The sequence below is a fragment of the Athene noctua genome, chromosome 4 (assembly GCF_965140245.1).
Source record: "Athene noctua chromosome 4, bAthNoc1.hap1.1, whole genome shotgun sequence".
NCBI lineage: Eukaryota > Metazoa > Chordata > Aves > Strigiformes > Strigidae > Athene > Athene noctua.
The window spans coordinates 82,562,624-82,706,802 of NC_134040.1; positions in this window are offsets into that span (position 1 = coordinate 82,562,624).

A 144,179-nucleotide genomic window follows, 5' to 3' on the forward strand; every position below is an offset into this window, starting at 1 on the left:
CAATGTCTCACAACTGTGATTTCAATTTCACTGCAATACAAAATTTATAGTTGCTGCCTCCTGGTCTCCTTTCTCTGGAGCTCCTGGGCAGTATAAAAAGTGGATGTGTCAGCCTGCCAGCTAGGGCACACGTGTGTGTGTGTGAAAAAACTATTATAAAAGAAGTGGTGAGGACATGAAGTGTTCAGTTGTGATTGTGGAGAATTTAATACTTGTTTTATTCTTTTGTCTAGATCAAGTTTATTGCTGGATTTCACTGCCAGTTTGTGGTGGTATTTTTTCATTTGTTTGTTTTGTTGTTTTTATTGTATGGCTGTTGGTTTTTTGTTTTTTTTTTTTTTTTTCTCCAAAAATTTGAGATACGCTGTCAGTGGGATTTGATGCTTTACAAAAAAAAGATATTGGGTATGACAGAACCCCGTGTACTTGTACAAAGAGGCAAATTAAAAGATGAAGTTAAAATAATGCTAGAAGAGAGGCACAAAGACCATATAGTAATTCAATTTTAGTTGAATCCTGAGGACAAAGTAGAGACAAGGGTGTTTTATTCTATACTTCAACATACACACTCTGCCACCCTAATTGTTTAAATCCCATAAAAGAACTTAACAAACAAGGAATTAAAAATTATTATAACTTCCTTCAGTCCTAGAAGGCTAAAAAAAAGTGTGATTCTTTATTTATTTTGTCTGTAAAATGACTGAAAAAACAAAAAAAAACCTTATCAAAGGTTTTAGTTGTCCCAAATGTTTGAATAAACAGACAATGTTTATAAACCCCTCCTTCTTTACATTTGAACTTTGACTGAATTTAACCTTGTTAAAAAAAACAGACTGGGAAAAAAATCCTCAACCCAGTTCCTCATGTAGCTTGATTTCTTCTTTCCCCACTCCTGTTGCCTGTAATGCTCCTGTTCAGGCTGTATTTTAAGTTTCAGCCTGCAGAGCTGTCATTCAAAATTAGCATTTACCAGAGTGGTATCTCAGATACCTTTTGAGTTTTCCTATGCTTATCTCAAATACCTCTCAGCTTGAGAAAATTATAAATTTTAATGGTGAAACTAGAGTTCAGCTTGAAAGGTAAAGCTGGAAATTTATATAAAATTGCTTAGTAATTTTTATGTTTTCTAATTGGCTCGGGCTATTTCACATGATCAAACACAATCACAAAGGACAATCTCTCAGCAGAAATAATTTTCAGAGAGTTTTGAAGAGGCATGGGATGTATTTTAGCTGAGCTGTCTTATCCAGCTTGGAAAAAATAACAGCTCTCTATTTGAATCTGGTCATCTTTTTGAACATGATCTCCTTTTATTATCTGCTGCAGTTCTCATGGGGACATTTAATTTATTAATAAATTTAAGTATTTTCATTATCTTCTGATTTTCATATGGAAAATGTTTGTTTTACTGAAAATTGAATTTCCTGATCATAGCATGGATTGAGGAAGGCTGTATAGGGTGCTTATGAGGGAGACGTTAAGAATATAAATCTGAAAAGCTTAAGCCTTCTTCCTATTTCTCTGCTCTGGCTTCAGGTGGGGACAGTTTTAGATTGCAGTAAGGTTCATGCTATCATTCTCATTTCAGTTTTGTGGCTGCATTTTATTTTTTTTTGGTAGCCTGAAGAAAAGGTCAAACGCCTCTTCAATTTGATAAAGTTTATCTCTAGATTTAGCGTTGAAATGTAAAGTTGATTTTATCTAAGCACAACGTATGCATCCTTGATGCTGTCATGAAATTAAGATAAGAGTTTTAAAATAAGCAGTTTTAGGTTGTATAAGATGTTATATTCTTATGCCTTCAATTTCTGTCATGGCATTATAGGACCAATAGTATAGCAAAGGTGGCTAAGTGAAGGTTTTGAGTAAGCAAATACATAGCTGTTTACAATACAGTTTATTTCCCAACCAATACAGCCTCCTTCTGGGATGCACTAGCTTTCACGACTTCTAAGAGGAAGTTTGCAGCAATACTCTACCCTTAAAACTGGTTTAGATTTTTTTGACTCTAGTCTTTAGCATGTTTTTCTCTAAAACTGTGCAGAGGTTACCATGGTCTGATTCTCATGGACTTTGACTTAGGGCTGTGTCTATTTTCATATCAGTCTGGGCTGTGTTCCTGACAAAGGGATCTTCACTGAATGGGCCAAACCATGCCACTTTCCAAACAGGAAAGACTGCAGGATATTTTCTTGAAGAAGCTTTCCATTCGTGACCAGCTGTGTCTTCTGATTTACTCTCACTACCAGGAAACAATGATTGTAGATAGAAACTCCCTCTTTTCCTTTTGTGTTGAAGGGTTTTCTTAACCCAGGAGGAATTCTCTGGCCATTTGTGGGCTTAATATAGATTCAGGCATGTCAAGGAATCTGTAGTATCTATAGATAATTTTGGCTATATGTTATGGGTCAGTGGTTATTTGTGTCTTTACAAGCACAGGGCCTGCTTGACACAACGGTAGAAAAGTGCTTTCTAAAAATGGAGGTCCAAAGATGAATTGGATTTATTGACATTATTTTGCTTTGCTTCTGCCATGTGCAGACTTCCTCCAAGTACAAAAGTACACTTACATTTCAGCAGAAACTGATCTCTGTTTCCGTACTGGAACAGATGAAAATATTCAAAGTATCTCAGTAAATGATGAAAACAAGTAGTGTCTTTTATTTCCTGGTGATAAAGTGTGATCTAAATTAGGATCACCATTAAAACTACATAATTTGTGCAACAATTAGAATTGAGAGCAACAGATGGCTTATTACTTAAAATCCTGTTTCACAAATCAGATTGTGAGTGTTAAAAGGCACTAATTGCCACACTTTAATGTTATTTGGCTGTAAAATCTGTTTAAAGTCACAATCTTGTTAACAGTATCTGGAGAGATGGTTATGAATTGAGAAGAAAAATGAAAGATATGCCTACTGTTTTAAACATGCAAGTGCTTCCTGTAGTCTAAACAGAGCATAGCACGTAGAATTGTACGGTCAGAAGAGGGGTTGGTACTTCGTGTCTTCTCCAGTAGTCTGCAGTCTCTATCAGTTCTGAAATGCTGTTAGTTCGGAAGAATTGCCCAACAACATAGTTCTGGGGTTCAGTGGACAGATGGCACAAGACTAACAGAAAATGTGTAGTGGTACTGCAGCGATGGTGTTGATCCACCAGCCACTGATCACCTCTCTTTTGAGAGTCAGACACACCTGTATCTTGGCCAAGTGTGTCTGGGATATAGAAGACCCCATTTTGCTTCTGTGCTCCGAAATAAGGTCATGTGTCCTTACAATGAAGTGGTATTACTGGCTTTAAAGTGTGCATATGTATTTTAAGGCTTTATGAGAACTTCTCTTGTGGACTGAAAAAGATTTCCTGATCTAGATAAAACCCAATTATTTTAATAAATAACTGTGGGGACATTTTTTTGTAAGATGATTTGATAATATTTTTTTCAATCTTTTCCATTTTTATGGTCAACTTATTTTTTCCTCTCCAACTTCTTTGTGTCCTGACAGTATTTTTTTACAGGAGCATAAACATTATAAAACCATTGTTTCAGTACAAGTAACAGCATAAGATTTTTAAACATATCTCTCTAACAAGTAAAAAAAGCCCTGCAAAATGCTACAATTCTCTAATTCACTGTAAGTGAAGCCATAAACTATTCATTAGAGAAGAGTTCAAAGCAAAACTTAAATTCAGCTTTTTGCAGCATGGGGTCTCAGTTTACTCTTGCAGTGTACCCAGCAGTACTCACTCTCACAGTGAGAGTCGGGGGCCAGGGAGAAAACATAAAATGAAATTACAATTGCATAATTGCTAAGAATAAGAAATATAATAACTTTTTCTCCTTATTTTTTGTTTTGAATTCAACTGCTTGGCTGTATGATTACAGAAACTTGGACATCAGTAAAATTTTCCATGTTCATAGCCTTGAAAAAGAATACTGCAGAGTGCTCAGTAGGAGAAGAAACATTTGAAGCTCCTACATGGAGAAAAAACTCTCTTTGCAGATAAACTCGGAATTAATTCTACTCTGCCTCTTCTATATAATGTCTTTGATTCTCAGAGGGTTGTATATGAGAAACAAAAGGCTCAACCTGGCCATAAGATTTTTCTTTTTTTTCTTTTTTTTTTTTTTTTTAATTCCCTTCTGATTTTGGTGTCCAGCTGCTCTGCATTTTGGAGAGTGAAAGGATGTGATGTGTTGAAACATGAGCTCGTTCTTGTCTAGGATGTGCTTAGCCAGGTCTGTCCACAGAAATTGAGTTGTCAGTAACTGACTGAACTGCAGTTCACACATCTGTGCAAAAGTTATACGTTTTACTGCTGCTTTTACCGTCAAGAGAGGCTTTGCTATGTTCTCTCTTAGGTCTAATTCTTAAAGCAGGAAATGTAAAATCAGACAATAGGTGGTAGTATTTAACCTTTGCTTTCATGCTTACTTGCTAAAGGTGTCCAAGAGTGCTTGAGTGGAGCAGCCACGGGGCTGGCTAAACCAGAGCCAGAAGAGGTCTTGACTCAATGTGCGCAAGGGGCTGGACAACGGTCTGCTTGGTGGTGGTGGCGGCAGCAGCAAAGTGCCTGTTCTCTACACCAAGCCCAGGAAAATCAAGCTTCCTGCTACTGCTGCCTCTGGGACAAGGGTAAGGAAGGTTGATCAGTGATCATTTCTCAGGGAATTTTTCATCCTGTGTGCTGAGTGCTGCTCCCAATCCTTCTCATCCCTCTCTAGTAGTGATGGCAGCAGCAAGACCAGTCTCCTAACTCTTGGCTTTTCTTCTTCTCCTCTTAGTTCCAGCCTCTCATTCCTGGGGTAACATGATTAGACTGCAAATAAATCTTGCTATCTTTGTTTTTAGCAGTATGTGGGAAGAAATTTTTTTTTTCCTGTTTGCCTCACTTCCTTTATTGTGTAAGATAATATTGACTACCTGTACTCACATTGGTGTGGATCTGTGTACAGTATTTTATATGCCTTACGGAAACACCAGAACTTAGTTCTCATCTAAGCATCTAAATAATTTTCTTTTAAAAGATCCCTACCTGTAAATAAAGCATTGGTCATTTACTGAAGAAAACTGTGTTTAAAATGGAGTAAAATTATCTGTTATAACATTGGTGAGGTGGCTTTTTTATTATTCCGGTGTGTTTTCTACAAAACCTTATACTGCAAAAAAAAAATAATGCCAGCAGGTGTTTTACTGGTAGAGAATCATACAGATGAAGCCACAGACTTTGCCTTTTTGCAGGTTAAAAACATATGGTGAGTGTAGTTTAAATCCTAGGAAAGTCTATTCACATATGGAGTCTGGCTTGATTTACAGGATGTATTCTGTAGCTGCTTTACAAATTTTGTACTCATTTTTCATGGTTAATGGCCATATGCTTCTACTGCATTTTGAGACTATGCGGGCTCCATTTGGTGACTAATTGAAGACCTGAAATTTTTTGTTACTTGATAATTAAGGATTCTTCATGTACTAATCAATGAGATGCCTGACTGATAGAATGTGGGTTCAAAGAGAAAGGAGGATAGTTTTTCAGTAAATATCTTACTATCTATATGATTCTTCCATGGGAATGACATGAATGCATGAGTGAATTCTTACCATTTAAGTGATGTTCCAAATAAAATTAAGAGCAATGTGATGTCTGATCACAAATTAAAAAAGGTGAAATATTTATTGAAAGGATAATATCCTACAGAGACAGAGAAGTGTTCTGATTACAGACAGAAAAATAAGAGTGTCTTTCACTAGACCAAGATACATAAACTGAAGGGTGGTGTTAGATTTGGCCTGTTGTGAAATACGAATGTCTATGGAATTCCAGTCATTAATGAAAATAGGTATACCTATTTCTAATTTTGATATTTTGTTTTCAATTTTCAACTCATTAGTCTGACAGTAAAGAAGGAGTTAAATTTATTAACCTTTCTTATAATGTGTTCAGAAGTGAATGATCTGCACTGATTTTATAGATTGTACTGAAAACCTGAGCAATTGTTCATGTAAACATATTTCTGACAGGAAAGCAGCGGGGAAACTAGATGTCTTGTACTGTGTTTTCTTTGAGCTGGTGAGTTTTGTATAATCTTCAGATCAATCAAACTCAGAAGCAGAAATTGCTACATACAAAAAAAGCTCAATTGAATGGTAATACAATGTAAATGACAAATTTCCTCTAAAGTTTTTAGTTAAGGTTTTTGGGGAATAATATAAAATTCTTCTCATGGCTATTCAGTATTTTCTGAGAGGACAGTTGTCATGCCCTTCAAGTATATGCTACAAAGGAACAAGAAAAACAACTGAATATTAGATAATTTAAAAGCCTACTATCAAAATAAGTAATGTAAAATAGTAGCCAAGATTTAACATACACATCCATTAACGTATAAAATATTAATTAAACATAAACATTCATTTTACAATTTAAAGGTGTTTCCAGCATTCAGGTGCTAGCTACTGCCGTGCTGTATTTGTCAGTCTGACCCTGATTATGAAAAATATCCAAAGCACTACAAAAAAAGTTTTGTCAGGGTTTGTTAGTACAGCTATCTCAACAGTACAGGAAATAAAGCTGACGTCAGTACGGTGGAGGACACAATCATCAACTTCAGGTAGCTCTTTACTGGAAACATACTGAATGATATATGTTACAGAGTGGCTTGTATCTTTATCAGGAGTTTTGCATATCTAGGAATTTTTCTTTCACTTGCTGCAGGACCAAGGCTTTATTTTACAGGTTGTTTGCCCAGTCTTGTACTTTTACTGCTTGTGTTATGGTTTAACTTCTGCCAGGGAACATAGAATAATTACTGCAATTTGAACAGTTCCCACTGGCCTAAGATTATAGTCTGCTTTTTGGACAGTGTTCTTAGTGAGATGGCAAGCTCTTTGAGGATGGTTCCTGTAGGGTTTTGGCTTTTTGGGCTGGGGCGAGAGGAGGTGTCTAAGAGAGTAACTAAACTTGAAAACTAGAGATTGTACTTGTCTCTCCTGTTGATGCTATTTCACTTGAAACAAAAAATTACTTCCAGAACAGAGTGAAAGCATATGAGAATGACGAATATTATGGTTATATCACTCACCCAGTTGGTAAGATTCTTTATTCAGAATAATATTTATAGGTATCTCTATAACTTTGATAGATTGTGAGAAAGTTTTTTGCTGCGGGATAGTCTAAAGGAGCTATACTGAAATATTCTTTTGAAGAATGGAGGGTAATCTCAAATTGGATCTTTACTTATTTTATAAGAACGTACATTTCAGTATCAAAAATAACTGATTTGAAGGAGAAAACATCTAAAAAGTTTTAATTTTGGTTTTATGTTAGCTAATTTTTATTATTTTTCAGTTTGGCTACAAAATTGATAAGATTTTTATGCATGTGTTTTTAACTGTGAACAAATCTCTCTGTAAAAAGGGTATGGTCCACAATGGTTGTGTGAGAGACTGAAATGTCAAGTGACAGTCTGTCCTGGTTCAGCTAGGTTAGGGTTAAGTTTCCCCAGCAGGGTAAAAGGGATCTCCAAGCGGGTTATTCATACCATGCTGACGTCAGGTCCGGCGCGGCAGCGCGGGAAGCTTTCCTTTGTGTCTTTGGTCACGGGAAGCAGGCGCGTGGGCTGGCTGTGCTCACTGCGGTATTTCTCTATATATGTTTTGTCTTGTTTACTGTTATTACCGTTTATTGTTGTTATCATTGCTACTGTTGTTGTTCAGATTGTTATTTATTACACAGTTGTATTCAATTTTTCCTTATTTTAACCCTGAGGTTTGTGCCCTACTCGGTCCGAGGGTGGGAGAGGGACAACGGCAACGTGGTCTCTGGTCCCGGCAGGGCCTAAACCACCACATGGTCTCAAAGCTTGCTTGTGTCTGTGCAAACCTCAAGGACAAGCTGTGTGGCCTTTGGATTAGTCTAAGGAATGTCACCCAAGGAAGCAGGAGTGTATCGAAGGATGCACCCCCCCACTCCCTTCCAGTTGCATTGACAGACTCCTTAGACAAACCTCAAAGGGGGAGACATGGACTGAGCCAAGACTGAATGTTTATCAGTGGCTCCATCCCGTAACCATTTATGACCGTATCGTGTAGGCCAGACCCCATGCATGCATTGCTAATGAGCTGATAAGAGGCGAGCATTTCTGCTGCAGAAGCTGGATGTAGCAAAAACCTGTGGGACCAGAGACAAAAAAAAAACTAAAGGTGGGCACATATGCTTATCAGTGGATACGATGAATTTAAAAAGCAACAGAAAACTTTGCTGTATGTGCACCCACCACCGGAGAACTGAAGACTGAGGACCAATAGGATGCCACTGGATCCATGGTGGTGACTGTTCTCCCAAGTCTATTCCAGCTGCTTGCGTGATTTCTGTCTTTTCTTCCATTCTGTCCTATTGCTACCCTTCTTCACTTTTAATAGTAAAAACTATTTGACCTCATTTGTGTCTTAATCTTGCTCTTGGGATCATATCGGAACTCCCCCTGATGTTAGATCAGGACAGGGTGTTTGTAGCAGAAGTACTCAGGGGAGAAATTCTCGAAGTGACAAAATCCATACCTGCAAGCATAAGACCAAACCTGTGAACAGAGGTGAGCTGCACGAAGAGGACTGATGACATTAGTAATATATCTATTTTATCTATATATGGCCCCAAAAGATCAATTACAGAGTCACAGAATCACAAAATTGTCTAGGTTGGAAAAGACCTTGAAGATCATCCAGTCCAACCATTAACCTAACACTGACAGTTCCCAACTACACCAGATCCCTCAGCGCTGTCAACCCAACTCTTAAACCCCTCCAGGGATGGGGACTCCACCACCTCCCTGGGCAGCCCATTCCAACCCCTAACAGTCCGTTCTGTAAAGAAATGCTTCCTAATATCCAGTGTAAAGCTTCCCTGGTGCAACTTGAGGCCATTCCCTCTTGTCCTATCGCTTGTTACTTGGTTAAAGAGGCTCATCCCCAGCTCTCTGCACCCTCCTTTCAGGCAGCTGTAGAGGGGATGAGGTCTCCCCTCAGCCTCCTCTTCTCCAGACTAAACCCCCCCAGTTCCCCCAGCCGCTCCCCGTACGACCTGTGCTCCAGACCCTGCCCCAGCTCCGTTGCCCTTCTCTGGCCACGCTCGAGTCATTCAATGGCCTTTTTGGGGTGAGGGGCCCAAAGCTGAACACAGGAATCGAGGGGCGGCCTCACCAGTGCCGAGCCCAGGGCTCAGATCCCTTCCCTGTCCCTGCTGGCCACGCCAGTGCTGACACAAGCCAGGATGCCATTGGCCTTCTTGGCCCCCTGGGCACACTGCTGGCTCCTGTTCAGCCAGCTGTCAATCACCCCCCAGGTCCCTCTCTGACTGGCAGCTCTCCAGCCACTCCTCCCCAGGCCTGTAGCCCTGCTGGGGGTTGTTGTGGCCCAAGGGCAGCCCCCGGCATTTGCCCTCAGTGAAACTCCCCCAGTTGGGCTCAGCCCATGGCTCCAGCCTGTCCAGGTCTCTCTGCAGAGCCTCCCTGCCCTCGAGCAGATCAACACTCCCACCCAACTGGGTGTCATCTGCAAACTGACTGAGGGGGCACTCGATCCCCTCTTCTAGATCATCAGTAAAGATGTTAAACAGGAGTGGCCCCAAAAACGAGCCCTGGGGGACACCACTCGTGACCGGCCGCCAACCAGATTTCACTTTAATTATTTATCAGCTTTGCCTTACAAATCTATTAGTGTGGCCATTAGACTGAGACATCAATTCTGTCTCTTATCCTTGCTGTATAACTGTTGTCAACTTGACATTGTAGACTTCAAGGTAAACCAACAAGTATCTTTAAACTCTTTGTGGATGTATATTTGCTCTTTGATATATTCAGAATTTTAACGATTCATTTCAAATACACTTTTAAAATTATTTAACATTGTGTTCGTTTGTATTCATATGGGTAAGCTGGTATTTACAAACTGCTTAGTAAAAATATGTAGAAAAGTGTTATTTTGATACAGAAATTCCCATATGCCTCAGAAATCATGGATGTGTATTTGGGTGTCTCTATGTAAGAAATTATGCATTTGTCCTCATTCAACCTTGCCTCTGTTTCCCTCTGTTCTCCCTATAGACATATACAGAAATGTTGTTTCTATGGTAATGCCAAAAACCAATTAGCAAACAGGAAGCTTAGACAGTTTGTGAACATAGACATGCTCCCCTTCCCACCTCAAATTAGAGATTCAAAACTTTATTCCCGTATGCAGGTCTGATTTATGTGAGGAACACCATTTTAAAGTTCTGATTTTTTCCTTCATGTCTTTAATCATTGTCACAACCACTCTCTCTCTTGGGGTAGATGTCTCTGCTTTCAAGTAGAGACTCTTCATACTATACATAAAGTTCCCAGTACGGTGAGACCTCATTGGTTTTTTATGGATACTGTTGTAGCACAAATAATAAATAGTTGTGAGAACGTGTGTTTTCTATGCAATCAAACTGATTTTGTAGTCTTTTAAATGTTGGCTCATAAGGATTCAGTGAGACTTGAGAAAATATGGGATAACTCTTAAGCAAATAATTCAGTAAACTGCGTATCTTATTTACACAGATGTCCTGTTCAGACTTGGGTATAATAGTTCAGACTCATTATTGCATTCCTGAGTGGATGCTTAAAAAAACCCAACCACCTGATAAACCATTGGAATGAACTGGAATACAGTTAATTTTGGATCTACTTTCTCTAGTTCTGTAATGTAGTTAATGCCAGTAGAAATTGTCCCTGCTGAGAGTGAAATTGGTGGCAAATGTAGAATATATGATGTATTTTTTTTCTTGTTTCCTTCTTTGCTGCTGTGCAGAAATATTTAACATAGATAAGAATGACGTCTGGTTTATCTGATGCAGTTTTGTGATTATATGCGCTAGGAGAAAAATGTAAGTGATAGGAGGTGTTTTACTTATCCTGTTTATCGTGATGTATTTCATAATCATGGTTCTTAAATATTAAAAAATCAGTTTTTACATGCAAAAGAAATACGTATTTAAAAATACATAAACCCGCTGCAAATCAACTACGCTTAATTTAAAGTATATCTGTCATGGAAACACTGTCGATTTGTGGTCCTCCTCCAGTCCCCAAATGGACATGAGATTTATTAGACTAACACTGATCTTTGGCTTTTTGAAAGCGGTGTGATTACCAGACACTTGCACTTTTCAGGTGTTCAGCTTGAAAGCCCTTGTAGAGCCAGGTTTAACAAGGTTGCCTGTTCAGCATTTTCTGAGATTGTCCCAATCCAATGTCAGGGGAGGTTTTGATATGATCCCAGGAGTGAAATTAAGACAGAAATGAGGTCAAGTTCTGTACACCCAAACTAGTTTTTACTATTAAAAGTGAAGAAGGGTAGCAATAGGACAGAATGGAAGAAAAGACAGAAATCACGCAAGCAGCTGGAATAGACTTAGAAGAACAGTCACCACCATGGATCCAGTGGCATCCTATTGGTCCTCAGTCTTCAGTTCTCCGGTGGTGGGTGCACATACAGCAAAGTTTTCTGTTGCCTTTTAAGTTCATTGTATCCGCTGATAAGCATATGTGCCCACCTTTAGTTTTTTTTTTGTCTCTGGTCCCACAGGTTTTTGCTACATCTGGCTTCTGGGGCAGGAATGCTCGCCTCTTAACAGCTCATTAGCAATGCATGCATGGGGTCTGGCCTACACGATATGGTCATAACTGGTTACGGGATGGAGCCACTGATAAACATTCGGTCTTGGCTCAGTCCACGTCTCCCCCTTTGAGGTTTGTCTAAGGAGTCTGTCAGTGCAACTGCAAGGGAGTGGGGGGGTGCATCCTTCGATACACTCCTGCTTCCTTGGGTGACATTCCTTAGACTAATCCAAAGGCCACACAGCTTGTCCTTGAGGTTTGCACAGACACAAGCAAGCTTTGAGAACGTCACTTGACATTTCAGTGTCTCACAGAGATTCACTTACATACTCTGAAATTGCTCACTGAATTGCTCAGAATGACTAGTCAAGTCTTGAGTGTGGTGGCCATGGCATTACACTTTAATTGTAGTTGCGCTAAATACCAGTAGGAAGTGAATGATGTTTTTCTGAAAAAGTATTTTGGCTGATTGCCAAGTCCTCCTTCAGTCTATGAGGGGACAACGCTGTAAAACTATTGAGGCTTGAGACTTTTTCATTTGGAAGTAGGCTAGAGTACTTGATGCAATCATCTAGGCACTTCATGCGTAGTAGGAAAGGCTTCCCTTCAAGAAGACTCAAGAAGTCTATGAAAAGAATAAAATCAGAAAAAGAACTCAAATATCATGTAGAGAACAGCAGATATGTGCATAATGATGGTTAAGTTATCAAAAAAGCTTTCTACTCTAGATAGTCAGCTCAATGGGTGTTTCTAAGACTTCCCTTAAGAGAGAGTGGAAAAAATGAACCTGAAACACCAGGAAGGTAAATATCTTGCAAGATGTGAGAAGCTGACACTGCTGTGACTTCTCAGTTGAATGTAATTCAAAGAAAATTAATCCTCTTTAGCTCCTCCATCTTTTATGAAGCTTGCAACAGCAGGAAGAAAAAAAAAAAAAAAAGAAAGATAAGCTAAAAAATTGATAAGCATTAAAAATGCAGACTGCAAATGAATGTGGGTAATAATAGCAGCAGATGCTCTGTTTCTGGTTAACAGTCAGTCAGTTCTGATCTTTGTCTTCCTTACTATCTGTATCTTTTACAGGTAATTTGCACTTTACATGTTCTTCCATATTCAGAACAGTTTATATGGGACACACTAACATTTTTCACAAAAACAGCTAAAAAGGGTGGATTTTTTCATTGTTTCTTTACAGTTCCTATTTTGTCTTTACTTAGCTGAACAGTGTTCAGCACATTATGTACCTGTCATGAGGCTGCATTTTGGAGGGTATTTTCTTTTCTGTAATCTGATTTAATTTCCTCTCACTCACACCTTTTCCATTTAAATCCCATTCTTCTTTCAGTTTTCCTATGGAAAATAATTTTTTAAAAAATCAGTTCCAGTTATGTCTCACTTTGCAAACCTTAAGCTTGTGTTGTATGCTTTAGACTTGTACAGATAAATTCAAGTAGGCTTTCGTGATAATGTAACTGTAAATTGTATTCTGTATCTGAATGTAGTGTATTGTGCTGTGTCATATTAGATCTTAGACGTAGTTGGGGTGATATCTGCCTGTATAGGCATCCAGGTTTAATTACTGAAATCTGTTTTGAAACTAAGACTACATATGTCACAAATTCTCTGCTGGATTGAAAAGTATCAACCATTTTGCTTGGCAGGACAGCATTTTGTGAGCCGTTTGCACTGGGGTTCCTCTGGCTGCCCTGCTTTCTCCACGGGCTGGTTCTCCCTTTGGGCTGTTCAGGTGTTTTCTGGGGACAATCTCCAGCTGGATCTGGTGCAGATTCTTCTTTGGTAACTGGCAGCCCTGGAGAACAGCATTCCTCAGGAGCAATACCCATGGATGTGTGAGTACAAGAGGAAGGACTGTTTGGAGACATAAGATTTTTCTAGTGGATGAGATAAATGGAACCATTTCTTCTATCTGCTCCACACTAAACTCAAGACCTCTTTGACCCCAGTTTACTGTGTTCTGATTGCTTTGTAAAACATTCTTTCTGACTATATTCTCATGCTTTCAGGAGTTTAGCTGAAAGATAAATTGATAGGTTTACTCCTGTGGTATTTAAATGACTGTATACATATTTTTTCTTAGGTTTCTTGACTACATAACATTATATAATGCTATGCAGTCATAATGTACATAACAGAAGGTGCGTAACATTAATTACATTATGCAGAGAGTTTTTGTCTCTGATCAGTCAGTACCAAGTTTCAAAGTGTAAAGACTGGATCAAATATAAAAGCAAACCTGAATATGTTAAGGCAAACAAATCTCCCTGCATAACAAATGTTCTCCATTCGTAATGTGGAACAAAAAGTTTCAGAGTGAGATAACTGATTTTTAAGCACTCTGTGTTTTTCTTGTTTTTTAATCTCATAATGTCACCACATAAACATGGGCAGAGGTATTACCATTGTAAAATGGAGGCAAGCTTTATAAAATTGGTAACTGGTGAATCTGCTATGTGAATACCCAAATGCAGATCCAGATGTCTTGCAAGATATCCAATAACGCAGAGAGCAAGAGTAGGTGGTGACCAGATATTTCCACACAATATGAGACAAAAATTTTAATGCATGAAGCAAAATTGTTTTTCAGTATGTGAATGCACCGATAGAATCATAACTTCAGTAAGAAAAGGTTGCATGGGTGAGGGTAAAGAAATAATGCAATTTTCATGGGGAAATTTCTTATATTTTTAATGAACCAATCTTGAAAACAAATGGCAGTCCCACTGAGTGTTTGCAGGTCAGAGCACCAGAGGATTAAACTTGAATTATGGAATGTGTGAAAATTTGCATTGTGACATAATTGTGCAGCATTCTTGGAATATATTAAATATTCTGAGTTATACCAGCTAACTAATCAACCATCATTCTAGAATATTAAGAGAAAATTTTCTTTACAGGATGGAGAAGATATTGTGTGAAGAATAGCTTTACTCCAGTTAACTTGTACCAAGAGATAAATTACACTGGCACATTTGATATTTTTTGATGTTTGATGTCTTAGAGACTACAAATATCCATTTGTGTATAGTTTAATGTTTTTATTGTTAAACTGCATCATTTAGTTCTTCTGTACGAAAAGCTGGGAAAAACAATTTTACTTATTAAAACATTTTATTTATGGATGGGGTGCATGTGAGAGAGGTGAGGATATGTTGCTTTAGAAATTTTAGATCTGTAGATGTAGCCATCATTTTACAGTGTAGGTAGAAGAAGAATGAACCCATTGTGTGTATTTGCTTTGCTGGCTCAGCATCCTATCAGAGAAGTTAATAATTCAGTATATCTAACAAATGAAAGTCTCTCTCTTCAGATTCCACTGTGATTTAGGATTCAGGTACAATCCAGAGTCTTAATTTTTTGTGTTAGACAAAAAGTGGGATTCTTTGCCTTTTGGCTACTCTCAGGTTTAATACTGGTTTAATATAGGATTTTTCTCAGGGTTGGCTTATGGACACAGCCAACAAAATAAGTCATTCTTTCCCTCAGTAGACACTAGCACTAAATATGCTTCTACTTTGATGTTCCAGAGCTGTGCTGCTTTTTTTTTTTTTTTTTTTTCTCCTCTCCTTTGAACATGCGGTTCTAGTAGGCACTGTTAGTTGCTAACTTTCCAGCTTCTGAAAGAACGGCTGAGTCTTCTGTCCCCCAGAGCTCCGAGACAAAAAAAATTCAAAAAACCCTGATTATTGATAGAAAATTTTTATTCTTCTGAAGTATTTGATTAAGTTCACATATGAAATTCTGTTTTCTCTTCATTTTATTGTATTTGATTTTGAGCTAAGTAGCCAACACAAAGTGAGAGTGAGAGAAAAACAGGAGAATAATTTGAATAGTGTTTTAAAGACAGTGACATAAGACAGCAGGATGCTCATGGTTCCGTTGTTTTCAGTGTTTGCTACCACTCATGGCAAAAGTTACTGTAACAAAAAGTCATCTTTTACAACAGAAAGATAAACACATAGAAGATTAACGAGGTATAAAATTCTGAAGGCTATCTGACATGAAACATTCATGAAATTAATGAGTTTTGAAAGCCATAGTTGGGTTTTTGGAGTGTAGGTGTCCATGTCTATATAGCTGAGATGTGCAGCTGAACCAGCCTCATTGTTACGAACTTTTAAAGTCACAGTGGTAGCTTGGATGAAATTTAGGCTTTGAATATTAACAATTGTAAACTGTATGGACTTGAAAGGAACAGCTGAGTTAATCTGCACTTTGAAAGAAAATATTCAGCTATGTGTTTAAACTATGTAGATCTCTCAGTCCCAATCCCGCACCCACGTGATGAAGTTAACATGGCACACACACGGTATGCTGTGGGCACCTTTGCCATGAAGGCTGCCATCTCTGATGCTTAGAGGACTTTTTTAAACAGTTGTATAGGCAAAGTTAACAAGTTGTTAATTTTCATTATATTGTATGATAATTTTGAGATTATTATAGGCGAGAGATTTTCCATTTTAGTGTATTACCATTTTATCTTTCAGTTCCCTGCTCAGGTTCTACTTGGCTATGAATATTTACCTCTGTAAATATATGTAGCGGGCCAAAATGGAATAAAAAAATTTTGCCAAATGCTACATTTTATGAGATGTTTGAGATTATGGATTCAAAATAGTTTCCACTCTATGAGAAAAATAATGTCTTATCACAAAGATATTGTATGGATTGATTATAGGTCCAATTAAATGTCATGTTAATTCACATTAATGTGAGTTAAAGAGAAATTTTCAGGACTAATACAAAATAATTTATCAGTTCTTTGAAATGTTTTTCATATTCAACAAGTTTAAGGATAAGTAGTAGGAATATAGCTACTTGTATCAAGTGGAGAGGAAAATACTACAGATAAACAACATGTTTAATGTAGAATAATCTTATCAAGAATTATGTGTGGGTATTTCTTAAAGACAAATTCTTTAACTACTTGGGCTATAAACCAAGTAGTAGTGTCATATCCTTAATGAATCATATGTTGGGTATCTTAAAAAGTTCTAAACTGCTTGGTTTGGTTCAGGATTTCATAAATCACATATGCACCCTGAGACCTTGACCTAAGTGATATCACGAGTTTTCTCTAACAGGCCTGTTGAAGGATATTATTGTATATTAAAAATAGTTTTCCTCTTTGATGCTCTGACTCTAGCTTTTGAATCTATGAATGGTAGAACTAATATTGTTCTTGTCCCACTGTCAGTGGTTGTAATAACTGCCCGTGCTGTGCATAGTGCAGGATGAAGAGACAGGGGAATGATAGTGGGAGTGAGGAAACCTAGTGCTATATTGTCTCTGCATTTTCCTAGTCCTGTATGCAATTCAAACCAATGTACATATTCGAATAGCATCAGTCCCACTTATAGACAGTGAATAGTGTTATTTCAATACAGCTTCTTCCTTCCATGTAATTTCCTCTGGCAACTGCTGTTAATTAAATATTACTGGAGAGAGCTCCGTTGAGGTAGTGCATGGATTTAATCTCAGTTTGTAAAGATACGCACTGGATGTTTGTTGACCTTTCCATGTTTAAAATGTTTTACATAGTTCCCTGTGCTTACAGGGGCCTCGACTAGGTGGTTTTTCAGTCCCATGTTCAAGTACATAGGTATTGCAATTTGAACTGTGATGGCCCTATCATCCTTTAATTCTTTAGGAGGAGAACCAGTTGTCCTTTGTCCTTCTTTCAAGCAAATGTTCCTTATGTGACAAAAGAAATAGAACCACATCAGGTAAGTTCTTCACAAAGACAAAGTCACCGTAAATTGTAATACAAAATACATGATTCTTGGAAGAATAGGGAGTTTAATCGGAGCTATATTACACAATGAACAAACCTCATTTTTTATAAAATACCAACCTGTTATGGTGCATGCAGAAAGTTAAGCCAAGTGCTAGATAAGTTTAAAACAAAGAAATGATAAATGGCTAGTATGAAAGCAGGAGAACTAAGATAAGAAAAACAAAAGGGATGGACTTGGTGGACAAAGTAATTTTTTTCCATTTTATACGATTATATTTATGAATAAATGTCTCCCAGGAAGAGAACGGAAGACTGGTATGAAATATGATAAAAGGTAGAGAAAACTATAGACAAGTGGATGTAGTAAATTTAAACTTTTAAGATCTGTTCATGGATTATCTCTGGAAGTCACCCTCCAAATTTTATATAATTTTTGCATTCTTATCTATAGTACAGATTATAAGTGAAATGAAAAATAATGAATTTAAATAATACTGAACTGGGCCAATAACATTTCTGACCCATGGTTCCTATTCCGCAATCCTCATACAGCTTTCGGTCTGGCAAATCTCTCACTAACATTACAACTGCCTTTCATTAGAACCTCACAAAGTGAATTGGCCTAGTTCTTAGTGCAGTGAATGAGACATAGTTTATTTATTTTACTGATGTGTTTATTAAGGGATTTAATTTTTTTCTGGTCAATTGGGAGTCTGCTCTCTGAGACCTCTCTGAGGCTTCATTACTACTGGGAATAATTGGGAATTCTTTAGCAGGTAACGTGAGCATAATAAGTTTTGGTTTCCAGTGCTTTGCACTTTGACATTCACTTAAACTAGCTTTGAACATCTGCTGCCTAATTAGATAATATTTTGAATCCACTTAGCTAGGAGAGACACTATTTTGCACAGATACAGGTAACTGAATAACAACAGTTGGGTGTAGTCAAGAGGTACATAATGGAAGGAAATGTCTTCCATTTACTGATCGTGGTACATTGAAATGTCTACTGTATAATTATCTTTATATAAAAAAAAATATTATTCTTAACATTGTATCTGTTTAATTGCTGTGGTCATGTTAGTTTCTGGGACAGGTTAATGGAAATATGCAGCACTCAGCATCTCAGTGAGGCATGTCTGAATTCATAAAGAATATTGTTAAGGTGAAACATACTTGGTAAGGTCTTTTTAGTTATGGCAGTCACAGTTCTGATTCACACAGGAAATTTTAAGAAAATTATCTTTATAATTCTGTCTTTGATCATCTTCTTATTTTTAATCTAGTATTTCTTCTGTGTTGTCTTGCTCCCAAGGAGAATGCATGTGTGAAATCTGAAATTAGTTGCTTTAATAGGCTTTGAATTACAATCCTCTTGAAAATTCATTATGTATGCATGCACATGTGTGTCTGATTAGATTTGGCAGCCCAAATCTTGTAAACATAGGAGTTAAAGCTGGTAATGGATTCACAGTTAAATTTTTAGAGTAGCGTTCGTGTATGTTAGATCCGCTTTTAGTTAAAATTATAAGAGCGAATATATTTCCCTCTTGAATTCTATTATCACAGTATTTGCTGAAAATAATGGCTCCTAATGATCTACTGAGAGCAGTTATGTATGCTAGTTTATTCTAATATTTTTAAGTGTATTAGAGATTTTTATCACCTTTTGTAATGTTAAACAGTCATTCCTTTTTAAGCCTTAAAATCATTATTTACTTCACCTTACCAGCACCTTTAGAAAGTAAATTTGCTCTGTATTCATCAGTAGCCTAATTTAAGCCAAATGATTACTACAAGTGATTATGATTAATGAAACTGCAATCTACTGCAGTTTTGAACAGATAGGAGCATTTGTGGAATCTGACATGTTCACAGCCTGCAGAAATTTAATAAGAATGTCATAATCAGTAAGTAACATCTAGTGTTTCTCCTCTACCTACAACATTGTGGATTATATAACATTAAAATTTTAAATTTATGCTTTTTCACATATGGCATTCTGACTTGATTAATTTTCTTAGGGGATAGTGTATTAACAGGACAAGAAAAACTCTGGAAGACTTAAAGATAGCGTTGTAAATGAAGGCATCTACCACAATCGGCAATGACTCTGAATTCTCTAATTACTCACCACTTGATCAAATACTTTCATAACTTCAGCGGTGCAAAACTTTCCCTGTGGTTTGTGTGGATGATTTTACTGGTTATGTGAAATGATTTGTGCTAAAAAGACAAAGCAGAGGAGAGAGATTAATTCTTAGATGCATTTTGTCTGCACATAATAATTCTGCTAATAGTTCACTCTTTCAAAGCGTGGTCGACAATCCACAGGGCAGACCTTAGCAAAGGAATAAGTGATGTACAAAGTATCCACCACAATTTACTTTTAATTTACTGAATTTGGTGTTTTAGTTTGAGACTCAAAGTCGCAGAAGACAGAGTGCACCTTGTGTCGTTCTCATTTTGATAAGAAACCATCTGACATTTTGAGAAATGACCTACTCTGTAATCACAATCAGAATATATAAAAGCTCTGTGATACAGAATTGTTTTCTTATTCAAACTGGACTCCTGTTCATAAGCTATTAATTGAGCTGTGAATTTCAGCTGATAAAGTCAGGCTGAGGTTTTTTTCATGAACCTATCTTGAGGTATTGTAGAGAGTCATTTCGGCAGGATATTCAGGTGCACAGAATGGGATTTCTCTTGGGAAAATGTGAATAAAATGAATAGCATTATTATCCCTATAAGACAAGGTTTCCAAGAGTGATTCAGACATTTGATTTTCTTAGGAGGTGGTATTTAATATTGCTGTTATCTTGGAAACAACATATTAGAGTAAAATATAGTTGCAGCGTATCTGTGCGTATCGGTCAATGTACATGCAGAGAGCATATAGTGAACTATCAGAAAAATTAAAGAAAATTCAGTGGCTGGTATAAAGTTGAGATCTGAACCAACATCTATTTACTTCAGTCTAAGTAACTCCCTCCCAACTTCAGCAAAATTTGAATCAGCTGCTTACTTCCTCAACTATTTTGACAATGTAAAATATTTGCATAATCCAATGCAGTGGCCAAGTTACAGATTTGAAGGCCAGTGCAGTACTCAGAGGTGTAGGGCACTGGGAAATGTTAGAGGGTGCTGCACATTAGTAAAGTTATAGATGCTCCTTTGGCTTCCTGAAGGTGGCTGGGAGGATGAGACAACACTCCAGCCCCAGGAGATTCATTGGATCTCTGTGCAATGTGGCAGTCACTCTATGTTCATTCCTGATCTCCACAACCTTTGTGGACATGTTATACTTGTGATTCTTTTGACAGAATCCTTCTGTTTTCTAGAAATGTGAGAAATTTGTCTTTATTGTTTGCTCTTGCATGGGTACGTTTGCATGTGATAATCTTCTATGTATAGAGATTATGTATCTGAATAGAGAAGACCATCATTTGGCTAACTGGTTACATTATTTTTGTTTCCTTGCTTTCAGGTCACTTAAAAATTATTTATGTCAATGTCATATTATGTAATATATTTCTAATGTCTTACTACCTTTTTAAAATGCGTATCGTGATGTGAAACATTAGCAGACTTGTAGTTGTGAGCAAAACTATCAAAGGAATTTTGGCAATGAACAAATTATTCAAAAAAATGGTTTTTGTTAATATATTTACCCTAACAACTTATGCAAGAGTTAACTTTAACATTATCAAACTATTTTGACTGATGAGGCTTTCTTAGAAGCAGTAGTAAAACTGCAATGCTGTATCAGCTGGATGCAGGAGTCAATCTTTCATCAGTATTTTGCTAATTTAACAAGAAATAAAGTTAAATAGGCAGCATAAGCAAGACCCGCTATAATTCAGAAGGACAATTACACAATTTTTATGACGTAAATAAAAGAAATGTGGTGGCTCCTTAAACTGGAAAATCGCATTATAGTCAGTGTGTGAAGTTCACTTGTTAAATATATGTAACCATTCTGGTTTTGGAAGATCTAGTTTAACTTCAATATATGTTAAAAAAAAAAGTTTCATATTTATAATAAGTGAAAAAAAGGAAAAAAATTTAAAGACATGTTTTCAAATCGGAACTGGACGTTTTTTTCTGGAACGTAAATCAGCTGAGGACAAACTACATTCAGTTAAATATAAGTTAGTCATGTCTGTAGCTGAGGCAACCATCTAAGGTTCTTGAGTGTCAAGATTTGTTGCCTCTCATAGCTTTTTTATATCTGTGAAGAGTGGAAAAATATTTGGTTTAATATTTTCAATCTTCAAGTGTATTTATTTAATCTCTGTATTTTCTCCAGTATCAGGCACCTTTTAAAAGATGTTTCAAACACATTTACTGACACATCCTTTAGGGTTCTTTTTTCCAGTACAACCATGTTATTGTTGTGTTTTACAAGCATCTATAGATAAAGTATAGAAAAGCCAGGCATTCCGTGATGCTCTTTAGACATGTTAGCTATCCTGCAGTTTATATACAGGCCAGCACAATGCTTTAATGTGCAATTCATATGTGTTTTTCCAGGCCTCCCTAGTATCAACACTGCGGGATTGATTAATGTCCCTAATTTTAACACAGCTGTTATCCAATTACACGTGCAAAGCCATAATATTCCTTTGAAAATAATGCATTGATTATATTTGATATCCATGTTGTCATAGCTGCTAATAAAACTGCTGTTCTGCTCATGCAAATGATCAAGCACTGCCTGTAGGGTGTTAAGCAAGCCCACCGAACATGACAAAAAGCTTGTGTTGTTTCCGTAGGCTTTGGATCCGTGTGGAAATCCATGCAGTAACATGAAAAAAGATCAGGCTTAACATGACCTTGTACTTAATACTTTCACACTAGACTCTACAGTATTTACCTGAGAACCGTTAGTTATAACTACAGGTGTACTATTGCCTGAGGCTTATAAAACATTGCTTAGTTTGGAAGAAATCTGAAGTTCACACAGTATAAAATAAAAGGAAAACAAATGGTTCTCCCCTTCTTTTGTTCTCCAATTCTACACAAATTTTCTAAGCAGTAATGCATCAATTGTCCTTGGTGTGAATTTAAGAAACAAACAATTGCTGACCATTAATAAAAATAATCAATCAGGATTTCAGAGAATAGTCCAATGTACTCCTGCAGTTTGGCAAAGTAAGGGACTACTTTCAATTTTCACTTATCTGAGCGGTCCTTATCACCATGAATAATGTTAGTGAATTCAATGAATTTCAGAGCCAAATGCTGTGGTAGTGAGGAAGCATTATGTAGTCAAAGGGTCAGGAAAAAGTGTCTTTAACTGGCAGAGTGAAACTGCTATGTCGTGAGCCACAGTCCTACTCACTGCAGAATGCATCAGCAATAAATAAGCTTTGATGATGTAATTCATTTTGATTCTTTTCTGTCATGTGTTGTTGGTGTCTCTTTTGGTTTGTGTTGTCAGTGTTTTGAAATTGTAGCAGATGATGGGTTTATGAAAGGCAGGTCCTGCCTGACAAACCTGATCTCCTGCTACGACAGGGCGACCTGCTTATTGGGAAAGGCTGTGCATGTTGTTACCTTGACTTTAGCAAGGTCTTTGACACCATTTCCCACAGCATTCTCCTGGTGAAACTGGCTGCTCGTGGCTTGGATGATCACACGCTTTGCTGGGTAAAGAACTGTCTGGACGTCCGGGCCCAGAGAGTTGTGGTGAATGGAGTTAAATCCGGTTGGCGGCCGGTCACGAGTGGTGTCCCCCAGGGCTCGGTTTTGGGGCCACTCCTGTTTAACATCTTTACTGATGATCTGGACGAGGGGATCGAGTGCCCCCTCAGTCAGTTTGCAGATGACACCCAGCTGGGTGGGAGTGTTGATCTGCTCGAGGGTAGGGAGGCTCTGCAGAGAGACCTGGCCAGGCTGGAGCCATGGGCTGAGCCCAACTGGGGGAGTTTCACTGAGGGCAAATTCCGGGGGCTGCCCTTGGGCCACAACAACCCCCAGCAGGGCTACAGGCCTGGGGAGGAGTGGCTGGAGAGCTGCCAGTCAGAGAGGGACCTGGGGGGTGATTGACAGCCGGCTGAACAGGAGCCAGCAGTGTGCCCAGGGGGCCAAGAAGGCCAATGGCATCCTGGCTTGTGTCAGCACTGGCGTGGCCAGCAGGGACAGGGAAGGGATCTGAGCCCTGGGCTCGGCACTGGTGAGGCCGCCCCTCGATTCCTGTGTTCAGTGTTGGGCCCCTCACCCCAAAAAGGCCATTGAATGACTCGAGCGTGGCCAGAGAAGGGCAACGGAGCTGGGGCAGGGTCTGGAGCACAGGTCGTACGGGGAGCGGCTGGGGGATCTGGGGGGGTTCAGTCTGGAGAAGAGGAGGCTGAGGGGAGACCTCATCCCCTCTACAGCTGCCTGAAAGGAGGGTACAGAGAGCTGGGGATGAGCCTCTTTAACCAAGTCATAAGCAATAGGACAAGAGGTAATGGCCTCAAGTTGCACCAGGGAAGGTTTAGCCTGGATATCAGGAAGCATTTCTTTACAGAAGGGGTTGTTAGGGGTTGGAATGGGCTGCCCAGGGAGGTGGTGGAGTCCCCATCCCTGGAGGGGTTTAAGAGTTGGGTCGACATAGCGCTGAGGGATCTGGTGTAGTTGGAACTGTCAGTGTTAGGTCAATGGTTGGACTAGATGATTTTCAAGGTCTTTTCCAACCTAGATGATTCTGTGATTATCATTACAGTGCAGCATAAACCAGGTGTTACTGAATATATATAAATTTCTGTTCTATTAAATTCCTATTGCTGCCATTATGGTTGCAAAGATCTTAGTGTTGCTTTAGTTAATTGTAGAAGCTGAATGATGTCCAACTTACAGTGACTCAGAAGAAAACATACATTTGCATGCTGCTATTATTCATATTGAATTTTCAAGCTGAACAATAAAAATTCTTTAGTTCACAGCTTTTTTACACATAAATTAAAACAGGGTGCCGAACTGTGACATCCAGAACAAAAAATTGTATGAGCAGTTTGCTGAGCTTGCCATCTGAAATGCACTGGGTATTCTGAGAATATAAAGTGTTATAATATTATAACCAACCCTTTTATATTAACAAAAAGATATTTATTTTTAGACTTTGAAGTTACTTCTTGAAGTTACTCGATGAACTCCTGATGTACTCAATGTTGTGAAGAGAGCAGGCCAAGGAGATTTCTCTACCTTGCAGCATTAGCCACCTACATCAGTTTTCATCCTATTCTCTCATCATTTTTTATTTTCTTTCACTCACACTGTGCACTGAAGAATTAGAAGTAACTTTTAGATGTTATCTGTTGTATTTGTGATGATTTTTGACAGTCAGGCTTTATCTAAACTCTGAGAGAAAATAAAATCTTTCCTTTAGATTTGTGTTATCTCTTGGATACCTTTAAGGGATGTGGTAAACCTTACTTTCGGTCTAATCCAGAACTTGCTAGTTCTATTTTCCAATTACTTATCTCATAAACCAGAATTTTCTGGACACCATCTCCATATTACATATGAAATCTTGCTTTATTCAGCTTTTTATCTTGTGATTGATAGTCCTCTACAAACAGGGACTTTAAAAATGCCAAAACATACTTCTCACATTGACTTGTTTTTTCAACAGCGACCTGCCAGTAGGTGCTACTTTTGGCTAGATCAGATGTGTGTTGGTAAAGAGAATACCTGAGGAAGTGGCTGCATGTATACTAAGATACAAACACCAAGATGATTCCTATTTTCTGCATGTAAGAGTTGTTTTCACACAGTTCAAACCAGGTTTTATTTATTTCATTCTGCTTGAAAAATAAGGACTGAATCATCAGGTCTGGATAGCAAACATTTTTTGTGATTTGATAGAATAATTTTCAGGGATTAAGTATGAACAGTAAAATGAAAACGCTATTTAGGAAGTTAGCTACAAATCCATGAAAAATACTTTGTGAATTTTATTTTTATTTTTATTTTTATATATCATTAGTCCAGTCATCCAGTTTCTACAGCTGAAAAATGTTTTGAATATCAGTACAAAAGCAAGTGTTTTTTGAGGCATAGCACTACTGTGTTCAGTTTGCACATACTTCATAACTGTCAATCTTGATCTGTTTACATGTAAGCCTCATTCATGGCTGAGGTTTTTCCTAGTCAGAAGCGTCTATGCCTCTCTCTTGGTAAGTTCATAACACTTGGAAGACAAAACTGGAGAGGTGGCTGACATCGGCAAGAGTACTAGTTTGTATTTGCATTTTCCATGTTAATTAATCCTAACAGGAGGAGGCACCTTCTCCTTGTCAATACTAGCAGAAGTGTAACGTATCTTCAGATTGTAAATGACGAGTATTTCAGCGCTTTATTTTGGTTGCCAGTTAGTTGTTATGAGACAATAATAGGACACTCTTACTGACTCTGACACCTTCGGAAGACTGCCTTCATGCTTTTGAATGATGTAAACTATTTTTGAATTGAATGAACTGAATCGATGTGCTTTGGTACGCTGTGTGATTTTGCACTGTTACCTCTACAGCATTCTTTACTGTCATAGCGATAACTCAAAAGAGATACTCAAACCAAACTTTCCTCTTTGTGAAACAGAGAGTGTTTTTGAAAGGTCGTTCTCCTTTGACACGGTTTGTGACTCTTTTGCATCATCTGCTTGAGATGGGATTTGTGAACCTTCCAGGTATTCTATGTAGCTCACCATCTTGGATGTGTGTTTTTGGAGGAGATAAAGGTTGTAATGACTCTTCTTATCATCATCTGTTTATTAGTCTGGGATGTGTCTGGGGCTAGTTTTAAGTAATTCAGTGTAACTGCTAACTACTGCATTTTTTAAAATTGTCACTGGAGTTATGGAACAGTATTAATTTTCCGAAGTAATATGTACATCATTACTGAAATAAATGCTAAAAAAAAAAAATCCCCCAACCCATTATGGGAGTACAGGATACACATATCTTAAGAGTGTAAAGACCAAGTATAGATTGTACATACTAAACAAATTAACATGGAAATTCCCCCACAGGTAAGTTGGGTGTGGATCTGATCAGATTCACATATAAAGTTATGGCATAGACGCTGGAAGGTTATCTGTGTGTGGTGACAAACACTCTACTACTGTTGTCTTCTAATCTACCTGTGGAGAAGTAGTTGCTGGGTTGTTACTACTTCTGAAGTAATTCATACCATGCATAAATAGTGTATAAGTTATGCAGTGTAGTGAAGTTTTTTTCTGGCTCCAGAATAATCTGTGAAAATTTTTCAACTTTCTTCCTTTGATGTAATCCTAGTAGTCATCACTTTATGGAAGGAAGCTGCTTCAAAAGAATGATGTAAGTTAGCCTAGGTTAATTTCTTTGCTCACCTATTCATTTTTTTTTTTTTTTTTTTTCCTTTAGAAAACAAGCAGTACTGAAGTGTCTCTAAAAGGAAATCTAACTGGATCACGCTTTCTGCCAGCTGGCAGTTTATCCTCAGAAAGATTGTTCTTTGATGATGTATTTAATGAAATGTGTTGTCCAAATGCTGTTTCCTTAGTGACGTACTGGTATAATGCATCATACTACCCCAATGCATCAAAGTCTTCCTCGCTTTGATGATGTCATATAACCACCAATGTGTTTTTCTGAACAAAAGAACAATGAGTCTTCATTAAAGTAGATGTATAATTCTACTGTTTATGAGCTGCCTGCGAATCCAGATGACACACATTTATTGCATATCTTGTATTTATTTGAAAAACAAACATAGTGCTGTCCACGCTTTTTAAAATTTACTGAAGTGTGCTATTCAAAGTAGACTGGCATTATGATTGGAACACCTACTCACTCCTACTCCTTTTTTAACACAGCATGTTTCTGTTTTCTGTTTCCACAGAGCTGGCCTAGATGTGCTGCTGCATTGGGCTGTGCAGGTCTGTATTTTTTCAGACACTTTGTTCTCTGCTCTGTATGGGAGTGAGAAAGCTGTGCTTACCTTAAAGAGAACATGTTGTATGTTTTATACTTTCTCCTGTGTTCTTAGAGCAATCATAACTGGATAATTGCTGCTCCTTAGACACAGTGGTTTAAGAGATGTAATCACATCAAATCTGTTGAGTGATTCTGTAATTATGTTTCACTTACAGCCTTCACTGAGATGGAGTATGAATATGCATAATCTTGCTTTCCTTGATTAACTGTTCAACCAATGTTGTTTTATAATCAATAGCTAAAATGAGAAGAATGTAAAAGTTTTAAAAGGCAATGGACAATACATTCTTTAGAAAATCAGTATTCCAAGTGGGATAGTAGAGAATAATAGGATTACAAGTTTTTAATGAGTAGCTGGGTATATATTGCTGTACAGCTAAAGAAAAAGAACTGAGATGTATGATAAAGAACTTGAAACATGCACTTGCTTAAGCCATCTATCATCACAGCATGATTTCTGAAAAAATAAAATAATAGTCATAAAAAAAAACCTAAACAAAACCAGCATCCCTGTGTATGAAGAAAAGTAAGAAGAGGAGAGAAAGGAGCTACCCTTATCACTGAACTGATCTCTCAGTTTCTGTCACAAGCTTGGGTCAGATTTTGTAAAGCTTTTAAATTGTGTAAAAGTTCCCAAATTAGACATTTTCTCTTTCTGTACCACTGAACTGTTCAGTCTGAAGTCTATCATTAGAAATAATAATTGAGAAGACATTTTCTGGTTGGCTTTGGCATTCCATTCCACTGGGTTTGTGCTAACTGGGTCTCTGCTGACCTCTGTTTCCATGACAAATCCGAATGAGAAAGAACAAGGTAGTACTTTAAGAAAATATTAATATAAGAAGGGATAGGCTTAAGTTGCATGACTTACTGATTTTAGATTTAAAATTAAGTGTGCTGTAGTCTAATACTATTACCTATTAACAACTCAAAGCCAAATTTAAGTCAAATTGGTGGTGCTCAGAACACCCGCTCTGGCATACATGGAAATCTGTATATGGAAATAATAGAATAGTCAAATAGCTACATATTTGCATTCTAGTTTGCATGTTCGAGATATTTTGTTCACTGTTTATACAGGACAATATTCTACGTCAACCAAGATTCTCTTGGTAATTTTTGCTAACTAAGATGATGACTCTTGTGTTTTGTTTCAGATTTGTGAAATGCTGTTTGCTGTTATTTATGAAACAGCATATTTTGTCTTAGTATCCTTTTAAGATTTTTGTCTTAGATTTATATCTGAATAATTAGCTTGAATTCAGACTATTTCTAATATATATATCATCTAATATAATCATGGCATTTGAAACAGTGGGGAAATTCTTTTACCAAGCAGTTTACAGTATTGTTAAGGATGCTTACCAGAAGTAACCAATTCCAGAAACCTCTGTGTAAGTCACCGGTGATCTGTATAAAAGGATCATTGAATGAACCATGGAATGGATACCTGTTTTAGTGTTCTATATACACCAAAAGGAAAAGGAAAAGAAAATGGGTGAAACAATAGTGGCATTTTAATCTATAGCCCCTTTAATTGGCTTTAAATTCATTCAGGTTAGAAACATTATTTAAATTGCATGACAGTGTTAAAACTATATTCCTCATCTCTTCACTCAGTAACTGAGATTGTGATTTGTATCCAATTAAACTTGGTCTCTAATACCTGAAGATGTTAGATCTTTGTTGGAATTAATATGTATCATGTAATTGGAACAGTCTTGTGCAACCCAACTACCCGGAGATCTTATTAAGTTTTTAATAGTGGGAAGAGAAAAGGAAATGGATTCCTGCTGTGGTTACTATCAGCTTGCTTTGTTTTTCACTCAGTGAAGACTGTGTTATATATTTTGTATTTCCCTTTTCAGTTTTCTGGTGAATATAGAGTACAATGATTAATTTAATTTAATTTGTCCTCTAAGCCTCATTCCTAGTATAAATTTATATCATCATCTCCTTATGGTTCAGCTGCTTTCCCCATTGATCTCTTCCACTCCATGTATTAAATAATCTTGTATTGTTTCCATTAACTTCCAGAACAATACTACGCTCACTGACAGTTTTACTTTCCTAATGAGATTTTAGAGCATTTCTGCTTGGCTTCATCCTTGTCTCTTTAAAATTGTATATACTCGATTCTGTCATTCACTAACTTCTGTGTAACAGAAAATATATTATATCCCAGTAGGACTTCAGTCGTTACAACACCTGATTGATCTTAAATACTTTACTGTTTTTAAATAGCTAGATGCATCAAACGGAACACGTGTTCTCTGTTAAAACCCCTATTTTCTTCAAAATCCGTATTAGCCATTTCATTATCTCAACTCAATTCTTTTCATTAATGTCAATATTTTTCTGATATTTCTTCTATCAGATTCTGCTGTTCTCAATATTTTTTCTGAAATAATTGATGTATTTATTCAGCTATACAACTTAGTAGTGTTTCTGAGTTTCACTTTCTGGAAAATGAAACATAATGGACAATGTAAAAACATCAAGCACAAGTACTGCTATAATAAAGGTCGTATTGTGGAACAGTTATCTGCAAGTCAGTCAGCTATTTAAATCGTATTTAATGGTAAGTAATCAGATCACATGGCGAATTACAGCTTTTGAAAGCTGTGCAGTTTTAACCTTGAACTCGAAAGCAGGAAAGCAAATAGCTGTTCTGCTTTATCTCTCTTGTTCAAGAGGTCAAACACTGAAAGAAAACTTCATTATAATTTCTTCATCATATAGGTGATTAAGGCTGACAAAACATGAATGTTCAATAGATTCATTATGTTTAAATAAGTAAAAGTTTGGATATTCACTCCTCAGGCTCCCAATTCCCTATCAGGATTTTTCTTGAAATGTACACTTTGTGGGCAGGTTACTGTCACAGTCAGTTCTTGTAGTAGATTTAATGTTCCTCAATCTGGTGAAACAGTGGACATACCAACTCGTTACCATAGTTCAAACACAGCCTCCAGAGACAAACTCTGTTTCCAATAGAGAACAGGGAAGAGCATATATACTTTTCCTTAATATTCTCCCAAAGTCCATCAATTTCTGGAGTGGAAAATTCTAGATCTGTAAATGAGAGGTTATTAGTGCCATTAGTAAGTCAATTCATTTATCCTTGAGTTAGGTTCAGTTCTGGGGATTTGTTAATGCTCATTTTGTCTATTTGTATTGTATCATCTTCCACAGTTATTTCAGCTTTAAGCAGATCGCTGCTAATTTTCCTGTCTTCCTCCTCTTCTCCAACTTCCACCTTTCACAGAATCACAGAATCATCTAGGTTGGAAAATACCTGGAAGATCATCCAGTCCAACCATTAACCTGACACTGACAGTTCCCAACTACACCAGATCCCTCAGCGCTATGTCGACCTGACTCTTAAACCCCTCCAGGGATGGGGACTCCACCACCTCCCTGGGCAGCCCATTCCAACCCCTAACAACCCCTTCTGTAAAGAAATACTTCTGACATCTAGTCTAAACTTTCCCTGGCACAACTTGAGGACATTCCCTCTTGTCCTATCGCTTGTTCCTTGGTTAAAGAGGCTCATCCCCAGCTCTCTGCACCCTCCTTTCAGGCAGCTGTAGAGGGGATGAGGTCTCCCCTCAGCCTCCTCTTCTCCAGACTGAACCCCCCCAGTTCCCCCAGCCGCTCCCCAGCAGACCTGTGCTCCAGACCCTGCCCCAGCTCCGTTGCCCTTCTCTGGCCACGCTCGAGTCATTCAATGGCCTTTTTGGGGTGAGGGGCCCAAAACTGAACACAGGAATCGAGGGGCGGCCTCACCAGTGCCGAGTACAGGGCTCAGATCCCTTCCCTTTCATTTGAAAGCAAAAGGGACCAGTATTAGAATTTCCCTAAAAGCTTTCGCAGTTAAGATCACTGTAAATAATTAATTTTGCTTTCCTACAGTGGTTTTGTTCTTTCTGAGTGTGTTTTTATATCCTGCTCACCAGCTGGCCCAAGAGATTCTCTCACTAGTTTATTATTTGTGATGTATTGAAAGGATTAATTTTGATTCCTTTAGAATAGTTATTTCCTAAATTCTCTTTTAGCCAGTCTCACCATGTTTTTACATTTCCTCTGCTGTAATTTATGATCTTCTGCTATCTTCATTTGCATACAGCTGCAATCCTGTAACTTTCATGATCCTGATATTCTCCTTCACTTAGCGTTTAGTGAAGCCTTTTTCTAATAAGTGGAGTGCACGCACACTGTGCTTTCACATGGTGACCTTCCTTAGTCTATACACTGCTTCTCTGGATTTAATTCTCCTAACTCCCCTTTAACCTAGTTTTTGTAAATTTCCTTCTTTTCCATGGTTTCCATTTTTGAAGATTAGCACACTTGGTCTTTGCTCCTAAAATCTACTGCATGTAAGATTTTGTGATGACTGTTCCAAAGCTAACACTTCTGAATTGGGGATTTGAAAGTGTTATGAGATTTTTAACTAGATCCCACACATCACGCAGATCCAAGGCAAGACTCACTAACCAGTTCTTCTTTGATACAATTCTCAATAACACTTACAAGTTTTACCTCTTCATGATGGTGTCCTGATGTGGCATTTGACCAGATTACAGAACAGTGGAAATTACCTGACAGAATTTATTTACCTCTCTTTGTGCCTCACTGATTTCTCTAAGCATATCGCCTATAGTGTGCCTATGACATGGATGGTTCATGATGATATAAACCCCAAATCACATTTTTCAAAGTTAGGCTTGGAATTTTACACCACACAGATTTTGTGTTAATTGACCAGTTGGTTAATTTAATTTGATTTGATAATAAACTTTATTTAAGACAGAGAAATATTGTTTCTACAGTTCTGCTTACTATGTCTTTCATGTATATTTTGTATTCTGCTCTCATACTCTTACATTGATTGTCTGACTTCCATGAGCTTCTGACATGTCTGGTATATTAATATCTTAATTTGGATCACACATTGCAATTTCTCCATTTTATTTCTTAGGCTTCCAGCCTTTACAAAGTGGCAGACATACTATTGATTAGTTACATTTCTTGGCACTCTTTTAAAATGGCAATCTGTTTGTTTCCTATTTCCGTACTTGATTATTTCTGTCTCCTGACCTATCCTTCTCTTGAGAATACAGAATTTTTGTGTCTTCATCTTTACAAATGTTAACTTAAACCCTGTGTACTGCTGTGCCTGTCAGCTTTCCCTCACTCCTCAGTGTAAAGTTCACTGTCAGCCCTGTTTATTTTAATCATCAGCACCTTCGTTCCTTACAGCTGGGATCAGGTCCTTTCCTTATGTCCAGAAGTGCCCTCAGTTCCTGAAAAACTGAATAACTCTGGTGTCCTGGTTCAGCTAGGATAGGGTTAAGTTTCCCCAGCAGAGAGGGGGACGGGATCTCCAGGCGGGTTATTCATACCATGCTGAGGTCAGGTCCAGGCACGAGAGTGCGGGAACTTTTTCCTTTGTGGCTTTGGTAAAGGGGAGCACGCGAGCGAGCTGTCTGTAACCACTGCGGTATTTCTCTGTATATTTTTTTTTTGGTCTTGTTTACTGTTATTGCTGTTTATTGTTATTATCATTGCTACTGTTGTTGTTCAGATTGTTTATTACACTGTTGTATTAAATTTCTTCTTGTTTTAACCCGGGGTTTGTGCCCTACTTGTGTCTGAGGGTGGGGGAGGGACAACGGCAACGTGGTCTCCGGTCCTGGCAGGGCTTAAAACCATCACATCTGGTTATTCTGAAACTGCATTTTCATCACTGTTCCTGGACATGTGTGAGTACTAACAACACTTCAGAGATGCTAGCAGAGACCCTGGTTGTCTTTTCTAGAACTCTGTATTTTGTGTCTAAAATTTGTCTCTTGCCTATTTCATTAATATACATGGAAAAAACAATTGCAGGACTTTCCCCAGTGTTTCCAAGCTCGTTCCTTTTGAGGTCTATATCTTTTTCCTGGTAGGTATATTTTCCTTTCTGGGCTCAGAACCCCAGAAGCCTGTTTGCCTGAGAAGGTGTCTTCCACCCATGCAAACTCTTTTCTACTTCCAGAAGGATGTTCTCAGTGGTGGATGTTACCCAGCACAGATTTCTGTGTCTTGTGCTTGTTCACCCTCAGCTAGTCTCTGGTGTTTCTGAACTCTCATGTAACCCTCTTCACTTCTCCATTCCCTTCCTGAGCAGGACTGTGTTTGCCAGTTGGATCTGGTCAGCTCTGCTGCTGGGACACTGCTCAGGCTGAGGCTGAAATGGTTTCCTTGACCCTCTGTGTCTGCCTGAGTTCTTCCAAATCAAACAGGGCTGAACTCCCTCAGAGGGTCATGTGAAGTCTGTACCATTCATTTATGCACATACACCCTTTTCCTGGATGAGGTAGCCATTGATTACGATACTTGACACAATAACCTGCATGTTTCATCCTATTGATGTTTTCTCTTTCTTTGAATGGATGCAAAAGCATTTATCAAACCTGTCTTCCATCTCCAGGGTTCTGTTCACCTCTTCTCCTGTTGTTCTCCTTTGGACTGAAAGTTGCAGAGCCATCTGGCTCCTATTACCTGTCACCGAACTCCTATTGCAGTGAAACTGCTGCTCACCTGATCAGTGTATTTAGTCCTTGGTCTCTGGTCATTCACCGAAGCTCTCTTTGCTTGACAAAAGCACAGAACACTTTTGGGCACAGGAGAATTTATAACGGTGATTACTTGCAGGCTTTGTGTATGACTGTGTGATAACAGTAACTTTTTTAGGGGCAGATTTTTGTTAAATGAATGCCATTCACACAACTTCTCTTGCTCCACTTCATATGCTGATGTCTTACTCAGCAAGTGATCCATGCATGGCAATCTTGCATGAGAAACTGCTGCAGAACTGGAGCCAGAGGAGAAAAGTAATGCATTTAAAGTTATAATAAAAAGCAAAGTAACATAATGGAATAAGTTGTAGGGGACTTTGAGTCCCAAGAGCTTTTACTCCACTTCTTTTCATTTGAAGATAGTTCTGCCTTTAAGTTTTAATTTGTGTTTGAAACTCACAAGATGTAATGATGTTTCTGTCTGTTCAAATAAGTATTTTTAGTTTTAAACTTTCACATTTATTTGCATACACTTTCTAAGTCATAAATGCAGACTGCTTATGTGTCCAAACCAAATTAGGGATTATTACACACAAGAAGAACGTCATCTGAGCATACTAATACCTGTTCTGAGTATCATGTCCATTTATGCACAAATACCTGCTGGATATCTGCCTCATTGTGGAGTATCCATATGGTATCATTTTGCACCCACATTACAGCCAAAAGCAAGAATTTTCCAATTTGCAGTTGGGAAACTATAATACTTTATGCAGAAAAGAAGAGACTGTTTTTCAACTGCATTTCTTCCCTTGCTCTATACTTATATAAAATGAATGTGAATTAAAAGTAATATGTGATATTACTATCTCCTTTAAAAACTAGGCAAACCCATAAATGACTGTATAAGGTGCAACAGTTGATATTGAATGCAATGTAGGTTTTTGTTTTTACTTTGTGAATGTGATTATATTGCTTTATATGATTACATTAATGTATATAATTACATCAAAGTATACGTTTTCATTAATGATGCAAATCCCTGGTAGCTACAATACTTGCTCACGTTTGTGAATATTTCAACATGTACTTTCTTGCCATAGTGTTATTGCCTCATAAAAAGCCTTGTTGGAAATAATCATGTAGGTCCTGGTAATATACTACATATTGAAGGACAACAGAAGCAATCCTAGGATCTAGATTTGTATACCACATAGAGGTTTTGTTTGTTTGTTTGTTGGTTGTAAGATTTTCCTGCTCAACATGGTCAATCCCCATTGGCATAATTGCTCATTCTGGCAATCATCATGAATGGGCAGCTGGGGTAGTTTCAACACCATTTGTCATTTTAAAAAAATAATTGGAAAAGCCTTTTGTTTTTGTCAAAAGGCTGATAAGGAGGCATGTCTCCCCTCCCCACTGCTTCTGTTGCAAATATTATGCCCAAGCAATCAAATTAATAAGATTTGCTTGTGACATTATTTTAACTTAATTCATAAAACCAAAGAAAAAATACTTTCAAACATCACTTACGCCAGGAAGTTTTATTCACTTAGATATAGCGCATAATACTGAGATCTTTGACATTTAAAAAGACATTAGAAATCCCTAAATCCTATTGAACTTATACCAACTGATTAACATATATGCTAATTAAATGGACATAATGGTAGTATACTCCTTGGTAGCACAGTCATTAAAATAATATGGTTTCTATTGGGCTGTTCTCAGAGCATTACTCCATTGTAGACAATTTAATCTTCAAAAGGAAATTCTAGACTACTAAATCACACAGTTATAGAAATTCTCTTTTAATGAGGACATGTAGAGGAAGAGTATTCACTTATGGACTTTCGTCAAAGATATGTCTATGCAATACAGGAGTGACTACGCTTAAATGGCACCTCTGCCATGTTTGTAACTTTTTTTTTTTTTAATTTTATTTTCCTATTAAGAATAAATAAATGAATGGGATTCAAAAGGACTCTTTTTGAAACCAAATACTAGGTTTTCATAGTTGAGGAATTTTATGCAAATATTGATGTATACTCATCCCATATGTAGGCTAGGAAGGGACACAGCTTGATGCCTGAAATCCTTGCCAGCATCTGCCTGACAAAACTGAGAACTGTAAGGAAGTGCACTTATCCTTCTTGATTAAGGTGTGCAAATTAAGTGCAGACAATGTATCCTTGTTCTTTATAGTCTGCCTCACTAGAGCCGGAAGGCGGGTCCTTCCAGTTTCTAACAGAACAGTTTACTTCCAGTGCTATTCCTTGAGACTCTCTTTTGAATTTACTCTGCACTTCATCTGTTGCCAGGTGGTGCCATTTTCAACATCTGTTGCAGTGTAAAACATTGTCAGGGTTATTTATTAGCCAAAGTTAGATTCAGAATGGCCTTTCTGATGACTTTTCAAATTTCAGCAGACTTCAACAAACTTCGGCTTTTAACAACTGCAGTCGGAAACTCGTCAAACTAATGCAGAAGACAAACTACAGTATCTTGAGTTGCACCAGCGGTAAACCCATCAATTTCATGGTGGAATGGACTCAGATTTTTGTACAATTTTTTAAGGGTGAATTGCTGAAAAATTTTAAATGTATCCCTTCTGCCAGGATTCTCTACGATAGGTTTTATGATGTCTTCCAATGCATACATAAATTTATGTTTGCAAAAGAACTCGTAGGCTATAATTGGTTACCTCAATTTTCTCCTTCTTTTTCTGTCAGTGTTGTCACACACATATCAGCAAAGTTACATGTAACTCTTTATGAAAGAGAAAATAAAACAAATCCTTGATGTGTCCAGTCATCAGCACTTAACATTAGCAGCACCGCTTTGTAACCTTTGAGTTGCTGCATTCACTTGAAAGATCTGAGTTGCAAAGCAGCACTGAAAGATTAAAACCTTCCAACTGGGATTTCCTTACATGGTATTTTAGAAGGAAAATGTTCCACAACCCTTATTATTTCATGACTAAAGCAATGAAATAACCTTCAGACCACGACATTTCTAATGAAATAAAGTAATCTTAATTATTCCAATGATTATTTGTAACAACAAAGAGATGGTGAGGCTTCGTACAGGGATAAAAAAGGAACTGGCAGTTGGGGTAGAGGAGAAAAAAGGGAGAAAGAATTAGGGATTGAAACTCCCTGAACCACCCAATTCTCAGTTGCTTTTGAGACACAATTTGTGATCGTTTCAAGTACTCTAAACTGTTCACCATTTGCAGAAGTTAGAACAGGGCTCACTGAACACTCCAAATAAAATCTTAAAAAAAAGAAATGATTCGAATGTTGAACCTGACTGCTGGGTAACATGCTGTTACTGCATACTTCTGGGGTTGCAGAGCCCTTTATACAATTCGCTCTATAATGCACTGAAAAATAAGAGAAAAAAATTATCGGCTGAAAAAAACCCAGCAGCAGATTGATGATATTTAACCTTTTAAGTTTGTTTAAATTTCGTTTAATAGGAACTGTTTTTTCAGTACAAGACTATTGCCTAAGTTGTAATAGAAGTGACTTGTATTCCAAAGCAAAGGAAAAGCTCCCGTGAGCTGTGTTTTATCTTAAATGAAATTGTCGTTATCTTGTAGCTACAGTCTGGTAGACCGCAAATTTCCTTTGACAACAGAGGACAAGAGAAGAGTGACTCTGAGTTTTAGTTTTATTCTAGTTTATTCTAACTTGGTCATTACTAACTCTTTTTGACCCTCACCAGGTCAGGAGAAAGCTTGATACAGTGTCTTTCCCTTTAGGAAAGGGTCTTGTGTAAGAACACAACAGTTCACTAATATTTGTTTCTCTCTTTTCTCAAAAACCTAGCAAAGGACTTGTTTTTTAAATCTAATTAATTAAAAAATATAGATTTACGGTGAAAACTACTTTTTTGTATTTCAATCTGCCATCCTGCTGCTAGCAGTACTGTTATCAATGTAGAAGTTACTAACGATGTTTATTAGCACACTCACGTGTGGATATGAACAGAGGGAGAAAAAGAGATTTTTCCAAGCAAAAAATAGAAATTAAATTTTGTATTTCAGACATTCATGTAGAGTATATATGTTACATATATATGTAATTTTTCTGAAATGGCAATGTATATTTTCCTCTGTGTGTCTTCATTCTGAAATTCAGAACCGGTCCTGAGTTTCTGGAAATGTAAACTCTGTTGTTTTAATCTGTCATCTTCTTGCTGGATCTTCTAAATGTACCTCTCTCTCTTGTGCTTCTTTAGTTTAATTCATTTATTTATCTTGTCATTTATTCAGTGGGAGTCTGGGCAAACTCAGTGGCTTCTTACGTGCATTCCCGTCCCTTGTACTTTAGTTCGCTGAGTTGTTATTTTGCATAGAGCTTATTTGGTAAGTGTAAGTTTGAAGTTGTCCCTATGAATTGCCTTGTTTGTAGGGAAGAGGTGATACCTATTCTACTATAAATACTGAAACTTCTTGCTACAGAAAAAGATGATCTATTTAAAAAAAAACAAACAACAAAAAACCCACAAAACAACGCACAGCTACAAAGCCACTACAAAGGGTACAAGCAGAAATTTTTCTCACCAAATGGAGGTTTCTAATAGCAAAAAAGCTGCTGGCGTTGATTGTGGGTGTTCTTTCTGCTCCACTTTAGACCAGGTGGAGTAGCAATGGAGAGTGGACAGAAGTCTGGCCGTTGCTTGCCTGCCAGAGTAGGCGCTTTGTAAGACTTCTTGTGGACAACTCCAATTACACTGGAGGTTGTTGAGCCCTCACCATGTGCCAGCTCTTGAAATAAAAAAAAGTTGTCTCCCACAGCCTCCTCCACACCAAGCATAGCCTTTTTTCCTGCCCCTGCAGCCTCCTTCCAAATGTGACTATTTGGAATGTTATCATTTCCCATATTATTTATTTGTCTGTTTGTTTTTCTATTGGAAAATACTGTCTGAAGGTATGTGTAATGCTTTCAACACAAGCCAAGAATTTTTATTAGTTTGGATTCATTTGAGCCTTTTGTGTGCTGACAAGGGAGGAGTGAGAGGAAACTGTAACTTAAAACATCTGATACAAGTTACCTGAAATGAAAATACATTTGAACTAGATTCTCATACATTGTTATGAGCTTGGAATTGATTTTCTCAGAGGGAAGATACAGGAACATGTCCGTGGAAGGCTTCTAAATCCTAAAATCAGAAAGGTGAAATCCTTTATTTTTATTTGAAAAAAAATCTGAATTGTGTAGGGCTATGCCACTTAAAAGAGAAGGCTAAGATATCCATAGTGGTAGACATGTAACATAGTTTTTTCTATTTTATTCTCTCAAAACAGTTTTAAAACATGGTGGTGAAAGGAAGACTTCATTTTGCACATAAAGGCAGGGAATGACTGCATTTTATGTCACGTTCAGGGAGAAGAAGGATTTTTGATAGGTTTATGATTTTGCTTGCAACCTTAACCTTTATAGATGTAACTTGGGAGCAATGTGTTGCATTACTGCTTTTTCCTTCACATAGAACTGTGCATTCTCAAAAACGGAGAGGAAAATGTTACAGTTAAAATTGTAAAAAATAAAAGATCCGTACCCGAAACTGTTTGTCTAGGATGTTTCAAAGACCTATTTCGTTATCCAAAGTGTACTGACTTGAGGAAGTGTCTTTACCTTTTCCCAGGCCTTTGCGTCAAGCATTCCAGGAGGTTGCTTCTCTGCGGTCTTCTAAGAACTCGACAAGAAAGGGCTACAGATTGTAGCCTGTGGTAAGTTACTTTCTAAAAGTGTAAAATCAAACAGGAACTCATTCACTAAGGCAGAATAACTGGCATCTGCATTGTACATTCTTGAGTTTCATATACTGACCTCCAAAGTTGTGCCTTAGCTGTCAGAATAACATCGTACAGAAATTTATTTCTATGGGAATCAATGACAACATTTTCTCAAGATATCAGGTCACTTAAAAATATCTTTCAATATATGTTTAACAATAGATGTGTAACAGCTCTTTTTTTTTTTTTACATCCTGGCCAAAATGTCAAGGGCTACAGCAAAAGTGTGATTTTTTTAACTCTGAGTTGCTACAGTAAAGATCAAGAATCATATGCCCAGTTTTTAAGACTATAGTGAATCTTGCTTTAAGAGTATTTAATTGTGTAACATATTTTAGATTATTTATTGCTTTTCATTTTACTCTCATCTCAATTGATTTCAGTGGTGATAAACAAAATAACCCTAGATTTTTTTAAAAATAATTTTCCTCATGTTCACAATTATGAGACTCATCGGATGAACAATAAAATTGGAATGAACCACAGATAATTACATTTTTGTATGGAACATTTCATCCTGGAAGAAAACTATTCATAGAGTTAAGAACAGCTCATGTTGTTTTACTTCTGTGTAATTTGCTGCACTGTCTTGTTCCTGAAGTTAATATTTGCTATTTACTTTATGTATATAGATATTTTTATATATATTTTGTGGTTTTTTTTAACCATTTGCGTTTAGCTCCAGCACACGTTTGCATGAAGTATGTGGTGTTGAGTAATTTATAAAACAGCTTCTAAAGACTGAAAGTAGACTGCCAAAGCAAATAATTGCTATTAGTGAAATCCATTATATTATTTTAATAATCAAAATAAAATATTTGCATTTCAGCCTAGAGCTTGGCATAACATCACTATAAAGCAAGATTTGCTGTCAAGAACAGCATTTTTCAACAGGAGGATTAAAATCTCATTTAAAATGTAAGCTCCTTCCTTTGCATCATATGTTCTTTTTCCCAAAGCGTTGTTTTTCTGGTTTATTATTCATCTTTTCAATATTCAAAAACTTAATAGTTTCAGTTCCTATTTTTCATGTTTTCTCTTGATATTTTTCAGACTGCTGTTGCTGTAGTATCTTGGATCATTAAATGCATTAAATCCTCTTTGCTCAAAAAAGGCAACCCACTGTGGGAAACAACTTGCATTCTCTTTTAATTACATTTGCAGAAACCATTCTGAAGAAGATATATTTTATCTTATTGGCTACTTCTTTTGATATACTTTCCTCTTATTTATCTTCAGTTCATAAGAATGATTTCTACAGGTGGTTTTTCCCCCCCTCCTCATTCACTAGTTTGAAGTATAACACCTTATTTTGCTTTTCAGCAATTGTTTCCAAATCTCTAATGTTTTTAAAAACAAAAGCCAAACTCCATAGCACTCCTATCTTACATGAAACAGAGCTTTACCTTGGATTCTACTGCATCTTGAATGAAAAATGACATTTCTTATTATTCATGAATACACAGCGACTTTCTCTAACTTCTTTCCTCTATATTCCATCTTTTTTTTTTTCTGTCTTTGCTCTTCTTGCTGTCCACATTTTTTGACCTTAAAACATGGACTAAATAATGCTGCCTAAACAGTTTAGCTTGCCTCAACCTTTGAATGGGGAAAACCAATTCCTTAACACTGACCTAACTTTATCTGTATTTGTCAAGGTGAGTATTATCGCTATATGTAATCAGGGTGAATGATGTGTAGCGGTTTATGCTCTAACTTGCAAGGATTACTTTGCAACATGCCACCTGTTCCTCCCAAAGCATTTAGTTGATGGCACTAGGTGTGGTACCCAGACCATAAGAGCAAAATTATGTTAATACACAAACATTTTAAAGGAAGGAAATGAGCTAACTAGCAGCCAAGATCTGAAGGCACAAAAAGAATACAGTTTTCCTAAGGATTTTAAATCAACAGGTAAATGCTAATTGGTATGTGTCGATAGCTGAGAAAACAGCTGGACAAATGAAAAAAACCAGCTCTGAAACAGCATCTGCAGATGCTATCAGTCTAAGCTTGTGACCGTTCCTACTTCCAGTGTAAACTGTCATTTTGCCAAATAAACGAAAAGTAATAAACATTGATAAATGGAATGTGGAAATCCTAAAATATATCTTGTACCGCTCTTGGCTACATAGGATAATAAATCAAGATTTTGTTAAATTTCAAGTTCAGTTAGTATTTTCATAATTCCTATTTTTAGCATGAATTAATATTTCATGTGTGAAGATGATAACTACTTTTTTACCATTACTATATACCCTGAAGAACAGCTGGTTTGGTTTATGATTAAGCATTGAGGTATAATAAATCTTACCATCTGTTTTTAAACTTCAGCTACCTTGTACTGGGAGGAGGAAGTTTACCAGCAGGTACCGTATAGTTAAAGTGGTAACGATAGTGCGTCATATAAATAAGCGCATACAGGCACAGAAGGCTTTGGTGCAATTGAACTGTGAAAGAGGACGTGGTACAGTGAAATATTATTGTACACAACTGGCTCTTGAATAAATGTGGGGTTTTTTTGTAATCGTTAAGTTATATGGCCTTCCATTATAACAGTGAGCCTATGATGTGGTTTTCTTATTGGTGTTCACTCACGAGTAGTAAGTATAATACACAAGGTGGTATGAAGTAAGGAGGATCTGATTTTGAGCACTGTGGAACACTGTAACACAGCACAGAAGTTTTGGTATCCTATGGGGCCTCACCTTTTTCTCTTGCCCATGCTGTGGCTTCAGCTGCTATGTTCTTCATACCGTTGCCAAGAGGAATATTAGAGGATCTGTTTTCTCTTCTCTCCCATTGATTCTTCCCTTCTTTCCCTGAGTGAAAACACTGAGTTTATAGATGTGTCATTGTGAATGTAGATATGCCATCTTCTTTATTTGCTAATCCATAAATTCTTACATTCATTTACAAAAAAAGAAAAAACCCACATATTAATGATGATGTAGTTTGAGCTAGCACAAAAATGATCATTGTAACTGTGAGATTAAGTGGGACACTGGAACCAGGCAGTTCAAAGGGTGACATAGATACCTTCCTCACTGGTTGTTTTCAAGGTGATCGTGTTCATTGCAGGCAAATGAATGTGTAGTTCTTGCTTACCCTGACGCTACTAAAATTTGGCCAGAGCCAAATTCTTGATGCAGTTGGGTTGTGCAACTTTCCCTACTGATTTACCGTTTCTTTGCTCGCTATAACTGAGTAGAATGGATCTTTTCTTCTCATCTATATCCATTTTCCTCTTCAACATGTGCTCTCTGAACTTCTCCAAACATCCCTCCCTTTTGCTTGTACCCTAGAGGAGGAGCCAGGAAATTATACAAAGGCTGCTTTTCTCTTTGATGCCTGGCTGTACCCTGTTTGACAAAACTGGAGCTTCCAGTACTGTTGGCAAAACTGTTAACAGTCCATCAGACACACAGACTTAATCTTCAGTTTTCTTCTCACCTCCATGAAGCAGGAGGGGAAAGAAGACACTGCAAACCCTTTATGCATTTCACTTAAAGCAGTAGAAACACTGCCTGTAAGTTATTTCAAAGTAAAGGACATGTTGCATCACTGAAATGAACGGGAATGAAGTGAAAAAGTGTTTAGTGACTGATAATCTAAAAATTACAGGAAAAATGAGTGCGATAAATGAATTTCAGGAACTGTCATGTTCAGTATGTAAGCCTGAGCTGTGTGCAATAAAGTCATGAAATGACTTTAATTTTCTTCCTACGTGCTTGAAATTTTCACATAAGGAATTTCAGTGATACAGAGTGTTTTCTAAGTTCCTTTGTTCCCCCTGCATTTACAGCACTTTGCCAGAGATTTAAATAACGACTTTCCCAAATTCTGGAATTTTAAAGATATTACAATATGTATTAAGATAGTCATGTGAAGAGTTACATATACATGTATGGATTCCATTTTACTAAGAGAATAAGTGCAGTAAGCCACACAACTAGAAATCAAGAAAGGTGGAAAAATTAGTCAGGCAAACATTTTCCTTCAATCAAGTATTGTGATATGACATTACAATCTAGGTATAGATTAATATAATCTTTTCTTCTGCTAATCAATTATTCCAAGAAATAATTTCTTGATGTCAGCCTAAAACAGGTGCTATTGTCTGAATTCTATCTTTACTAGCTGGCTATATAAACCTTTTCAACTAGTAAGAAAACCATACAGTATAAAATCCATTAGAAAAAAAATGACTTTATTCAGAACATGAAACTATCCCTCATTTGTGATTTCTACAAGGCTACTGTGCAGAATACTTAATCAGATCTCCTCAGGTCAATTTCTTTCTTTAATTCTAACCTGCAGCTATGAACATGTATTATTAGAGGAATGAAGTAATGGAAAATCACCCTGATGTGAAAGTATATTAGAAATCATAAGTGAATAGGCTTGCTTGAGGCATTTGAATAACAAAGCAATGCACTGCTGAAAGCTGGCAATAATTCAGCTCCTTTAAGACACCCAGATTACCTGGATTTTTGTTCAGTTCTTAGTATCTGACTAAATAGGTTTCACTTTCTATTGCTGCTGAGATTTGTCACCAGATAATGAGTTGCAAATATGGTTGTGATTTTATAGAATGTCTTATCCAGAATCAGATAAACAGTAGAACTAGGGAAGATTTTATTAATCTGTTGGTAATTTTAGTTGCTATGCTAAACTCAATTTTAAATCTGTATGAACTGATTTGAATAACTAATGAAAGCTAATATGCTATCCTTTAGCAGACGAATGATTTTCAAAATCAAATGTATTTTAAAAATACTTCTTAAAGTTCTCTAAAAATCTGTTTAGAAGTTTAAATGGATTTTGAGAAATTCTCTAACTCTTGTCACGTACTGGATCCAAAATAACATGAAAACATATCACATTTTTATAGTGTAAATGTACAACCTAGCCTAGTTTTCTTCATCCACTGAAAAAGAGATCTGCTCTTCTTAAAAATTGATGGCAAAAAAGATGAGAGCAAATTAATATTTGCCACAGTAATGACTGCAAAAATTCAGCTCAGTCATAGAGAGAAAGATAAAGTTGGTGAACTATAGATAAAAAACCCCGAACTAGTTGTCACATTACAATTCTCAAAATGTCCTATTAAAGTGACGACGCTACATGAAAAATGAAACTAAAGATGTAAATAAATTGTGTCAACTTTGTTGGCCAGTGATCTTATGGTATTTAATAAATTATTTGCATAACATATTCTTGCACAAAAATTAAATGAGAAACATAGCGAGTCTCATCCAGTGGTTTTGAGACACTTAGAAAATTGAGTGTGAGCTAAGTTAAATACAGAAAACTGTGTAGTAAAATCGAACTTGGAATATGAGGAAATGACATTTTTGCTTGCTTGGGAAATAAGCTTTCTGAGACTTGCTTAACGAATTTTGCCAAATACAGTAAAATGAAGACACTCGTGACAGAGTTAATAATTATGTAAAAGTGCAGCCTTCCAAAGCAAGCCATTACAAAGCTTTTAATGATTTACAGTGATATGATTAAAATTATTAGCTAAAATAAATCATGCTCTCTTCTAACAGGTTTTGCCAAGTTGGGAAAATGAGGTGGATTTTTCTGCTCCAGCGACATCTATGTGCAAGATCCCAGAACAAAGGCACAAAGCTTTGCAGTGAGTAATACAGTGATGCATCTGTTCAGCTCACATCAGACATTTTTAAGGAATGTAAAACTAAAATATCAGGCCCTGCTATCCTACTCTGATAGGGAGAGATGTGACAAGTGGATGTGGGATATTGTTCAAGGTGGCATGCAAAATCACTCTTCTGTTCCATTATTTGGCACTCTCACACAGAATGCCTTCCTCGTTTAACAGTACGCCTCTTGCAGGTAAAGGATCTAACACCGAACTATTAAAATCAATGGACATTTTGACTTCGGCTTCAGTGAGAGCAGGATCAAGTTAAAAATGATTACAGAAATCATGCAGTGAGCCTCTGAAAGCAGTCAGTGGCTGCTCTCAAAAACAAATCAACTGCTGGGGAGAAAAGATGAGTTCATGTGCACGGCAGAGTCCAGCTGAAAACATACCAGCTGGAAAGAAGCGTCATGGGCAGAAATGCAGCATATTGGTATTCCTTCAGTATTTTGGGGTATGAAATGGGCTTAACATAATTACAGAAACAAAGTCCCTTTTATGAGCTGTGGAAAGTGAGACTGACAGAAGAGATCACGTATTTTAAAATTCTGATTGCAGTGTGGGAATCAAGAACTGGCAGCTGTGACTACAGCTATGTGAATAGTTCATTTTCAGGCAAATTCTAGGCAATTTCCAGATTCCTATTTCTCACGAATCATCTGGCAATAGCAAAAAAAACCCCAACCCTCTTCTGCTTGATTTATGAAGTGGTTACTGAAATTGCCGTTGTTTTTATGAATAGCTGCTGAAATTGCTGTTGTTTTTAAACAGCATAACCTTGGACCTGGAAAAATTAAAGAGGGGAGCTATTAGATCACTATCCAGGTCTATATGACTGTTAATGGGAATAAGCCCCTTCATTACTGTGAAGGCACAGAGAGTCAGAAATGTTCTTTTCTGTTTAAATTTTATGTTTCTGGAACATGTCTGAAAAACAAACTATTTCTGATATCCAACCAGAGAACCAAACCCATTATTTTAGACTGGTGGTTGGATAACTTTGCCTATGTCTTGAAGTGGATTGCATATACCATGATTTAAGAAAAATACAATGAAATTAATTTGTCCAAGAGTTATTTTATGTAATCTTTACATTTGTGTGTGCAATTTGGAACTATAGGTATACACACTAAATGTTAGGTAAATTGGTTTAGGCATTTTGAAATGCTAAATATTCAGTCTGACCTTTGGAACGTTTAGCTTTGTTCTGTGTTTTTCCAACCCCTACTTTTACCGCAAAGGTTTTGTGAAGCCAGGATAGTATAACTTTTTCTGCATTCATTATAATATGTTATCTTGTTAAAGAACTATTGAAGTGTCTAGAAAGCAGGCATTGTAATATGTTGCACTGTTCTCTTGATTATCATGTCACTATTGCATCAGATTGCATTGTACCAGGCTTGTTTTGGAAATGGGTTGTGTGTTCCATAATTATTATGATTATTGTACATGTTTTTAGAGCTTTTGTTCAACATATTAGATCTGAATATATTAATCACTTGATGATTATGCGGCTAATTTCTGCTCTTGGCTGTGTGATCTAAATCCAGAGTAGCTTTATTTGATACTTTCTGACCAGAAAATAACACAGCAATATTTTTCCTATAATGTTCAGAGTACTGTAAGACTTGTTTGATCTGCCATAATAGGTCTTCCATATTAATAACATTGCAAGTGTTCCCAGCCAAATGATCCCTCATTTAAATGCAGGAGATCATATAAAGGGTCTTAATGGTCCTGATGATCCTGTACAGCTTCTAGAACATGAAGAACGTCCTTGAAATACTGAGGAAGCTTATGCAAATCCTGGCTCTGTGCCTCTCCATTACAGTACATTGGATTTTTGAATGTGGCACTGAAAGCATCTTGTTTTATAAAGTTGGGGCTTTGTTCCCACAGAGATAGCTTTAAAGAAATAGCAACTGTGTTTGATCTTCAAATGTATATTTGCATAATAATTAATTTGGATATTTTTCATTTTACGCTTATGTCCTGATCAGACCAGAAGCATAATATTGTTGTAAACACTGCTGAGTAACGTTCAGATGCTAATATTCATTTAGATCTGTAAAACAAACTATGCCTGAGAAAGAACACAAAATGCTTAGTCCTGAGAATTAAGATCTAGCTCTGCTTTACCAGAAATCTGAGTTTGGAAGGGGAAAGAAAACAGTGCCTTTTGACCGATTTTAAAAATTTGTTTAATTCTTTAGGTCTGAAAGCAACCAAAGACCATCTCAATATCTAAGCTAATTTAGAGAATTCTCAAAGAACAGAAGACAGTCCTGTGGCATTGGCCATATCGGCTTCTAAATTTAGTATCCTATCAGCTTGAGATTTGGCAGTATAATGCATGTCAATGTGTTTGTGGCATCTATTTCCTATTAGTATAAGCAGGGAAACTGGTAGAAGCTGAAGCTCTGCCAAATGCATTGAGAGACCAGGTTGCACTGTTGCCTGACATTCACTTGTGCTAAGAAAATGCTGCCTGCTTGTTTTCAGATTATGGGAAATGATAATGGCAGAACATGGGACCATTCTCAATAATAATCAGAGAAGATGAAGGGAAAGGAATGCATTGAAAAAAATCACCTAAAACATGGAAGAACACCTGTCACAGGGAACATCATGACATCTCCTTGGATACTTTCCCATTCTGGTCTCCCTTCAGGAACTGCTGTTTTTGTATTGTGTGAGCCAATGGATGCTGGACACCAGGTATATGCATGCAGGACAGTATGAGATTTTTATATCTGACTCTTTTTTTCTATCTAAATATTGGTTTCAATTAGAGCCAAACAAAATAACAACCCTATTACTAAGTTTCAAATTAGTCATCAGTTTCAGTCTCTCCTGAAAAATCAGCCTTTCTCCAGTTTTACTGCTTTGCTATAGCAAATGACTCACAAATGCTTTCTGAAATGTCATTAAAATGTGGGAGGAACGTCAAGGTTACATCCTAGGTAAGACAAAATCTGTTATAATGCATTAAAGGGTACCTCTTTTGCCATCTGCACAGCCTGACGCTTCTGTGCAGTCTGATGCTTCATACAACTAATTTCTCTGCAGTGAAATGTGTAAACAGTTGACTTAAATTCTGTTCAGTGCCTGGGCTTCTATTCCATGTGATGTTATTTCTCCATCAGATCATCTCTGTCCTTCGTAGATTGTATAAATCCATTTATCAAAAAGGACAATGGAAAGACATTTTGTACAGAGGGTATTTGTTATGCAACAATAATCTTATGCAGACTAAATGCTGCATAATTCAAATTACATGTTTAGTCACAGGGTGTTTCTGATTCAGATGAACAGACTAAAATGTACTTACGATGCTAAACAAGTGGCAGACATTATAGACATTATTTGAGTTGCAGAGTGAGAAGGAAACTGTGTGAGATGGGGGGGGGGGGGTGGAAAATACACACCAATTGGTATTGCACCCATCTTTAGCAGAGGGATTGACACAGTGATTGTCTCCTCCAAAGGCTAGCTAAAAAGAGTGTAATGCAAAGTTAGAATAATTTCATTAAAGATATAAACTGGCTTGTGCTCTTTGAGTGAGGCTAGCACAAGTTTGTACCACGTAAGGATATTTTTTGATGCGATACTGGCAGATTCCACATGCTTGTCTCTATGCTAAAGCACTATCTTCTGTGGCAACAGCTTGTGGGCTTTAAAAAACCCCCTATATACTACTTCTCATAGCTGTGAGTGTGAATGTAAATTTTATTCTACCCCTAGTGATATTTTCAAATAAACCCTGGGAAACATACTGTCTGCCTTAAGGGAGCAACACTTACAATCTAAAGAAATCAATAAAAACAAAGAGAAAAGCGAAAAGGTTGAATTCAGTGAATAGTTTATTTCAGCTAACACAAGGACGTCTTAGGAAAAGCCCAAACAAACATAATGTGGAAAGAAACAGTACAAAATGTCCACAGATTACTTTGCTTTTCCAACTTCTTTTTGCGCCCCCCCCCCCCAAATGAAGATTTTGGAAGAATAAAATTATTGCAAAAGTTTTCTTTAGGAACTTCTACTTTAGACCCAGTTGACTAAGATTTGGTCCCACTGGATTCTTGGGGCTGGGAGTAGAAATGGATGCTCCTATCTTTAATGATTTTCTTATTTTAATTTTAAAAAATAAAGTTGTTTCCCTGAAGAACTGAACAAAAGAAGGCTTTTCCACTGACTTCAGTTCCAAATATTCTCTAGACAGTACATATTCGACAGGGACTCAGATACTTCTTTTTTCCCTTTGACTTCCATTTTCTTCTAGGACATGTTGTGGTTATTGATTTCTACGCAGGATTTTTTGGCTTTCTCTCATCTCCATCCAGCAACACTAAGGAACAGCTCTGTCTACCTGTGTCCCATTTGAAGTGAAGACTGCTACAGTTTGCATTGCCTACTTCTATAAAGAGTTGAACTATTATAACTATCCTGAAACTAGAGTTGTTGGCCAGTGAATTGTCTATCAGTTCAAAAATTGCCTTCACATAATGTTTTTGCAATCTCTAGGTGTACTTCTATGTTAATCTATATCGGGCCTGGGTATGTTATTACTAAAAAACCCATTATCTTTGGAGATTCCTTATGTCTGCCACATCTTTTTAATCCACTGACCATGAGGCATAGCTAACGATGCACTTGTTATTTGTGTTAGAAAATTAGTTTTTTCCCAAGTGTCCTTATTCCATTTATTTCAGAAAGCTTCTGATGTGCAAGACCAATTGCTTCTGCTCCAAGGCCATTTACGATCTTTTGAGGGGCCTCCAGGGCATCATGCACAGACTGTTGTAAATCCTCACTTTTGCAGGAATCAGAAAGTTTGCAACACTTGCCTTATAAAAGAAATCTCAGAACTATGTTGAATCTTTGAGATTAGACATATGATTTCTATCACATTAAGACAGAATTTGGGAGTGGAGAAAGAAGTTAGAAGAAATATTTTTGCTGTCTCTGTTAACACAGAGTGTAAGTTTTCTGCTTATGATATGGATTTCAGTCTTGGGCGACTATTGGATCCTTAACTTTTTCTAATCAAAAGGTTATTGGCGAATGTGTCTCTGTGTGTCTAAAACTGGTAACATAAGTCAATGCTTATTTAAATTTTACATTTGAAAGAGTCAGGGGCAATGAAATTTCTGAAATAGAGATAAGACAATATGGAGTGATGGCAGTAGCTATACTACTCTAAATAGATAGCCCTGTGGTGCAGCAAGCAAAGTGAACTTTGCTTACTTGGAATAGCAATAAAAGATAATATTTTTCTGGTGTACACTTTGCATGGGCATCTCATGGACTAGGAGTTTGCAATCACTTTACCACGGCACTTGAATGAAAGCCAAATAAGGTGGTTCAAGTAAATTTTACTAATCTCTTTTATCCAAGAGGAGATGAAGTATGTCAGAAGTTCTCTACTGATTTTGCACTGTAACATTTTAAATTAATCAGAATCTAATCGGAAAGAATATCAACCCTACATTTGACTGATAACTAGCATGCTACTTCACCACTAGAAGATCATCAAAGTTTACCCTCGTGCTGAAAATAATCTCTTCATGTGTATTTTAATCAGGACTTTAAAAACAATTGGCAGGGACTATCAAAGTAACACCTTCAGTTGCAAAAGATACCTTTCTAAACGAAGGGTGTTCTGGAGGTCATCTTGTTTAACCTAAGGTTTCATAATATTTTTTTGATTAAATAAGAAAAGCTATTATTTCTCTGAAACTGAATCCAAAACCTGCTGGGAGAAAACAATTGTTTTCAAAACCAAGTGTTTTACAGGAATTATTATGGAAAAGAATAGTGGGGAACTCCATGAAATTATTGTGACAGCTGAAATCAAAATAGGAATAGCTTGGAAAAATATATTTTTGATTTTTTTTTTTTATTTTCAGAACATACAGAATGAAACAGATTTTCATAATTTTCAGTACGTAATCAGTGAAGTCTTTTAATTCAGCACATTTGACACCTTCATTCTTGTTTGCAGAGAGATTACCTCTAATTAGAGACAGTCTAATTAAACAGCCAAATTAACATTAAGGTTTCATCAAAGATTGAATGGCTTTTATTATGTGCTTATTTTTTGCTAAGTCACAGATGACTCTTTATTTTTCGTTCACGATCCTATGGTTATGAGCAAAACCACTGGAAAGAGGTAAGGAAATAAGACGGGGAAAATGCACCATTTTTGGCCTTTCTGGAACTCAGGGTTTTTCATTGCAGTGCAAGCTGAGACAAAAACCAGAGATTTCTGAAGATCAGTTTTTTTCCTCTGAAATCAAGGATGTTTTCTCCGGAGATGGGAGCTGCTTCAGGTTCCTGAACTGAAGTGGCTCATCCAGGAGATAATAGATTTTCGTCTGAACTTCCAGGAATTTTGGACCGGTTGTACACCTCTGTGTACCTGGAGAGCCTTGCAAGACAGAAGAAACGTTGGTAAAAAACTCAGGTCCCTTGCTTGTAGGAGAAGGGGAAATCACTCCCTGAGAGGAGAGGAACCGCTGCCTCCATGTGCTCAGGCAGCAGCAAGGAGATGCACAGGGGTGCTCTGACTGTACTGGCCCCAGGGTTTCACTCTACTACAGTGGGTAGCAGGTACTTTTGTGACAAGGAACCTTACTTCACTTTGCTTAGGTGTTTCTAAGTAACCCCATACAAAGCCAGGAGTTTTGAATACTAAGCCTGAGGTTTTGTTTCCACATCTTTGCAACTGTCTCTGTCATGAGTACTGAAAAAAGAATAAGGTAACAAACTGCTTACACAGTGCTATTCCCGACCGTTGCGGATGAAAGTATTAACACGGTAATGATTTAACAGGAATTTTAGATTTATTAATAAATAACAGCAATTGATCATTTACAAGATAGTTTTGAAAATGTTATAAAAATAGCGACTTATTTACAAATTCTAGGATGACAAGCTTCACACTAACTTGCTTCATGGTATCTTAATTTATAGGTATGTACATGCGCGTACACAAACGCAAAACATACAAACACGCGCAGAGACAAAAGTATTCAGATCCAGTAGAATGGAGTATGTACCCACACACCAGTAAGCAGAGAAAGAGCGGGTGAAAGAGAAGCTAGCTCAAAGTAAAATTTCCCTCTTCTCGAGTTTAGAGTAAATACTCACAATGCCTTGGCATTCCTCAGCGGGCGATAATTGAGACACAAGTGGGTTGGCCTTGGCCTGCCGTAGTAGATGACACCTTAAGGGTTTTAGTACCTGAGAGGTGTCCCAGCTCAGGGGAGATGCTGCTCACAGGCCCGCTGCCATCCAGGGGAGCTCAAAGGTCTCCCATGTGGTCGCAGTTTATAGGGTCCAAGACTTTGTCACTTTTGTCAGATACCTTTTGCTCACCCCCAGCTCAAACAACAAAAGTATTCTGGTGCCTTCCAGCAGTTGCGCAAGAACTTGATGAATATGCAACTCTGCTATTGTTCTCATTTGCAGGTGTGCCAGGCCATCAGGAGATGATGGGCTGTTAAAACCTTTTCCGAGCAATCAATCGGGAGGGGCAGGCGCCAGGCTCCTTAAGTGGGCGCCTTAACTTTAGCAGTCCTTACCTCCACAGATTGGTGTATGGCTCGGGGGGATGTGGATGGAATCACACCTGGCACCAAGCGGCCCAACAAGGAGGGGTAAGAATTGTACGACCACACTGACAGAGGGTGGTTATTTTATATCCTGACTTGTAAAATGACCAAGAGCATTGTATTATATTTCGTAACAAAAAGTGGCCTGAAGCACATTCATCTGGTTTAATTAACGTTATCCACTACTCAGAGTCTGAACTGAGTGGTGAGTTTGTGAATGTTCAGACCTTCGCATGGAATTGCTTTGGTACAGGAGAAAAGAAAAATATTATACAGGGTACTGATCCTGCTTTATATTTGAACACGGAAAAAAAGTCCTTTTGTTTAAGCTTAAAGTACAAATGTTTACCTTGGAGCCTTGTATAATTTTAATTAAAACACAAAGTCATGCCTTTGAACCTCTATTGAGTTCTACCTCTGAGTCATGTAAAATGAAATCTCAAAATTAAAATTTCTGTGAATAGTAGTTTGTTTTGCTCTATTGCTAATCTTAATAAACACACTGCAGGTTAGTCCCATTTACAGTTTTCTGACTGATCTTCTTAAAACTCATTCTGTGATCAGTTCTGGTCATGTTTCAGCACCTAGCTAATTCTGATTAGCATTACAATCCAGTAAAATAAAAACAGTTTAATCAGAAATTGCAAATGAACTTCAACTGAATCTAGTATAATCAGCTATTTTGCTGACATTGCTTCAGCAGCCAAATTGTCAAGCACAAAATGAATTAGCTATATGTATGAATGGCTTTAGGACATGTCTGATACTGATTTAAAAGAGAATTTGCATAAACAGCAGTTAAAACTTAATTAAAAGTAAAAACCCTGTAGTATGCTTCTAAGGGTGAGAAGTTTTTGCTAAATCTAATGATGAGGAAGTCTGTCCTCAGCTAATCCTTTCCACTTTCTCAATCTGTCATGAGCACAGCCTCTTGCATTGATTATGTAGACAGTTATAGATTCTAACCATCACAATGCATTTACAGTAAGCCTAAACACTAAATGTCCACAGTTCAGCACTTCACAACTACTTTTTTTTTTTTTTTTTTAGGGTTAACAGGTTTATTTTGGCATGGAGCATCTCCTCCTATTTAAAAATTACTTAGCACTGATGACCCATTACAATAATTATATGTTTTATGATACTCAGGAACCTGGCTGAGGAACCGTAGGCAGAAATGTAAATTTATTTACTGTGGCAGACTTAAATCCAAAGAAACAGAATGCTAAGCATTAAAGAAATTTAACAAACTGGGATGATAGGTTAGTTTGGAAAACATTTGATAATGAGTCCAGATATCAAATTGTTTTCAAATAATAACAAATATTTGAATTAGAGGCTATCTAATTGAAGTAATTTACTTTGCCTTTCTCCCTGTTTATCTAAAGAAAAAAAAAAAAAGATTAATTTCTTAGTATCGATGTTTTAGTTAGATTTATTAATGCATCCATCTGGAGTCCTGAATTTGGGCTGCCGGAGCAAAATATCTGAAAGTAAAATGCTGTCTGCTGTTAAAATCTTGTGACATTTATGACAATTCTCAAGGTCTTTAGTAAATCCGAGTGCAGGTTAATCTTAAAGAATCAATCTTAGTTAAATACACAGGCAAGGATCCCTTTCAGAATCTTATATTCTCTATGGAATTGCAGCAAGAGGGAAGTAGAATGCCTGCTGAGCAATAGGCTACATACGTTTATATAAAACTAAGAAAAAGTAGTACAACTTGGATCAAGCTCCCCTATTCAAATGCTCAAAGCCTCCCAATACTGTTGTTATTGTTACTGATTTTATTATAAATTGATCAAATTGTGTTTGAATGTGTCTTGATTTTAATATAAGTATAGAATTAAGGGATATTTTAGTAAAAATCATTTTACATTTCTTGTATTTTGAACCTAACAACCAGTTGATACTCTAAATGTTCCCTGTACAGCCCTGTGCCAAGGCCGAAGGGATTGGCCATAATTATCTAGTAGAAACAGTTAGAACACAGGTAACCAAAACACAAGATGATTTGTAAGCTGATTTATAATACATACATAGGACTAGAAGAATGCAAGTAGTTGTCAAGGTCCAGGATTAACGGGAACTGAGAGAAGTAACCATAAAAGTTTGCAGGTACCTGCCAAGAAAACCGCGTCCTTAAGCAGAAGGTAATTCGGCAGGGGGAGATCGCGACCACCGACTCATGGGCCACCTACTCCCATTACACCCCAGAGCCATTTCTGGACATTTCTAACCTTTACTGCGCAGAATCGGAAGTAGGAGGAGAATATGTTAATGATTTCTTAGAAGTTGTATGCTTATGTATGAAGACTTAATGAATATGTATGAGTAAGTTCTATATAAGATGTATGATCCTGGTGCTCGGCACATGTTGCTGGTGAGGATACTCCCCTACACGTCCGGCTGTCAATAAAGGAGTGTCTGCTTATCTGCATCAAATTGGTGTCGATAAGTTCTTTTATCCCGGATTTCAGTGACATTATAATTCCAAAAATCTCACCAGAAAAAGCCTGAAAATAAAATTTTAATATTGACAGCATTTTAATGAAATAATGATATGCAGATATTTAAAATTCTGGTTATTTTTTTCTACAATTAAGAAAGTTAATAAATAGATATTGTAATAGAAATTCCAAAATACAATCCAGTATTACAATATTCGGTAATAAGTGACCTTCTTCCAAAGAGAATATGGTTCAATTGTTTTTATAACACAATTTTTACTGAAGGTATTCTACACACATTTAAGCAGAAAAGGTTCCAGCTGTGCAGATGAATTTTAAAATTTACACAAATTAAAACCCAAAATTGAACTGAAGAGCTTCATTTATATGGTATAGCCAAATTATAATTCAACAAACATCTTCCTTTTCCAGATCTACAAGCTTATAATATCATTATTGTCCTAACATAATTTAACTGAATAAGAACAAAAAAGATAAAAGAAATGGGAATAGGTCAGCGTACATTGGAATGATAGTAAGTTCTTTAATTTTTCTTTCTGTTTTCTTTCTCTGGATGCTAAAACAAGTCATAAGCTTGGGATTTGTTCCATCAGTTTTTCTTACTCTGCCTTTTTTTAGTTTTGTGGGACAGAAGCACCATGTAACTTGGTACCAACTGAGAAAAATGTCTGCGGAGAGCTTGGATATCTTCATTTTATTCCCATATTATTCTGAAAGTCACCTGTATCGCTAGTTCACAAGCATCAAGACCGATAAGATAAATTGCAGTGTAGTAGGTTCTTTTGGCAGAGAGGTTAATATGGCTGTACATTATTATTATTCAATCTTTGCCATTATACTTGATCCCTTAGGCAAATAATACTAGAAAAACACAGATGCTAAAACATTTTTCCTATCTTGTAATACAAATCAAATAAGCCAAAAATAACCGGGATAAAAAAAATCCTCAGGTCAAATCATATGCGTATATCAGGACTGGGAGAAAATGAAGGCTCTATATAAGTAGAGCAGAGGCTATTCTGATGATTACCGCTATATATAACAATTTGAAAATCGCACTTATACCACGATTTTTGTTTGATTTGCAAAACTTACTGTGTGATTCTTTAGCAACTCTTGCCTTTCATTGTTTTTCCTCTTGGTAAGTTTGATTGTTTATGTACGTCGTGTCCTGTTGTGTCCTGTTCCAACAGAAATGGATCTTTTGCCTAAATTAAATTCAGTGTCTGTAGGTCACAAAAAAAGTCTTTCATTTTAAAGCAAGAAAATAGCCTGACTTGCACATCTTCAGATGTTGAAGTCTTTGCTCTTTTATTTATTCTGGTTTGTGGTATGATATCTTTTCCTGGAGTATGATTCTTCAGTGCCTCTCCTCACTTTCTCTAAGCTTTTTCTCATGGTCCATACCACCAGAGTTTTTGTATTTGTACCAAGAATTTTCTTGCTGTTTTCTCCCAGCTTTCTTCATTGACCTTTTTCTTACAAGTCTAGTGAAGTACCTACACCCACACGCACTCTACAAATATTTTTGTTCGTGAAGCAAGCTATGGGTTTTTCCGGTGGGATGGGGGTGTCGAGGAAGAATAGAAAGGAGATAAACCTGTTGTGCCAGATACAAATTATACCAAAAAGAGGCTAATTCCTTCTCTTTTGTACTGAGTGAAGAGCATCTGGTTAGCCTCCTGATTTCCATGTGCACATTTTCAATGAAGTTTGACACAACGGAAAGCAGTATCAGCCGGCATGTTATTAACATAAAACAGAGTACAAATTGTAATGTTGAAATGTAGTACAGAGAGAAAAGCAAGCAATTGGGTACTGATTGACTCATTCACTTAAGCTATTAAAATTTATGTGAATTTTTTTTTTTTTTTCATCTTTTAATTTCATTCTGCCAGATAACGGAACATTGGACTTTGTTCCTTCTTCATTATATAATGCAGTCCAATCTCTTGGACGTTTAAAACATCTGCTAATAACAATGAACAGATAAATTTTTTCCCCTATCTGTAGTAATTTAAAACTGAATGTTTTTACCTCAGTCTGAATCTTCTTGTCAGGCTTATTCTAAAGCAGAAAACCTGATATTTTGTCAGATAAATCACATTTCTTCATTTAATGTACGGTTGCATGATTCTGAAGAAACAGTTTGCTGGAATTATTTAAGTCAGTAACATTCCCAAATTTAGAAATTGCTTCTCAAACATTGCTAATTTACTAATTTTTGGAAATTCAAAATTTTTTATGTGGTGGTGAAATAACCTGTTTGGTTTGTTAGTATTTTTCTTTAAATCACGGGTCAAGGATATTTCGAATTTGAACTCCAAAATTTTTTTCAAATATGAATACATGTGTATATGTAAATCATTATTAATAAGGTGTTCACCAATTTTCTTCAATGCTTTTTCAGTTTCTTTCTTCTTTTTTTTTTTTTTTTTTTTTTTTTCTGCTAGTTGGAATTCTTATGACCATAAAAAATCTGATTTCTTTTAATCAAAGAGGGTAGCTATGTAAATATTCTTTAATGATTGTTACGCCAATTATTTATCTTTAAATTATCAACGAGGGAGAACCGAGAAAAAATTGTATTCTTATTGCAGGAATAAGTCTCTGAAAGATTCGTGGATACTTAGTACCCATGAAACAAAACAATTAAGGATTTCTCAATGTTGTTTTTTGTATTATAATACTTTTATAAGTTTGCATCAGGAGAACTGTGTTTTTAGACAATTCTATGAATACTTGATAGTATCAGTTATTTGTAGCAACATATGAAAATGGAATGGAGGTTGTTGCAGGCGTTGTCGTTAGGAAGGAGAGAGGTCTCCTGGTGGAATGTTTAATGTAAGAGCAGAGCCTAGCTCGTAAGGTTTGTTCTCATTTGGAATAGGCTTACCTTGCTTTTAGTTTTATTTTGAAATAGTTTGGTTTGAATACTTGTAACATTTGCCTACAAACTGCCAAATCTTTTCTCTAAGAGAAATGTGAAGGACAAAATGGAAGGCTTTTCCCACTGTGACTGTAAGACAAAGAGAATGTGATTCTTCCAGATGTTGCTATTAGAGTTGAATTTTGTTTGTATATCCAGCCCCAGTTGGTGGCGAAAACTACAAACAGAAGAGCAGAAGGTGAGAGAGCGCCTGTTAGACCCACCTTAGAGTACCTCACCATGAAACTCTCAGACTTTGTGATCTCTAATGCCCATTTTCATTTTAATTAGATGTTGGTGAATTTAAATGCTATTCACATATTGAAGTTGGCTGATGGCCCTCACTGTTATGATGAAAATAATAAATTTGTTGAGTAATTTATTCAGGAAAGACTGCAAAAGTTTGTAAGAAAAACTACAAAGTTTTTTGAGTAGTTCTCTTGTTAACCGTGTCCTGGTTTTGATAGTGGTAGGTGTAATGAAAGCGTTACAGTGATGACCTGCAAGAGATTTACATAAAATACGTTACAGGCTAATTCTACTGTTATAATAACACTGAAACTTATTAGACAAGATTCAGCAAACCTCCCCTATCTTCCCAGTCCCCTTCTGCATTGGTACTGGTATTAACCTGAAATGTTTTAGGGTGTCTTCAACGATAGTTTAAGTATTAATTTGTATAGGAAACCGGGTTTGGTTTTTTTTTTTGCTTTTCCTCCTACAAAAATTAAACATTACCAATATGTCCACTAGTAAATAATGAATTTTACTGAATTCTGAAATAAAAGAAGCAGTTGAAATCCATTTGTGAAAGCTGTAGGTGAAACTTCACCATCACTGTTGTAATTCTTTCGTGGAAATAGTCATTAGAATTTTGTGGAAAGAAAACTATATGTGAATATTTTGTCTGCTCACTTTTGTGATGAGAGTAAGTTTAACGGCCAAGTAGAAGAGCTAGTGAATTAGAAGACAGTTTTAAAACTTCTATAAAATTGCTTGTGTGCCAGCTTCAAATGACTGCAAAAAACCAGCAACTCTGTCTGCAGCAAAACATTTTATCTTCATTAGCAATAAATCAACAAATCTAATTAAGGAAGTGTGACACAACAAAAATTCGACAAGAAAATGTAGTTAGCTTTCAGTTTTATAGAATCAGCATCTTTAAACACAGATACATAAAGGAAGAAAAAGTGAATTATTCAAGTAGTCTGTAAAATGCCTTTGTAATCAGTGGAAAGGATTTTTCTGAGGAGATGAATTATCATTCAAACTGTTAGCAAAAAGCACACTCAAAAGTTATTCAAATTTTTATCAAAAACACTCTCCTAGGCACCTGAACTCCACTGTAAGATAAATCACTAAACATTTCTGGGTTTGGCAAAGTTTGTCTGGAATGTTGTTGGTTTTATTATGTACTGCAAGACTGTTTACTTTGTATTTTAAGGAGGGAAGAATTTTGTGAATAATATTTCTCAAAATTACAATCCTTATACCAGCAGCACTGAATACTTCTTGTAGGTTTAGGACAGCAGACCAAACATGCTGTAGGATACGGCTGTCAGAATTGTAGTGGTAGAACCATATATGACTTGAAATATTTGCAGAGCAGTTTGGTGAAGTGTAGCTTGATTTTTTTTTTTTTTTTTAAATCATTCCAGAAGTCTCTTGAGGTGGGATAACTTGTTGAAAGTGTGGGAAAAGCAAAACAGTCTCACTAAGATGATCCCACAATTGTGCCCTGAAGGAATGAGGGTTACCCACCATCCCTCCAGAAAAGATACGGAGGAGCTACTACACCACCTTTCCTTATCTGACTTAGCCTATCTTGTGTGCTGAAAGTATACCTTCAGCAGAACTAAACTCTCAGTACGGTTAGTGACGGTAACACACTCAGCACTATTTTAGATGATGGGAGCTATAATAATTACAACAGCCTCCTAATTATTTACTGGGAAAGAATGAAATTGATCATCTCTGAATTCCGCCTTATAACTTGTTTTGGCATTGTTAGTAAATAATTTTTTATTGTAAGTAATTTTGCTGCCAGAAAAAGAAATATGTTGTGTAAAAACCAGCTTGCATAACAGAGAAGGCTTTTAAACATAGAAGTTAACAGATGTTAGAGGGTTAATGCTTTAATAGAATTAAAAAAACCTAATTTTGAGAAACTCATAAATATTGATGCTAACCATTTCATGTACTTTTGAATGCAGCTGGCATAAGAAAAATTTAGTTTTTAAATGCAGCTGAATTCTTTGTCTTCAAGGAAACAAAATAACGTAGAGTCAAAGCTTACAGTAAAGAAAAAATGGTGATAGCAGGACAGGCAAATGATCTTTGTAAAGAATTCTTGCCTTTAGACTTGAACTTTTACAAATTTTTGTTACTTATCTTTCTGAATTATTGAAAATTATTTACTGAATTTAATTTAAAACTAGGCTCTAAAATTATTCACTGTCCTTACTAATGCCAGAGCAAAACGACTATTTTGATGATATTACTGATGTATATATCTTTAACATGACAGTTATTTTAACACACAAACAGAATCTTAGAAGATTTAGAGAGGAAAAGATGTGTCTATGCTTTTGCATTTATTTAAATATAATTTACTTTACATCATGGTCATTAATTGTGCATAAAGTGACCACAACAACATTTTGTGCACGTAGCTCTAGCTTGTTGCTAACTTCCAGTGTTTCACGATAAGATGAGGAAATTTAACTCAACCAAGTTTAGGAAACTGTGCTGGAACACATTATGCTTTTCAAGGACCTTCTCTAGGACCCTGATGCCTATTACGATGTTATTCCTTAACGAGTACCATGGTGTCAAAAGGATGACTTGCATAATCTGGGTATTACAGAAAATGGACCTTTTTCTCAGAGCTTCTATACCTGAAATTGGGAATTTAGGATTAGAAGAAAACGTTTTTTGCCTCTTATTCTGTCATATAAATTCTTTCATAACCTTAGTGTTGAAGCCACGTTTTTCTAGATGTGTATATTTTTGAGATTTAATATTATGTGGCTGACCTTTTTTTTTTCCACTTTAAATGATTAGTTTCTTCCTGTACCAGGTAGCCAGTACAGCCTATGTATTTCCTATATAGCCTAATAGAAAGTACGCAGTAACAGCATTAGGTTTTCTTTTATTATAGTCCATCCATCTACACATTCACAATAATATTTTCTTTGCTGTTTTTACTGCTTCTGTGCTTTGTATTGCTCTTTAAAATGATTTTCCATAATAACCTTCAAATTGTTTTCCTGATCAGTGTGCTAAATTATTGGGCCATTTGCCACATATTGTATAGCTTGTTTTTTTGCTCCAAGCCTAATTATTTTGCATCTTTCAGTACAACAAAACGCCTTTACCATCTGCTATGCTGTTCATGTAAACAATCAAAATCTGATTTAGTTTGTACCATTCAACCTTATTTGTTCTGTCTTGTAATCCTTGTATCATCTGCAATCTTGAATGTAATGACTTTATTTCCATGTATCTCTTGAATAGATTAAAGCACCAGAGAGCAACAGACTCCTAAAACCAGGCTGCTACTTTTATGCTTCATTTTTACAATAGGGAAGGACATGTCAATGCTGATTACTTTTTTTTTTTTTTTTTTTTGCCTAATTTTTCCTACTTCTTATAATTCCAGAACTAGGTTTTCATCATTACCGTAATCCTTAACCTGAACCATTACTCTCTGGGTTCAAATCCCAGAAAATATGTTTTGTATATCTGAATGTGTATTTTACTTGATTTATCAAGATAATAATATCATCAAAGATCAGTGTAAGACAGTTATGAATGGATCCTTCTCCTTACTTCTGACACTCTTTTTCTGTCCAACATTTTGCATTAAGACAGTAAAGATTAAAACTGTTTAATTTTTTTGCTTGCATATTTGCCATGTGTGTCTTACACATGATCGTAATAGCGTACTAGCGGTGTTTAAGATACCTTGACTTCATGAGTCCATGCTCAACTACACTTGCTCAGTAGGGTGTATTTGAAATACTCTGTTAAATTAATCTATTTTAATGATTCTATTTATCAATCACACATTGCAGACATAAGGAATATTTACAAATATTTATTCTCCACACCACATAATATGTAAATACAAAGTAGATCTTGTACTAGCCTGAACTTTCCAGGTGCCATTTCAGACATTAGAGTAAGCAATTTAGTATAGTTTTGAGTAGACTATGACATTTTCTATATTGCATTAGAAAGAACAGAATTTCATATTCTCATGCAAATATATTGGAAAAAAGAGATGTTATAATGTCATCTGGTGGTGCTTATAGATGAATTGGAAGTCATGTCACCAATGCACTTAATCTGTCATGAAATTACATTTCTTTATATCCTCTGTGCTGTTCTGGTAAGGCAAAAAAAATAAATCTGTGCTTTTTCTTTGTTGATGGATGTAGGTTTACAGTTCATCTTGCTTGAGAAAGGAAAGCCATAGTGCATGTGGGTTTGGTAATAGAAATTTCACGTTGGGCAGGCAGATAGCCGTTGCTTGGATCCTCTGCTCTAGGTCTACCTGTTCTATAAACCAGAGCAATGGTTTCCCATTCCATATTTGAAATGATGAGATTTGAGGGGTTGTTACCTACTGACCAAGTTGTACATGAAGTTGCTAGGGATTTAGAAATTATTATAGTTTATTACTAAATTATTTTATGCATTGCTTAGCTTTGTTTTTAACTCTGTTGAAATCAGGTGATTGTATACTGCTCATCAGCATACCTAATGCATTGTGACTGTGTCCTGGTTTTGTCTGGGATAGAGTTAATTTTCTTGAGCTGGGAGGGAGCACAGCCAGAGTGCTGGACCCAGATTGGCCCTTGAAGTGTTCCATATCATGTGACATATATAAAGTATACATCAGTATATATACTCAGTATATAAAGGAGGCAGGTTCTGCTGTTTGTGATGGTGGGATCTTCGTCCTGTTGGGATTGCTGGCTGGGAACAGGATGGGTATCGGTCAGCAGGTGGTGAGCAACTCCATTGTGCATTATGCATTTGTACTTTCCATTATTGTTTTGTTTTATTACAATCACTAAACTGTTGTTTGTTTGTTTGTTTGTTTGTTTTATTTCAACCCACAAGTTTTCCTTGTGTTCCTTCAGCCTCCTTCCCCATTCACCAGAGAGCGAAGAGTGAGTGACTGGCTGCGTGGTATTTGGCTGCCAGACAAGTTCAAACCACACTGCAGTCAGTTTTGGTGCCCAGTGTAGGGCTCGAGGATTGAGATAATGACAGATCAGGTCATAATGTTGATCTCTTGGCTCCTTTAATTTTATCACCTCATTTGCTGTCTATAGTCCCCATGCTGCTGCTTACCCCCCCCCCCCCCTCCCGTGAGAGTTGAATTAACATTTTGGTTTTGCTGTATTATGTAATGCTGATTTATGGTACAATGAAGTTGTCATTCTTGAGGCTATTTACAGCTGTGTTTGAGACTTTTGGGAATTTCGAATATTCTTGGAATATTGACACTAACATGGTTGTCTCAATGCTGGGAGCCAGTGTGTTCTTGCATGTGGTCCAGGCTTTGTTCAGGGTTAAGCAACTATGTAAGAGTGTCATCTGGAGATCTACCCCAAGGTTGGAAAATTATGAGTGACTGGGAATATGGGATAGCGTGGGCAAGTACCTACAACAGTGGACGACTCCAATGTATTGGAACTTCACTCCTGAATAGGTGCAGAATCCCAAAAAACTAGTAGCGTATTTGGAAAAGTATGCGGTCACCCTGGTAATTCCAGAGACACACAGACCTCTGCAACATACTGGAGCCTGGCCCATGCCTACCAAGTCCTGTTAAACACTATTCACTACCCTCAAAGGGAAGAGAAGGGCTCTGCATCTGATAACAAATTGACAGACGTTGCAGCCACTCCGAAACCCACCTTGGAAAATGCAGCCTCTACAACCCCTGCGACAAGCAGTTACAGCCACTCCAACTCCAGCAACAGGTATTGCAGCTAATCTGACCCCAACAACAGTCACTGCAGCTGAGCCAGAGGACCAACCCGTGACGGTGTCAGTGGCTCGTATACATAAGACAAAATATACAAAAAAAATCCCCTTGTATCGTAAAAGATGACAATGAACCAGGACCATCACAAGAACAGGAGGAGGAGGTAGAACCAGTGGTAATCACCTGATCCTTATCCCTGAGTGAGCTGCAAGACATGTGAAAGGATTTCAGCCGCCATCTAGGTGAGAACTTTGTTACCTGGCTGCTCTGATGCTGGGATAGTGGGGCTAGTAGTGTGGAATTAAGAGCGTAGGGAGGCCAGGCAGCTGGGATCCCTGTCTAGGGAAGGGGGTATTGAAAAGGCAATTGGAAAAAGGACACAAAATCTATATCTCTGGAGATGACTCCTGTCAACCACGATAGAGAGGTATCCCTTCAAGAAAGATGTTATATGTCATCCAAGTAAATGGACCACTATGGAGAGAGATATCCAATACTAAAGGAACATAGCCATGCAGGAGATGATTTACTATGACCCAGATGATACTCGGATACCCACAGATCCAAATGAAGTCTAACACACCCGGCCCATGTGGTGTAAGTTTGTATGGAGCACACCATCATCATGTGCCAATGCATTAGCAGTAATGGACTGGAGAGATGAAGAGGAACCAACAGTGGATGAATTGGCTCACCAACTCTGAGAATATGAAGAAAGTCTCTCTTCCTCCCTCATCGCAGCTGTGGAAAAAATATCCCAAGAATTTCATCCATTCAAAGAAGATATGTCCTACTCCCCATCTGCATTATTAGTGACAGAATTAGCTTCCCCTCTGGTTGACCTTTCCCTACCTTCCTCTGAATTGTAAGTTGTCTTTATATGATAAATTGTCACATCCCACTCAGATAAGGGAGGCAAGTGACTCAGATTTGCAAATCCACAATGGAGCGGACATTTATTAACTACCCACAATGTACTAGTTGAACACATGATAATTGGCTAAGTATATAGCAAGTTATATATATAGCAATACAATATGCCTTGCATTTCTTAATGGGAAAGAGAAAAGAGGGAGATAGAGCAAATAGAGAAATACAGATCAGCGGTCTGGGTTCCTGTGCGGATCCCGCTAGTGAGGGTTCCAGGAGTCGTCTGTCTTCTTCACTTGCATCCGTCTTCTTTGCTTCACTGCACTCTCCAGGCCCCCCCCTTTCTTCCCCCCCCCCCCTCCTTGATTTATACCCACTTTCCTCGGGTCCGTCCCCTAGGTCGACCCACATAGCTACGTATCCCATGTACGGGGAGGGGTAAGGTGTTTCATGGGATAATGTAATTAACATGATCATGTTAGCCCTCGTTAGCATATTGAGGGGTGTTAACTTTAACATGCATTTCATGGACAATGAAACAAAGGTCATGCGCCGGACAGATGGCCCTTGAAATGTGCCCAGGTGCCCCAGAGCAGAACCGTCCTGTCTCCACAGGGCTCCCTCCTCCAGCTGCACCTTGTGTTGTTCTGGCAGCCTTATCAGCTTCGACCTCCACACTATCCACCCCGTGACTCATAGTTTTGTCTGGCAAGTGTTTGAGGCATTCCTTCAACCAGCCTCAACTTTTGCTTTCTCTGGCTGTTTTTCTTAGGCCTGGTTTCGCATCTCTCACACAAATGTAGTTTAGTTTTTTTACATTCAAAGTTAAAGAAGTGAAAAAGCAATAACACTTAAATCTGCCATTGACATATCCAAAAGTCAATACACTGTGAGGGATGTCAAGATGAAGAAAGAAGACAAGGATTTATGATATCAAATTTAATGAATTTTATTACAGAAATTACAGAGGCTCTCAAATAAACAACCAACCACCAAAAATTAAAATTTATTATTAACACAATTAACTAGCTCTCCATAAATTACAGGTTCGAATGTCTGTGAGAGGAGAACAGAACAACTTCCTAGGGTTTAAGGGCAACCCGAAATGCTTTACAAAGCCCCGCTACCTGGGGTTTAACGGCAACCCGAAATGCTCTATCACCCACCTGGGCAGTGAGGGCTCTCACCCTCGAGGACCTGCTCAGGGCAGATCCCGACCCAAGGCCCCTCGAGGAGTTTCCTTGGGCAGCGTCCTGACCCACGGGGAGAGTCCTGAGGGCAGCTGCTGCTCCAGGGGACGAGCTCCCCACGGCTGCCCAGGGGCCTCCACTGATCCCCAGGCCCAGTCTGACCGGTAGCCAACAGTGGCTCTCACTGGCCAAAGGCCCCAACTACGGCGAGGCCCTGAGAGCAAAGGCAGCCCCGGGCTGCTGCGCTGCGGCACCCGAGCAGCTCTGCCTCCACTGCGCGGGGCACCGGCCGCAGCTGTCTACTTGAGGAGTGCCATTGGAAAAAGCAAATTACTCAACCAATATAATGAAGAACTCAGTCTGGTCAGGGATAAGAAAACAGAGATGAAAATATATAGATAAGAGGAATTATGCTTTATTGGATGATAAACCGTCTACTTAAAGTGATAGATGTGTTGCAAAAAAGAGAATGAGGTATGCACACAATACAAAAAAATTACCAGTTATAGAAGAAAAAAGATTTGGTCTGGATACCAGTCCTGCAATCTTCTGTCACCAACAGATGACAAAGGAATATTTGTTCATTTTCACTTCATTCAAGGCATGTGGAGAATGAGTCACATAAGTCATTAACCACGGGCCCTAAAAGAAGAGCTGCAGCAAATTAACTGAGCACTTCCTTATTTTACGTACTGGAATAGTCTAATGAAAGATGAAATATTATTGTGCGTAACAGTAAGAATATGCCTGAGATCTTTACAGGTTTGTGGGGTAAGTCAGTATCTTACTGTGAAAAAGCCCAAGGATTTAATAGAAGAAGCCACTCCCTCTCTCTCTTTTTTTTTTTTTTTTTTTAGTGTTTTGCAGTGCTCTGCAAAATGAAACACCATAGCAAGAAGAAAAAATCTGAAAGAAAGTTGCACTATTTTTTAAGAATAAAGACTTATTTTCCCTGGGAAGAAGAGAACAAATTTTTATACATTGTCTTTGGTTCTGTAGATCACAGACTTCTTTGCTTCTGGGGGCTCCTTTATGTCCACTAATTCCTAATAGTATAGTCATGTTCATGTTTGCAGCCTGTGCATCCTAAATATTTAGTCTAATGATAACAACATAAAATAGAAACTGATATTTTTCAGCTTTAATAAAATGTTATTGGAACTCAATGGTAACGGACAAATTTTTAGTTGTAGTATAATTAGTATGCTCTCATGATAACACTACTAATGTAATTCAAGGGTAATTTTCTGATAGACATATTTAAATGACACTTAATATTGATTCTTTGCAAACAGCCAAATTTTCTACTTTTCCACTGATATGGAGCCATGGTTTTGCTCATATTTGCCTGTGGAGTCAGAGTATCACCAGTGGATCCGGGCTTGTGTCAGCACTGGCGTGGCCAGCAGGGACAGGGAAGGGATCTGAGCCCTGGGCTCGGCACCGGTGAGGCCGCCCCTCGATTCGTGTGTTCAGTTTTGGGCCCCTCACCCCAAAAAGGCCATTGAATGACTCGAGCGTGGCCAGAGAAGGGCAACGGAGCTGGGGCAGGGTCTGGAGCACAGGTCTGCTGGGGAGCGGCTGGGGGAACTGGGGGGGTTCAGTCTGGAGAAGAGGAGGCTGAGGGGAGACCTCATCCCCTCTACAGCTGCCTGAAAGGAGGGTGCAGAGAGCTGGGGATGAGCCTCTTTAACCGAGTAACAAGCAACAGGACAAGAGGGAATGGCCTCAAGTTGCACCAGGGAAGGTTTAGACTGGAAATCAGGAAGCATTTCTTTCCAGAAGGGGTTGTTAGGGGTTGGAATGGGCTGCCCAGGGAGGTGGTGGAGTCCCCATCCCTGGAGGTGTTTAAGAGTCAGGTCGACATAGCGCTGAGGGATCTGGTGTAGTTGGGAACTGTCAGTGTTAGGTCAATGGTTGGACTGGATGATATTCAAGGTCTTTTCCAACCTAGATGATTCTGTGGTTCTGTGGATGTATTTGTGATAATTGACAGCCCTTTATGACCTACCAGCAACTTTTGCACGTCCTCAACAGGCCAACACAAAGTAGTTGTAACTCTTGCAGAGGGGATTCTTGTGAGTTTCTTTCCATGGGGCAGTATTTTGAAAAAAAAGCCTTCTTTTTAAAAAATACCCAAGGCAGATACATATTCTTCAGAAAATCATGAAGTGTTATTATTCTACTTTTCCTTATATCCTGTGTTTTTCCCGTGATGTTTACGTTGATGAACCCTCCTGCATGGCAGGAAATCTTACTTAAATCTTTCAATTGTATTTTTCTTTTTGCCTTAGAGATGGAACTTATTACAAGATAAGTTATATGTGATAAGAAATGTTCCATTTATTTATCTTTTGATACCTAGCCAAAACAATAAAAGGCTGTTTCCAAATATATATATACACACATAAATGTATATAGATATAGTTATATATAAAGTAAGTGGTTGTGATTTTATCAGCCTGCTTCTCAGCTACCTCAGAAAAGAAACTCCTTCACACTACAGAAATAGTGAAAAAAACAAGCAATCCTCTAAAAGCCTCAACACTTCTCAAAAAAACCTCCAAAACCTCTAATTTCTCAGCGTTTAAGAACTCTACAGAGCCAATGTTCAAAAAACTAATAGCGATTGGATATTTAATGCTATGTTGATTCGAATTGTCTGTCTGAATTCTGAACTTGAACATTTAACTATCACATAGGACTTCCCTGGATGTGGTCTCTATCCTTTTGTGGTTTTGTCCCTTGTCTGTGCCCCTATTTTAGAGGTCTAATGAGTGCTCATAAAAAGATTTTTCCAATATTCTCCAAGGCTATCTTTGTTAGTGCTCGGTGCTACCTGAAAGTTCATATATTGAGGCTGAGATTTTTTTCAGATCCTACCGCAGCTTTTTAAAGGACCTTGGGATGGGAGGTGCTATTGATTCAAGTAAGTGAAGACATACACGTACTAACAAATAGCTGCAATGAATGGGCCTATGTTTCTGCCGAAAAGAGATATATTTATATTTCCAAATTTAAGAACAACAAAAAAATTTAAGTTGATGGCCTTATTGTGAAGTTCCAGTGCATTAGTGTGACTCATGAAAGACAATGGTACTGGAGTTACATTGCAGTCTTCATGTCAACATTATAAGTAAAAATAAAAATGGTAGTACTTCTAAAATTGGAATTATCTATAGTTTAAAGAAATCTAGTTAAATACTAGGCAATGTTTTAAGGTTTTAAATTTTTTTCAGGGAAATCACCGAAGTTGTCTAAATCATATATGGTAAATATAAGGGAATTACAGAATTACCAAATCACATAATCACAGAAGTATCTGGGTTGGAGAAGACCTTGAAGATCATCCAGTCCAACCATTGACCTGACACTGACAGTTCCCAACTACACCAGATCCCTCAGCGCTATGTCGACCCAACTCTTAAACCCCTCCAGGGATGGGGACTCCACCACCTCCCTGGGCAGCCCATTCCAACACCTAACAGCCCGTTCTGTAAAGAAATGCTTCCTAACATCCAGTCTAAACCTTCCCTGGCGCAACTTGAGGCCATTCCCTCTTGTCCTGTTGCTTGTTACTTGGTTAAAGAGGCTCATCCCCAGCTCTCTGCACCCTCCTTTCAGGCAGCTGTAGAGGGGATGAGGTCTCCCCTCAGCCTCCTCTTCTCCAGACTGAAGCCCCCCAGTTCCCCCAGCCGCTCCCCAGCAGACCTGTGCTCCAGACCCTGCCCCAGCTCCGTTGCCCTTCTCTGGCCACGCTCGAGTCATTCAATGGCCTTTTTGGGGTGAGGGGCCCAAAACTGAACACAGGAATCGAAGTGCAGCCTCACCGCTTCTGAGTACAGGGCTCAGATCCCTTCCCTGTCCCTGCTGGCCACGCTATTGCTGATACAGCTATTATTACTATTATTGTTGTTATTATTATTATTATTATTATTATTTCTGATACAACTATAAGCGTGCAATTTCTGAATTGGTACATACAAAAACCAAAATGCTAAACAATGTATAACACTGTTCAGCAAATGAGGTCACAACATTGTGAGAAAACAAAATTCACACTTGGAGGTATTTCAGAAAAAGGGAGTGAAGCATTTGTCTTTTGAAAACAGTCAAGGACAATAAAAGAGATTGCTTCATAACATTTCAAATTATATCACATAACTCTGAAGCAGGAAAAGGAAAGGCCAATTTATGAAAATTGTTAGGTATCCGGTGTAATAACCTGTTTTGGTCAGGGCCACTTCTGATTTCCTGTAAGTGAATGCTTCTGTGAATAGCGAGCCTTCTACAGAAATTTTGAGAAAATTCATAAAGTATTAAAATGATGAAATAGCAACCTTCTGTGTCTACTGGTCCAGAAGAGTCGCTTTAACAAATCACAGTGTCCAAATGATATGTGCTGGAACTGCATTTTGATTCTACTGTAGTATCAAGATAAAATACAACAGCAGACACGAGGCAAAGTGTAAGTGCCACCTACGTAAAGCAGAAAACAACCTGGAGTTTCCAGATTATATGACCCATCATTTTCTGTGCAAATTTACTCTGAAGTTTCAGCCTCAAAATTACTTGAGGAACTGCAAAATATTTTGTCCTTTCTCTTTCTCCACTGTGTTTGAATGGATAAATGCCTATCATGTTGGATGTTGTTTGCTTGTTTTGTTCCTTCACTTACAGTTGCTCCTAAAGGAAAATCATTAGATGTCAAATGTGCCCGGGACTCTCCAATTTTCAGGTCACATTGTTTATTCCACAGTGCTTATCTGTTCCCTGCTTACTGCTAATCTCTTCAATAAGTCCCCCAACAGATGTAGACCTTGGAACTTGACCAAAAAAATTAATATTCTGCTGGCTCTGTAGCACAGATTTCTCCCAACTGCTTCATCTTTCTTGCTACTTTGGGAACTGTTTATGACAGATCATTGGCTTCAGTTTCTGAGCCCCTTTTTTGGCACCCATTTGTCCTAAACCTACACGCAGACCAGTGACCACGCTTCATCAGCTCATCTTCCAGATATGCAGGAGAGGGTCACCAGTTCCCTCCAGGGGCCTATGCTTACTATAGTGCTTAATACTATTTGAGACGGTGCAGTCTGAAAAAGTGAGAAAAGGAGAAAGTCTTGAGCAAATTGGCCGATGTATCCCAGACCAGGGACACAGCTAAGCCAGGCATTGTTGGGGAGTTTCAACAACCAGGACTATGAATGTGACAGTATCCTGAGAACATCCCCAGGAGGTGATAGACCTTGATAATCGTCTCTCTTTTTTCACTTTTACATTGATAAATGTGATTTTTTTTTTTTATCAATATTATAATATTAAACTCCTAGCAGTTTCCTCTATATTGAGAAAGATTACTTTACAGTGCTACAGTGCTAGGCCACATTAATACATTAGACTTTTAAAGTATATTTGTTTCATTTTCATGCATATAAGAGGTCCATTGAGGTAGATGCCATCAAGGCAATCCCTGTCTCAAAACTGCATATAGGTTTTCAGAAGGAAGCCTCTCTCCTTTGGAAATTAATGACAGCAACTGCTACTACTAAACTTTGTGTTCCTTTGTAGAGGTTGTTAGATCGTATCTGAGGTTGGTGCTCCGTAGACGTAATTAAATGGAATTCCCTCTTAGGCCATAAAACTAGTGTTGCACTGTATTTTAGATGAGCACAATATACAGAAAAAAAAAATCAGTTAGAAAGATTATCTTTTCAAGGATTCATAAATACTACAGAAGCAAGAGGACTAGTGTTTACTTAGGGGAAATTTTATAAAGGCTTACATGTAAAGTGGAAATGACTAAATACTCTTCAATGATCTTTAAAATCTTCCCTTTCATCTGCCCCCATTCTGCACATTGTTCTTAACGTATGGCTCAAAAAATACCAAGTAATCTGTTTTTAATTCAGTGACAACCTGCTGTCTCCTACCAAAAAATTATTCTACAGCAGTTGTTTTAGAGCAGTATGCTCCACATATAAGTCATTGTGCAGAAAAAATACACATATGTTACTTTCAAATGTCCATGCAGGGGAGTGAGAAATCAGAGTGATCTCTATACAGATTTTTTAAAAAGAATATTTACAGTTACACTGAAATTTTAGAAAAATAAATGATATTCATGGTAATTCTGCTTGGAAAATTTTATTAATTTTTATTTTTCACTTTATTCTAATAATATTTTACATGAATAATTTTTTCAGTACAGAGAAGAAAATAAATTGCTTTGTAATTTATGCAAAAGGCAAGTTTAATAGATGACTGAGTAGAATTTACCTTTGTGTACACACTTTCGTCGTAACAAACTTTTCCTGACAACACTGTAATACTTTAGGAACTTCTTTTCTATGAGCCAAGAAACAAAATGGCAATTTTGCTTCTGAAGATTATGTCATGTATGTTTAATAATTAATGTATTCTTTATACTAGCTACTTATAATAATTCAAATTCTAGATGAGATCCAAATTTTTGATACAATTAAATGAGTCAGCAATATGTACCTTGTCAGTAATATGCAGATATATCTAACAGATCTTCAGAATTGCTTTTTGCTCAACCATATTTTATGTTTACACAGCCTCAGTGGTAAAATAAACGTGAAAAAACATCTGTTCAAATAAATTCAGTATCACTAAATGACTTACTCTCAAACGACACCGGAAAGAAGGCTCATGGGAAAACGTTAACAAACAGTAGCGTTACATCACAGCTCTTATAACTTGTCTCAGCATGGCATGCCACAGAGCAAGCTGTCTGCTAGTTTCATTAAATTATGTGGAAATTGCTTTGTGTTATGTGATAGGGTACATTTTCAGAAAATATTATCTTGTTTGTTGTTAAAGTTGAAAACTCTTTATTGATTCAGTTGGTCTACAACGTGTTACTTTTAGGGAGTGGTGAGCTATGAGAAACACTGGAGTTCCTGTACCTTGCTAACCTGACTACGTCAGTGCTTCCACGTAAATGAGCAACCGAACCAGCTGTCACTCTAAAAGCTTCCTTTGGACTGAAAAAAGCAATGCTGAGAAGAAAAATGGTATGTTGTAAAATTAAGGACAAAAATTCAGGCTGTTAATTATGTTGATGTTAATTCTCAAACCATTCTTCCATTTTTATTTAAGACTTTGTATTACCACAAGACCTTTCGTATCTCATGCTCTCAGTATGAATCTTTGAATAATTCATTCCTGTTTGTAATTTATCACCTGTTATTCTTGATTTCAGATCTGCAATTGCAGATCTCTGATGTCTTCTAATGTCTGCTGAATTTACACTGAAGTTCATAATTCATTTCAGTGGACTTCTGATCCTGAATTATATTCCTGACATGCCTGTCTTTCCCATTGTGTCTTTCAAACTCATTTCACTTCTGAGCTATCCAGAAACTCTGAAATCCCTATGAGTAGGAATGGCAAAGATGTTTTGACTTTTTCAAAGGTTTAGACTTGCCTAAATCCACAAATACGACGTAACAAACAAAATAAATCATATTCTACCTCTTATATTGTAACTTCCTACCTAAGCAGATTTCCACAGAACCAGTTTTTAACTAAAGGTCTTGTGTCAAGGAAACCTCAGCTCCTGTTCTATGTCTTCTGATGAAAAGCGTGTTGCCTTTAAGACAAGATGGATAACTTTGCTAAAGCATCTTGATGAACAAGTTGAAAATCCCTCACAGAACTATTAAATTAATCTATGTTAGACAAACCACATATGCCAGTGCAAGCAGCTTCTCAACCTCACCACTCTATAAGAGGTTTGAACATGTACTGCATCATCTTCAGGAGCACTTCAGTTGGGTGTTTAAAGTACATGACTAATAATATGTGGTGGCAGAGACCACTGTTTCGTGAACTATGGAGCTTGTCAGATAACTTTAGCCAGGTGTTTCCGTTATGTGTCGAGGAGTTTGACTACTAGACTTTTGACATCCATAAAATCTTCAGGATTTAATCTCAAGCATAAAAATCGAATGTTTTGTAAGCACAGGCAGTGTGTGCTCTTATACAGTAACATGACCGGTTGCTTTGAAGAAGTGACAGCAGTACTTGATTTGTTCTAGGAAGCAACTGGAAGTTTGCCAGAGTGTGTGACACTTGTGTTCCTTTATTTATGCCAATACTCAATAATACTGAGGCAATTTTACAAACTCCGATGTGGGGTAAGAAAAATTTCGAAGCATTATTAACTTCTCAGTTGTAGCTGTAAAGTCAGTGTAATTTCAAAGCTATGGAGACATTATCTGTGGCTGAGTAGACTCATGCATGATATTAACACTTATAGTGATGTACGATAAGGAAGAATTAAACAAAACTTAGTTTTAGATGGTGAAATGATTGTTTCAAGGCACTGCTGGATAGATGTGCAAGAAGTTGGATGCTTCCAGCTCTCTTCAGGTCATTCACTAGAAGTGACGACAATGTGGTAACTGGAAAAACTATTTGTTTGTGTATTTTAGCATGGCTTCTACTATCTATTGTGTAACTCTATAGCAGCACAAGAAAGACCAGAGTGTGTTTAAAACAGCTGTTGCATATTGCTTGACTCTATCTTATTTCAAGACTCTGTTCATCTCTGTAGCTAGGGTAGTGCCTTGCTGAAGAAGTATGAACCTATAGGGACTCCAGGTGTTCTTGAATTGTAAAGGTACAGGAAAGATTAATTTCTTTCTTTCATTAATTGTTGACGATAGATTGACTTTCAGTACAGCTTAGAAAATGAAATTAAAAGACTCAAAAATCCTTCGAGATAATCCTATCACAAAAGATTAATTATGAAATCAGTTAATTTGTGGTTAACATCATCAATATGAACACGTCTTTCATGTAAACAGACTCGCCTTTTCCTCCAGTCCTGATCTTGGATAGATCTGAAACTCTAATTGAAATCATTGTGCAAAATGGACTTTCCACCTTTTGCCCCACCAGCTCCTGAAGTTTGGGAGAGGCTGTACAACACTTCAGGCTTTCTTTGTGGGCCAGAACTGCCTTGCCACATACTGAGGAGTTGGTTTGTGTTAAAATTTATGGTTTGTTTTTCAACCTCTGTTGTCTTGAATCTTCATTTTAGACAATATTTAAGTGCTGTATTTTTTTTTCACTTGGGCTAGTTCAAGTGTTTTGGTTATGATTATTGAATTAACCTTATGATAAAGCATAATCTGTTCAACTATGGAAATATAGGTGCAATCTCATTTCCTCTGTTCATAAAAGGCAAAGGTGTGTTTGTATTTTCATTGTAGACATGAACTCATATATCTTTATCATTTTCAACAATGAGAGCTATTGAAGCCACCTCTTTGAACCACATTAGTTTGTGCTGCTATACCTTTGGACCACTTGCCAAGACAGTTTCTTGACAGTGACAAGGCACTTTGCTAAAGTCTAATATGTTGCTCTATACATGGTCAAGGTTGTGTATTGACTTGTTTTCATCTGAAAGCAGGTAAAAGAGGCTTGAAAAATAACGTGAGAAAATATACTTTAGAAGAGTGAAAGAAATGAAACTAGCATCATCTTTTCATAAATCTTAGACTTCCCATATTTGAATACAGTCACCTGCCCCAGTAAAGAAAATGTATTGTTGGCATTTTATGTCTTGTAAAATGACACGGTTGAGTTTTTTATACATTTTCTCTGTAACTATAAATACATGAAGGTGTATAGTAGTCACAGCTAATTACACAGCTTAAGTAGTCGCAGCTAATTTTACCGTAAGTAAACCAATACTCACTTATCATGAATAATTCTTGTTTTAAAGTAATGTTTTCCTCTAAGAATGTTTGTTGATTTTTTTTTTCCTTGAATTGTAAAATATCTTTCAACATTAATCTTCTCTGAAATGCCTTCTTTGTTTCAGGAAGCATTTAAATGCTTTTCTTCTTCATATGGTTAGGTAAGAAAGAAGTTATAGCACCTTGTAGTAGGAATTCACTTAATGAGTAGTCGAATTCTACTTTGAAGAATGAATCTGCTTAGTATCCTTTAGAAATATGAGACTAATATGGTTATCTGCACACTCATAGGTAAGCTAGTTGAGGCACACGTGATCTCTTGTCCGAAGATGTATAGCGCACTGTCCTCAGAGCTGTGATTAGGAGTCAGGTGTTTGGACCCTTCCAGCTTATTTGTAAGGCCATTGCTAACAGTTCTGTACTACAAGCATGATGAGGTTGATAGCTGCTGCCTCTTCAGAAGGAGGCGATTAATAATTTCAAGAGAAAAAGCTTTCTTCTTTGCTACATATTAGTCACTTATATTTCCTTTCTTAACCTAAATGATCAGCAGACTTTGCATGCAGATTGTTGTTCAACTATATTTCACAAGTAGCTGAGAAAAAGCAGCACCATTAGATTAGATAAAAGCAATCGAGATAATTTGTATATGCTTGAAAATTTGTGTTTTGCCTGTGTTTAGGGTGAGTCTGGAAGCACCTAACATGGAAATAGTGTTTAAAGAAGGGCATGTGTTAAGTGATGAAAAATGAAAAAATGAAAAAAACAAAATAGTCCAAGATCTGTAGAAATTTTTTCTTGAAAAGCAAAGATTGAGTATTTGACATAGCAAAGACTAGTTAAAGACACAGCACATTTATCTACCTACATTTACTTAATTGTTTCTTTGTTGTTGATGGTGAGGTATTGGTTGCGATTATGAGGTAGTGCCTCTATTACCATTTTTTTGTAGAGCAAATTCAATGACATATAAAAGATATTTTATGAAATTCTCAAATATAATTGGAAATGCATTTAACATCTAATGTTATTTTGAGTTATAAGCGATACAGACCTTTTAAATGTAAGAGTAAGTAATGTTTTTATTACAGAAACTTCTTCCTAATTAGGCCACATAAGACCTTTGCTTTGTATTTGTAACATATTAATAATACGGCAGTTTTAATTAGGTATTATTCAGAATCAGGTTAGGTCACACAGTTTAATACTAAGTTGGAAGAAGCCCATTTAAAGGTAGAGGTCACTTTCATATGTTAATAAAACTCTTTTTTCAGGGTAGTTGTCAAGCTTTTAGGAGAATATGATTATTTTTTGGTCATTACTGGAGAGCTCCATGAATATTTATTTTCCACTGCTTACATTAATATTGTGAAAATTGATGTATTCTCTCATAATGTGCAATGAGATAACTACTGTGGTTGCTAGAGGATATGAAACCAGATTTATGGCTTCAAGTAGATGCCTAGATGTGGAACAGCTTATGTAGACAAAATCTGTTGCATAAAAAAATCTCATTTTACTGAGGCACTGCACTGGTAACACTGTACAAGTATAAGTGACTAGAGGACCTCTGGTTTGTCAATAAAGTAGGACATCTAAGTGGTTAAGATTAATCCTTTTGTGAACTGAAAACCAACAGACTTTCAAATCTTATAAAATATAGAGTAAAAACATACATAGTGGTCTGTAGGAGGAAATAGCTGTCATGAAATTTCAGTTTGTAATGAAAGAAATGTCTGAAGGATCATTAATTTGTTTTTCTTTCTCATATTCAGAAAAAAATGGTAGTAACAGCCCTCAAATAAGACCACATCGTTATTTGCAGAAGAAAAGGGTCACAAGACCCAGTACCTACTCAGTCCTTCCATCGTCAGAGCTGAGGAAATACTACAAGGTTCTGTTAGCCCAGCAGATCTCATCTCCATGTATCAGAATAGGTTTTCTGTGGAATTATGATGTAGTAATTCTCTAGTATTATGATGAGAGATGGAGATTTTTGATATTTTTTTTTTCCCCCTAAACGTTAGATATTGATATCTGAAATTCACCAGTAGGAATTATTTTTCTCTTTATGTCTTTGTAAAAGGTGACACAGTCAAGAGATATCTGTTCTGTAACTGGAAATATGTCTAATTTTATCTTAACCCAGAAATGCTGGGGTTTATTTTGTTTGTTGGGGTTTTTTTTGTGGTTTTTTTTTTTTTTTTTTTTAAATTTATAAGAAGGCTTATTTTGTCCTTGGTATTATCTCATATTAAAGAAAAACATTAAAGAAATCACCCTTGTTTGAGAAAATATCCCTAGTCATGTCTACATGTGAGCATTGACTTTAACTCTACTACTCAGAATAAGGAAAACTCTAAATTGCTATATTCCTCAACTATGCCCTACAGAAAAATATGATTAGATGTCTTCAGCACTGCCTGATATGAGAAGTAAATCTGTAAATTAGGGTAGGTCTATGATACTTGTTATGAATAGTAATCACTCTGAAAGTGGTTACTAAATGAAAGAACTATTAATATTATGATTTTAATCATGTGATGTATCTTCTCTGCTAAATATTAGATACCTGAATCACCCACCAAAGATTTGAAAAGCATTCTTAAGGCCAATGAGGTAGTTGAATATCTTTCTGTCTTTTTATGAAAAATGAAATGCTTTCAACTGATATAAAATGATGGCTCTGGAGTATGAAAGCATTTAGATACAGGGCAAGGGTAAAGGAAATGAAACTGGAAATGTAAACTTTTTTTCAACATGACTCAAAGGATCTTAGAGCTAATATGAAGGATACATCAACATCTCAGGGGATCAATGATTCAGTCTTGAGGTTCATTCAATCTGTAGTCATTTTACTGCGGTTATCCTTTTGTAGTTTCAATCAAATAGTACAAGATAAATCCTTATATAATTATGTTTTATGATTGGATTTACCAGCTTGTCAACTATTATCTTTTCTGTGGAGTAAAAGTAATTTACCTTCGGTAGAAAACTTTTTCTCTTCTAATAGTTAATTTCATTCTTTAATTAAAGCACTTTTTTCTTTCTTTTATCAACTCCTAAAAACTTCAGATACTTCTATGTGTGCTATTTCTTATTTATGTTCTGCTCTTGAGTCATGATTTTGCATCTTAACTGAGGAAGAAGATACATTTATTTAATGTATTAAACATTAATATCTTAAATTTAATTTTATATTGTTTTGTGTTACCTTCTTTATACTTAAGAGATATTTTAGGGAATATGTATTTTAACTCCAAAAGCAATAGTACTTCAGGGCTAAAAGGAAGGAGTTTCGTTTAGTTTGGCATCTATATTTTTGAAGATTATTTCATTCATTGTTCCTATAATTTCTAATCTGAGCTGTTCTTAAATGTGTGTAGTAAAAGTGCCACAATCCCCCTTTGTACTATAGGATACAACATTATCCAATTGCTTACACTGTTAATAACTTTTTCCTAATATCTGTATTAACTTTTCTTAGCCTCAAGGTAATGTTCTTCGTCTGTCATTTCTTGAGACTGTGGCTGAGACTTTTATCATGTAAACTGTCACTGTGAGGGCTTCTATAGACTGTTGAAAACACATAATATCCCCTTAGTATTCACCATACTGAATTAAATAAATTCAGCTCCTTTAGTGTCTCATCACAGGATTTATCCTCTAGCCTTTGTGTCAGCCTCAATTCCTTTGCAATTTCTGTAGTTTATTCTGTTTTCTTAGTACTTTTTGGGAATAGCAATGTGTAACTGAACAGATGGGTAACCTATAGACTGGCCCAACAGAAAAATTCTAGGACTAAATTAAGACAGCAAATAAATACTTATATATTCAAAGGGACACTTTCCCATTAGTCTAATAATGTCTCGTTACAGGAACTTATTTACACACATTTCTATCTTTTAATGAACTTTTGTTTTAAAATGTTGTTTCAGTTTTATAAATACTACACAGAAATTTGAAAGTACATTTGATGATGCTAAAGTAGCTCTTCATCATAATAAATAGCTCTTCAGTCATAGTAGCAATTGGAATCACTCTTGGATTATTCCACTCCTGTGAAGTTGAATTGATCTGATGTACTGCGTCTTTCATGTTTCATTAAGGTTTTTTTAAAGCGTATCAGAAGAGTGTGTGGGTTTCTGCATTTTATATAAGAAAATACAAAACTAAGACAAAACGTGTTTAGATTTTTTAAAGTTCTTCAGCTTTAAACAAAATGTAGATGTTTTGCATTATTGAGGTGTGGCAAATTTTATGCTGCTCCTCCAAGTAAGATAGGAGCTGTCGGATTTTGACTTTCTTTTTTTTGAGTTTCCAGTGATAACCGTGTTTTGTCTCTTTCTACTTTATTTTCGTCTACAATCTTTTCAAAACCTCCAAAATGCACCCATTAATATTCTCACATACACATACACTTCATACACATACACAAGCACACAAACAAACATAAAATGGAGAATGGAAAAGAAGCAATATTTAGAAGTAATATATATTGTAGAAGTGTAAACATATTTGCAGACTTGTATTGTTTCACAGAGTCAACAGTAACTTTCCCTGAGTACCCATTCAATGTATTTATGCGTGAAAACCACGTGGTGTGCGCTGGTACCACTGCTGCTACTGGATATAGTACTTCCAGTTCTGGGTTAAGTGCGGATTTCTAAAAACATTACTTTGGGAAAGAAATACAAAATAAATCCAACATTTTAGGGCACAGTCTTACCTCAGAGTTTAGAACCAGTTCAGAGACAGTTTTGGGAGAGTTACCAAGGTAACTGCAGGGATTTATGCTCCACTACAGGAGGATAGTTGGCACGCAGTGCGTAAGAGAAAGGAAACAGGAGCTTGTGGAGTAGCCTCTGGCTACTGAAGTCAGTAGATACGAAGAATGAAACTGTTATTGAGATTAAATAATCTGATCTACACTATGCAGGCACTTCTGCTTTTCTAAATTAATTTCTTGCTTTGAATCCAACAGTGCTGTTGAAACAAAGTGATCTTGTAAACAAAGAATCCATCCTCTGCCACTCTGATAGAAATACTTCTTGCATAAACATTATTCTGATCTGTTTTTAAAGTCTTGAGGGGAAAACGGATTTATCTTTGATAAACTAACTGTTTTTACTGGTAAATTACACTCACACATTTCTTTTATCTTGCTGTGAATCTGAATGTTGTTAGTTTCTAGCTCCAGATGCTGAATTTTGTTGCACCTTTTTTCCCCGTTAACTATTGTGCTGAACAAATGGCGCTGTTTCCTTATGTTAGTATTTTTTTAATTTATATACCTGTGATCGTTTTTACTTCTTCTCTCTGAAAAAAACTTATGTGCTACATAAAGGTATTATTTGCAACACAGTTTACTTCCTCTTTTAGTGGTGGCAGATCCTGGAAGTGTTAAGGGCAATACCACTGGCCTCACTGTGTAAAGTTGAGTTGGATTTGTTTGTTTTTCTGATAGACCAAAGGGCAGAAGTTTGAGCAGCTCGCAAGGTCACCATTCCAGAAATTTTCACCCTAACTCTTCTGAACATCTTTTGTGCGCACAAGCAAATGACTCGAACCCCACCAGGTTTTCAAGGGACATCAGAAGAGTTCCATACAGCCACACTACTGACATTTAGTGTAGACAGTCATATAGTGAGTGGATGGACTTGATGTAGTTTAGGTTGCATGGTTATTTCAAAATAGAATCCTGCTCCTGACTTTTTAGGTCCTTGGAAGTGGTTAAGTTGTAGACACATTATTGTTTTTTATGTACTGTTCTGTAGAAGAGAAAGTTACCTATTCTGATTATAATATTGTTTCATTATGTTAGCATCTGAGTGCCTAAAATAGACGTATTTACCAGTTCCTCTGTGCTTTCATAGAGGCACCATGTTCTCTTCTCTCCTGATTGCAGAGAACTATGAATTAGTTCTCAATATGCGTTGTCAGAATGGCTGTCCCTTTTAAAGTTGTTGCATATCCTCGTGGATTTCATTTTTTTTTTGTAACTACAGAATGAAATGTATGCACAAAGGAAAAGCTAGTAAATACAACACTATAAATGATAAACTATTTCAATTACCTCCCATTAAAATTCAGGAGGCAGCATAACGAATTTTCTGAGTAAGAACTTACACCTACTGACATTAGACTATGTCTGGATTTGTATGCAGATGCTCCGACCACGTTAATGGTGGTGATTTCTCAGTCTGTCAGGATCTTTAACTTTGTACAGAAATTAGTTTGATGTTCATGACATTACAGAAAACCCCTTAAGTCAGTTGTGTGGGTTCTCATGATCACAGTAAACTAGCGTAAAGTTTAACATAGGTTAACAATTCCACATCTATGTTATAACAACACACTGAAATAGCAGTTTTTCTTTGTTGCTGTGTTACTCTCATTAGGTCTTTTCTTTCAGGATCTATTTTCAGACATGTCATTGCTACAGATAGGTAATGGACACATGTAAGGCTTTTACATCAGAATTATTCCTCTTCTGGGAAGTATCTGTGCATTTAGGCTTAACAAAAATAATGTTAAAAATATTATTAAACCTTTAGAATCCCTACAGCAGAGATTTGGTAAGTAGAGGCATTCAAGAGGAAGAAAATGCCTGAAGATTTTAATGGTGGGAATCTGGTGGAAAGAAATTCTTACATCTGTGAATGTCAAAATTGTGTGAGGTTTTGGTCAGGATGAGCTGAATCATGACTATTCCCATGTTTCTATGGTAAAGAAAAAGCAGAGAAGCAAGAAAAATAAATGCTTATTGTCTTCTCTGTTAATATTTTATTTTGCATTTCCTAAGTATTGGAGCCTACACACATGAAGCAGCTGGCATCTGTGACTTCCCAGCTGGGTTTTTAGCACACCCAAAATGAGATACACAGGTTGTTAAGGAATGTTCTTTCTTTAATAATTTCCACTGTTACCAGTTTCTGTCATAATGTTTGGACTAAAAGTAGAGGTAGCAGATACATATTTTGTGAATATTCCCCAAGAAACATGCATATGTATATACAAGTGCATGAGCAAGGCATTAGACAGAGATGCATAAACCTAGAATGCTTTCTTCCCAATCCCGTCTAATATTATAGGTAAAACTAAAAATGTTTCACAAGTTTCCAAGAACTACTAGCTATTTTAAGTGGCAGGCTTACAAATCAGAGTCCAAAGTAGTGATTTGAAATACGTTTGGAAAAATCTGAACCAGTTCCTTTTTAAATATGGGTCTATTATAACTTGTTATTGCATAGCATAGGCAGAGAATCTTGAAAATGACATCTTCCCTGAGCATTTCTGGAGCAACTCAACAGTGATAGTAAGGTTTTAAATAAATAAACAGTTCATCTTAGATTTGATATTTATTTATGTAAGTGCTGATGTTCTTGAGAATTTCAAGACAAAATTAATCTGGATGAAAAATTGTACAGGCACAAGAGGTTCAGTGAGAGTCTTTGTATATGAAAATTATGTGTATATATTGTGTCAAGGGAATATGTAAATTGTTTTCTTGGTCATTAAAAAATCACACAACCAGCTGAAAGAAAAAGAGAACTCTTCTTAATGGCCCAACCTGTAAAAATGAAGGGAATAGTATATGTACAAAGACCCAATACAAAGTTATAGACATGTTACTCTTAAAGGAGTATTTGAAAACACAGATGTTCAGAGAAATGCTCTATTTTCAGTTCTACCTGCTGATCAAAGCACTGACATCAAACATAACCTTGGGGCATAGCTTTCATTTAGCAATACCTGAATGATCCTCAGGCAATCCTTGTAACACTTGTGCACGTAATGGGTAAAGACCAACAACTGTCATTCACAGTACTTTTCTAACTTCAAGTCTCCTGTCAGCACTTGAAAATATTCAAAGACACATTCAAATTAACTGAAGGGTCAAATCATTACCTTCCAGGATCTCTGTGAATGATAGGCTAGAAAACACACTAACATTGCAGTTGAAGGTGATCCTTTCTGCTTCCTAGCTGTAAAGCAATGTAAGCATGCATGGTCCTTAATAGTTTGACTTCAGAAAAAGGCATTAAGTATTAAATCAAAATTGTATATAAAACATAGGATACAAATAGAAATATGAATTTTCTTTACTCCCTAAAATAAGATGACAGACGATCATGATTGCTGATAAGTAAGGCTAATAGCATGAACTGGTCAATTCAGGCAATATTGATTCAACAGTCTGTATCTTTCCTCCTAATTGCTTTTCTAGAATCAGCTTGTTTATGTATGCAGTCAGTGGACCTCGTGATTTACAGCCAGTAGAAAGTGGGTAGATGTAGAATTATCCTTCAGATCAAAGTAAAAGCATTTTTAATTGACACAAATAAGGATACAGCTCTTAAAAATGTCAGTTTACCACCTAAAGTCTGTTCAAATGTTTGTCTGTAATCTGTTACTTACAAAGTCTGGAACAAGTAGATTCATGGTAAGATTTACTGATTAAAAGTGAGAATAGATCAGAAAAGTAGCTGACGAACTTAAAAAAATGATAGAATTACTAAACATTTTTATTTTGATAGAAAGTAAGAACTTACACACAGCGTGTGGAATTGCTGTTATACCAGCATAAACGACATCCGAACCAAACTTGCTTTGCACTGGTTGCTAAATCTTAATCATAGGTCTCCTGGAAAGTTACATTTATTAGTCCTCTAAGTCTTGGTGACTTTGCAATACCAATGGTTCTTCAAACCTTTTACAGTTCCTACAGCATCTTGAGAAATATTTTGATTTTACAGTTTCGCTTTGAGAATCAGCTGTCACAGGATATAGCATATAATATTGGGTTGTTGCCATTTCAGCAATTGCTTGTAGATTCAGATTTCACTAAAACAAAGGAAGTCCTTTAACCTCCATGGTTAAAAGACTTGATGTACATGAATACTTTGACTTGATTTTCTCTTATTTAAAATCATGCCTAACTGCCTGTTTCAAAAAGCAGGACATCTAGCAAAGCTAATAACAATTAAAAAAAGTACATCTCACAGCTTCCATCAGCAAAATATAAACAGCTGATGCAATTCACTCACTTGTAGTTTAACAGCACTGATTTGTCTTAATTAATTTTTTAATTGCTTACTGATATTACAGATACAGCTGTGCCTGCATTACCATTTTGGTTGTTGAGTCTGGTCATAGATGGTGTTTTATTGATGTTTCTGAGCAAACTTAGATTGTTTTCTTTTGTCTTTTCTACCCTAATTTTTCACGTTTCTTCAGGAAAAAGGAAGTCCAAGAAAGGGATTGGTTTAGTTTAGACTCTCTCTGACTTTGAAAAACTACCATGTAGCTAAAAAACTACTGGCAGGAGTAGCAAGATATTTTGCTGATTTTGTAAGATGGAGGAATTTAGTTAGTGCTTGGGAAAAAATGAGAGGAAAAATGGGTCTCAAGGAGGAGTCATAGGTGACAATAAGTCTCAAGCTGAAAAGGCAAGGAGAGAAAAAGAAAGGAATTGTAACAGATTTTATTGAAAAATAAACTAGTGAGAAGTAGCTAGAGAATGGCAATTTTTCTTCAGTGAAACATCGAGCCATGGATTTGACTGGAGTGTTACTGAAAAAATATCTATTTATTTGACCTACTTTCCATTATTTGATTTTGCAGGGGAACATTTATGTTTTTACACATAATATGGCTTCACAAAGTTACTGTAAAGTCTATGGTAGTATGACAGCTGACTCTCAGTGGGCAAAATTGTATTTTCATGCAGTTTTGGGACAAACTCTTATCATTGAGCCGCATGACTTTCCTTGGTGTGCACCCAAATGTGTAGATATAGGCCACATAAATGACTGAGCCATGCAAAAAAAATGAATTCTTTTGCATCTTTGGTATTTTACGTAAAATATTTTGCTAAGATGCATAGAGACCATTAAATGGACACCTTGTAAATAGTTTCTCAGATAAGTTGTTTCTGTTGATCATCTCTAATAGCTGCCTCTTAGCTTAACTTTCCTTTCCCAGAGGATTATTCCAATATGATTTTTATTTTTTCTATACAACAGTTAAAATGATCTGAGTGAGGGGATGCAGATATTACACTGCATGGTACCCAGATTGGGCTGGGATTTTTAGAACCAAAATTTTACATTTTTGTTTCCTTTAAAGAAAAAATCATATTATCAAACATATATATATATATATATATATATATATATATGTATCACACTAATTTCCATGAAGATTTTATTGAGACAAATATATCACATCAATCTAAAAGTTAATTCTAGACTGTCTAAGAGTACCCCCAGGAAAAGGACAAAATAGACAAAAAAATAAGATTGGAAAATCTTAAATTCTAACCCTCTACTTCCTCCTGTTCTCAAGGGCATGTGTACAAGACCCCTACCCCACAGCCAGTACATTTCCTTTAGGTGGCTGGTCCAACTGCACTAAGAACGATTCTCCTCAATGAGTGACCACGTAAAAGTTTCACTATATTGCAAAACAGTTCTAGAGGTTTAGTTCCTGCTATTTTACCGATACTGAAGGGAAAAAAATCTATTCAAAGGCAACAAATCTGGTCTTTGTGGAAACTTTCCCCTAATCACCAAGAAAGCCTGAAATTATAGCAGGTATTTTGTCACCTCATCCTTTCCTGAGAATGGGAACATCAGGGACACTGCCCTGTTGATGCTGAAAAATATTTGAGTACTTTTTTTTACAATTCAATCAAGTGCAGCCCCTAAAAGTGAGAAGAGACATGATGACATTGGAGCCAAACCCAACTGCCTTACCACTGAAAAGTAGGTGACTGATCTGCTCAGGGACGATGCTTAGGACACAGGACATTCACCTGAAGTTTTCTCTACCAACCTGCTCCTTAATGCAGACATGGTTCTTCAGCCAGACCTTTTGTCACTCTCAGTCAAAAAGAAAGCTCAGTAAGAGGATGAGCTCTAGCAGAAACTTCAAGTGATTGAGGCACTTGGTGGGATGCAAAGAAATCTTTTGGACCTCCTTTCAGTTTATTGAACATTGATAGATGCTGTGTGCTTCTTTCAGCACATTTAAATTTTTTGGTTTTAACTTTAGGTGGAAAGGGAAATGTTCACAGGATGACAAAATGGTTACTGCTGCTCAGTTGTCGATAGTTTTTGTTCTAGTCAGCCTCCAGTGGTTCATAGGTGTTGTGGTTTAAGCCCTGCCAGGACCGGAGAGCACGTTGCTGTTGCCCCTCCCCTACCCGCAGCCGGTCGGGCTGGCAGTGAGGCACAAACCCCGGGTTAAAATAAGAAGAAATTTAATACAACAGTGTGATAAACAATCTGAACAACAACAGTGGCAATGATAACAACAATAAACAGCAATAACAGTGAACGAGACAAACGATATACAGAGAAATACCACAAATGGTCACGGAACAAACCCGATGCGTGGGTCCCGCCACCAAAAAGCCAAAGAGAAAGTAAAAATCCAAGTTTCCCGCCCCTGGACCTGACGTCAGCATGGTATGAATAACCCGCCTGGAGATCCCTTCCCCCTCTCTCTCTGCTGGGGAAACTTAACCCTATCCTAGCTGAACCAGGACAATATATTAGGACTGTCAAAAGCACTGTTTGTATGAATTGAATGTTTAGTGATGGTCAAAGGCACTGGGAGCAGAATGAAGAAAGCAATCTGGTAGATTTTTAGGACTTCTAAATAGTCCAGAAATTTGATAATGGTTTTTATATGTCACTTTACCTTTAAGCATTTTGTGTATACATGTGCCCAGATGCCCACAGAAATCAATATAAATAATATTTTTTTCTGCAATAGCTTTTGTTTGTCCTTATCCTATTCTTAAAAATAGTAAAATTGTTTGGTGATTTTAAAATCAGGGGATGCCTGTTTCTGCACCTCCCTCTGCACCTGGGGGGAAGTAAATGCTCACATTAATTCAATTGTTGGCATTTCATATGTTTAACACTGGAGCTGGGAGAGGCTATGACTATCTGAACATCTTCAGTAATAGATTCTGACATTTCTGACTTCTAGCCAACAAGATTTAGAAAGAAGTCATTGCTATTTCTGTGACAGAGCAGACTGTACGCTGCACAAGTGCATATACCAAGGCTTCTTTTTCAATGTGAGACTTAATATGAGACATGACTGGGGGTTAGGAACATATGGTGGCTCCATGAAGTCGTTTATAGGAGGCACTTCTTTTTCCTATCACATCTGTGGCACTATCAGATGGTCTTTTTTTTTGTCTAATTTACTCAGCCAGAAGAATTCATTACCTGTATAATATGATCCCAACCAAGTCCTTCTAGTTCCCAGAAGACCCAGCTCTGACACTCCAGATGACAAGTACAAAACCAGCAGACTTTATTTTTTCCCCTTGATAATTCTATGGTGTTCCTAGCAGAATTGTCCATTAAGTATAACCATTTTAGTAAAAAAAATTACATACTAGAGAGAATCTTTTTCAAAAAGAATTTTTGTTGGGAAATGAGCCCCAATCAATACACCCTTTTATTTAATTCCTGACATCTTTGAAAAGAGATAATAATTGTAAAATATAATGCACATTGCAAACTTAACATACAAATTATTGCATTATATTTACAATATATGTCTTTAAATTCACATACTGTTTTAAAGTTATAGCAGGCTGGAGATTTTTTAGTGGGGGAGATCAGTGAAATAAGACCATTACTCTCACAAGTTAATTTTTTTCCTTTGGTTCTAGTGAAGGCACTTGAACTTTCTATGAATAAGTAAAACATCTTCTCCCACTAGAATCTTGAATTCCAGTGGTTTGTTAAAAAAAAAAATCTATTTATGGTAAGAGCTGATTGTAAATGAAAATATGACCTCTGAGAGCCAACATGTGACTGAACGACTATACAAACTCTTTTGTTCAGAGAGGGTTTATCAAGAAATGAAGTAGTATTAAAATCATGACCAAAACTTTACGTATCCAAACCAACGTTTTCTCAAGTTATGGAGAATGAAGAATAAGACCTGAAGTTCAAAACTTTCCAAAGGAAGAAGAGGATTCTTCTCCTTTCTTCTTTCCTTTCTTTTTCTAAATACAAATGCATTTTTAAAATTATTCTACTCATTAGTGGCCCTCATATGCAGGTGTAAACTTCCTGCTCATAGGTCATCAGCAAAGATTTTCAGAGACAGTGTCCTTTGTGTTTTGGTAAGATAATGACCTTCTTTAGCCTGGGAGCGTTAAAGTAGTTAACTGTATTCTCTGCCAGTAAGAATTTAGAACCTGATAGCTGTAGTTCTGATCTGCCTTATTCTTGTGACTTTACCTACCTTTGATTTTCTTGATTTAAAGGTTATCATGCTATTTTACTGTCTGTATTTCTTCTAAAGAAAGAAGAAATGCTGTGTGCTGCCCACCTTATGAAAATTCCTTCCAAATAAATAAGCTGTTAAGTCTCTCTTTGCTGAGCAAGGAAATCTCTACTTCCACCTACAAGATTTCCTTTGAATGAGAAAAAAGAGCTGTTATGGAATTACTTTTCTTTCGCCCAAATGGTTCCTGTAACGCAAACCAAACGGCCTGGGAGGACAGAACAGTCTTCCTATGTATCTAATAAGTACATTTGTAAACAGACTCTGGTGGTCATGGCTATAAATTGCTGGGTCGTAGCTGTGAGCATGCTTGCAATCCCTTTCTGTCATTTGGGAAATTAAGACCATTATTATAGGGATGAGAGATATCTGTGTCGTATCCACACTGGGAAATTTACAACTGGATCCTTCAGGCCAGCATTTAGACTGAATGGTCTAAAGAACTGGAGGGAGGGAAAAAATTTTGCTCCAATACAGCATGAGAGATACTGTGCAATTACAGGATTTTTGTAAGTACTTTTTTAATTATATACTCCCCACACACCCTCTACTTCTTCAAGAAAGTCAAAACTTGTCTGCTTAATGTATTTTAAACAGTAGTGGTTGGGTGGTTTTTTTTGTTTGTTTGGTTTTTTGGTTTTTTTTGGTGTAGTTCGCAATGTTTTAAGTGCAAAAACACTTAAAGAAGAATGCTATGCTTGGTGTGGTAAAGAGTGCATTAATATTTCCATAATCAGAACACAAATTGGTGCGTTTTGTGAAAATAGTAGGAATCTAGTTAGAAATTTGTAGTGATCACTTCAAGAGGGCAAAATATTAGATCTTAAAGGAAAAAAAAAGTATATATTAAAGTGCTTTAACCTTGGGAGGGACTAATTTTTGTATTTCCAAAAGTAAATGGGAATCTAGCAAGATTATGTTGTGTGTAATATTATTGATCTTAGAAAGCTCTCAGGTGAAATTATATTTGCGTGCAAAACAAATTGACAAGTATGAAAGATATCTGTGGCTTGAAGAATTATGGTTCCTTTCTGTGTTTTAAAGTTTCTTTTCCCCCAAAATGAGCATGATTTTTGGTAAGTTTGTATGTTTGCTTTAAATTGCCTTTGGTCTGATTTTGGTAAATCAGATCTCTGATGCCTTGTTTGTTTCCAAACAACAGACAGACTGAAACAATATAAGTTCCTGGAGTGTAAACTAACCTCATCTATCCATACAGACCATGAAACTTCACAGTTTAACTTTGGCTTTGGGCATTGTAATGACTGAAAGCCAGATCCTCCGTGGTGTAAATTAATTCTCCTCCTCTGCCTTCAGTGGCTTGCACAAATCTACAGCAGGCTGAGCAGATGACCTTGCACTCAGAGTCAATTTGTCTGTAAGAGAGACAGACAGCGCTGTGAAATGAAATGCATTTAGATTTTTCAGTTCTCCTCCTGACATATTTACTCATTCATTTCCTTTTTGCCTCCTAGTGCCTTTGGGAATGAAGCAAGAGGAATGGCATTTAAGCTTGTTACAGTGAAACTGTAGACTACAATGGTGTATTAGTTTCATATATTTAAAATCTGTAGTTTTTATGTATATATTATGCTTGTACTACAGGGCTAAATTGTTCCTACACATCCCTGTACTTTTACTCTCAATTTGCATTGCAGATGCATACCTGTATTTGAAAACAAAATATGTTTTTAGAATATTTGGCTCTTAATTTTTTATATATACCAGTGATCACGATTAATCCACAAATTTAGTGGCATTTTCTTTATTTTAATAGCTGGTGTCATCCTTATATAAGCTGAAGATAGGACTTATTTTTACATTTTCTGTGTTTTTAAAATGGGTTCAGTACTCATTCAAATGTGCACATAGGGAAATTATCTTCCGTTACATTATACATGTTTTATGGATGTTTGTATAGCAGCTTTAGACAGCAACAAGGTGTCAGTACACATGACAAGCTGGAGTATTTTTCACCATCTGTATTCAAAGGACTTCATCAAATCAGTGCTTGTATCCTTCTCTCTAAGGAACAGTTATTGTCAGTTGAAGTAAATGTGTTTAATCCAGATACTTCTGATTCTTAGGGAACAGATGCTCTGCCTTTGTTTAGAGTCTGTGTAAGAGCACAGGCAGATGAAGAAAGTGTGTCTGTGAAGCAGAAGCCTTAAACAAGCTTTTTTTGTTTAACAATATACAGTTAAAAAGTGTATTGTTAAGGCACTTACTACTTCATCCATCTCTTTCTTTCTTTCTTTCTTTCTTTCTTTCTTTCTTTCTTTCTTTCTTTCTTTCTTTCTTTCTTTCTTTTCTTTCTTTCTCTCCTTCTTTCCTTCTTTCCTTCTTTCCTTCTTTTTCTTTCTTTCCAGATATCATCCAAAAGACAGTTCCTTTTCTGATCATGGTACTAGACAGATCTCTCTTGGCTAGATTATGCAGAATTTTTAATTGAACTCTTTTGGTAATAACATTAATTTGCTTATCCAACTTACTGAAAAGATAAATTGTTTTCCAGTAAAATGTGATATCTGTGCTTTTATTCAAAGGATGCTTTTTTACAATATCTCAGAAAATCAATTTGTTTGAAACCAGAGTTCCTCAAACCAACCATACCTTCTTCTTCCCGCTAGAAATAACTACAGTCTAGCAGTCATAACATTTCATAAACAAGACCAAAAGGCTATAGCATTTCTTTATAGAAAGCAATAAACACAAAGGCAGGTTACAGTATATAATCAGTCAGAGTTAAGCAGTTCTCACCCAGCCCCTTTGCTGGAACTGATTATGGTCCTGTATGGTAATAACCGATTAAAACTGTTTCATGCTGGAGTCTCTTAAAGGTATAATTCTTCATAATTTATTTTTCCAACCACATGAAAACAACGTTAACAAAATGTTACCTGTCAAATTATTGTAATGCTGAATTTCATACACATGCGAACAAGCTATTGAGAAACTGGAAGTATTCACTCAGCCTCTGCATAACTGTGCTACTGTGTCCCCTATAGGTAGGAAATATCTGCACCATAGTTGCTAGGAGACAGTAAAGCTATTAGTTCTGGCTGCAGCACGACCTGGGTCTCTCTCTCAGGGCATCCCTGTACTGTGGGCAAATCCTGCATGGAAACTGCAAAAAGCAGTAAAACAATTTCAGCAAGGTACTGGGCCTCAACTAATCAAGTCCTGAATGAACAGTAGCAAAAGATAAGTCAGCACTGGGAAGCAGGGATTTAAAAGAAAAATTTCCTTCATCTTTTCTCAAAATTGCGCAACAAATTTAGATTCATCAATTTGATAATATTTTCCAAACACATAACTTTCTAATATGCAAAGTATTTTATTAAACTCCCTGCTAAAAAAGCAGTGTTCCTTAAGGACACTTGGGTGTCCTTAATCCTTTTTCTTGGAGAGTTTACTATTTTTCACATTGACAGGTTTCTTATTGCAGCTCCAGCATCTTTTACGAAATAAAATCAGATTTTAATTCATCCTAGTCATGTGTAAAACACAGCATGTGTTTCTAGTGAAATATTGATAATAATCGTTGCTACTGATAAATCTGAAATTGCCCACAGTTTTGGTTTCTCTAGAAAAATAAATTTATTGTTAAGATAACAGAATGGGACTCAGCAGGATCATAGGTTTCAAGGAAAGGATTACACTGGAGTGTAATCCTTTACAATCTCCCACATAGCACTGCCTGTTGCATTTTTTTCAAATGATTATGAAATATGCCAATAACTTTTGATATATCTGGAACATGAGTGCAGGTTTATTCTTGATTCGGCCACATACTTTTGCAATTTATTTCATGTGTCTGTACTTTGCCTCATCTGTGTATCATGGAATAATAATATTTCCTCCTGCACAGAATAGAGATTTATTCGTGGCTGAGAATTGTTTGGATGCCATGGAGACTGAGAGCATATCTAAGAAGAAAAAACATGAGAGATTTCTGATTAAGTGTTAACGGTTGCTGGAAGAAGACAGAGCAGAAAAGCAATTCTGGATTCTTTCTGGTACTTTGAGACCACAACAAAAATGGATGATACCATTACTCTTTGCTCCTTGAATTTTTGCAAGCTTTAAAGAAATATAATCTATCAGTACAGCATAAATATTTCCTTAAAGCTTGAAAATACAATTTAGAGCTTAGGATATAGAAATATTAAAATCTACCTTCATGCAGAATCCATCTGAAGGTACTCTGAGCACACAAGCAGTGATTTACTATTTAATCAAGACGTATGGTTTAGATTTATGATGGCTCTTTCAGAGGCTTGGTTCCTCCAGTATAAAGCTAGGTGAAGGCCTTGTTGAGGTTGGATGAATTGTGCCTGTGAAGGAGATAGGAAGTGAAATTAGGTTTTTCAAAAAGCAGGCAGAGAAAAACGCTTTATGATGTGTTAATGCTTCACTTCTGTGATTCAGCAATAACCATATGCCGGCATCACATTCCATGTCTTTATGTTTCAAAACTCAGAATTCAGAAATACATCCATGTTTAGCAAACTCTGCAAGACCAGGGCTTACTCCAATAGGAAGGAGTATAGACATCTGACTTAGCCTGTTACGGGAAAAATGTACTTTGGTGACCTCTGAAATTCAGGGCTAATCACAGAGTGTGAGCACTCTATCGTTTGTAGATCTCAAAGCACCTTACAATCTTAGCCAACTATTAATGCCTTTATTCTACTAACCATGAACAGCATTTTGGATTAGATCTCCTGATACTGAGTGGATAAGAAAGTAGTCCATCAATCATTCTATTTTTTTTTTTAAAAAGTATGACTATGGATTTACATAAAAATCTTGTCCAACATAAAATACCTAACTGATTTATGAGTGCACTTTGAGAGCAGATGGAAACATAATTTCTGATGTATGAATGAAGTTATTTCCATTCTGAAAACCATACTAGATATGTATTTCAGGGTGTGTTTCACAAGTTGCCCATCAAGCTCTTTAAGTTTTGGGCTATTTGGCTACCCCGTTGCAAGTTCCATAAAATATTAGCTGTGGGGAAAATTTTCAAAGTCCTTTGGGAAATTAGGCAAAAAACCCTCTCCAAATTTCTTTAGAAAGGAAGTGGGAATCTAACTCTTCCAAATGCCACATTAATTTTCTGAAGTACAGTAAAAATAGAAATCAATCACTTTCTTACTGCTGTAAAAAAACCACCCCTCTACTGTAACTTTAAAGCCAGAGGACAGAGAAATTACAGTGAGACTGTAAAACAGTTTATTTTGTTTCATCGGGATGACGCACCCTCGTTATGTACTGTACGAAACTATAAGCTTCAAGACATACAACCAGCTATGTAATGCAATAGGTTGGTCAAATTTCAGTGCATTATAATCATACGGTTTCCTATAAGTGGATTATGAAGAACCTCATTATTGTAACTACAGTTAGGCCAAATTAGGCTTCATTAATCTCAGTTTCTTCACTATTAGGATATGAAGTATATTTTTGAATTGGCTAGCTTTTGTGTTCCTTTGGTCCATTATGGCACAGGTACACATTGTCGCATAGTTGTTTTCTTAGTATCTGTTGAAGAAGAGTGATAGAAAAAAATTCCTTGGCATCCAGACTCCTGTTGATTTAACTCCATTCAAGACTGAGCCTTGTGAACAATTACAAGTATTATAAGCACTGAAAACATAATATGGATTAGTGCTGGCTATTTTAGTTCCTGAAGATGAGGTAAGTTTAGCAATCGCTAAATCAACTCTGACTTCAGTAAGCACTAATTTGTGTTCTGTGATTGGTAAACCACTACATATATGAGAAGAGCATGTTTCTGAGTGCATACCACCTGGTGGTGAGAATCATCCCCTTGTTCCCACAGAAACTGTAGTAGGTACTACATTTGACAGGTGGTGTTTGTGGTAGTGATGGTGATGATGATGATAATAATAATAATACAGAGATGAAAGGGTTTTGCTTTAAAAACTTTAAAAGCTGCTTTTCAGCAATAAGATGAAAGCATATTTTGTTAGCCCCATTATGTAGGATAAAATATAATGATAAAAGGGCAAAACCCTGTACATTATAGCTCAAGGGATGTAAGAAATACATTAATTTATGATCTCATGTCAAATTAGAAATAACCTTTTAATTTTTTTAAGATAGAAAAATGCGAACAACCCAATATACCAAATGGGCTGAAACATTGGTAACATTGCAGACTGCTTGACAGTTTCAGTCATCAATATTTGCATTAATTTCCTAGCTTTAAAATGCACAAAGTAGTCTGATGAGATGAAAGAGGTTTTCAGAGAAAATGCTGTTATTAAACATCAGTAAATGTGAGACAAATGCCTGTAGGCCATTGGTTTGTGAGGAACCTTGAGGGAAAAATCTCTTTGACAATAGATATGATCTGCTTTGTTATAGAAATTTAACTGAGTTGGTTGACATATTGTCTTTCTGGCCTCTAGCTCATTTCAACCATCTGATACCTGCAAATCCATTTTGAAGATATCTATCTATCTATCTATCTATCTATCTATCTATCTATCTCATGTCTCATTTTCCTTATAGGCTGTCATTACCCTTTATAAAACATTGATTCACTTTATTGTAATATTTTTTCATCTATACATAATGGACCATTTTAATATAGTAACTGGTAATAAGATTGGGAACTTTTCCTGGGTTTTGTTTTTCATTTGTGGTTAAACAATATTTCATAATAAATGACCATGTGATAACTGTGTAGCGGAGTTTAGGTTGTGCAGCTGTTTCTGGACCCTCAAGGTGGAGAGAGGTACAGCAGAACTTCGATGAAAAAAACCAAACAGTGATCTAAATATTATTGTTATCTGGTCCCAAAAATGTACATGTGGATGGATGATAGGTATAATCACTTCATGAGGTTTTATGGAAATTTCCAGAGCTGTTAGATCTGCAATACAGAATACAGAATTTATGACCGTTGACTACTGAAATCTAAGCTGAGTGTTATCAGTCATATGTGAAAACTGTTTTATGTATAGAATGTCATCTTCTGCTACTGAGATACTGGGAAAACACCTTGTGAAAGCACCCAGGTCACTTAAATAAAAAAGATGCTAGTCTCATCAGCAAGCATTGGTGAGCAAAAGAGTTTTCTGTTGTGCTTTTCTGAACAGTGTTCTTCCTTCATGAAAGTGCTGCTGTGGTAAATCTAACCCTTTAGGCATTTAATCATTTTATGTGGATGTCTTGTAAATGTCTGTGCCTCACACTGGGAGCCAAGTGATCTTACAGTAAATATCATGGCAATAAGATGATGAATCTTTGTGTCTTGATAAAATGATGACTTGGATTACTTCATTATCACTTAGGAAAGGCACCGTACAAAGAGCCACAGTGCTGGGAATATTAATATTGACAAAAGAAAGGAGGGTAGGTAAAATACACATCAACTTCTCCTCATTTGAAAGTAGAAACTCTAAAGAGTATGTTTGAGACAATCGTCTAGGCCCTGTACAAATTAGAATGTAAATACATACATTGTAGAAAAGTGCAAACACACCTATTGATGATCTTTCATCCCAGTGGATTCCTGCATTTCTCTAAAATAGCACTGGTATAAATAATTTAAATAAATTGGAATAAATAAAGTGTATACAGTGAAAACCAATAACTTCACTAAATACAGGTATAGACTACATATAGACTACACCAGTTTACAATGGGCAAAAGAATTTCTGTATTCTTAGACTGTAGACTATAACTGCAGGAAACGTAGTATGAGTGGTTTAAAAAATATTTGACTATCTGAATTGTCAAATCTTAGCAAATGTATTAATCACTGCATTACCAAACTACTTCAACAGGTTTATATTTTGGGAGAAGAAAATAAACATTTTCAAAATTCTAGAACTATTGTTAAACATTAAAGCTTTAGTATGCACTTGGTCATTTCTAGTCTAATATCCTTTTGTGCCCACTACTTTTGTGACAGTCATTAAGTTTTCAGGATTGATGTCTTAACTGATGAACAGGCTCCCTAGAGAGTAATGTAGTCCCCTTCTTGTCACAATGAGCAAGATGTGATCCTTAATTGACTCTGTAAATGATTAGGCCTGAGTTACAAATGAAGTACTTTGGGTTACAGTCTTCCAAAGTGTGTTAGCTTCAGAGGTTTGGTTCAGGTTCCTTGCTATGCTAGGGAAATTGTTAGAAAACATCAGAATGAGGTTCACTTTTGGAAGGGGAAAAAAATAAAACAACAGGACAGTATGCCTATGGAAAAATGTATTCAAAAGAAGGAAGAAATAAAGGATGATGGAAACCTGGCAGTGCTACCAGAAAATAAATGTGATGAGTTTGCATTGTTGAACAGCAGCCAAAAGACTAATATGAACTGTTTACAGAGGATAGGCATCAAACTAGACGTGATCTACCTGGTCTGTCTCTGAGCTTCTGACCTTGGGCAAGTCATTTGTCATATTTGCTTTCTCTTCTTTAAAGCTGAAATAAAATGTTCCTTAATGCCCTAAAAGAACTTGGGATTGGATAAAGTTTGTATATAGCTCCTCAGGTCAGCTAACAGTACATCTTATAATTTTCAGTTATTCTAACTTCTGGTTGCTTGCTGTTCCTCCTGGGTCAGAAGAACATCTTCCAGAATGTCAGAGCAGCCATAGGTGGTGTTTCTCACCCACACCTGTGAAAGTAGGAGAAAAGACCTTTAAAATCACTTACTTATTTTACATCCCATTGGTGTTCTCTGGCTGACCAAGCAACCTAGTTGGCACCAGTAATATTGCAAACTTTTCGGGAGGTAACATGTCTTGACAGTGATGCAAGATCTGAAAAACACTTACTACCTCTTGTTTATGAGCCTAATTATTATGATACTCTTATAGCGGGACTTTGCTATTAATCTGCTTATCCTAAAATAAAATACAGTATACTCAAGACACTAGACAATGTGTACCTATAAAGTAAACCACTTGTTCTATTAAGATTTCAACAATGAAGGCATTTCACCAAATGACAAATTCATCTTGCTGGATCATTTTAAAGTGGGCAGTTGTTGAATCTTAAGGTGCAGTCCAAGATAATTATGGTGATGTCAGGAAAACTCATATTGTTAATATATCAGAGCTAGGCAATCGTCACCAGGACAAATATTTCAGAAAGATGATTAGAGCAAGATGATGGGATGACATTGAATCGGAAGTTAACATATCCTTGATATTGTCTTTATGAATGCCTTTTCATAGCTCGGTGTCTGTTACTTGACTGATGTGTGATGCATTTGCTCATCTGATCAACAGTTAATACAAGGTTGGATGTCACCATCAGCCACCAAACACTTGCCACACACTGAGTGAGTTACCCTGCAAACTGAGCTTGATATGGGTATTGAAAGCAGCTGTTAGCAGACTGCCAGAGGTTGTTTTATATAATCAGTTGCATGTAGTAAGTGGCTGAGAGGTAGGTAAATGACTCTTCACAATGACACTCTCAAGAGAACTGTGCAGCATCATTGTCTCAACACAGAAGACAAAGATCATCCTTTAGTGTCAGCAAATATTGTCTGTGACATCAAAGCTCATCAGCTAAACTGGAACAGTGAACGGCACAGACAGTGTCAAAGACAAACACAAAGTCTTGTCTTTGTGAAGGACTGTGATATGTTGTGACAGCTGTGAAGACTGGGCCAATTTCTCATTAATAGTTCCACTCTGATCTGCTCTACTATTGGGAAACTCTTCAGCTACATCTCAAGTTTTTTTTGAGAAGGTATTATATACATGCAAAGTATCATTGCCCTGAATTTATTGCAAGTTGAAAAATTCTTCATAAATGGGGTGATTTACTTGAGAACATCCTTGCATTGTTTTAATTTACATAGAATTTGTTCCCCAAAATACTTAAAATACTTGATCTTACTCACTGAGGTAAGTGCTAGCTTATTATTTAAGAAACAGACATAAAAGGGATAAAATGTTTTCCACATGGGTGAAATTTACCATGAAAAAAAAAAAAAAAAAAAGCTTTCTGTGGATTTTTATATTGTTTAGTTGGGTTTAGCATATGGTGTTCTTTCCATTTCACAGCTCTTCAGTATACAATCAACAATATCGTTTCTAAATGCAATGACTGAACTGTAATTGTGTTATCAGCTGAACCACAATTATTCTAGTATTTATGCAAGATTTTGGGAACCAAATAATGAAAAGTTACCATCTTGACTAGCTACCTACCTTATTTTTGAAATGATTGCTTAGAATCTAGACCACTGTTTATCTTTGAAACAGTGCATAACTACAAAATAATCAAACCTAGCAAAAAATGTCATTGGGCCAATATTTGATTCCATTCCAGGATCAGCAAGTGTGCACAAGCACACTAAAAATAACTACTCAGTATAAAAATTTGTCATCTCATTTCTTTTTCCTTTTTTTTTTTTTTTGTTTGAATTCTTCAAAGGCTAGAGATTGTTTTCTACACAATAGAGGAAAGCAGTGAGTATAAGTTTCTTAGATGGATTTATGCACAATTATGTTTATGTTGCTAAATTTATGCTTTAATATTGATGGGCCAAGAGCTGAACACAGAATCGAAATTTAAATTGTTTAAACTTAGATAAATACATGGCCAGAGGACAGGGACTGAGTGCTTTATAATCTAGAGAACTGGGAATCCCTGACTTCTAGTAAATTATTGCTAAGGTATATAACAAGGTGACGGAACAAGACTTTATCATCCATTATCATTTATTTGATTTAGCATTTACTCAGACCTTTGAGTCATGATTTGAATTTGTTCCTAAAGCTAGGTTGGTACTAAGTTCTGTGGAAGCCAAAGAATCTGGGAGCCAAAGATTCTGGGAACCAAAGGAGATGAGCAGGATTAAGCAGAATCTGCACTGAAGGGTTTCTGAGAACACCACATTTTGGCATTTTTTTAAACATATCTTATCTCTAAAATGTCTCTCTTAAACAGAATTAATGACATCAAGCGTAACACAAATACAATACATAAAAGATTTAGTTTAAAATGAGCTTTATTTATGAGTTCAGTCATTTATTCATTATAATATGTACAAACCAAACAAGATTAGCTCTTTTTTTCCTAAACGGTAGGTGAACACCTAGAGGATAATTAATGCTCTGAAGATCTTTTTATATAACACAAAATGCAAATGACGGATATATAAAAAGATGTTACATATAGTGTGTAATAAATGTTATGAAAGGCAGAAAGATCATGGTAATATCTTTTTTTTTTTTTTTTTCCTTTCATAAGAATTGATTGGAAGGACACCTAGCAAATAGTGAAGAGAGAGTGTATAGAAGAGAAGGCGAGGGGAGGACATAGAGGGGGAAAAGTGAAGGGATGAAAGAATGAATGTGAAGGAGAGCATGGAGCTGAAGTGAAAAGACCTACAAGGTATGGGGGGGCATACCTGAAGTATACAGCCCATCAGTAGCTGGAGAAAAGACAGTCAAAACTGATGACATTTTCACTCACTTACTAGCAGCCTTTGCAGCTGCCACAAGCATCTTAATTTATTCTCCCCAGATATTTTTTTCTAGATGGTTTGCTGGGTGAGTGCATCACATTTAATCTAACATCTCCTGAGGGAATCTCTGACCACAGATTTTGAAGTGAGGGATTACAATGATTCGTTGCCATTTTACTGTTTGGCAGCTTATAATAGTTTTGTATCTCCTGTCTCATCCTACCTTGTTCTGGTTTTTATTGCATGTGGAAGACGGGCTATTTGCAGTGCATAACGTTTGCAAATTTTACTATGTCTCTCTTCATACATTATTCATCAAAAATATTCTGATTGTATAAACATGTTTGTTTTGGAACTTATTCACCGAACACTTATATACAAACATATCAGGCTATGGGTTATTCATGAACTATTTGGTTTGATTTTGTTTTGAAGTCCTGTGTCTTTGCAGCACAATTGCAGTGAATGCTACTGTACTATTATTGCTTCTCCTTCTGTTCATAACAGGTTAAACGAGATTTCCTCTTCCACATGGACAACTGTGAACTAGGCACACAGCAATTGCAAGGCTATTTTTTCTTCTGACAAGAGAAATAAAATACCTATCTAGATATTTTTAAAAACGGAAAAGGGTCTCAACAGTGTGAAACTGAATTCATAGGTTTTATTCAAATGAATGCATATAAGCATATTTTCGCAGTATTTGCTCATGTCAAATATTATTAATAGATATCCTCTAAGGATAAAATGATGTTATAACTTACCCATGGATATGAGGGCCATATCATGAGTAAAAGTGATGACTGTGGTCAATGTCCTGCAATTTTTGGTTGTATTTAGAAAACACTGGCATCTATTCTCCTCTCCCCAAAAGCTGTCCACCCTGCGATAGAACATGGCAGTGGAGCACAGGTTTTTACAGACTGAGTGAAGGTGGTAGCAGCCCAATGAAGTTTCTGCTTTACTAATCCATAAACTAAGTAAATGTTTTTGGTAATCTAGTTCTGAAATTTGTCTAAGGAACAGATCTGAAACTGAGGCAAACTGTGAGAATTTTATTGTCTTCCATTAACCTGCTTGGCTTTTTTATCAGGGGCAAGTCTTAGATTTATGTTAAAATAGAAGAGTTGTTAGTTATAAATATTTTTGTCTTAAATTATGGAGTTATTTTTAAATCCATGACATTTGTTTAATCTATTTTATTTGGCTGATATATTTTGCATGGAACAAGCTAACAGAGACAGAGCGAGGATAGTCTTGTAAATAGGGAAACAGGCTTTTTAACTGACTACAACCTGAAACATGCCAGTAAAAGAAAAGTAAAACGAATTGGAAAGTTGATCAAATGAGAACACAGATTTGCTTTTTGAAACTTCCTAGGTTGTTGAAAAATAACATTAATAAATTATTTAGTAAAGAAAGACATAACAAGCGTATTGGCTGGAACTTACAGCCAATTTGGAAGCAGGAACAAATGTCCCATGGGAAAGATGAGAAAACATATTAATAAACTATCAACAGAAATTATTAATTCTATATCTTTTCTAAAGCAGAACTGGAAATTACCTTTTAGCTACATCCAAGTTGTTGGTTTCAGTACAGATGGATGTATGTCTTTGCATTGCCAGAATAGGTCATGTTCTGTGATTTAATGGTACTTTCTAGCTTCAAAATCAATTCCACTGTTGTATAGGTTTTCCAATAGGACGAACAGAGGGGAAAGGGAACAACCGTGATGTACCTGTGCATCCATGACAGCTCCAATATCTTTTATTACTTCTTTGGCAGGCAGAAGATTGCTCTGCAAACACTTCTCTCTTCTTCCTGCTCTGGGAAGTCTCTGTCTCCTGAGCCATGGGAGAATTTGCTATTTGAGCTTCTTGTGGAAGGAGCATCAAGCTCGTCCTGTCTCAGAAGCATTGCCAGCCCCGAGCGAGACCTGTGTAGAGCCACACAGCATGTATCTGTGGCTGACTTTATTTACAGAATAGGTAATAGAGAGCAGGTTTCACTAGCAAGCCTTTTTATGATAGGCAGCCTCTGGATCTCTGAGAAATTTTAATGGCATACTGCCTGAATGAAGTATCTTAACTCGTTCTCTTAATGTTGTTCTGTCACATGTGAAGCCATGGCAGGCTTTACATAAATACGATTAGTAAGTATGTAATACATCTGCCATGTTTAGAATATATGAAAGCTAGCTGGCATATAATTTTATTTAATTTGACTAAGCCCATTCATTTTCTGCAATGCAATTCCAATTTGCAGCAAGTATATCAAATGACAGACAGACTTTTAGAAAGAGGTTAAGGCAAACATTTTTTTTTCAAAGATGAATGCTAGTAATATGAGAAATTGCAATTTATTTAAGAAACAGGAGCCTTCAAAAATCTCTTTCTGACATCTTGCTTTCATTTTGCTGTGCTGTGAATGTGACAGTAAATATTAGCGCAGGATAATATAAAAAATACAACTCACAGAATCAATATGTGACAACTATAATAGTTGCTAGATACACGTTAGAATTAAATTGCTATTGTCCGTAGCAACTTCGCTACTTAAAATGGATGATTTAATTGTGCAGATTGTGTAGATTCCTTCCAAGCACCTGTTGAGGTCACTGGTCAGTGCTCTTGGTGAAATCCACCCTTTGTGCGAAACTTTGCCTCAGACTTTTGCACAGCCACCTTTAAATGGAGGAACAAATGGGATTTTAAACAGAGAACTTCTGCTAAGTCTCTGGTACTAGTGATCTAGTGGAAAGTGTCCCTGCCCATGGTGGGGAGAGGGTGGAACTAGATCACAGAATCACAGAATCGTCTAGACTGGAAAAGACCTTGAAGACCATCCAGTCCAACCGTTGACCTAACACTGACAGTTCCCAGCTACACCAGATCCCTCAGCGCTATGTCGACCCGACTCTTAAACCCCTCCGGGGATGGGGACTCCACCACCTCCCTGGGCAGCCCATTCCATGGTCTTTAAGGTCCCTTCCAACTTAAACCATTCTTTGATGAATCTATGATTCTGTGTGAATTTCATTTAAAATCATTATAAAGTTATATTTTAGAATTAAAAACCAAATACTTCACTGTTTTCATTCTCTGCATTTTCTGATTCTTTCAAATTGTTATGTTCAATAAATTCATTCCAGTTATAGATTCATACAGTTACACAGCATACTGTTGTAAAGCTAAATAAAAATTGTAACTTGTTGATGGAGTACACAAGTAACTAATTGCAATTATATAAAGAAAAAATGAAAACCAAAGAGAACAGTCTCCCTGTTTTCTGAATATTTGTCTCTAGAGAAAATTTGTAAAGTATTAATCATGCATTTTAAAATAATTTTACTAATCCATGGCTTCTTTTACTCACAGGAAGTGGTTGTAACTGTATGTTAACATAAACAAGAGTGCAAAAATTAGACTAAAATGAATGAAAGAGATGAAGGGCTGATGTCATAAAATCAGGTAATCTGATCAGCTGCTTCTAGATATCTTTGAATATAAGGTATGTAATAATAAATGTGTTGTTAATAATAAATTGCAATTATTCTAATTCTAATTCAATTATAATCCTGAAATATTGTTTTTATGTTATTTTTAAAAGTTTATTTTCTGTTTAGTGAAATGCATATTTAGATCACACTGGATAAAGTACAGAAACAGTGCTGGAAACAGAGATCAGAAGGCAGGAGCCCCCTTTCTAGTTTAGATTCCCAAATCCAATATCCTTTTTTCCTAGCTGTGCAACTTTACATTTGTCATTGAAGTATGCTTTTGAAAAAATAAAAAATAAGCTCTTTCTTTTTTACTGATACTATTTTTAAACTTTATTCAGGTCAATGTTGAGAATTTCCTGAAAGGAAACTTTTGCAGCTGAAAAACTTTTAACCCAAAGAAAATTTAAGACACTGATGATCAAGCCAAATGAGGTAAACAAAAAGCTGTGTGGTAACTACCCCAAGTACAGTAGGGCATATAATTGATAAGGAATATTAAAAGTAGAAAAAAAGACACATTTGCTTGCAACTTCTCTGCTCTTAACCTATACACTTCCATGTCAAAATAAGGAAAGAGGAAGCATCAAGGCTGATATTATTTTGTGATGTCATACAGTTTTGTAGCAAATCCATAACCAACCTGTCTTTAAAACAGCAGGAGTTTATGAACTGCTTTTGAAGTAAATAGGATGACATAAATCACTGAATTATTTCATAAAATGCCTTTTAAAGTCTACTTTATAACAATATAAATCAATTTTGGAACATCAATAAGGCAATCAAAGGCATGCACTCTGACTGCAGTCATGTTTCTGGGGTAGCTGGAGACACTGTCAACGTTCAGGCAGCATATCCTCTCCTTGTATTTCATTGTCATGCTTCAGGCTTGAGCTTCAAAAGCTAAAATGACAATGAATTAACCTAACCTGCTCTGCTATGGACTACTCCTAGAAAGCAGTCCAAAAAATGGCTTTTGCCAAGGTTGATTTTTTCCTTGCAGTCTCTGCAAGGAGTATGCAGGCTATGTTCACGAAGTATTAGAAAAACTAAAATTAATTAAGTAGTAAAAAATGCTGCTGGTATTATGGTAGCCACACTGTTGCGTTTGAGGAAATGAAAGTTGTTCTTGCAGTAAAAAGAATGATATCTAATAAGCTGTATAACGACAATACACCAAGGTAATCCACAGAGAGACAATACGCTGTGATAGATGATTTCAATATATGAAGCATGCTGTGTTTATCTTGGAATATTAAAAAATGAAAAGCTGTGACTCATTTTGAGACATATTTATTTACAGATAAAAACAGGTTAAGATATTCTTTCACCAAGAAAGAGAGAAGTTAACTTTTAAAAGGAAACACCCTTTTTAGCCTATATTGTGTTTTTTGAAGGCCTGCCTCAGTTATACCTTGGTGGGTTTCTGGTAATTGTCTCACTCTTTGATTGCTTAAGCTAGTGAACAGGTTTTTAATTTCATTCCATTTTTCTGCTAGTAGCATTTTTACTGTTGCTTTCAAAATATTTGTAATATGATATGCAGCAACAATGGAAAACTGTCTTCCATGTCTGCCTGCTTTCTGTCTACTGAACGTACAGTTGAGAGTCAACCAGTCCATATCCCTTAGCATCATTACTTTTTTCCGTCCTATGAGATAAAAAGCACAGGAAAAACATTCCTCTTATTAAGATGAGAATTTCCTGTTTTTTTACTCCTTGCAGAGCTGTAAATGAATATCTATTTCCCAGAAGGAAAGACAGCTGATTGGATTTGAGTAGGGGTATGTGTGCATCTGTTATCATCTGCTACACTTTGATTAGCTTGATGTTTCTGTGCTTTCCTGTATATAGCTTAGAATAATAGCTTTGTGATGTTAGATATGTTTGGATGCCTGAACGATGACCAATAAACCAAAGATTTCCTTACACATCGAACTTTTTGACAATTAACTAAGTCAAGCTTTTGGCCCTGAAGCCTTCTAGAGTATCATCATAATTCTAGAGCATGAAAACCCATGTCCTACAGTCAAAATTTACTTTGTTTTAATCCCTATTCTCTGGAAATTTGGGTAAGCATGGCATGTGGTGGCAGCGATCAGTAAAGAAGCCACTGTGGTGTAGTGCTGATGTGGCCAGGAACATGTTGGACAGCTCATCATCGTGAACCATGGTATGATATTAACCCTGCTAAAGTGAACGCTTCAAAGGATTCGGTGATTTTCATGGAGCGTCTGCAGCATTTGCTTCACCTTGACCATCTAATTATCACTGCTCCATGGCAGCCTGGAGACTTTGCTGAAGTTCCAGAGATTAAATCAGTCATGGCTCTGTTTTCTTAAAATAGTCGAGGAACTTTTCCATCTTGTTCAGGCTCTGTGTTTCTCCTAACAAAATGGCAGAGCAAAATAGGGAAAAATAGCGCATAATTCAAGGCAGATTAGGTTGTTATTTTTCACACAGCAGAAATTACTGAGAATGAAGTACAGACAAATCAACATAGGCCATTGGCAAGTTGGGTCCAAACAAGTTCAGAAATAATGAGCTTGATGCAGCAATTACTTTATTAAATAACATGGCATTTCTTATGCTGCAAGACAGAATTGATCAATGTGGTGATTCCTCCAGACCTTAAAATCTATTAATTTAATTTAAATTAATTAGAGGTACCTATTCGGGTTTGTAAGAAGTCAACATACTACCTCCTTAATGAGGAAATCCTATAGTATTTAATGAGGATGAATCTGTACAGTGTTAAGCATATTTAATATGATTACGCACATTTAATAATTAGTCTATAAGAACCTCAGATAATGGAAGATCACATGACTATTTCCGAATTCAATGCTGTGCATTGCTGCGCAGTTTTCTGTTAAGCTTTACTGAATTGCTTATGAAAGAGCTACAGTTTTCTCAGACATATCACAGGTTTTGATCTTGCGTGATGTTTGCTTCAGTAAACAAAATATTTAATTTTTTCTTAAACTGATACTATGTACTGTGTGTGGTGATGTAATTTTACTGTATGATGCATATGTTACATATGTTAGAGCAGTGATATGCAGACCTGATGTCTACTTACAGGTGTGGAATTGAATAAATAGGCTTGACAGCAGCTCTAGATAGGAGAATGAAGAACAAATACAGGTCTGTATTCTACAAAAGGACTAACGAAAATCTGCACGAACTAGTTTGGAAATCTGTGCAGACTGATTTTCCCAGATACATTGCACATAGGTTATGCTATCTGGCGATAAAGTTCAGTACTTGTAGGTGTGTAGTACTTAGGAAAAGTATGCCTCTTGATTAAAATGCTCAACAGATACATGGTGACAGAAAAAATAGTAATGGGTAAAAATGCAGAAAGCAATGTTGGAAGAACTAATTAAAAGTACACAGAAAGCAGCTGTGCTTTGGTTCCTTAAGAGTTGGGTATGACAGTTGAATATTTTGTATCCTTTAGGAGTCTGATGACGAGACTCTCATATACCATTGTGATCACCACTGCATAGCGTTTTGCTAGCTGCCTGCTCAACTGCCTGAGCATCAAAGAAACCTGTTTGTCCCCTCAGGTCCTGAATCAACTCCACGGTTAACTAATGAACCTGGGACCCTGCTGGTGGGAGAAGCTGACTCCGGAGTAGTGAGTAGTAACATGTCTATAAAAAAATGAAGAACCCCCTAAAACTGAAAACAGTTGTTACACTTTCAGAAACGCCAGTAGTTTCTTGTGAAATCATAAAAAAATTGAGCCAGGTCATACATAATAAAAATAGGATTTTCTACAATCATTTAGCCCTTCAATACTTGGTTCTACCAAATATGTATGAGTAGTTTACTGAGTAGGTCAATAACAAAAGTTACAGCTATGTTTTAGGACTTTGGATGTCATTAATGTTGATCGGAAGAGCCTCTTCACTGGTCTTATGATTGGGCACCTACCAAGAATATGATGTTTTTTACTTGAATATAATAAAAAATCAGTCTTGAATCTGATTTTGTTTGTTTTGTTTTGTTTTTTTTTTTTTTCATCATGCTTTCAGAAGAATCCATAAGAATAGACAGGAACGGAATTTCTGAATTAACTGTAGTTACGGTTTAATACATGCAACATACACTGATTTTGAAATCTATACCCTAAAATGCTCAATATTTATTAAATTGATCATATAGTTTTCATCTAAATCAGAATGAAACTTGAGGCTGCAACAAAACTGATATGCTGAAAGAAACGGATGGTTTGTCTTTCCTAGGAAACTGTATATTCGCTTGCTTGTTGATAATTCAAATTAATTATAACCAGGTGTTTTTGAGTAGTTAGTTGTGGGTTTTTTTTCCACTATATTTTAATAAAAAGTTTTGGAGAATTTCCTTTTAATATAACAGGGATGGATCCTCTGGTTGCCACAGAATTAGATTTTAATGTCTGAAATTATGCAGAGACTGATTTAAGATGTGACGAAGCCTCTTCAATTTACAGTAGTCTAGTGTACACTGTGGTAAATTTTGACCTTGTCAGGTGAAGACAGTTGAATTATGATCCAGCTTCTGTGAGAAATGATATGTCTACCATATTAGATTAATTTTCTGTAAACTTCACCATTTTGCATTACTAAACCTTGCAAATGTCATCTTTATCCATCATCACGCAATATTTTGATGTTGCTTATGGAGCAGTTCTCAATTCACTTTCCGGTTTTCTAAAGAGTTACAAATCGGTGTTAAATTACGCTTTTTAAACTCTGTATTTTTTTTTTTAATTTTTGTGTAAATCTGCACAGCAGCCCTTAAAAAGTTAATGAACGTGGCTTAGTTTCACTGTAAATTACTTGACAGCACTTCTGTTTGAGATAGACTGGATTACTTTTTTCATTTTTTCATATTTTCTGTGAAGGAAAAAAGGAATGTCTATGTTATTGTTATAATTAAAGTAATGAATGAAGGAAATTCAAAGATTTAATCTCATATTCAATCTTCTTTCTAACTAGCTGTCTTTCTATCCTTAACAATGTGTAACATTACACTCTAGTAAGGAGAATTTAGATCTGTGAAACAAAATAAAATAAAATATGGAAATCTGAAAATCCAAAGGTCTAAATTAAAAAGAAAACTGAGACCCTAAAGATAGGCCTTTAAATCTGTACTCAAAGTGTTTTATTTTCTTCTGTGAAAAATTATTTAAACCGTTTAAAAGGGGTAGTTTGGTTTTTTTTTCAGTTCTGTTCACTTCTTCAGCTCCTCACATTCAAAGGTGAGAATGTAAGGGTGTTGACTTTAAATGAGATTGTTCTTAGCCTTATCATGTTGATTGTATCCATCCTCAGACATACTGAATACAAATAGTTGATTTTCTACTTTATTTTTTTCAATAAAAATATATTTTGGAATATATTGATCAAACTGTTTAACCTTTAAACTAAAAATCTGTTCAAAAGGAACTTTTTTGTCTAACTTGAAAAAATAAAACCTTTTTTTTTTTTTCTTCTTGTAAAAGCTTTTAATTCCATTTTTGTTAAAATGTGAAACATTTGGCATTTTATTCAGGAGAAAGGTTTCTAAGGGGTTTTTTGTTGTTGTTGTTTTTTGTTTTTTTCAGTTCATGTTTTTAACCTAGTCTTGGGGGCTTAACCATTGTTTAACTGCCCAGGCCCTATGAATGTGGGCCCCATTCCTCTCATGTATTCTGTTGTTAACAATGGCAAGCACCTCTCTACTCATACGAGCTACTTTATGTCAATATTTGGTTTCTTTAATCCACTCAAACATTTTCGATTGTAGCTCCAACCTGTTCTGTCCTTTTTTTTTTTTTTTGTTCAGCTTCTTACAGATTATTTGACACTACTGCTACACATTGTAATAGGAGACAAAGAACAATTCAGAGGGAAAAAAAAGAGCATATTTTTGACAACAATCTATATGATGTCTTTGTCCACAGCATTTTTTTTGCGGATGAAATTATATTTTCAAGGTAAAATAGTCATGAAACGTAAAACAGAAAATTTGGAAAAAGATTGAGAAAGAAAATGTTTGTCTGTTTTGATAAAGTATACATTACTTTAAAATGTGTTTTTTCCATTTTCCTCCTTCCATGCCCTTTATTTTTTTTTTCCCCCTTGACTTTTAAATAGGTAAATCTCTTTTCTGCGTGGATTATCCAGAAGAGGGAGCCATCGGTGTATGCATTTGAACTGCACAGTGCAAGATCATAGTCATTAACAATAAACTTAGAGTTTATGTGAGATTTATAATGCAGTTCTTCTCCAAACTAATGGTTGCTAGGTCACCTGTTGCCAACATATTGTAACCTAGCAGGAAGCACTGTGACAGTGTTCAAACAACCTTGTCGGGACACTGTAAACATCTGATGTTCATGGCAGTCCTAGAAATCATTAGTGTACTGTTACAGTGGTGAATTTAGCATGTGGAAGTAGCACATTTGATACCATTTCCATCTCACAGATGTTGACCTAACTTCATTATTTATTAATGTGTCAAGGCTGTGCTTTAAATCACACACTTTATTTATTTATCTATTTATTTATCTATCTATTTATTTGTTTATTTATTTAATTAATTAATTATGAATGTGTGTGGTAAGAAATGGTTTTGAAATTAAAATCCTTTCCCTACACTGCATAGGCAGGGTAGTCATACGGTAAGAAAGCGTTATTTACTTTATTTTATAGGTCAACAGTGTTACCAGAAATGTTGTTTGTAAAGACTTGATGGCATATTACAGTTTTAAGATAAACACTTAGTGCAAGGAGAGGAAGGGTAATATCTAAGGTTCAGCCCAGAGGCTGAGCACCACTAAGGAACTTCCTGTTTAACCCTCTTGAAATGCAGAAACTAGAATTTGGTGTTCTCGATAAGAGTCTTCTGTTAATCTCTGAAGATTGTGGTAGAGATGCTGTCACTGTTCATACATATGTAGGCCTGGTCTCCTTTCCTCTGTGCACCTGAAGGAAATCCAACAAGCAGGGAGATTCCCTGAAACCTAAGGCTTCCTATAAGTGCCATAGCAGTGGTTTGTTAGTCCGTGATAGGTATAGAAAAGTGCAGTAAAAGTCTGTGAGCATCTTTGTATATAAATATATGTGTGGTTATGCAGCTCCCTGATCAATTCCTGCTCAGATGTGTATTCGTGTTTACATCTACATTAAGCTTGACAGTGCTGTCCTAATAATTTTTTAATATATTTCAAAGAGTACACTGATTCAAAATCATTGCTTTGCCTGGTAGGTAATAGATAGCAACAGGCAATGGGACATGTGTTTAGACTCCTTGATTCCTGAGGCATGTCTGGTTTATGGCCATTACAGGTATTTGCACCCGGACCAAAAAAACAGTGTCTGCTTCTGTAGTGATATGCCAACATGTCAGCAAGGAGATCCAGCTGACTGTAGAAAGCCTTTACATACAGATCATATCACATATCAGAGCAGCTTCCCTTTTGAAAAGCACCATTTGGAGCTGACCAATGTGGTTAAGGACCAAGGCATGGCAGCACCTCTGTCACACCTGAGATTTACTCAGCAGAGCTTGCTTTCTTACACTTTGATGGGTACTTCAAATTGTCATTCACAGTGACAGCCACGATTCCTAACAATGCTAATGTGTGCAAGTCATTTACAGTCATTTGAGCCTGAATTATCTTGTACTGCCATCTTGACTGTGGCACCAGGTAAAAGGGTTATTGAAATTACAGTACGGAAGAGAAGAAATGAAAACTGTTCATATGTTCTACTATTCTAAGCCTGAAAATTAGCAATAGTCTACAATGAGCAGATCTGCAAGTAAACATTAAAAATGTCAAATAATTTTCAGAAACGTTAGGAACAACCTCAGGGTTTCCCTGCTCCTGACACCATTTCCTTTCATTCCCTACATGGAAATGTTGAAAGTAAAATTTTTACTCTACAATGCCTGCTTTAATGCTCTGTTTTGCTAAGTTCCAGTTGTGTGTGTTCAGTTGATGTGAGTTGTGAAGTACTCGCCCCCTGTATCTTGCATTGTTATCACGGGGACTATATAGATAGGCAGACAGTTATTAGACCAGATGTCCTAGGAGATGGTTTGTGTTTAACAGATTGCAAAATACTCTGATAAACCATGCATCTTGATTAGATAAACCACTTTTAAAATCCATCTTTATCCAAAGAAAAAGGTAAACACTCTCTAAGTCCCCCTGATTTCTAGCTTCTGAATGGCAACCTCACTTCATCAGAAAAGTTTTCTGAAGCAGAATGCTACTAAAGGTCCTATTTTACTCTGTGACCAACTTATAACTGAAAGCCCAGATGATAGCAGCAGCACAGAAGAAAAGCTTCGATGACTACTTCTGATTTAGTATTAATTTATGCATAATGTGAAACAATTGTACATCAAGAGTTGTGTTAATATGGAATACGGTAATATTCAAAATAGCCACAGGTTTGAAAGTCCATCAAGTCTCTAGGTATCATAAGACGACTTCTAAACAGCTAGCTATGTTCTTTACTTAGGGGTAAATTAATAAAAAAAATCTATTATTATGGCATATGAAGCAGCAAAGGGGAAATCCATTTCCAGCTTCCTCTAGTTACGTTCAATTCTTTAGAAAATCTATATAAAAGTCTCTCTCTGAAATGATTAAAAAATCAATAGCACACTTCTTTTTTGAGAATTGTGTTTTGATAACCTTTCTACAAGTACTGTTCTGGACATCCTTCACCGCTTGCCTGGATGCATTATCAGTAATTGTCTTTTAATAGACTGAGACTAAATTATTAGAAAAGAATTGCATCACCAGGGAGTAAGGGTTGTCAGATACTAGTGAGATGTAATACATCAAATGCTGTTGTGTACAGCCTTATCTCATAGGCTGTTTGGTTTTTTAGGAGACTTTTTTTTTTTTTTCAAAAAAAAAAAGAACTTTTGACCCTTGTAACCTATTCTAGTTCAGAGCAGGTGAAATAATGAATGCAAAACTGCATGCGGCTCCATAGAATTAATGAATCAATGGCAACAACAACGTAACGGACAAAAAGTTCATGACCTGAAAAGTAGATACTGCAAAGTTTCTTTTCAGCAGACAGTTTGTCTTGTTGCTCCACAACTAAAGGCAGTGTTCAGTAGGAAAGTGTAGAAAGGTTTGCTTTGGCACCACAAGTTATTTACCTCCCAAGTATTCTTCTACTTCACTGAGAAAGCATTTGAGCAATAGTTAGGCCTGATACTCTTGAATGTCTGAGTTTTATCTCTAAGCAATTTACATTGTCATTACAGCAAGTACTTAATAGCCTTATGTATCAAGCGTCGTCACCTATGTAAAGATATTTACAATTAATAGCTACATATAGGTGGACAATATTTAAATAGAGAGGGTATTTGGATAGCATTTTGGTATCCATCAGCTAAAAATCTGAGAAAAAGCCACGGTTTCATGTGTTACTTTTATTGTAGGTCTTATTTTATATAATTTATTTATATTATTTCAGTGATAAGTTTTAATAATTGCATCTAAAAATGATCAAAAATAAGAGCTGGATAAGAATGGCACCCCACATATACAGTCAGGAAAAGGTAATTGTGCTTTATAGTTGCTGTACCTTGAAGAAAGGAGCAGTGTCACAGGCCAGATGAGTGGCTGGGCGATAGAAAAGTAAAGTAATCCTCCTCTTTATGTAGGTGCTGACTAAATTAAGGGTCACTTATACACTTAGCAGGAACCTGAGCATGAAGGAGAGGAAACCCAGCCTTCACTTGTGCTGTGTGCTTTGCACACAGAATTAATGTGCTGAACAGCAGAGAGTGGCAGTGAGGAGCGGCTGCTCATGCTGTGACCAGGAGTCTTCCTTTTCTTTATGGATGGAAGGGCTCAGAGAAAGAAAATATATGTGATGGAGGAGCCAAGATGCACAAGAAAAAGGGGCAAATATTTCTTTCATAGAGTAGGGAACATGTAGGAGTGGGATAGTTATGTTTCTTTGGCAGTAGTAAGATCATTTCCTTCACTGACACAAGAAGCTAAGCTTTCTTCTCACTAGTGTCTTGCATATTTTGGAAATTTGCCTTGCCACTATCGTATATGGGTGGACTAGAGGGGAAAGCCTCTGCATAACATCATTTCCCAGTGCACCTGTGCACAGGGTAGGATTTAGGCTCATGAGTTCGTTTTCGGCTTCCAGCTAATTTTTTATTTTATTGAGGTGCTCACTGCACTGTGCTTTACTGATGATATACTCCATAACTGATTCCCCTTAGTACTTAGACTGATTTTGATTTTTAGGAAAGAAATAACACGAAAAAAGATTTCTTACATGGAAAATCTGTGATAAACACAGTAGAAAATACAGTGGCTTGTTCTCGGGGATTTTACCTGAGGTGGAAGTCTAAATTTCAGAAGCTGAGGTCTCAGGTACTTAAGGTATGAATCTTAGGGACAATACATATATATTTATTTTTTTTTTTTTCCCCCAGGAGTTGCTTTTATTTAGCCATTATAATGCAGAAACTCACTATAGAAAACGGATGACTGGAGATCAATTTATATAACCAAGTGTACATGAGTCATAAAGACATTTAGATACTTTTCTTCTAAAAAACTGAGATCTGAAAGAATGTCATATAATCCTATACGTAAATCCTAACTTGACAACTCTGCATATAGAGATTGTACATATCTGTGAATAAGTAAGATTTATTATTTCACTTCTGTTTTTCAGAGTTTTGATACACTGTCTATAATCTCAATTCTCTGAGATTTTAATTTTCTGTGGAATCTCCTCTTTCTGTCAATATGCTCTCACTGGATTCATACATTTAATGAGAACCTTCCCTTGAAATCAGATCACTGATAGTAACTACACAACACTGTTACTTTCCGGTCATCGCTTGGATCATGTTATTATATTCTGTCTCACTCCCTCTCATCATGTTAATGTTTGCCACATTTATCAGATAAGAGAGAAGCGGGAGACCATTGTACTGTTTATAGACACAGGTGAATATTTTGAATCCTGATGTATTTGTTTAGAAATCTAAATACATCATTTGAATTTAAAATGAAGCATCAAAGATTAAAAATGCTGGTTAAATTATCCAATTTCTTAAAAAATAAATGATCTTTAGAAGAGAATACAAAGACCGAGGATCCCCCTAATGATGGTGAGATCCCAATAGTTAAGAATGGCGATACCACAGTGAGGGTGAAAGGACAATAAAAATATTTATCCTAAAGCATGCAGATTTCTGTGAGCTATGTTGCTGCTGCAGTTTGTTTCTGGTTTTGATGTATCTTTTCCTTTTGAGTGTTCCCTGCATCAGGCTGTTGCTGCATTGAGAGCAGAGTAGCAGGATGCTAGTACAGAAAGAAATGAACTACTGGTGAAAAATATTTTCTGTAAATTATTATTATTTTTTTTTTTTTGGCTGAGATTTCAAAATTCAAAGATATGTGTCTAATTTCCTGAATTCCTTAAGGAATTCCAGCCAGAAAGACCCTATAAGAGAAGGTAAAAGTACATCTGCACAAATTAAATAAAAATAAACTGGTGGTTTGATGATTACTAGGCAACATTTATACCTGGAGTGATTATCCAGTGAAGTCAAAAGACTTAGGACTTGTGATACTGTCTATTACTCATTCAATGTCTGCCCTGCATACAGAGGAAGGTACAATCTACGCTCCAAGGAGCTTTACTGTCATGTTCATGATTAATGATTGTGGCATTCATGTGGACTTAGGCAGCTCTCAGTTTCAGGAAGCTGTATCAATAAACCTGATACTTAGGGAGAAAAAAGAAAAATAAAATCATTGACAATAAGGCTTGGTAGGTTCTACAGTTTAGTCGAGGATTTTGAAATCCATGTAATACAGAATAATTATTAGCAGGATGTTTTTTGGGACTGGGTGAAGTGGTGCTGAATTCTTGACCACACATAGTAGATCATATGTTTCTGTTTTATTTTACAGCCATCACAGCAGCTAGCTACCAGTTGTGTCTGCTTCCTTGATCATCAGCGTGCCAAGAGAAAGGTAGTCCTGAGTGTCATTTTAGTGATCTTATTTTGGCAGAAAATCCTTTGCCCATGTGCAGAATTACATTCCTTTTTCAAGCCTGGATTCAAGCTAAGCCTCCTCCTTCTCTCTTTGGTTGGACAAGTTAATTGTGCAGATGGCTGCAACTGAACTGATAGATTAAAATTAAACACGACATGATTGTGAATTTTAATGGTTTCTTTGCCTTTTTGACACAGTTTCTTTCTCTTTTTGACACAGTCCAGACATTTATCAGTGAATATACTTAATTCAGTTATAAAAGATGAAGTCAAACAACATATAAACCCTAATGTGGTAAAATGACAGAAAGGTTCAGTGGTGACACAATAGCTCTTGTTCCCAGATCACAGAAATGAGATGTGATGTATTGTACAGTCTCCATCACCTTCAAACAAAAATTATTGATAGTGACCAGTATTCTTGCATGAGTTTTAACTGTAGCATTCCTCATGGTTATATCTATAATATTTGACTATAAATAGCTATTTAAAAAATATTCTGTGAAAATTAATCAGAATAGCTTGAATAAAATTTCAGTCTTGGGGAAAAGCATTTGCTACTGATTTTTCTGGAACAGGGATTTTGCCATGGATGAATTATCTCGGATACTAAACTTCTACATCCTACTAACTAAGGAAAACAGGATTCATCAGGGTTCCCATCTTTTTTGACAGGAATGTTTTGACTTTCAAACAGTTCTCAAGAGGCATTCTCAGGGGCTTTGTTCAGCTTAAAGCAGGCAACTTCCACTGTGGCAAGGCCAGCGAAAGATTACTTCTGCAAAGTTTCTTATTTCAGTATGGAAACTTAGAGTGTTATGGCCTAATTGCAACTGCATACATAATACCAAGTAGAAACAAATCAATGTAATTTAATTCAGAAGAGCAGCTAAGAAAGCATCACAGAAATGATATTCAGACTGATCAAAATTTAAATGAAGAAAGATATCAAGGCTCTCCATTCATGAAGTACTGCTTTGAAAGCAACTCAGAGCTTGTTGTGCTGAATGACTGGAAAGTGATCTATATGAATTTAATGAGACATTTTTCATTAAAAGAGAACAACCTTTAAAAATATGTCAAGCATGTTTTACTCTAAAACCGTTTGTCAAAAATTTATGCAGTTTAATGAAAAATCTTTAATCACCAGGGAACCAAGATTGCCATCCTTCTTCCCTTCATGTTCTTGGGTAGACGGTAGCACAGTAGGTGATGCTGGGTATGGCACACCTCTCTCCTTTGCTTCTAGTTGGTTTGGATAGCCCAGAGTCCAATCCAAATGGGATTGTTTGCCTTGGTTGCTTTGGAGAGAAAAGAACAAGGTCAGGGGGTGGAGAACCTGAAACCTGGAATGGGAAACAAATCGGTTTGGTTGCTGGAAGGGGCTGATCACTTCCTGAGTAGAAGTGATGATCTGCCAAGGATTGTCATGATGAAACATTCCAATGTCTCCTGAGGGACCGTGCTGCAGACTTCCCTCTCAGTGCTCCTTCGAAGGAATTTTGAACAGACTGATACCAGACAAATTGTTATTGTGCTGTTGTTCCCCTTTCAATGTAAGTGCTGGAGTTATTTATTAGAAATGGTCTAGGACTGTGACATCTTTCTAATGTAAAATGTGATATTTTATTCTGTTTGAATCAACATTTTATGTATGCCTTGAATTGGCAAGACAGAGTGTGAGACTCTAATTTTGCCCCTGACTATCAATTAATCAGACATTAGATGCAGTTTAAGCAGAAAAGTTTGTCTAGGTATCATGAGCACTCGAAAGAAGGATTTTTTTGGTCATTAAATACATCTATTTTCTATTTAAAGACACCTCATGAATTAATTTGCCCCAGAACGTCACTTTAGCTGAGCTAATTGGGCTCGTTAGCATCTTTTTTAGTTTATCTGTAAGAAAAAAAAAATTCAGGTCATTTGTGCTAGTGCTGCTAAAACTTATTTGTCAGATTAATTTAGGTATACTATTGGTGCAGAGTCATGTATCCTGGAAGTCTTTTCCTGGTTATTTTCCCTTGCTGTTTTTAAAATTCATGTATATTCTGTCATTTATCCTCTGGTGGTGGTGCACATCATGATATTTTTTTCCTCCCTAGATTTTTTATTCGTTTATAGTAAATGATTTTCCAGTTCAGAGTTTTGATAGTTTAATGTAAATGCCGTTTTACATTCTGGAAAATAAGTCTGTAATGATGATGATTTAGATGGAAGATCAGCTTTAATTTGTTTTCACTGACGCTTAGACTAGTATTTTGGACAATGATGGTGTTCTCAAGTAGGTTAAAAAAGGGGAAAATAATAATTTCATTGTACTTTGTACTTTTAAGCATTGTTAAAGACTAAAAGATGGGAGAAACTGCTAAATTTGGATTGTAAAACATGCAAAGTAAAGTAGATTCTGAAGAAGTTTAAGAACAATGATATAAAAACATGGATTTCTCTTTGACTTTTTTGTAGCCTGCACACAAGCTTTGCATAGTCAATATCCGAGACAGCATCTTCAGTGAATCGGTTATTTAAATACAGCAACAAATGTTTTAGAAATATTCTTTAATTACAGATTCATTACTAATTCTACTATTACTAATCCATTACTAATTCTACTAATCCTATAACAATGGAATGTATCATCCCATTACATGCACAAAGAACAAACGTTTTAGTGTCTTTGTCATCACTGTCTAAGTTTAGGTCTTTAGATCAGGTCTGGATGATCTCATTAAAACATACTTTTTTTTTTTTTAAAAAAAAGAGACAGTTTAGAAATGAAGCTGAATATTTCCTATTTTATTATTGATTTTCTTTTTATGTAAAATGTTGCATTTCTCATCATAGAATTAAATATAGGAAATGTAGACTTTCTTTTCTATTGTCTACCCAAGCAAAGTGTTTTATTCCTTCTTTAAGGCTAACCTTATTAACCTGAGGGTTATAGTATTCTTTTTTTCTATCTTTCCTGACTTCTTTAGAAAACCAGAACTGATTCTATAAGTTGCTATAGGAGATAACCAGAAAAATGTCAACATTTCATTAAATATTCTTTCTTTTGGGTTAGTTTATAGAAGCTTTCATTTAGTTTCAGAAAAATCCTACCCATCTATAAGTTTCTTCTGCCTCCTCTGACATCATTAAAACTTCAACGTGACTTTCAGTTTTTATCCCAAGTTGAATGTACTGCTGTAGTTTCCTGTCAGAAGGAAAAGCTGGTAAATTTGCCAGCATGGAAGGCTCCTGAGACTTTGTTCAGCAGCCCAAGCATAGCTGTCTAGTGCCCTCTGAGGTGCCCTGGGGTCTGGTGCTGGGTCTCGAGCTACGCCTTCAGGAGGGAGGGAGTTCCCATGGGTCCTGCAGCGTATCTGCTGACCTCATGTTGATGTTACAGCATGCCCCACATGGTACTAGGTGCATATAGGTGAGCAGATGAATCCAGCTTTGGTTTTGATTTGTGTGCCAAGAAGCTGAAGTTTGGAATCCAGATGATAGCTATATTGTGAATCTGAGTAACTGAAAGGCTTCTGTATCCCCTCAGTGATGAGTTCAGTAATTTCCTCTCTTTATTTTCTGTTGTCTACCAGCATAACCATAATTTCTGCACACTAACTGTAAAAAGTGATTTCTTTCATTTTATACATCCAGAAAATTTGTTAGGTAAATAAAATCAGCATCCAGGTGTCATAAAACAAAGCATTAGTATTGCATAAGAATACAGATTAAATACTCTGTAAACCATAAAACATACTTATTTTCTTCCTTTTGCTAGCACACAGCAATGAATTTAGTTTTGGTTTGCCTTAAATGATACCGGATTTTGGTGAAGACAGCGTTTTCCCTACAGTTTATTACCTACTGAATTGAGAAAACACTCATTTGCATCAGTTATTTATGCTGATTTTTTGGATAGAAATACTGTTGAGTTTGACTTCACTAGTGAGGAAGCTAGAGGTATTGATCAGGTATTAGTATGTTGTTCTAAATAAGCAATGTAGATAAACCTTTAAAGATAATTTGTGATCTCTCTATATAATTCAAAAACTTGAGTGATGGAAATGCCTTTTGTAAATGAACATGGAACAGAGTTCTGCAGTCATACTAGCTCGTGTATCAGAAACTTCACTGTTGCATTTATACTCTATCAAATAATAATAAAGAAAGCCTATCATTCATGCTTTTTCCTGAGATAACAAGGGTGAATAGTCGCTGTTTCACAGGACTGTTTCACACAGGTGCAAGTAAGCATCTCCACCAGCAGCGAAGTGTGCAGACCACTTCTGGTGGAGCTGCTTAAATGTTTGGCTACCTAGAGTCTAGACAAAAACCTCTCTATTTTTAAATAAAAATAACATTCAGAAGCCAAGAAGAAAGAACAAATGTAAATCCTCAGTGAGAGAGAAGAGGAATAAAGCCTTTTTTCTTAGAGGCCATGACAATAAAACAGACACAACAGACATGATGACTCCTGAGGAAGAAATGTTTCATAATCGCAAAATACAAATTCAAAAAAATACAAAGGAATTTTTTTTTAACTTAAAACCAACTTGCTTTTCATTTATCTTCTGAATGCTTTCTGCGGCAAAACTGATTTTTTTTCCTGCAAATTCAAAGAATATGAAGGAATTTGCATGTAATTTTCAAATGGTATCTGGAAGACAGATACACTTCCATCTTCCAGAAGAAATGGAGTTTAAACAAAGTTAGCTGAATTCTTGGCAGAAAGTTATTTAAATTTTTGGCAGAACAATTTCTTCTCTTATGAGAAGAAATAACATTTCTGCTGTGGAAAAGCAGAATGAGATAAACATGTTCTCAAAAATATAGCATAAAGCAGCAGGGCATGTAAAGGAAATAATTTTCTCTCTTAAAGGACTGGGCAGATACTTGCATTCTAAACAGCAGTAACACAAATTTACTAGAATAGACTGAATGGAATAAGAAAAAACACAGGTTTTTTTCTGTTTCCTTGTTCTTCTTTAGGGTAAATGCAGCTGGAAAATATAAGCTACAATATACTGTGCTTTGCGGACTACGCCTAAATCAGATTAAGACTAAAGACTTTTTTGGGGAATGAAAATTTTATGACTTCTTACCTGAGCCATTTGTTCCTGACACACAATGTAGATTATTTATGAAATGACCTGTTCTTTTGAAATACTTATGCTGTTCTATCTACTCCCTCCTACCTCCATTCCTCTGAATGAATATGTCAGCTATTTACATGCTTTTGAGAGTTTCCTTATGCACTTGATGACGATCAAAGGATGGATTTTTATAGTATTTAGGCTCATGAAGATGCAGACAAGCACCAATAAGAATTTGGTACTCAGGTACCTTTGAAAATTTCATTTGATGGCTGTTGTTAAGAGCTGTAAATTCCCTTAAAAATCTAGCCATATATACTTACGGCTTTCCATATTACTGAAAGGGACTGTGAATCTGGATTTATGTACTGTTTTTGTTTTGTTTTTGTGTTGTTTTTTTTTTGTTGGGTTTTTTTTTTTTTTCAGCTGATTTATATGCCTTTGAAAACAGATCAAAATCCACTTTGATTGATTTTCCAAATGGACGTTGAATCACTCTTTTATTATCCTCTTAGTATCAGCTGAATAGTTGGATAAGAGAAGAGGTATCCCATTCTTTTATTATCCTGGAAGTAAGTGAGAAAGCAGTAAAGTGCTGAGAAAAATGGCACAGAGAAGGAATAAAATTGTAATAATGATGTTTCTAATTCTGTTACTCATTCTCTATTGTAGGCAGACTGCTAAAAACAGGCTAGCGGGTTATTATACTATGGGAAGTATGTTATTCAAACATTCACAGCAACCGAATTGCAGTGTAACCAAAAATCAAAGTATTTCTTCTTTTCTCACTTTTATTTCTGTCTCCCTGTGCCCTAAGAGCTGGGCAGAAGGCTGAGCTGTACATGAATCTTTTCCTGTCCGTGCACCACAAATTCAGGCAGTGGTAGTGTCTGGAGCTACGTTGGTACTAATGGTCCTCAGCAGTCGAAATGTTCAAATCCCATGGCGAAGACCAGTGCTCACTATGGTCTCAGTTACAGCTGATCACACCATGAGAGTTTCCATGTGTTCCATAACTACCCCAGGCTCCAAACGAATGTGTGATTCCCTAATAGCAGACTGAAAGCTGTCAGGCCGGCTTTTGTTGAGCTTTGGAGTTTTATGAAGAGTTTTAGGCTCTTAATAAATGGAGCTTTTCCCTAACAGTGTGATTCTCTAGGAATCATGCTTTTTTCCTCAAAGCTGGATATCATGCCCTTTCTGTCCCCAGCTGGCACAGATCTCTCTGAGATTTCTGAAACAAGTTTCATTTTAAAGCACCTTCTAGGGAGTTTTGAATCACGCTTTGGTTTGTAATGGCTTCTTACATAACAAGCCTTAGAAAACTGGAAAATTAGATTAAAGGGAGTCTTCCGCTCCCTTTCATAAAGTGCACAGAACTTGTGTCTGCAGCTGAGGCTGTGGTCTCTATACATTTTTTGGTTTGTATAAATTTAACCACCTTTTGTTTTATTTTAGCAACAACTGCAGAAAATGGAGGCAAAATATCTGCATGCTAAAAAAAGCTTGTCTTTGTTTACCATCATTCCTGGTCTGGTCCACTGGGTTATACTGAGAGATTATCAGGCTTTCTTTTTGTATTTTATTTAATTTTGTTATTATTTTTAATTCATGTATCACTATTAAGGGGTTTTCAGTGTAATATATTTAAAATCTTCTAGACTCTTTGTCTTTTCTACAAAATGTTGGAGACAGGTACATAATATAATGAATGAAAAAAAGACTGTGCTTCATCTTTCCTGAAAACAGGATTTTTTTTGCCCTTTCATGAAATATTAAGGAACATACAAGCATTTCTAGATCCCTAGAGAGAGAAGAAAAAAGGAAGCACGCTGTTAGAAAATCACTCACCTTTCAGAAAATTTATAGTTTTAAGCCATTAAAAATATTTCCTGACTTTTTTTTTCTCCTCTATCTAACACAACCAGTCATGTCTGTGACCACCTCATCTCTTCAGTGTCATGTAGCATGCCAAAACCTTTCATCTGGGTTTCTGTAACTCCCACTGTAGAGCTTGCAGAATGTACTGTAAAATGGAGACATGAAAAATACTCAAACTAGACATGGAAAAAAATAGACCCTTATTCCAGATCAAGCAGTCAGCAGTATTAATTACATGGAGCTACGGTTGCTGGGACTAGATAGTGAAGTGGAAGAGCACGGTGTTATTATGATGCAATACAAGAGCCGTGTTAAAATATATGCATATGTGTATTTACGCCTTGTTGATTTTCAGGTCATAGCTACAAGTGTTTTATTTCGATTCTGACTATCTGTTTCAATGCTCTGGAATACTGAAAGTCATAAAATGATAAAGACATGTATCAATAATATACACAACATAAAAATTGAAAAGAAAAGCAGGAGGTGGAAGACTCTGAAAGACTAAAATAATAAACATTGATTTTTCTCTCCGATCCTCTTTGATCTTTGGTGATCTTTTGTGAATACTAATTAATTTTTTATTTTTTTTTTCTGAGTACAGTAAATGAAAAAGCCATATCTTCAGAATTCTTACTGTTCCTGTTTCATTTTGTTGGGGGCGTAACATTTGAATTTCTTGAGGTGATTTCATTTTTGATCAATGATGATTTTAACCTTAAACATAGGAGATATATAAATTTATACTTCCTATTACTAAAGGAAATTAATGAATGAATTTGCATATATGCTTTACTTTATGCATTTCAGTGTCTGCTGATTTCAGGAAATTTAAGGAGTCTATGAACCATAATAACTTTTTACATGATCTCTGTTGCCACTCCTACAAGATCTTACAGAGAACACTTGGCAATAATTCATCTTGCAATAGCACAGGAGTGAAACAGTCTCTTGCTGTTCTTTTTCTCACTCCAAGTCATGTGTACTTTTTCTCGTTTTGTTTTTTTTTCTGAACTCTCTACTAAAACAAAAAAAGTTGTTATATATGTATGTACGTATGTTAAAGAAGAGTTTTCTTAGAGCACTTTTAGCACGTGCCTGAAAATAGTATTCCAGCATTATCCTCCACACTGATTCTAGCAGCGCAATTTTTATTTCATTATAGAACATTAAAAGCCAACAGAAGAAAGGTTTCAGATGGAAGTAATTTGAAATTTAGTATCCTTTGATGATTTGTTCAAGAAAACATTACATTTTAGGCAGATCTTTTACAAATCTGGGTAGTTTTGAGACTGGGGTAATTAGGAAACATATTTTGTCAAGAAACTGTAAGACTTACATTCTAATGGAGCAACTGGAAAATTAATTTTTGATATGGATTGTGACTTTTGTTGTTTATGTTTGGTTGGCTACGATTTCTTTTTAGCATTCAAGTGCAATATGCATCATTTAATCAGGAATACACTATAGAAAGAATCTTGTTTAAAAAAACAACAACAAAACCCCCAGAGGAAATCTAGGAGAGGCTCTTTTGTTGGTGAGAAGTTAGCCTGCCTTTCCTATTTATTTTCATTTCAGTCCTTTGCCTTTTATCTGCTCATACCATTATCTTCACTTTTTAATATAATTTCCTCTCTATTGTATTATGAACATCCATTTGTCAGAATCATATTGTATTACAGCCTGTATCAAAGCAACATTGGACACATTTAATGCAAAATTATCAGATTATTTTAGACTAAAAGACTAAATATATATATTTAGTTAAAAGACTAAATAAAGAGTTCTATGGGGATCCAAGACATTCACGTATCATTAAACAAGGGATTATCATTTGTTTCTTTCAATTTGGGAACTGGATTTCCAAATCAGCCTTTTTGGCAAGAGCACAGCGGCCGCCCTGAACAGCTCACTGGCTAATACCGTGGGAAAGCCATATCTACAGAAACATCACAGCATGACCAATAAATCTGTGTTGCAGGTAGACAGCAGACCCAATTCATCTGTGACATAACTTCATATTGGAGAATGGGACAAATTTTGCCTTTCTGCGTTTGTGTTTTATCTGATTCAGTTGGGGATTAAGGCAGGTGTTTTGTTTTCTACGAGTTCCAAGAACAAGAAGGAGATATATTATCTGTAAGCTCTGAAGAGTGCACCCACTATTACTGTCACTTTGGGGTCTGTGTGTAACAATGTTTAAGAAATATATAAGACAAAATATTAGAAGATGCAACTCTTATTTTCATGTACCCATAGCTTACAAGGTGTAGACTGAGGGCTTTAACTTCAGGATGTCACCTGATGCTCATATGGTATCTGTACTGAGAATAAAAATGTGTGGTCGGAAGGCGTCAATCCTTTGATGTTTTGCTCCCTGTTCCGAGCCCACCTTCTGACACAGGACTTACTTGCAATTACAAATACCTATAAACCAAGCTTTTGAGCTAGTTTCTGCAAAGACTTAAACACATTTTGAAAGCAAGTTGCTTGTTGTTAAATTTTAGAACTTTTAGGCAAATGATTTTGTAAACATGAGTGTGTAATTCTTTGCAAATGAATGAATTAATCCAGCTAGTCTAAATGCCATGGGTTAATGACAGTATTCAAATTACTTCAATAAATACCAAGTGGGACCTAAAGGATAAATTCTTCTATGGGTAAGCTAGGATCTTCAAACAAAATGTAACAGGGATAAGCAAGCCATAAAAGACAAAAGGTAATCTTCTCATGGGAAATCCATTTTTTTTACATTCCTGTAATATCTAAGGATCAGTTATCACAGATATATTTTGCAGGTACATCATGTCAGCCTTCCAGTTTTGTTGACATCCATAATGTCTAGAATAAAAATAACACTAGTCTTCAAACATCATACCGGAATTGCACTTTATGTGTTCTAGATGACATGGAAGGTTTTCAAAACTTTGGCTTTGAAAGTGTAACAAGCCACAACATTGACTGTGTTTTAGAAATGCAATGTGTGGGAGAGTGGAGAGTCTTGGCGTAAAAGTTTATGTGTCCTTATGCTAGATTCTTGAAAATTATAATTCTTTTTATCCTTGTGTAACAGGAAGGGATTTCTAGTGTACCATTTAATTGTGTGAGCGCAACATCTATAAAAATGTTTTGCTGCATCAGATTTATAATGATTTCATGAACCAAAATAGAGAGATGTGATTTTCAAGTCGTAAGGCACTTACTGTATGATGTAATGTTCTAGAAAAAATGATTCAATATTTTGTTATGTCTGGAGTGTGTTTTTGGAACATTACCTTTAATGTAGGTGTTGTGACTGATTTGAATATGTCCTTTCTGCCAGTTGGTATAGCAACAAACCTGTCCTTCCCAACTTTCAAAACCAGGAAACGGCTAGGAGAGGGAGAAACAGAAGAAAACATCAGAATAATAAGGGATGGATACAAGGAAGAAAGCACTAGCACCTCTAGTATTCAAGAGTATGGACCTGCTAGTGAAACACAAAATGAAAGGCCATAATATTTTATTTCACAGGTTACTTCTGTTTTTTTCTGAATAGCTTTAAAATTTTTTTCTTCAGAAGAAAATATCGTATCCAGTGACTGTTTTGAATTTATCTATATTTTCTGCAAAAGCACTAGATTAGTATGCCAGAAATCATGCAGATTTCCCTGCTTTTCAGTCCTAAGACAAGTCCCTAATTTTCATTCTCCCTACTACTAAATGCTCTGCTCTCACTTATTTATTTGCTGCCATGTACTTTCACAAAAGGGTCCCTATGATAAGACTTATTTATTCCTCTATATGCTTTTTATTGCCCATTATCACATTAATTTTTGTAACACATTTAAATTCAGTTTCTGAGTATCTCATAGTGCTGATCTCAGATTCCATCCTACATCTTCTCACCTTTCCCAGTGAATTTCCTTGGGAATTGAAATCCCTTATTTTTCTACAGGGAAAAAATGAAATGCTGACCTCAAAAAATATGAGCCTGCTTTCTGGGACTCTGTTAGTCTTCCTAAACTTCAAACACTCCATGCAGGTTCTAGGTCAGGTGTCTACTCACTTTTATTTTCCTGCCACTGCCATGTCTTTATCTATAGACTTTTACATTTAGATGTGGAAGCGAGGGGTTGGTCATGCGCTTTGGAGGTCCCTGCAAGCTGGCTGATGGCTGCGGAGTGGTGGCAGGTTGCCCTCCTGGCCCCAGGCAGTGGTGTGGCACAGCTGCAGGAGCTGTCAGTACAGCTCACGCTTCAGGAGCTGGTGCCACATGCCGTTCTTAGCACCACTGATAATTATTTTCCATGAACTAATAGTCACTCTTTCAAAGTATATGTCCTGACTATAACTGGAAAGTAACTGACAGTGTTTATAAAGAAGGTTTTTTTAATGACCCAACTGCCATTTATATACAACCAAATCTTCAAGCTATATTGTCTTGCCAGCTAGTCCAGTTAATGAGATGTATGTTGTGACCGTTAATATATGCCTAATTTTGTATATGATAAGTCTCAAGGAGTATTCTATTGATATTTAATTAGTGATGTGTAGCACTTACCACTATATACTTCAAATACTTTTGTTAGTGCATTAAATAATGAGACTGACATCTGTTGACTGTGGCCTCCATGCTGTGGAAATCACTGAACTATCAAACTCCTAGTTTTAATTTTTTGAATCTTAAGTCTCTAACCAGCCTTATGATGTAGATGTTTTCCTTTTTTTTTTTTTTTTTTTTTTTCTTATTCTTCTCTATTTGATGTTAAGTCTGAAGAATTCTCTTGTTTCAGTGTTCATGGTAATCTCCTAAATTCTAGGTTCTCACATGTAGTTTCCTTTCCTGACTGCTTTAAATTTTCATTGCTTTGCTTATTTGTGGTAACCTCTGTAGAGGTGGTTTTTTTTTTTTTTTGCACTTAATTATAACAAGGAATGTTTCTCTTAAGTGCAATATTTTTTAATAATTCCTAAATTCTTTCATGTTTTATAACATCTTCAAAATGTTCATATTCATAGATTTTTGAGTATCATTGAAGTTCTCTTGGAAATTAATAAAATATATCATCTGCTTCCTTTTTTGAACATATGGAATTTGAGTTGATATTTTTTCTTAGGACTCAGGCTTCAAACACTAAGATCAAAACATAGATTTTGTTCATTTGCTCATTTTCAAATGTGAAATTCCCCAGGCCTTTCCCTTCCAGCACAGAACAGCAACACCAGCATTACAGTCTGGTTTTTTTTTCTTTTTTTTCTTCTTTTTTTTTTTTTTTTTTACCCTTGATTTGAAGCTTTCCTCTGTTGAGTTCATATATTTTTTTGAACTGCTGCATCCACCTTTTCCAATTTTCTGATATATTCCCTTCAAAGCTTGACTGCTTAAGGTGTGAAATTCATCTGTCTTCTGGCAAAATCCAGACTTTCAATTTGGACAGTTTATTCTGTATATGTTTATTATTATCTGTATGAAATAATTCTGTTCCTATTACCCTTACATATAATGTTTTCTATTTTTTTTAGATTATCACAAAATTTTTTAGTCCTTTCTTACATTCCATATTAAAATGTGCTTCCAAACTCTCAGATGTTTTCTTTTTTCTTGTATACATGCCATACACAGGGTTTCTAGTAGAATACATTATTCTACAATATGTACAAGTAGACTCTGTGAAGGAGCTTACATTCATAATCATAGTTAGAAAACTTATTTACAGCAGCTACCATAAGCCATGTTCGCTGAAATTAGATGTTAAAAAATACTTCAGAGAATGAAAATTCTAGGACTTCAGTCTTAGTTATAATTTTGTTTAGTTCTGCTCTCTGAACTGCAGTGAGCTGCAAGTAAACTTTAGAAAAAATCTTTCAATGATCTCTCTCAAATCCTCACCTTTCTGGTGTAAAAAAAAAAAAAAAAAAAGTTGTTTTTTTTTTTTCTAAGCCTATTGATTACATGATTGATTAATATCCATGAGCTTGCATTTTTATTATTGGTTTGTTATTGTGAGAGGGGTGGGGAGGGAGGACAGGCTAAGTCAGATACTCGCCCCCTTTCTTTCCTGATTTTTCTGGCACACTTTCTCAGGAAACCATCAAACTTTAGAATGCTATAGGAGACACCAAGAGTACCCAGCCGGGCACAAGCACTCAAGCACATGCCTGTATCTCCCCTTCACTCAGTGCAAGAGCAGCTCCTGTCAGGCAGCCTGCATGGGATGGAGCGTTCCCACAGCTGTCTGGCTACAGGAGACCCTACCTCCATGCTTTTTTGCAGGAAAATATATGTTATTTGCCTACTGTCCTTAACCGAATCTCACTTAAACATTCTTTCTGCCCACTGTACTGTCTTGTTCAGTAGTTTACCTCTAAAACATATTAAAGAAAATATCTAAACTTAAACAGTACTGATTTCTGGATTCAGTCCATGTCTTTACCCCAGCACTTACCCTGAGTCTTCTGAAGGATGATCTTGGAAGCCTACTAATCTCAAAACTATAATTCTGCTAGAAAAACTGTAATCCTAGTAATGGTGTGGAAGCTTGTAAAGGAAAAGCATTACGCCATATTTTTTTTACAAAGATGCTTATATAGATATAGAGGCATGTTTTTTCTTGAGTTAATGAAAATATTTTGCAGGAAGAATGAATTTGACATTATACAAAAGCAAGAACAAGCTTTCTACTAACTGTTGGTTACATATGAAGGGATTAATTAGCCTATTTTGGATCTGGATTTGTTGTTGTTTGTGTGTTTTTTTTTTTTTTTTTTTTTTTTTTTGTTTTTTTTCAAGGGATTGACTTTCTTTGAATACAGAGATATAGGAAATGAATAGTCACCTAGTGAGTCTACAAAGCTATACCGGCATTTTCGTTGAAAGGTATCGAATAGCTGAGACTATAACACAAAATTTCATTTAGTGAGAAATATTTTTTATATGAGAGTGACAGGAGACTGTGACCAATCCCAGGGAAACTGATTTTGTGATACAATGAGTATTAGATGCAGTTTCAAGCTTAATATTATAGAAATATTATATCATAGGAATATTATATATGTTTGTAATTCTGCCTTGCTCTCAACACATTTAGTTCTTAGATGTTTATTCTTCAGAGATCTTTCCTAAGATGAAAGTTAAAGGCCAGTTCTCATTAAATTGCAATGAGTTAATCGTACATACCTTCTTAAAATCTCATGAACTCTTTTTACTTTTATTTTTTTCTGTTGTCTTTTTGAATGTCACAACACTAACAAATTAACAAGCAGCCTTATGTTGTCCTGTGCAGAGACTAAGGTTAATACTCGGATTACAAATGAAAAATGGCTGTTTCTTTTCTTTTTTGTTATCATGCTATTTTTTTTTTTCTTGGTGGGGTGCATTTTGGATGACATATTTGCCCTACTGAGAGCTGCAGGATTCTGTAAAATCTGTATGGAGACCCATTTCTTCATTATTATCTCGGTTCTAAGTATTCTTATAATCACAAATGTGGCAGGGTTTCTGCTGCAGCTTTCTAAAGATGAATAAATTAATCTCAAGTGAGCTATTACCAAAGGTGAAAAACACCCTAATTTTTTTACAAGTGTAAAATAATAACCCATATTCTGATTACCAGAATAAATTAATGGCTAGTAAATATACACTACCTCAAAAATCATGACTATTCAAAGTGCCGTTACTTTTTAAGTGCGTTTAAGGAGAGAAATCACTATCATGTCCACATGTAGCTTTCCTCCATATAACTCCTCACAATACAAAACCAAATTAAAATAAAATAAATCTGGCAGTGATTTTGAGTTGAATGCTATTTTTCAAATTCCTCAGTAGTCAGTAGTTTCATTGGCCCAGGGGAACATAATTGTACTTATAGAGAGAGTTGCTTCAGTATCTGGAGATAACTCGTTGGAAGACTTTCGCTATAGGACAAGAACCTTAAATTACCAATGTAGCTAGTATAGTGGAGTTGATAGAGGTAACAGTTCCTGTCAATAGTGTCCTGCTTCTGTCACTATGTAAACTAGAGACTTTGGGTAGCAAGGAGTGAGACAGCGTATGAGTCCCAGACTGCATCAGCCTATGTATCAGGAGTCTGCATGTATGGAGACAGCAATTCTTTCCACTGAGCAAAATATAGAACATGCTCCAGGACTGATTTAGAGCTTTTGTTTACCATCGTTCTTGCCTCTGCTGTACATACAGCAGTCTCTGTTGAGAAATGGTTGTCTGACTAAGCTGAGGTAAAATGCTTAGTAAAGAATTTCTTCCCCCGATCCTCTGGCATTTAAAAACATAGTAGCTGACATGAATATAATTTGTGTTATGCACTAATAGCAATGTGTAAAGTCTGTCTACCTTTAATATACTCTTTTTTTTTTTTTTTTTAATTTAAAATCTTCCACTGCTGTAATCATAAACATATCTAATAGAATACTATTAACTACACTGTAGAAACATGTTCTTATCCTGTTTGGTGAAAACATATGCTGTAGAGTACATTTATGTACAGATGGTTGGCAAGTAAGACCCCATAAGCACTTTATATATTCACCATATATTTCTTCACCATGTCTGTTTCAATTTCCAACACCCACTTTTATCTTTATGAAAATACTTGTACAGAAAATAGACTAGCTCCTTTCTTGTCCGTTACTGTACATGGAGCAGGGTTTTGGCAGTAAGGAATGACACAGACTTTAGTGTATAGGATAGAAAGCTTGACTTAAAAGAGTGACCAATATGTAACATAATTGGCAAAATGCTTTTTGCTGTTTTCTCTCTTATCTGAATTTTTACCTCAGTGTGAGTTTCCTTAGATGTTAAAAAAACTTTACGCATCCCTCCCTCCTCCTCCATCCCAAATGGGGTGTCTATCATGTCTTCCAGCAAGTCAAATCACCTGAATATCATGAGGGAAAGGAGGTTATGCTCTGCGAGGTCCATCCTTGTCTTGAAATACAGGTGGCTTGAACAGCACCTACTCCTCCAGTAAAACTAGTACTGAACTACAAAATCAATCAGAAGTGAGAGTAAGATACTTTTTTTAACCTCAGTTCTGAAGGTCTTTTTTTTTTTTTTTTCTTCTTTCCTTTTATAACTGGGAAACAGACACTTTAATTGGAGTAAGTGACAACTCCATCTCTGAGAGAGGTACAGCGCTTCTTTTTCACTCATAAGAGATGTCAGCTACTGAATCCATGGATTTATTAATTACTCCCAGAAACGATCATGGAATTACCTTTATGTTAATAATGATTATTTCACGGTTTACTGTGTCTGTAATTTCAAAATAAATAACGCAATTGTATTTTTGTTCTCTGACAGAAGTAATTAACTACCACAGCACAGTGTTTCCATAGCACATATCTGCCAGTTATTTAGACTGTTTGTCCAGTCATGCTACAACATACAAGAGGCGGAGGGAGAAGCCATCTGTCATTTAATTTATTTCTCACTGCATTATGCATATAAAGCAAATGTTTGTTATGCATTAACATTAGCTAGATAGAAAATTTCGTTGCATATTTTTTTCTTTTTCTAAACTGTCATTTTTATAGCCTTATGTTTGGAAGATAAACTAATGCCTTCTGTTGCCTGTAGTGTGAATTTCACAGCTGTGTTAGAGGAAAAGAGCTAGTAGACTCATGTTCAATGTATCTAGCCTCTGATGGATAAATTTGTCTTATTTTTAGTGAGTATAGTATGCAAAAGGTTTTATTTATTCACTTGTGATGGGGACGTAGCTAATATGTGATTCTGTCTTCCAGTCTGTAACGATTAACATTAGCATTTCCATTTGACAGACTCCTACCTACTCAGACATTAAGTGGCTAAGCACTGGTCGTGATTGAGATGTTGTTTTCATATGGCTTATTGTGTTCAATTAACACACTATATGACTAAAATTTCGTTTGCCTTTATGTTCTGTGAAGTTTCACAATACTTCAAGACAATCCCTCAGACTGATTTTAATGTGTTCCTCTTGGGTTTGGTTCAGGTCTGATATCTGGTTTTGTCCTTGGGTTCATGAAAGAGAACATATATATTGAAGTTTTCAGTCCTTTTTCTTTGAGCCTTGAAAGGTACCTGACTTTAATTGCTCTGTAACAAAATGAACAGTGACCTTTTACTGCTACAGCATAATAGAAACATTCAGTGGTATTTACAGGACCTTTTGTTTCTTTTTATCTTTGTACATTTCTAATTATGGTTTTTATTTATATTACAGAAGGGCTGAAGAATTCTAATTAGAAAAGAACCTCTTCTTTATTCAACTTTCTATTGAAAAAGAATTGTGCCATGCCCTGAGGAGTTTACTGCTTGATTTAACACACGAAAATGAATTAATTTAATAATTGGGAAGAATAGCTGTTATGAAGGACGTCTACTGGAGCCTCTTGTTGCTCATTTTTAGTGCACACACACACACACACACACACCCTTCCCTGAAAGATTTAGTTCTTTAAGTTAGGGACAAAAGCTTGAAAAAGTGAGCTTTCATGGCTACAGTAAAGTATAGAAAGAAGGAAACTTCTGGATGTTTTAAAAACTATTTCATGAGATTAGTGTCTTTTAATTTTTGAACGTTGATGATGGCTTTCAATAAAATTAAAAATTCATAGCTTAAGTTGGTTAGGCAGAATTATATAATACCTGGTAGCATAAATAGGGAGATTTTTATGTTTATATTCCCAGGAGAGTTTAAAAAGTAGAGTCCATTCTCATACTTGTAAAGATGTCATACACACAAACAGAATATCTGGACCGTCATTATTTTAAAACATAGATTATATCTCATCACTCTGTCATTCTCTTTTAAAAGAGCTTCACCAAAGTCCTAGCTCTTACTTGTAGTGCCCAACTACACTGTATGGGAGGAAAATCTCCTAAGCAACAGAAAACCTATGTATGAAAAGAAACGGTCTGTACAAACCTTCATTTTGTTGCAAAATCTTTTGCTTGTTTCCTTAAGACTACTGGACTTTTGTGTCAGTTTTTCTCCCGATGGTCTAGGATATCCAGCTAGCGGGGGAGCCAGAGACATGTTTCAAAACATGTCAGATGTCAAAACATCTTGTCAAAACGTCTGATGGTGGCCCATTTTGGATCTAAATATTCATAGACAATGAATATTGTGCTATGCATAGACAATGAACATAAAAGCCAGTCAGTGAGATGTTAAACTTTCTTTTTTTGTTATTTCCGGCTAGATGAAGTATTATACTATGGCCTTAACATAAACCATATTATTTTAATTTAACATACTGATTATTTCAGATCCTGTACTAATGATTTTATATCACAATTTTATTATAATAAAAAGGTGATTTTGCAAGGCTAATTGAAAGCAAATAATTTATTTTAATATTTCTATCATTTACATATTTATTTACAAAAATCTGTTTATGACTAAAAGCAGAACTACTGACATAATCACACAAGACAGTGTTATTGTTATTATTATTATAAATCACATCTGTATTACCAAAAGCCCAGTTACAGACCAGACTCATGGTGTTCTAATTTTTCTACAACTGCCAAGCCTTTAGAAGCTAAGTATAGAATCACGACAACACATCTATAAAGATGGGCAGGAAAATACAAATATTCAATGAACAAATGTAAATCAGCTTAAAGTACAGTGCCTCCAGAACATTTTTGCCTTTCCATGTATTTTTTTTTTATGTAACAACAACATTTAAATAAACTTCATCAGCATTTTACAGCAAAAGTGACTTTTTTTCATAATAAAGAAAGGTCATTGAGAATTTCTGATAATGTTAAATATTTCCTTAATGTGAAGACATTCAGTTGAACTATCAAGAAACTATGGTATGACATGGAGATATCTCTTACCAAGAATATGTCCCTAGCGCAAAGGTCAGAGTAGACATTTTTCTGTAACTGTCTGCCTCTCTGGTTAAAGGGCTTGCCACTTCTACTAACCGTATGTGGCCATTTCTTTCAGAACAGCAATGTAGGCTACTCTGATTTATAGCTGGGTAGTAGCCAGAGTCAAAAGAGTACAATATTTTAAAAAGTGCAAAAGTGAACTTTCTACATATACCTTATATCTTAATTTATGTTTTGGACTACTCAGCATCCTGGCTCTGATTCTTTTGCTAGAAAATGAGTACAGGCATTTTTCACCTCTATGTCTTAAATGTGCTATTGAACAGTTTCTGCTGGAATATAACCATAAAGTTGCTGTACAGTCACCATAATTAATCGGTTATCACCTATGAAGTTATTTACCACTCTTTTTTTTCTCTTTGAGAGAAAAAGAAGTGGGGTGTTATTGCAAATGAAGAAGAAAGAGGTCAAGAAAGATTCACTAAAAAAAGACGTATAAAGTAAGGTACAGACTTATTTTCTTCAGTGCTGCTCCTAAATTATTCATTTTTAAGCCCTTTTTGTTTGTTGTTTGTTTGTATTAGCCCTTTAGAAATGAATATTCATATAACCTGTTACTTTGTGTTAGGAAACTTCACAGAGTTGAACTGCATGGTTTGCAGCTTCTATTTAGGGATACTTAACATTTATTTTTCATTGAAAGTTGATAGTTTTCTCTTTTATTTTACCTGAGACACTAATTTTAGTCCTTTAGGACGCACTCTAGGTCTATCTTTCTCCTTCTTCCTTTCTTCTCTGGTTTGTATCTACTAATTTGTGGATCAAGTGTTGTTAGCCAGCCTACCACTGTAAATTGTTCATGAGTTACTCTGGATTTATGCTGAGAGAATGAAGGGAAAATTGGCTTCATGCCTCTCATCTGGTGTAGTCTCTTTTCCCTCTAAAATGCAGTGTCTCCAAACATGGACCAAATACAGACCCTACTGAAACTGATACAAAAGCTCCTATCCATAGCAACCATTTTCTGCCAGAACCTTTTGCTAAAATATTTCTCTCTTCCTTGATCAGTGCCTGTTTCCGGATCTATTATTTTTGTTTCGATCCTTTCCAGCAAAATGTGTGTGATTATTTCTTTTATTGCATTTCTTTCTGCCCTTCTCAACAGTGTGCATGCTTTTTGTCAGCACACCAAATCAAAACACGAGGTGATTGAACAGTTAGCTGTGGTATTCACATGAATTTTTCTCCTAATCCCGAAGACGTAGCGCACCAAATGTGAAAAGATGATACAGATTTTTTTTTTTTTTCATACAATTAACGTTAACTCACATTATTTCAAGATTCCTGAACCTACCTTTCTCACAGCACTGTTAAAAATGCATCCCTATTGCAGCCAACCTGCTCCTTTAGCTAATAGAAAAACGTTATACATGATATAGGACTCATAGAAAGTTTAATATCCAGTGAGATCAGCACAGAAAGGAACAGTTTTCTACCTTCTAATAAATCTTGCAAGTCTCCATTAGTTACGTGAAAGCATATTCACTCTGAACAGAATGTGTTACTTTGTACTTGAGGCCATATTTCACAAAGAATAAATTGTGGCACACTGGGTAGATTGCCAGACATTTCTGTTGTAATGAATCAGAGGGCTGGGGAGCAGCTGAGAGAGTGGCAAGGCTCAGGTGCTGGCAGGCATCACTGTCCAAAGACGGCATTCCTATCCCTCAGTGTTTACTGGGATGTACAGAGCACCAGCAGTTCCCAGGTTTTGAGCACCAGCAGACAGCGGTATCTCACTGACCACAGTTTTCTTCCCCTTCTCCTTAATTCTGTTTTCATAGTGCTCTCAAGAAATAGTTCAGGCTTTTATAGATGGATCTGGCACAGCAGATCTTCTAGAGAAACTTCTTAGAGCTTATTTACCTGAAATAGCAACAAACTGAAAGAAAATATAAGCTTTCTAATATTCAAGGTGCAAATGATTAAGTAGTATTTTAGTGAAGCCTCATGCTTGCAACACACACCAAACCTTTCAGTCCTGATACTTTTTTTGCTGCCTTGCAGATGACCTTAGTAGCATTTTTTTTTCTTTCACCCCATTCTCAAAAAAGGTGAAGAAAAAGGAGAAATTCTATTTAGTGCAATCCTCTCCTGCCAACTGACCTAAAAAATTGCATGTTAACCTATGAATCTGTAACACTTCAAACTGACATTTGACAGTGAAGTCAAATGTCAGTGAATATTTTCCTCAAAGGAGACTGCAGATCTTTCAAGAAGATCTGTTTATTCCCAACAAGCTAGAGTTTGTATTTTGCATTGTTTTGAGTATTTTTAATACTGTTAATCTCATTTTCTATTGAATTTCTACCCATAAATGGATTAAATTTTTTATATGCTTCACTTCTGCTAGGTAGGGATTTGTTTTGTTGTGGTTTTTTTTTTTGTTTTTTTTTTTTTTTTTACAAAAGATTAGGTGCACTCTGTAGTCGCTGAAATGTTTTACCTGCAATCAGAAATTCCCTGCTAAGTCAGTTGTTGCAGTGGAGATGATAGTAATATCAATTGAAACCTTTCATATTTGATCTATCTTGTAACTGATTGTAGTATTTAATTATCAGTCGAAGATTAAATTTTCAAATTTGTTCAGTTAGTGCAGGATCTAAGAAAGTAAAACTATTTTCATTTTATTTTAAGATTACTTAGCGGCTTATCATTTGAGCATTGACATAATGTAGCATATTTTTTAGATAGGAGTAGTTCCTCTAGAAGGAACATATTCAATTTGTATTAAATACCGGGTGCCACAATCTATCACATCCTCTATAGGCCATGGTTAGAGCCCATCTGCTATACAGTAAAAATAAGTGACCAAAGACTGTTCAAACATCGAACTTCTATTAAACCGTTTAATACAGTCACTTCTCTATTTTTAAAAGGAAACATTTTAAATTATTAAACTTTTTTTTTTTTTTTAAATGGTATGATGCACTTCTCATGACAGATTAATATTAAAGAGTAATGACAGCCTATGCAAGAGAGAATTCTGATAAGGAATCACTATCAAGTTCAAAATGTGATGTATGCCATTGAAACTTACGGTATGCTTCCTCTCATCACGCACTGGCAAGGAGTATGTTGGGAGCCTGAGGTGGGATGCAGAGAAGGGAACATTTGGCCATCCACTGCAGTCTGGATTCTGGGCTACATGGAACAGGAGTCTCAGGTTGTCTGATGAATCTTCCAGTTTTTATCTACACTTCATATTTTTGAGAGAGGAGAGTATTTTGCCTTTACCAAAACGTTTAATACATAATCCTGCTTTCATATCAACTGCTGTGTAAACGCAGTCACTGATTTAAGCTGCTCTTGAAACAGACGCAGTGGGGTGAGTGAGAAATGTTCAGACACTGCCCTGGAAATGAAGATATGGGGGTTCTCAGTTGTGGTGCAAGACCTTTCATTAGGTGCACATTTTTTTTTTTGCATAACAATTTTCTATTTGTAAAACAGGAGTGATAATATTAATCTACTCTTTAAATGGTTTGTTATTAAAAAAGCATTTGCAAAAGTGAAAATGACCCAGAAGCTAAAAAATAATGAAGGTATCTTTTTAAGAGAGAAAGAGATTTTATGGCAGGAAGGAACTGCCCTGTGAAGTGTCTTACTGAAAAAATGAATAGCAGCAAGAAATGCATATTCTGACTTAACAGAAAAAAGCAAATATTTTTTCTACACTTCTCTGTCTAAGCTGGTATCATTGTAGATGCTGAACTGTCGGTAGCTAAGACTTTGGCAAAATTCTCTCTCCAGGTAAGCAGGAGAGAAAACTGTACTAATGTAATGATTTTATTTTTTTTTTTCTTGTTTATGTGTGAAAGGAGAAAATACGTGTGTGCTTATAAAAGTGCTGGAGAAGGCATACTTACTGGTGGAAAAATTTGTATTTAGCAGATGAAAGAGGAGAGGGAGCAGGTAGTTAATGTCTTATGTGTCTCTCTCCAGTGTCATTGGCAGACACGCTACAGCAGGTTACTGTAGTTCTGTAGAAAAGAATACCCTGCATACAAAAAATTGTTCACAGAAGTCTGGAATACACAACATTACTAAGATTTTCAAAGACACCTAGTTAATTTTTAGGCTTTCTAGAAAGTATGAAGCCTTTGTTTTCCAAAGTTATAATTAATTTAATGTGTTTTCAGTTGTCACAGGACTTAGTTTTGGTATGTTAGCTACAGTGTGCCTATTGCTCATCGACATGCTTCTCCATGTTGCCTTTCTGCCGGTGTGATGTGGCTTCTCCCTCTGACATTGCAAACTAAGAACAATAAGCCACTCAGGCTCTTGATCATTAATTAATCTTAGATTACATTAGTATTTATGAAGATGTTGAGATTGAAAGCCTTAAGGCACATGTTCTTTGTTGTATAAGTTTGGGAATTCAAGAGAGGGCAAATTGTGAGGAGGAGCTTTCATGCACAATTGTACGTCTGGATAAACATTCTGAATCCGTCATGGTTTTTTCCCTGTCTGGGAAAGCATTGCTTCCACCATGAAATTAATTGCTAGTAAATAGGATAATATTTTGCAAATTTCACAAAGTACAAGAATAAAACCAGGAGCCTGAAATTTACTGTTTACTAGTTGTCAGGAGAAGATAACCGACTTTTTCCCGATTCAATTCCTCCTTTAAAAAAAGAGATATTTCTTCTTTTGCATTGACTGTGTTTGTCATTGACAGTGAGATTCATCTGCACCACCTGACCCCACATGACCATCTGTCTGTTTTGGCTGGGCAGTGATGCCTGTAAGTGCAGAGCTGACCTCCGCCACGGGCACACTATGACCAAGGTCATAAATACAGCTGGAAGGCTTGCAGGAGTCATGCTGGCCTGTGGATAAGTTTTGATAGGTCCTTTCCCAGGAGCCCGTCTGCCAGAGCAAAGGGCTGGTGGGACTGCACCACCAGCATATTCTGGGAATTCCTCTGAATGCTCCTTGCCTCTGAGAAGTAATAGAAAAAAATGAAAGTCTGTTTTGTATTTTTTTTTCCCAGTAGAAATTTTTTCACCGTTCATTTATATACATCTTAAAGCCACTTTTCACAGTCAAACTCTTCAGAATCTGGGATCTATAGAAACAGCTCCTTTTAGACAGTAAAATACACTCAGTTAATTAATTGAATTTCCAAAGAAGAACTGACAGATGTTCTTAAAATTGTACACAATTTATTAAGTTTTAAAATTAGTAATAGTTGTACTAAAAGGACTTTTAAATGTATGGATATGCTTATATATATATATATAGGAAAACAGTGATGAACAAAAAACCAAGCCAAAAGTTAACTCCGTTTTTCGATTCTGGTTGTTATGAACTGAAAATATAATTCTAAGAAAATTATAAATAATCATGATGCTTTATGTCATATATCTATTAAAAAGCTTTTTTTCTACCAAGTGCAGATTATAAATAAGGATAAATAGAGGAAATTATTTTAGCTTACTTATTTGTGAATGTGGTTTTAGAACAAAACTTCTTGGGATGATTATAGTATCTCTGAATTTTTCTGTTATTCTTATAATAGTTTCCTTTTCTTGAATCCTTACGATTCTCAGAGAGTTAATGTATTCCCAGTTCTCTGGACCAGCAGCATTTAATTAAAAAATTGCCCTAACGATCTCCTTGCTGATGTCTTCTGAATTGTTTCATTGAATATTCCAATTTTATTCCTTTACAAAGATACTCTCTCCGTATCTGACCCATGTTATTCTGGGTACCTGCAGTATTTTCAGGCACACACACAATAATTTACTCTTGACCAGCCTGAGTCCTAAGTGATTTCCCTGGTTCTTCTCAGCAGAAGCTGCTGTAGAATTAGCTTGTTTGTTATTTTGGTGCTCCTGAACCCATTTTTTCCCCCAAAGGAGCAGTTAATTCTTCACCAGAATGGAATGAGACAACAGCAAAGGTGAGTTTTATTCTCCTTCTTCTGGAGACAATTCAGAGAAATGTTAAGGCAGCATTCATAGGGATGACTTTTGTATGGAGGGGGCCAAGCTGTCAGAGAGTGTGTCCCATGGGAGAAGTGAAGCAATGACAAAAGGTCGATGGGAATTCCCAAATGTACTAAAGCAGCATCAGTGGGTTAGAAAATATCCTGACCTCCAGGAAAATGTATTATCTCTCTATTCTTTGTGGAATACAATCCCCAGAGTAAACTGTACTGCTAGTCTCCCTCACAGTGGAAAATATTTAGCTCGGTGGAAAATATTTAGCTATTCATTTCTGAACCAGATCTAATAACAATGGTGAAATTTTATGCTTCATAAAGCATACCTCACTCTGGTAACCTTTTGCCTATCTTGCACTTAATTTTATTAATACTTCATTCTCTTTCTCTCTGGTCCATCTTCTCCTGGGATGTCTGGAAGAGATGCAAAAGTATTTCATTCATTTCAGTCCATTTATTCACCAGCCCTTTTGGCTGCAGGTTTCTCAGTAATTCAGGAACAGTCAATTAAGTGTTCAGGAGAAGTCACGAGCCTCTTTCAAATTCTCGGGAGTGAAGGGGAATGAATGAAGAGGATTAGAAATCCATGGAGGAGGTTGAGAGAGATGAATTTATATCCTTTCTTTTGTCAAGGATAAAGATAGGAAAAGATAGCTATGTCTCTGCCCCTGAATGAAAATTATTGTTCTTGGATATTCGACATCTTCCAAAGTATTTTCTCTTAAGCCAGAAGACCCACCAAGCTATTGCCCCACATATTTCACACCTCTTTTAAACAACACCTGTCATCTTGACTTTCCAGAGATGCTCTCTGCCTGCAGCTGTAAGGTGTGTGCAGTGCCCATGTCTAGTGGCAGTTTCCTCACAGCTGGAAGAATGCAAGCACAAAGAAACAACCTAGTTCTGCTGAACAGAAGAAAACTCCTTGGACCTTCTTCTCTCATGGTTTGTGAATGAACAGTACAGTACAATAAATCTGGGAGAAAACTCTTTTATAAGTTGGCAAAATAGCGACTTTCCATTCATGGGTTTACAGGGAAGTTTCTTCCTCAAGGGAACAGTTAGCATATTCCACATAAGACGGCCTCACAGCCCTTTTTCTTTTTTTTTTTTTTTTTTCAGTTAACATATTGTTTTCTAGTTCGTGTGTGCTATGCACATTCATCAGGCAGGATTAGGTCTTGGTTTAAGCCTTGTGGATGTCAGTGAACCTATACCAGCAAAAATTTGGTTAAGCTGATTTTCCACACTTAGACAGAATGAGTTCACAAGCCCTTGAGAATTAGGACTTTCCCATTTCTGTGTTGCTTATGAAATAAAAATAATATCTTCAATAAAATGAAAGTTTTTAAAAGAAACACAAGAAAATGCTCCATGCAGTAGCAAATAAGAGCAAACAAGCTACTTTTAATGTCAACACTGATTGATCAGAAAATGTTTCATTTCATATGAACTGTAATAGCTATTAACTCCGACACACTTCTAAAAATGTCTGGTTTTCTTCCTGCTCATGTTAGCACCAATTTCACTAGCAATACAGAACCCACTATGTCTCCCTGGCATGAATAATAAGTATCTGTCAGGATATCTGCATCTACAATTAATTCCTAAAACTGCTTTATAGTTTCTAAACAAATAGAAGCTGAAAATCTGGCTGTTTCTATCCTGAGAATTATTTTGTGAACTTGATTGCCCACAGTCTACAGGGGATTTAACCTTGCCCCATCATACATCACAGAAGACACTTAAGCTGCATGACCATTAATTTAATCACACTGAAGTTTGCCCCTGGGAAAAGGAAGGCAGAGGGGAAGGAGACCTTAGAGACACACAGTAGTGATCTGTTGGTCGTCCACTCCGCAGAAGCCATTGTCACAACAAGCATTAATTGACTCCCTCGCTGGCAGTCTCCATGGAAGACTGAATTCACTCTAAGCTTAAGCTGGTCTAATAAAAGTATTAAGTCCCTCCACAGACTTTGCCTCCTACACTGAAGCAGGCTTTCTCTGATGGGGGTGGTCCCTCTCAATTAGCCCTGAGGCTAACTGATTTACAGAGAGGTTTAATGTGTCTACACATGCAGTGGAAGAGCAAACACCAAACTTCCTTTCCACTGTTGTCACTCCAATATGTTTCAGGTCATTCGGTTCTTGTACCAAAACTTCAGAATGATTTTTTTTTTTTTTCCTTAAAAATATATTTCAAAAGGAAAAAGAAATCATTAACCAAAAGAGCTCTATTTAGGTCCTTAAACACAAATTATATTCTTCAATTATCACTAAAATTTAATAATTTTTTAGTATCCAAATGTCATTCCACATTTTTTCTCCTGAAATGTGCACTAGATTTATACATATCACTCATTATTCTACCTGAAGAGCAAATTTTCAAAAGTGGGGATGTAACGCCTGTGATTTTTCTACTAAAAGCTTTTCACAGATTTGACACTAAAAGGTAAAAATGTTCATCTGATCTGATGATAGAACCATACAGCACACAGTTTCCTCCGGTTACACTTGTGTTAAACTGCCACATTTCTGTTTGGCTAAAATATATTTTAAAGGCAGGCAATCAGTCTTGAAATGAAGTTGTCAAGAAATGGAGAACTGTTCTTTACTTCAGTAATTTATTTTGAGGGTTGACTCACTAACCACTCTCCTAATGACATATCTGTGCCTTTATTTTTAATATAAATTTGTGTGGAGTTATTATCCAGACTTTTAAAGCAGGTTTTTTTATATTAAAATACTTTTTGTTCCTATTGTTAAAAAAAGGTTGGTATTGTATGTTCTTGGAGGTATTCCAATACTTTAATTAAATAATGTCTC